At 45.0% G+C, this 114,230-nt stretch overlaps 1 protein-coding gene across 1 annotated transcript; it reads left to right on the top strand.

Annotated features, from left to right (window-relative positions):
• Positions 1-4,369: 4,369 nt before the first annotated feature.
• Positions 4,370-60,002, top strand: LOC134929701 (zinc finger protein 431-like). The gene is made up of 3 exons (XM_063925279.1): positions 4,370-4,831; positions 40,035-40,161; positions 48,568-60,002. The coding sequence occupies exons 1-3, from the start codon at positions 4,370-4,372 to the stop codon at positions 50,388-50,390; spliced, it is 2,412 nt and encodes an 803-aa protein (XP_063781349.1). The 3' UTR covers positions 50,391-60,002.
• Positions 60,003-114,230: the final 54,228 nt, after the last annotated feature.

Raw genomic sequence — 114,230 nt, 5'->3', positions numbered from 1 at the left:
AGTAAACAGGTGGAACGCTGAACACGGACGCGTTACACTCCCATTACCTAAACAACATTTGTCATTAACATTTACTTATATAGCGCCAGTATACGCAGTAGTGCAGTACAGAGACTGATTAAATGGTATGAGGACACTGCCCACAGGCTAACACTCTATAGTAAAACGTGTTTAATACATGAGGAGAAGTGCTACATATTACATACTGTTCCAGACAGACTGATGGGTAACAATGTATTTATTATGCTATATGATATGGTCGCACAGCAATGCTGGTTTTGGGGTCAGAGTGTTATTAGACTATGGAAAGATAACACATGTAAGTTTTGTGTGAACTGTGTAGAAGGTGGGTAATCAGGTAGACTGAAAGAGAGGACTAGTAACAGTGTAGAATAGCACAGATAGTTTGGGAACATGAGAAGCTGCCTGAGGAGGTGAGTAATCAGGGAATGTTGGAAGGGTTGGAGACTAGAGGAAAGTCTTGTTGCATGTTGGGGTGATTCCACAGAATCCAAACCGCTCATCTCTAGTAATCAGGTAGAATGTAAGAGAGGGGTAGTAACATTGTAGAATAGCATAGAGAGGGGATAAGTGGATAGTTTGGGAATATGATAAGCTGCCTGATTAGGTGAGTTATCAGGGAATGTTGGATGGGATGGAGACTAGAGGAAAGTCTTGTTGCATATTGGGGGGATTCCATTGAATGGGTGCAACCCAAATAGAGCCCTGTAACCGTGACTGGGGGCAAATAATGCGTATTTAAATATCAACATTTAGGGCTAAATTTACTAAGCAGCGTATTTGGTATTGTTTAGAACCCGTCAGAGTACACCATGGATGGACAGCGGTTTACATGTGTAATAACTATCATACTAAAGGGCGGTTATCACGTCTAAACATAATCCACCATTGATCGCCGCTGGATCAGAAATTATAAACCGCCATGGTGCGTTCGATATGTCGGGAGTTACTGCGTAAATCACTGTGTAATTGAAGTTATTACATGTATATTCTCAGTGCTCCTCTATATGTTACAGAAAGCAACATTCACCTGACGTCATAGATACAGAAAGCACTCATACTCTGCCTCTATATGTTACAGAAAGCAACACTCACCTGACGTCATAGATACAGACAGCACTCATACCCTGCCTCTATATGTTACAGAAAGCAGCACTCACCTGACGTCATAGATACAGACAGCACTCATACCCTGCATCTATATGTTACAGAAAGCAGCACTCACCTGACGTCATAGATACAGACAGCACTCATACCCTGCCTCTATATGTTACAGAAAGCAGCACTCACCTGATGTCATAGATACAGACAGCACTCATACCCTACCTCTGTTACAGAGAGCAGCACTCCCCTGACGTCATAGATACAGACAGCACTCATATCCTGCATCTATATGTTACAGAAAGCAACATTCACCTGACGTCATAGATACAGACAGCACTCATACCCTGCCTCTATATGTTACAGCAAGCAGCATTTACCTGACGTCATAGATACAGACAGCACTCATACCCTGCCTCTATATGTTACAGAAAGCAACATTCACCTGACGTCATAGATACAGACAGCACTCATACCCTGCCTCTATATGTTACAGAAAGCAGCACTCACCTGACGTCATAGATACAGACAGCACTCATACCCTGCATCTATATGTTACAGAAAGCAGCACTCACCTGACGTCATAGATACAGACAGCACTCATACCCTGCCTCTATATGTTACAGAAAGCAGCACTCACCTGATGTCATAGATACAGACAGCACTCATACCCTACCTCTATGTTACAGAGAGCAGCACTCCCCTGACGTCATAGATACAGACAGCACTCATATCCTGCATCTATATGTTACAGAAAGCAACATTCACCTGACGTCATAGATACAGACAGCACTCATACCCTGCCTCTATATGTTACAGCAAGCAGCATTTACCTGACGTCATAGATACAGACAGCACTCATACCCTGCCTCTATATGTTACAGAAAGCAGCATTCACCTGACGTCATAGATACAGACAGCACTCATACCCTGCCTCTATATGTTACAGAAAGCAGCATTCACCTGACGTCATAGATACAGACAGCACTCATACCCTGCCTCTATATGTTACAGAAAGCAGCATTCACCTGACGTCATAGATACAGACAGCACTCATACCCTGCACTTCCCCTCTGTCAGGGGTGTAATCGCAGAAGATTATAGGAAAGTAGCAGGAGAGAGAGATAAGGTGGTCGCTGACTGTGGGCAGTTTTCTGAAAGCTGTCTTCGTTCTTGTTCTGTATAATGGATGAGGTGTGTTCTCTTTATAGCCTGTTTTTTTTTTTTTTTTTAAAGCCTGTGTGTGTTATTTGTGTGAGTGTGGTGTTAATATGGTGCAATTGTGTGTGTGAGCATGGTGCTAGTATGGTGTGTTTGGTGTTGGTATAGTGTGTGGTGTTAGTATTGTGTGAGTGTGATGTTAGTTTGGTGTGATATTTGTGTGTGTTGTTAGTATGATGTGATTGTACAGTACATTAGAGTGTGGTGTTAGTATAGTGTGTGTGTGTGGTGTTAGTATTGTGTGAGTGTGATGTTAGTATGGTGTGATTGTGCATTAGAGTGTGATGTTAGTATAGTGTGATCACTGATATTGTGTATTAGTGTGGTGTGATTGTATGTGGTGTTAGTATGGTGTAATTGTGTGGTGTTAGTAGGGTGTTATATTGTGTGTTAGTTTGGTGTGTTTGTGTATATTGTTAGTATGGTGTGATATGTGTTAGTGTAGTGTGTTTGTGTGTGATGTTAGTATTGTGTGATCAGTGTTGTATCTATAATGCGTGTAATGTGTACGGTGTCCAGGGGGCCATTTTTTAAATATTCACCTCTCCAGAGTCCCCCAAGCGGCAGCATTTCTCAACAAATCTCTGGTGATTTACGTGGCACCCATTTTACTGGAGATTTGTGCATGCGCAGTAAGTAAATCTCTGGGAATATGGCCGCCGCCATTTCCCCTCTAGTGCTCACATTCTATTGCGTAGACGGACGCCGGCTACAGAGGAGGGGGTCCAGACAGAGGAGGATAGACACGGGCCTCCTCCTCTTTTAATGTGCCACTGAGAATGATTGTGTGAGTGTGCTGTTAGTATGGTGTGATATTGTATGTTAATGTGGTCTGTGTGGTGTTAGTATGGTGTGACTGTGAGTGTAGGGTGATTTTGTGTTTGTGCTTTTATTTTGTGGTGTCTTATACTTTTGTTTGTGCATTTCTGTTAAAGAGCGGTCATGTCTGGTGAGAGACCTTACAGAGCTGTCATGTCTGGTAAAAGACCTCACAGAGCGGTCATGTCTGGTGAGAGAGCTCACAGAGCGGTCATGTCTGATGAGAGACCTGACAGAGTGGTCATGTCTGGTGAGAGACCTCACAGAGCGGTCATGTCTGGTGAGAGACCTCATAGAGCGGTCATGTCTGGTGAGAGACCTCATAGCGTTGTCATATCTGGTGAGAGACCTCATAGATCATGTCTGGTGAGAGATCTCATAGACTGGTTATGTCTGGTGAGAGACCTCACAGAGCAGTCATGTCTGGTGAGAGACCTCATAGATCATGTCTGGTGAGAGACCTCACAGAGCAGTCACGTCTGATGAGAGACCTCATATAGCTGCCATTTCTGGTGAGAGACTTCATAGATCATTTCTGGTGTGAGACCTCAGAGTGGTTACGTCTGGTGAGAGACCTCACAGAGCAGTCATGTCTGGTGAGAGACCTCATAGCATTGTCATGTCTGGTGAGAGACCTCATAGATCATGACTGGTGGGAGACCTCATAGCTTGGTCATGTCTGGTGAGGGACCTCATAGACTGGTTATGTTTGGTGAGAGACCTCACAGAGAGGTCATGTCTGGTGAGAGATCTCACAGAGCGGTCACGTCTGGTGAGAGACCTCATAGTGTTGTCATATCTGGTGAGAGACCCCACAAAGCGTTCATGTCTGATAAGAGACCCCACAAAGCGTTCATGTCTGATGAGAGACCTCACAGAGCGGTCTTGTCTGGTGAGAGACCTCATAGCGTTTTCATATCTGGTGAGAGACCTCATAAATTATGTCTGGTGATAGACCTTATATCTTTGTCATGTCTGGTGAGAGACCCCACAGAGAGGTCATGTCTGGTGAGAGACCTCACAGAGCAGTCATGTCTGGTGAAAGACCTCATATCTTTGTCATGTCTGGTGAGAGACCTCACAGAGCAGTCACGTCTGATGAGAGACTTCATAGAGCTGTCATTTCTGTTGAGAGATCTCATAGAACATTTCTGGTGAGAGACCTCACAGAGCGGTCAAGTCTGGTGAGAGACCTCATAGCATTGTCATGTCTGGTGAGAGACCTCATAGCATTGTCATGTCTGGTGAGAGACCTCATATCTTTGTCATGTCTGGTGAGAGATCTCATATCTTTGTCATGTCTGGTGAGAGACCTCATAGCATTGTCATGTCTGGTGAGAGACCTCATAGCATTGTCATGTCTGGTGAGAGACCTCATAGCATTGTCATGTCTGGTGAGAGACCTCATAGCATTGTCATGTCTGGTGAAAGACCTCATAGCATTGTCATGTCTGGTGAGAGACCTCATAGCATTGTCATGTCTGGTAAGAGACCTCATAGCATTGTCATGTCTGGTGAGAGACCTCATAGCATTGTCATGTCTGGTGAGAGACCTCATATCTTTGTCATGTCTGGTGAGAGACCTCACAGAGCGGTGACGTCTGATGAGAGACCTCATAGAGCTGTCATGTCTGGTGAGAGACCTCATATCCTCCATAGCCCATGGCTGGTATTGATGTCAGTCAGTTGTTGCTGTTGCGGCAGTAGTGCTGGTCTGGGCCTGGTCATTGTTTCCGACTGGTATTCCTGCAGCTTTATAGAACCGCAGCCTGATAAATTTGGGGTTTCTGTTTTATTCTTTGCATGGCCTGAAACATTGGGGTATACTTACTAAGGTGTGAGGCTTTTAAGAAGTGGAGATGTTGCCCATAGCAACCAATCAGAGTCTAGCTATTTTATTCTGTAAGTAGCTAGATAAATGTCAGGTGGAATCTGATTGGTTGCTATGGGCAACATCTCCACTTCTAAAAAACCCGCACCTCCCAGTCACCGCTCAGGAACGGGCTGCACTTTTCCCAGACATCTCTGACGCCGCGCGTCTCAATCACAACAGCGCCATTGTGCGTGCACTCCGCCTGTGCCGGAACTACAAGACCATCACTGCATGCAGTTTGTTCCAGAAGTGCTCTGCGTGGATTGGCTGATCCTACCCAGGGGTGGGGCCAGTGATGCCCAAGGTCTAGAGTTCTGCACCACATGATGCAGTAGGAATAACCATCGATGGTTGATGGTTCTTTCACCATCGGTAAGAAAACATTGTCATCAATAACCTTCTACTGTATGTGCGTGGCAGGGACAGCACTCACCATCAGGGATCAGCCACCGGTGGGCTTGCATTGATAGGGTAAAACCTCACTATTGCCATCAGAACATCACATTTTGAACATGTATGTTCACAAAACATTATTTAGTGGCTCTGAGGCAACGGTGGTTTCCGTTGGTAACCGATGTTTCAACTTTTTTAAGTAAAGCAGCTACTTAAACTTATAATGCACTTATAAACCTCTGTAATCATCCTTACATCATACTGGCTACTATCCTGGAACGCTCCTGAAAATAGGCCAGCTCTCCCGGCCACCTGGAAAAGTGGGCAAGTCTCCCGTAGCCCGTAGCCGGCGTACAGACACCAGACAGCCCCACCGGGCATTGTTGATGTTGCGATGATGCACTGACTACACACAAAGGTGATAGGACAGAACCGCAACCCTGATTTGGGATATTTTATTTCAAAATTGTGACCTATATTGTGGCACGCGGACCGGGCAGTTGTACAGAAATAACATTCAGAGGCGGATGCAAATGTCACTGCTGCTGCTACCATATGCGAGTGCTGCAGGGGGCGCTGTCGTCCTCTCTGATTAACATGATGGTGGACCAGTGAGTAACAATGATTCTAGCACTTTTGTAATTATCTTTAACTAATGTAACACTTGTTAACACTTAAACCTCTCACTAGTGTGGTGCGTTGGGGCAGTTGGCCTGTGCTGGCCTGGGGGGTCCCGTGCCCTGTACTGGAACCTTAGTGTTAAAGCCCCCATACATCAGCAATCAATTGGGGCAATCTGGCATTTTGCAGAGGATTATGTAAATAAATCTGTAATGTACGGGGGTCACAGGTCACAGATTCCAACCAAAAATCAATTGAGATTGTTAAATCAGATTTCTCGACATGTTTAATTTCACAGATAAAGATGAGTCCATGGTTATCTTGACTAGTTTTCTGCGCCTAGGCACAACATGACTAATTAGCATAATCCCGTCATCTATTGTTCTCAGCTGCAATACAATACAGAGAACAATACAGCAGTGGATTAAGTCCGACTGGCCAGCCTCACTTAATCCTATTAAAGGTCAAGATAAATGTGGACCCATCTGTATTTGGGGCTGTAGATTGCGCTGAATGGTAACAATTAGCCAGGGCTGGACTGGCCCACAGGGGTACAGGTGAAACCCCCGGTGGGCCCCTCTGCCTGGGAGCGCATCACCCCCTCTAAGGATCAGGTTCTAGGCTGTGCAGTTGAATAACACATGATATATATGTTACCTTATACCCCTTTTCCACCAAAATCCTGGCTCTGTCCTTGGATTTTTTGCCCGGCTTAGATCCCATGTCCACAGCACCCTAATCCCAGGTATTCCCAAGTCGCCTCCGTTCCACTGAACCCGGGTAAGATCTGTTTCCACTGCAGTCTTACCTGGTTTTACCCACTAAAAACCCTGCACGATACCCAGGAAGAAATCCTGCACCAGTAGACCTGGGATTGTTTCCTTGGAGCCGTTTCCACTGAGCCGCGTCCCAGGTACACAGGGCAATTACACAGGTTTTTTAGGCAGGGGAAAAGGGGTATTATACTGCACAGGACTATGGTGTATTCTCTACAGTGCATTATACATTATAGATATGTTACATTATACTGCACAGGACTATGGTGTATTCTCTACAGTGCATTATACATTATACATATGTTACATTATACTGCACAGGACTATGGTGTATTCTCTACAGTGCATTATAAATTATACATATGTTACATTATACTGCACAGGACTATGGGGTATTCTCTACAGTGCATTATACATTATACATATGTTACATTATACTGCACAGGACTATGGTGTATTATCTACAGTGCATTATACATATGTTACCTTATACTGCACAGGACTATGGTGTATTCTCTACAGTGCATTATACATTATACATATGTTACATTATACTGCACAGGACTATGGTGTATTCTCTACAGTGCATTATACATTATACATATGTTACCTAATACTGCACAGGACTATGGTGTATTCTCTACAGTGCATTATACATTATACATATGTTACATTATACTGCACAGGACTATGGTGTATTCTCTACGGTGCATAATACATTATACATATGTTACCTAATACTGCACAGGGCTATGGTGTATTCTCTACAGTGCATTATACATTATACATATGTTACATTATACTGCACAGGACTATGGTGTATTCTCTACAGTGCATTATACATTATACATATGTTACATTATACTGCACAGGACTATGGTGTATTCTCTACAGTGCATTATACATTATACATATGTTACATTATACTGCACAGGACTATGGTGTATTCTCTACAGTGCATTATACATTATACATATGTTACATTATACTGCACAGGACTATGGTGTATTCTCTACAGTGCATTATACATTATACATATGTTACATTATACTGCACAGAACTATGGTGTATTCTCTACAGTGCATTATACATATGTTACATTATACTGCACAGGACTATGGTGTATTCACTACAGTGTATTATACATTATACACATGTTACATTATACTGCACAGGACTATGGTGTATTCTCTACAGTGCATTATACATTATACATACATTACATTATACTGCTCAGGACTATGGTGTATTCTCTACAGTGCATTATACATTATACATATGTTACATTATACTGCACAGGACTATGGTGTATTCTCTACAGTGCATTATACATTATACATATATTACATTATACTGCACAGGGCTATGGTGTATTCTCTACAGTGCATTATACATTATACATATGTTACCTTATACTGCACAGGACTATGGTGTATTCTCTACAGTGCATTATACATTATACATATATTACATTATACTGCACAGGACTATGGTGTATTCTCTACAGTGCATTATACATTATACATATGTTACATTATACTGCACAGGACTGTGGTGTATTCTCTACAGTGCATTATACATATGTTACCTTATACTGCACAGGACTATGGTGTATTCTCTACGGTGCATTATACATTATACATATGTTACATTATACTGCACAGTACTATGGTGTATTCTCTACAGTCCATTATACATCATACATATGTGAAATTATACTGCACAGGACTATGGTGTATTCTCTATGGTGCATTATACATTATACATATGTTACATTATACTACACAGGACTATGGTGTATTCTCTACAGTGCATTATACATTATACATATGTTACATTATACTGCAAAGGACTATGGTGTATTCTCTACGGTCCAGTATACATTATACATATGTTACATTATACTGCACAGGACTATGGTGTATTCTCTACGGTGCATTATACATTTAACATATGTTACATTATACTGCACAGGACTATGGTGTATTCTCAACGGTGCATTATACATTATACATATGTTACATTATACTGCACAGGACTATGGTGTATTCTCTACAGTGTATTATACATTATACATATGTTACATTATACTGCACAGGACTATGGTGTATTCTCTACAGTGCATTATACATATGTTACATTATACTGCACAGGACTATGGTGTATTCTCTACAGTGCATTATACATTATACATATGTTACATTATACTGCACAGGACTATGGTGTATTCTCTACAGTGCATTTTACATTATACACATGTTACATTATACTGCATAGCACTCTGGTGTATTCTCTACAGTGCATTATACATTATACATATGTTACATTATACTGCACAGGTCTATTGGTGTATTCTCTACAGTGTATTATACATTATACCAGTGGTTTCCAAACATTTTTGAATCACGGCACCCTAAAATATCAGAATTTTTTTCACGGTATCCCTACGCCAAAAATTTCTTATTAAGAAATTTAGAAAGAAATATTACATTAAGTAGATCGCGTTTATATGTCATCCTTAGAGTCAGTTGTGTGGTGAGGGACAAGATTTGCTTCTATTTGGCCACATATTGTATGACTGGCAGCCACCAGCACTGGTTTTGCCTATTATATTGACCATGAATAATTTTAATTGGTCCTGGACCACCAACCCAGGGCACCCCTGCAAGTGTCCCGAGGCACCCCAGGGAGCCACGGCACACAGTTTGGGAACCTCTGCATTATACATATGTTACATTATACTGGTATATTCTCTACGGTGTATTATACATTATACATATGTTACATTAAACTGCACAGGTGTTATGAGCCACGGCTGTGGCTCATTCCTGTTTTGCATTTTTGTTCTGTATTTTATGTTATACTTCTGTTTATGTTCCCCGTGGGTGTCATGGGGTGCTCGGAGCTCACCCTTAAGGTGGGGATACTGTTATGAACCACAGGTAGTGGTTCATTCCTATTTTATGTTTATAAAGTTGTCTTGCATGCCAGGATTTCCCGTTGCTCTGTTTTAGAATACTCTTGTTGTCTGCTGCCGCTGGTGAATCTGTGTAATTGCAGCTTGTTCCCATGTGTTCAGCCTCACCTGGCTGCTAATTGCATCTTGTCAGTTTAGAGTCATGCAACAGGGCAGCTGCATGGGATTATTAATTAGGCCTCTCTGTTATATGCTGGCTGACTGCAATTCACAGATGCTGGTGATATTTCTTGGTTTTCAGTCTGCTTGAAGTCGGACCTGGTTCCTGCCAGTCCCTGAGCTCCTGTATAGCAGTGTCTGACTAGCTGCTTCCTGTGTTGATTCCTGTGTCAGTCCCTGTGTCGATTCCTGTGTCTGATCCCGTGTCCTGCTGTGAGGCGTTCCTGCCCTGAGGTCCAGTGGCTTTGCCTATCCCTGGTCAAGTTCCTGGTTTCCTGGTGTCCACCGGTCTGTCGTTTGGGATTCTGCCTGTCCTCCAGTTCTGAGAGTGTGTCGGCATCATTGAGGGTTCCTGTCCGTTTGCCAGTATTCGTACCGGTTCCGTGAGTAGCGGCTCTGCCACGTCCGTTGGCCTAGGCCGCTGTATTCCATTATTGTTTCTGTCCCTGGTGTTTTGCGGAGGGTTCTGCTTATGCTGTCACCGCCGGTACACAAAGGTATTGTGTCGGCGTGTGATCAGCATTTCCTTTGTTGTTATTTTCCTTTGGCGGTTTCTCCGCACATACTTTAGGTTTTTAGTTAGCTTGTAGCCCCTGGCCTGTTTGCTTAGTTAGAGGGCCTCTTGTTATCATCCTGTCTCGGATTTCCCTTTGTCTCTCACTAAGACCGGGGGGCATCGGAGTTGGGCAGACATAATCCGCCCTTCAAACGCGGCTGCCAAGGGCTCAAGAAACCATAGTCTCGCAAGGGATTTCTGACAGCACGGGTGAGACAACAGAGTTAGGGCGCCAGGGGCTATTCCCTTTCCATTCCCCTTTCCCAGCGTTACGTCCTGGTGCTCTGGACTCACTTCATGAACATCTCCCTTGTTCTGAGCACCAGGAACCTAACATTATCACCAGCCATACCACAAAAAAGAAATAAAACTTTTTTTTCTTTTTTGGCCCAGTCCAGTGTCTAGTCTAGAATCCAGTCCTGTCTAGAATCCGGTGTTTAGAATCCAGTCCGGTGTTTAGAATCCAGTCCGGTGTTAGAATCCAGTCCGGTGTTTAGAATCCAGTCCGGTGTTTAAAAAAAAAAAAAAAAAAAAGTCTTGTTTTGTTTAGCAAATATGTAGTCCTGCCTTGTCTAGTCCTGCCTTGTCTAGTCCTGCCTTGTCTAGTCCAGCCTTGTCTAGTCCAGCCTTGTCTAGTCCTGCCTTGTCTTGTCTAGTTTTAAATCCTCCTATGTCTACTATGCAAGCCCTGCAGGCATCTCTCGCAGCCCTGAACTCTGTTTTCAGTGCTTTGAGACCAGAGCGACTAGAAGTTTTGCAGCAATCCCTAAAGCAACTGCAAAACCTTCTGACTAAAATCTTGCTCATCTTGCCAGAAGTCGTTGAGAGTACATCTATCTCTAAAGAGACTCTTGTTCACAGTATGGTGACAAGAGAATCCTCTGGTTTAATTGAAGAGAAAAGGTTTAAAAGTTTTCTGCTGCCCAGGCTCTCAGAAGAGGAGCGTCTGCGTCGCAGAAACTTAAACTTATGCCTATATTGTGGGGGTTTAGGCCACTATCTGCAGACCTGTGAGTTGCGCAAGCCAAAGTGTGGTGACGAGTCTTGCCCTCTGGCCAAGTTGAGTCAGGATACAAGACCTACTCCTGTCTCTACTGTGGCAGAGGTACTTGTCACACAACCCACACTAAAAAACTCTCTGTCCTATAATTGGGGTCCTTGGGCAAGGGAGCCCCATTATAGATTTAGGAATCAAAAGAGAATGTTTCTCTCCTCTCTTGAGGTTCCTGTTGAAGCAGAGTTGCAGGTTCCTGGAGTGGTGCCCATTGCCCAGGTTCCTGGAGTGGCGCCCGATGCCCAGGTTCCTGGAGTGGTGCCCGATGCCCAGGTTCCTGGAGTGGTGCCCAATGCCCAGGGTCCTGGAGTGGTGCCCGATGCCCAGGGTCCTGGAGTGGTGCCCGATGCCCAGGGTCCTGGAGTGGTGCCCGATGCCCAGGGTCCTGGAGTGGTGCCCGTAGCCCAGGGTCCTGGAGTGGTGCCCGTAGCCCAGGGTCCTGGAGTGGTGCCCGTAGCTCAGGATCTTGGTGCGGTACCCGATGCCCAGAGTGCTGGTGCGGTACCCGATGCCCAGAGTGCTGGTGCGGTACCCGATGCCCAGAGTGCTGGTGCGGTACCCGATGCCCAGAGTGCTGGTGCGGTACCCGATGCCCAAGCTTATAGAGGGACATCAAATATTGTAGTTCAGGTGTCCATACCAGAAGGGGTCTCAGAAGCTGTTACCCCAGGTAGGGACTTGAAGAGCGCAACCCTAGAAAGGGTCTCTAAAACCATAGTTCTTGAAGGGAACTCGAGAAGCAAAACCCCAGAAGGGATCTTTGAAGTAATATCCCCAAGTGGGGTCTCGAAAGACGCAGCCCCAAAGAAGGGTCTAGAAGTCGCTTCCCCGGGAAAGAACTTAAGAAGCATAGCATTAGTGGAGGATCTGAACGTTATTGCTTCAGCAAAAGTCCCGGAAGTCATAGTCCCGGGAGAACTTTCGATAATTATCGACTCAGAGAGGGAGGCCGATGGCCCGATCCCAGTCAGGGAGGCCAACGGCCCGGTCCCAGTAAAAGAATCCGAGGTGCTGACCCCAGCGGGGTTCCCAGTTGCCACTGCCCCAGCGGGGTTCCCGGAGGCCACTGCCCCAGCGGGGTTCCCGGAGGCCACTGCCCCAGCGGGGTTCCCGGAGGCCACTGCCCCAGCGGGGTTCCCGGAGGCCACTGCCCCAGTGGGGTTCCCGGAAGTCACTGCCCCGGGTGGGGTTCAGAAAGTCACTGCCCCGGGTGGGGTTCAGAAAGTCACTGCCCCGGGTGCCCCGGGTGGGGTTCAGAAAGTCACTGCCCCGGGTGGGGTTCAGAAAGTCTCAGCCCCAGGTGGGGTTCAGAAAGCAACTGCCCCGGGTGGGGTTCAGAGAGTCTCAGCCTCGAGTAAGGTCAATAGTGACCAGGTCCTAGCAAAGCACTCCAGTCAGTCAGATGAGAAGGAAACAGATCCTGACTCTGATATCTCAACATCCATAACCTTTGATGGGGACTTAGACCAATTTCTGGCGCTTTTCAAACACTATTACACTATTATGTTGTCTAGACCATTTCTGGGCATCACTTCAGAAAACCTTGGGCTCTATCTGATTTATTCTTTTAGAGGAGAGCCTTTTGAGTGGGCGACCAGCCTAATGACAGCTGAAGATCCCATTCTTCAGGATCCCCTAGCATTCTGTGATGCAATTATTAAAAGATATGGTTCCAAAGAAATTGGTTCAGGTTCCTCTAAGTCACCCGTCTTGTCTGCTGAGAGTCCACCAAATACTGTAAACTCGGCACAAGAGTCCCAGCCCGTTGTTTTGACTGCAGGATGTGCTTTTCTGACTTCTTCTAATAATAGTACTTTACCAGAAAGTTCAGCTCCCAAGGGTAAGAGACCTGTCTCTGATTTGAATGCAGCCTTGCTGGGTGGTACCATCAGTTCAGACAATGTTTGGGGAATTACCTTGGTCAGACCTAAAGAGCTTTGTAAAAAGAAGAAGAAGAAAAATAAATAATTTTTGACTCTTGCCTTGATAAAAAAAAAAAAGATTTTTTTTTTCCTTGTCTTGTGTCCAGTGGCCACCATCAAGGGGAGGGCACTGTTACAAGTTGTTGCTACAGCTTGTTTTTTGTTTTCTTGTCTGTTAGACCAGTGTGTCAGGTTTTTTTTTTGTATCCCTTGTTCTGGATAGTCTGAATTTTGGGGTCTTTTGACCCCTCCTCAAGGGGGGGGGGGTAATGTTATGAGCCACGGCCGTGGCTCATTCCTGTTTTGCATTTTTGTTCTGTATTTTATGTTATACTTCTGTTTATGTTCCCCGTGGGTGTCATGGGGTGCTCGGAGCTCACCCTTAAGGTGGGGATACTGTTATGAACCACAGGTAGTGGTTCATTCCTATTTTATGTTTATAAAGTTGTCTTGCATGCCAGGATTTCCCGTTGCTCTGTTTTAGAATACTCTTGTCTGCTGCCGCTGGTGAGTCTGTGTAATTGCAGCTTGTTCCCATGTGTTCAGCCTCACCTGGCTGCTAATTGCATCTTGTCAGTTTAGAGTCATGCAACAGGGCAGCTGCATGGGATTATTAATTAGGCCTCTCTGTTATATGCTGGCTGACTGCAATTCACATATGCTGGTGATATTTCTTGGTTTTCAGTCTGCTTGAAGCCTGTGCTGGTTCCTGCCAGTCCCTGAGCTCCTGTATAGCAGTGTCTGACTAGCTGCTTCCTGTGTTGATTCCTGTGTCAGTCCCTGTGTCGATTCCTGTGTCTGAGCCCGTGTCCTGCTGTGAGGCATTCCTGCCCTGATGTCCAGTGGCTTTGCCTATCCCTGGTCAAGTTCCTGGTTTCCTGGTGTCCACCGGTCTGTCGTTTGGGATTCTGCCTGTCCTCCAGTTCTGAGAGTGTGTGTCGGCATCATTGAGGGTTCCTGTCCGTTTGCCAGTATTCGTACCGGTTCCATGAGTAGCGGCTCTGCCGCGTCCGTTGGCCTAGGCCGCTGTATTCCATTATTGTTTCTGTCCCTGGTGTTTTGCAGAGGGTTCTGCTTATGCTGTCACCGCCGGTACACAAAGGTATTGTGTCGGCGTGTGATCAGCATTCCCTTTGTTGTTCTTTTCCTTTGGCGGTTTCTCCGCACATACTTTAGGTTTTTAGTTAGCTTGTAGCCCCTGGCCTGTTTGCTTAGTTAGAGGGCCTCTTGTTATCATAAAACACAGAAAGATTTGAAAGCGCTGACACTCTGTATATATGTATATATAAAATATATTTATTTATTTTAACTTGAGTTTCTTAATTCCACACCATAAAATACAAAAAATATAAAATCAGCAATACATTTAAAAACACAATTTATCCATATAGTAAACCATGTATATAACCCTCTTTTCTGGTCCCTAGAGACTGATAGTAACTACTGGTTACTTTATTCTCAACACTATTGTGTCAATTAAGTCTCTGTGGAACAGAAAAGCTCCTTATTCCCTGCAGCACAATATCTTTACTCACTTTGTAACTATTTGTACAGGACAGAAACACATGTAAGGTTTCCAATTATTCTTATTAGAACACCATAACACTCCTTTTTTATAATAACATTCTAAGGTCCACAATATGAAGATTTCCTTTGCTTGGTAATTGAATTTTGTTTAACGTTCTGACGCCAGATTTTAATCAGGAGAATGAACTGCAGTATGTTGGAGTCTTTGATTCAAAGATTAAACAGCGTGCACGCTGCTAGGGTATTTCAACTGTCTCCCAGCACAAGCAAAAGTCAATTGCACATAAGATGTTGAAACATGGCCATGTATAGATTAAGCAACAACTTTACCCCTCTCGGTGTCCGTGGAGAATTATCACTGGTCAGTAGAACTCCCGGCTCTGGTAGCTAAATTCCATTTACTTGAGCCAAGTCTGGAGATCCAAATCCAGTTCCACGTGGGTACACAAGGCTTACAAGGATAGCCGTTAATTGTGTTTGCTGATGCTGCTAAAACGCGTTTCTCCGCCTCACATCACCATCGGCGGCTTCATCAGTTCTGATGAAGCCGCCGATGGTGATGTGAGGCGGAGAAACGCGTTTTAGCAGCATCAGCAAACACAATTAACGGCTATCCTTGTAAGCCTTGTGTACCCACGTGGAACTGGATTTGGATCTCCAGACTTGGCTCAAGTAAATGGAATTTAGCTACCAGAGCCGGGAGTTCTACTGACCAGTGATAATTCTCCACGGACACCTAGAGGGGTAAAGTTGTTGCTTAATCTATACATGGCCATGTTTCAACATCTTATGTGCAATTGACTTTTGCTTGTGCTGGGAGACAGTTGAAATACCCTAGCAGCGTGCACGCTGTTTAATCTTTGAATCAAAGACTCCAACATACTGCAGTTCATTCTCCTGATTAAAATCTGGCGTCAGAACGTTAAACAAAATTCAATTACCAAGCAAAGGAAATCTTCATATTGTGGACCTTAGAATGTTATTATAAAAAAGGAGTGTTATGGTGTTCTAATAAGAATAATTGGAAACCTTACATGTGTTTCTGTCCTGTACAAATAGTTACAAAGTGAGTAAAGATATTGTGCTGCAGGGAATAAGGAGCTTTTCTGTTCCACAGAGACTTAATTGACACAATAGTGTTGAGAATAAAGTAACCAGTAGTTGCTATCAGTCTCTAGGGACCAGAAAAGAGGGTTATATACATGGTTTACTATATGGATAAATTGTGTTTTTAAACGTATTGCTGATTTTATATTTTTTGTATTTTATGGTGTGGAATTAAGAAACTCAAGTTAAAATAAATAAATATATTTTATATATACATATATACAGAGTGTCAGCGCTTTCAAATCTTTCTGTGTTTTATTGTTTCTATAAGGGTAGAGTATCCCTTAATTATATGAAGGCTGCGACAATTCTGTCTATATAAAACCTGGGTATTTGGTTGGCGCCGGGAAAAATTCTACCTCTTGTTATCATCCTGTCTCGGATTTCCCTTTGTCTCTCACTAAGACTGGGGGGCATCGGAGTTGGGCAGACATAATCCGCCTTTCAAACGCCGCTGCCAAGGGCTCAAGAAACCATAGTCTCGCAAGGGATTTCTGACAGCACGGGTGAGACAACAGAGTTAGGGCGCCAGGGGCTATTCCCTTTCCATTCCCCTTTCCCAGCGTTACGTCCTGGTGCTCTGGACTCACTTCATGAACATCTCCCTTGTTCTGAGCACCAGGAACCTAACAACAGGATAATGGTGTATTCTCTACAGTGCATTATACATTATACATATGTTACATTATACTGCACAGGACTATGGTGTATTCTCTACAGTGCATTATACATTATACATATGTTACATTATACTGCACAGGACTATGGTGTATACTCTACGGTGCATTATACATTATACATATGTTACATTATACTGCACAGGACTATGATGTATTATCTACAGTGTATTATACATTATACATATGTTACATTATGCTGCACAGGACTATGGAGTATTCTCTACGGTGTATTATACATTATACGTATGTTACATTATACTGCACAGGACTATGGTGTATTATCTACGGTGCATTATACATATGTTACATTATACTGCACAGGACTATGGTGTATTCTATACGGTGCATTTTACATTATACATATGTTACATTATACTGCACAGGACTATGGTGTATTCTCTACGGTACATTATACATTATACATATGTTACATTATACTACACAGGACTATGGTGTATTCTCTACAGTGCATTATACATTATACATATGTTACATTATACTGCACGGGACTATGGTGTATTCTCTACAGCGCATTATACATTATACATATTACAATATACAGCACAGGGCTATGGTGTATTTTCTACAGTGCATTATACATTATACATATGTTACATTATACTGCACAGGACTATGGTGTATTCTCTACGGTGCATTATACATTATACATATGTTACATTATACTACACAGGACTATGGTGTATACTCTACAGTGCATTATACATTATACATATGTTACATTATACTGCACAGGACTATGGTGTATACTCTACAGTGCATTATACATATGTTACATTATAGTGCACAGGACTATGGTGTATACTCTACAGTGCATTATACATATGTTACATTATACTCCACAGGGCTATGGGGTATTCTCTACAGTGCATTATACATTATACATATGTTACATTATACTGCACAGGACTATGGTGTATTGTCTACAGTGCATTATACATTATACATATGTTAGATTATACTGCACAGGACTATGGTGTATTCTCTACAGTGCATTATACATTATACATATGTTACCTTATACTGCACAGGACTATGGTGTATTCTCTACAGTATATTATACATATGTTACATTATACTGCACAGGTCTATTGGTGTAATCTCTACAGTGTATTATACATTACACATACGTTACATTATACTGCACAGGACTATGATGTATTCTCTACGGTGTATTATACATTATACATATGTTACATTATACTGCACAGGACAATGGTGTATTCTCTACGGTGCATTATACATTATACATATGTTACATTAAACTGCACAGGACAATGGTGTATTCTCTATGGTGCATTATACATTATACATATGTTACATTATACTGCACAGGACTATGGTGTATACTCTACAGTGCATTATACATTATACATATGTTACATTATACTGCACAGGACTATGGTGTATACTCTACTGTGCATTATACATATGTTACATTATACTGCACAGGACTATGGTGTATTCTCTACAGTGCATTATACATTATACATATGTTACATTATACTGCACAGGACTATGGTGTATACTCTACAGTGCATTATACATATGTTACATTATAGTGCACAGGACTATGGTGTATACTCTACAGTGCATTATACATATGTTACATTATACTGCACAGGGCTATGTATTCTCTACAGTGCATTATACATTATACATATGTTACATTATACTGCACAGGACTATGGTGTATTTTCTACAGTGCATTATACATTATACATATGTTACATTATACTGCACAGGACTACGGTGTATTCTCTACAGTGCATTATACATTATACATATGTTACCTTATACTGCACAGGACTATGGTGTATTCTCTACAGTACATTATACATATGTTTCATTATACTGCACAGGTCTATTGGTGTATTCTCTACAGTGTATTTTTCATTACACATACGTTACATTATACTGCACAGGATTATGGTGTATTCTCTACGGTGTATTATACATATATTACATTATGCTGCACAGGACTATGGTGTATTCTCTACAGTACATTATACATATGTTACATTATACTGCACAGGACTATGGTGTATTCTCTACAGTGCATTATACATTATACATATGTTACATTATACTGCACAGGGCTATGGTGTACACTCTACAGTGCATTATACATTATACTGCACAGGACTATGGTGTACTCTCTACATGACATTATACATATGTTACATTATACTGCACAGGACTATGGTGCATTCTCTACGGCGTATTATGCATATGTTACATTATATTGCACAGGACAATGGTGTATTCTCTACAGTGCATTATACATATGTTACATTACACTACACAGGATTATGGTGTATTCTCTACGGTGTATTATACATTATACATATGTTACATTATGCTGCACAGGACAATGGTGTATTCTCTTCAGTGCATTATACATTATACATATGTTACATTAAACTGCACAGGACAATGGTGTATTCTCTACTGTGTATTATACATTATACATATGTTACATTATACTGCACAGGACAATGGTGTATTCTCTACGGTGCATTATACATTATACATATGTTACATTATACTGCAGAGGACTATGGTGTATTCTCAACATTGCATTTTACATTATACATATGTTACATTATACTGCACAGGACTATGGTGTATTCTCTACGGTGCATTATACATTATACATATGTTACATTATACTGCACAGGACTATGGTGTATTCTCTACGGTGCATTATACATTATACATATGCTACCTTATACTGCACAGGACTATGGTGTATTCTCTACAGTGTATTATACATTATACATATGTTACATTATACTGCACAGGACTATGGTGTATTCTCTACAGTACATTATATATATGTTACATTATACTGCACAGGACTATGGTGTATTCTCTACAGTACATTATACATATGTTACATTATACTGCACAGGACTATGGTGTATTCTCTACAGTGCATTATACATTATACATATGTTACATTATACTGCACAGGGCTATGGTGTACTCTCTACAGTGCATTATACATTATACTGCACAGGACTATGGTGTACTCTCTACATGACATTATACATATGTTACATTATACTGCACAGGACTATGGTGCATTCTCTACGGCGTATTATGCATATGTTACATTATACTGCACATGACAATGGTGTATTCTCTACAGTGCATTATACATATGTTACATTACACTACACAGGACTATGGTGTATTCTCTACGGTGTATTATACATTATACATATGTTACATTATACTGCACAGGACAATGGTGTATTCTCTTCGGTGCATTATACATTATACATATGTTACATTAAACTGCACAGGACAATGGTGTATTCTCTACGGTGTATTATACATTATACATATGTTACATTATACTGCACAGGACAATGGTGTATTCTCTACGGTGCATTATACATTATACATATGTTACATTAAACTGCACAGGACAATGGTGTATTCTCTATGGTGCATTATACATTATACATATGTTACATTATACTGCACAGGACTATGGTGTATACTCTACAGTGCATTATACATTATACATATGTTACATTATACTGCACAGGACTATGGTGTATACTCTACTGTGCATTATACATATGTTACATTATACTGCACAGGACTATGGTGTATTCTCTACAGTGCATTATACATTATACATATGTTACATTATACTGCACAGGACTATGGTGTATACTCTACAGTGCATTATACATATGTTACATTATAGTGCACAGGACTATGGTGTATACTCTACAGCAGGCTTTTTCAACCAGTGTGCCGTGGCACACTAGTGTGCCGCGACCAGTTGCAAGGTGTGCCGCGGAGTGAACTGTTGGCCCAGGCTCTTCTTAGAGGATCAGTCGTGCTCCGGCCGTGACCTATGCCTTGAAAACGGTGTGATATCATAGGTCACGGCTGCTGCGTCTCACCACCCAGCCAGCCCACCTGCCTGCATACACATCTTCCAATTCCCGCCTGCATACACAGCTTTCCTTGCCCACCCACATCCACACCTGCCCGACCGCCCGCTGCTCAGTATTCGCAGAACTCCACTATGAACAACCCCCGCCAATGAGGGATAGGGAGGAGGACAGCTGTGGGAGACAATAGGATTTCAATAGAATTTATGTGGGGAGAATAAGAATTTATGGGTGGAACAATGTGAATAATTAATGTGTAGAGCAATAGGATTTATGTAGGGAGCAACATGATTTATGTGGGGAGCAATGTGATTGATTGTGTAGGCCAATGTATGTGTGAATTATTTTTTTTTACTGTGAGGGCCAATGTGTGTGTGTTTTTTCTGTGGGGAACGGATGGTGTGCCTTGGCAATTTTAAAATATTGTTCGGTGTGCCGCGAGTAAAAAAAAGTTGAAAATCACTGCTCTACAGTGCATTATACATATGTTACATTATACTGCACAGGGCTATGTATTCTCTACAGTGCATTATACATTATACATATGTTACATTATACTGCACAGGACTATGGTGTATTTTCTACAGTGCATTATACATTATACATATGTTACATTATACTGCACAGGACTACGGTGTATTCTCTACAGTGCATTATACATTATATATATGTTACCTTATACTGCACAGGACTATGGTGTATTCTCTACAGTACATTATACATATGTTTCATTATACTGCACATGTCTATTGGTGTATTCTCTACAGTGTATTTTTCATTACACATACGTTACATTATACTGCACAGGATTATGGTGTATTCTCTACGGTGTATTATACATTATACATATATTACATTATGCTGCACAGGACTATGGTGTATTCTCTACAGTACATTATACATATGTTACATTATACTGCACAGGACTATGGTGTATTCTCTACAGTGCATTATACATTATACATATGTTACATTATACTGCACAGGGCTATGGTGTACACTCTACAGTGCATTATACATTATACTGCACAGGACTATGGTGTACTCTCTACATGACATTATACATATGTTACATTATACTGCACAGGACTATGGTGCATTCTCTACGGCGTATTATGCATATGTTACATTATATTGCACAGGACAATGGTGTATTCTCTACAGTGCATTATACATATGTTACATTACACTACACAGGATTATGGTGTATTCTCTACGGTGTATTATACATTATACATATGTTACATTATACTGCACAGGACAATGGTGTATTCTCTTCAGTGCATTATACATTATACATATGTTACATTAAACTGCACAGGACAATGGTGTATTCTCTACGGTGTATTATACATTATACATATATTACTTTATACTGCACAGGACAATGGTGTATTCTCTACGGTGCATTATACATTATACATATGTTACATTATACTGCAGAGGACTATGGTGTATTCTCAACGTTGCATTTTACATTATACATATGTTACATTATACTGCACAGGACTATGGTGTATTCTCTACGGTGCATTATACATTATACATATGTTACATTATACTGCACAGGACTATGGTGTATTCTCTATGGTGCATTATACATTATACATATGCTACCTTATACTGCACAGGACTATGGTGTATTCTCTACAGTGTATTATACATTATACATATGTTACATTATACTGCACAGGACTATGGTGTATTCTCTACAGTACATTATATATATGTTACATTATACAGGTTGAGTATCCCATATCCAAATATTCCGAAATACGGAATATTCCGAAATACGGACTTTTTTGAGTGTGACTGAAATAGTGAAACCTTTGTTTTCTAATGGCTCAATGTACACAAACTTTGTTTAATATACAAAGTTATTAAAAATATTGTATTAAATGACCTTTAGTCTGTGTTTATAAGGTGTATATGAAACATAAATGAATTGTGTGAATGTAGACACACTTTGTTTAATGCACAAAGTTATAAAAAATATTGGCTAAAATTGCCTTCAGGCTGTGTGTATAAGGTGTATATGTTACATAAATGCATTCTGTGCTTAGATTTAGGTCCCATCACCATGTTATCTTATTATGGTATGCAATTATTCCAAAATACGGAAAAATCCGATATCCAAAATACGTCTGGTCCCAAGCATTTTGGATAAGGGATACTCAACCTGTACTGCACAGGACTATGGTGTATTCTCTACAGTACATTATACATATGTTACATTATACTGCACAGGACTATGGTGTATTCTCTACAGTGCATTATACATTATACATATGTTACATTATACTGCACAGGGCTATGGTGTACACTCTACAGTGCATTATACATTATACTGCACAGGACTATGGTGTACTCTCTACATGACATTATACATATGTTACATTATACTGCACAGGACTATGGTGCATTCTCTACGGCATATTATGCATATGTTACATTATATTGCACAGGACAATGGTGTATTCTCTACAGTGCATTATACATATGTTACATTACACTACACAGGATTATGGTGTATTCTCTACGGTGTATTATACATTATACATATGTTACATTATACTGCACAGGACAATGGTGTATTCTCTTCGGTGCATTATACATTATACATATGTTACATTAAACTGCACAGGACAATGGTGTATTCTCTACGGTGTATTATACATTATACATATGTTACATTATACTGCACAGGACAATGGTGTATTCTCTACGGTGCATTATACATTATACATATGTTACATTATACTGCAGAGGACTATGGTGTATTCTCAACGTTGCATTTTACATTATACATATGTTACATTATACTGCACAGGACTATGGTGTATTCTCTACGGTGCATTATACATTATACATATGTTACATTATACTGCACAGGACTATGGTGTATTCTCTACGGTGCATTATACATTATACATATGCTACCTTATACTGCACAGGACTATGGTGTATTCTCTACAGTGTATTATACATTATACATATGTTACATTATACTGCACAGGACTATGGTGTATTCTCTACAGTACATTATATATATGTTACATTATACAGGTTTAGTATCCCATATCCAAATATTCCGAAATACGGAATATTCCGAAATACGGACTTTTTTGAGTGTGACTGAAATAGTGAAACCTTTGTTTTCTAATGGCTCAATGTACACAAACTTTGTTTAATATACAAAGTTATTAAAAATATTGTATTAAATGACCTTTAGTCTGTGTTTATAAGGTGTATATGAAACATAAATGAATTGTGTGAATGTAGACACACTTTGTTTAATGCACAAAGTTATAAAAAATATTGGCTAAAATTGCCTTCAGGCTGTGTGTATAAGGTGTATATGTTACATAAATGCATTCTGTGCTTAGATTTAGGTCCCATCACCATGTTATCTTATTATGGTATGCAATTATTCCAAAATACGGAAAAATCCGATATCCAAAATACGTCTGGTCCCAAGCATTTTGGATAAGGGATACTCAACCTGTACTGCACAGGACTATGGTGTATTCTCTACAGTACATTATACATATGTTACATTATACTGCACAGGACTATGGTGTATTCTCTACAGTGCATTATACATTATACATATGTTACATTATACTGCACAGGGCTATGGTGTACACTCTACAGTGCATTATACATTATACTGCACAGGACTATGGTGTACTCTCTACATGACATTATACATATGTTACATTATACTGCACAGGACTATGGTGCATTCTCTACGGCATATTATGCATATGTTACATTATATTGCACAGGACAATGGTGTATTCTCTACAGTGCATTATACATATGTTACATTACACTACACAGGATTATGGTGTATTCTCTACGGTGTATTATACATTATACATATGTTACATTATACTGCACAGGACAATGGTGTATTCTCTTCGGTGCATTATACATTATACATATGTTACATTAAACTGCACAGGACAATGGTGTATTCTCTACGGTGTATTATACATTATACATATGTTACATTATACTGCACAGGACAATGGTGTATTCTCTACGGTGCATTATACATTATACATATGTTACATTATACTGCAGAGGACTATGGTGTATTCTCAACGTTGCATTTTACATTATACATATGTTACATTATACTGCACAGGACTATGGTGTATTCTCTACGGTGCATTATACATTATACATATGTTACATTATACTGCACAGGACTATGGTGTATTCTCTACGGTGCATTATACATTATACATATGCTACCTTATACTGCACAGGACTATGGTGTATTCTCTACAGTGTATTATACATTATACATATGTTACATTATACTGCACAGGACTATGGTGTATTCTCTACAGTACATTATATATATGTTACATTATACAGGTTGAGTATCCCATATCCAAATATTCCGAAATACGGAATATTCCGAAATACGGACTTTTTTGAGTGTGACTGAAATAGTGAAACCTTTGTTTTCTAATGGCTCAATGTACACAAACTTTGTTTAATATACAAAGTTATTAAAAATATTGTATTAAATGACCTTTAGTCTGTGTTTATAAGGTGTATATGAAACATAAATGAATTGTGTGAATGTAGACACACTTTGTTTAATGCACAAAGTTATAAAAAATATTGGCTAAAATTGCCTTCAGGCTGTGTGTATAAGGTGTATATGTTACATAAATGCATTCTGTGCTTAGATTTAGGTCCCATCACCATGTTATCTTATTATGGTATGCAATTATTCCAAAATACGGAAAAATCCGATATCCAAAATACGTCTGGTCCCAAGCATTTTGGATAAGGGATACTCAACCTGTACTGCACAGGACTATGGTGTATTCTCTACAGTACATTATACATATGTTACATTATACTGCACAGGACTATGGTGTATTCTCTACAGTGCATTATACATTATACATATGTTACATTATACTGCACAGGGCTATGGTGTACACTCTACAGTGCATTATACATTATACTGCACAGGACTATGGTGTACTCTCTACATGACATTATACATATGTTACATTATACTGCACAGGACTATGGTGCATTCTCTACGGCGTATTATGCATATGTTACATTATACTGCACAGGACAATGGTGTATTCTCTACAGTGCATTATACATATGTTACATTACACTACACAGGACTATGGTGTAATCTCTACGGTGTATTATACATTATACATATGTTACATTATACTGCACAGGACAATGGTGTATTCTCTTCGGTGCATTATACATTATACATATGTTACATTAAACTGCACAGGACAATGGTGTATTCTCTACGGTGTATTATACATTATACATATGTTACATTATACTGCACAGGACAATGTTGTATTCTCTACGGTGCATTATACATTATACATATGTTACATTATACTGCACAGGACTATGGTGTATTATCTACGGTGCATTATACATTATACATATGCTACCTTATACTGCACAGGACTACGGTGTATTCTCTACAGTGTATTATACATTATACATATGTTACATTATACTGCACAGGACTATGGTGTATTCTCTACAGTACATTATACATATGTTACATTATACTGCACAGGACTATGGTGTATTCTCTACAGTGCATTATACATTATACATATGTTTCATTATACTGCACATGACTATGGTGTATTCTCTATAGTGTATTATACATATGTTACATTACACTACACAGGACTATGGTGTATTCTCTACGGTGTATTATACATTATACATATGTTACATTATACTGCACAGGACAATGGTGTATTCTCTACAGTACATTATACATATGTTACATTATACTGCACAGGACTATGGTGTATTCTCTACAGTGCATTATACATATGTTACATTATACTGCACATGACTATGGTGTATTCTCTATATTGTATTATACATATGTTACATTACACTACACAGGACTATGGTGTATTCTCTACGGTGTATTATACATTATACATATGTTACATTATACTGCACAGGACAATGGTGTATTCTCTACGGTGCATTATACATTATACATATGTTACATTATACTGCACAGGACTATGGTGTATTATCTACGGTGTATTATACATTATACATATGTTACATTATACTGCACAGGACAATGGTGTATTCTCTACGGTGCATTATACATTATACATATGTTACATTATACTGCAGAGGACTATGGTGTATTGTCTACGGTGCATTATACATTATACATATGTTACATTATACTGCACAGGACTATGGTGTATTCTCTACGGTGCATTATACATTATACATATGCTACCTTATACTGCACAGGACTATGGTGTATTCTCTACAGTGTATTATACAATATACATATGTTACATTATACTGCACAGGACTATGGTGTATTCTCTACAGTACATTATACATATGTTACATTATACTGCACAGCACTATGGTGTATTCTCTACAGTGCATTATACATTATACATATGTTACATTATACTGCACATGACTATGGTGTATTCTCTATAGTGTATTATACATATGTTACATGACACTACACAGGACTATGGTGTATTCTCTACGGTGTATTATACATTATACATATGTTACATTATACTGCACAGGACAATGGTGTATTCTCTACGGTGCATTATACATTATACATATGTTACATTAAACTGCACAGGACAATGGTGTATTCTCTATTGTGCATTATACATTATACATATGTTACATTATACTGCACAGGACTATGGTGTATTATCTACGGTGTATTATACATTATACATATGTTACATTATACTGCACAGGACAATGGTGTATTCTCTACGGTGCATTATACATTATACATATGTTACATTATACTGCACAGGACTATTGTGTATTCTCTACGGTGCATTATACATTATACATATGCTACCTTATACTGCACAGGACTATGGTGTATTCTCTACAGTGTATTATACAATATACATATGTTACATTATACTGCACAGGACTATGGTGTATTCTCTACAGTACATTATACATATGTTACATTATACTGCACAGCACTATGGTGTATTCTCTACAGTGCATTATACATTATACATATGTTACATTATACTGCACATGACTATGGTGTATTCTCTATAGTGAAATATACATATGTTACATGACACTACACAGGACTATGGTGTATTCTCTACGGTGTATTATACATTATACATATGTTACATTATACTGCACAGGACAATGGTGTATTCTCTACGGTGCATTATACATTATACATATGTTACATTAAACTGCACAGGACAATGGTGTATTCTCTACGGTGCATTATACATTATACATATGTTACATTATACTGCACAGGACAATGGTGTATTCTCTACGGTGCATTATACATTATACATATGTTACATTATACTGCACAGGACTATGGTGTATTCTCAACATTGCATTTTACATTATACATATGTTACATTATACTGCACAGGACTATGGTGTATTCTCTACGGTGCATTTTACATTATACATATGTTACATTATACTGCACAGGACTATGGTGTATTCTTAACGTTGCATTTTACATTATACATATGTTACATTATACTGCACAGGACTATGGTGTATTCTCTACGGTGCATTATACATTATACATATGTTACATTATACTGCACAGCACTATGGTGTATTCTCTACGGTGCATTATACATTATACATATGCTACCTTATACTGCACAGGACTATGGTGTATTCTCTACAGTGTATTATACATTATACATATGTTACATTATACTGCACAGGACTATGGTGTATTCTCTACAGTACATTATACATATGTTACATTATACTGCACAGGACTATGGTGTATTCTCTACAGTGCATTATACATTATACATATGTTACATTATACTGCACAGGGCTATGGTGTACTCTCTACAGTGCATTATACATTATACATATGTTACATTAAACTGCACAGGACAATGGTGTATTCTCTACGGTGCATTATACATTATACATGTGTTACATTATACTGCACAGGACTATGGTGTATTATCTACGGTGTATTATACATTGTACATATGTTACATTATACTGCACAGGACAATGGTGCATTTTCTACGGTGCATTATACATTATACATATGTTACATTATACTGCACAGGACTATGGTGTATTCTCAACGTTGCATTTTACATTATACATATGTTACATTATACTGCACAGGACTATGGTGTACACTCTACAGTGCATTATACATTATACATGTTACATTATACTGCACAGGACTATGGTGCATTCTCTACGGTGTATTATGCATATGTTACATTATACTGCACAGGACAATGGTGTATTCTCTACAGTGCATTATACATATGTTACATTATACTGCACAGGACTATGGTGTATTATATAAAGTGTATTATACATTATACATATGTTACATTATACTGCACAGGACTATGGTGTTTTCTCTACAGTGTATTATACATATGTTACATTATACTGCACATGACTATGGTGTATTCCCTACAGTACATTATACATATGTTACATTATACTACACAGGACTATGGTGTATTCTCTACAGTGCATTATACATTATACATATGTTACATTATACTGCACAGGACTATGGTGTATTCTCTACAGTGTATTATACAATATACATATGTTACATTATACTGCACAGAACTATGGTGTATACTGTACAGTGCATTATACATATGTTACATTATACTGCACAGGCTATGGTGTGTCCTCTACAGTGCATTATACATTATACATATGTTACATTATACTGCACAGGACTATGGTGCATTCTCTACAGCGCATTATACATTATAGATATGTTACATTATACTGCAAAGGACTATGGTGTACTCTCTACAGTGCATTATACATATGTTACTTAATACTGCACAGGACTATGGTGTATTGTCTACAGTGCATTATACATATGTTACATTATACTGCACAGGACTATGGTGTATTCTCTACAGTGTATTATACATATGTTACATTATACTGCACAGGACTATGGTGTATTCCCTACAGTACATTATACATATGTTACATTATACTACACAGGGCTATGGTGTATTCTCTACAGTGCATTATACATTATACATATGTTACATTATACTGCACAGGACTATGGTGTATTTTCTACAGTGTATTATACATTATACATATGTTACATTATACTGCACAGGCTATGGTGTGTCCTCTACAGTGCATTATACATTATACATTATACATATGTTACATTATACTGCACAGGCTATGGTGTGTCCTCTACAGTGCATTATACATTATACATATGTTACATTATACTGCACAGGACTATGGTGTATTCTCTACAGTGCATTATACATTATACATATGTTACATTATACTGCACAGGACTATGGTGTATTCTCTACAGCGCATTATACATATATTACATTATACAGCAGAGGGCTATGGTGTATTCTCTACAGTGCATTATACATAATACATATGTTACATTATACTGCACAGGACTATGGTGTATACTCTACAGTGCATTATACATTATACATATGTTACATTATACTGCACAGGACTATGGTGTATACTCTACTGTGCATTATACATATGTTACATTATACTGCACAGGACTATGGTGTATTCTCTACACTGCATTATACATTATACATATGTTACATTATACTGCACAGGACTATGGTGTATACTCTACTGTGCATTATACATATGTTACATTATACTGCACAGGACTATGGTGTATTCTCTACACTGCATTATACATTATACATATGTTACATTATACTGCACAGCACTATGGTGTATTCTCTACAGTGCATTATACATTATACATATGTTACACTATACTGCACAGGACTATGGTGTATTCTCTACAGTGTATTATACATATATTACATTATACAGCAGAGGGCTATGGTGTATTCTCTACAGTGCATTATACATATGTTACATTATACTGCACAGGACTATGGTGTATTCTCTACAGTACTTTATACATATGTTCCATAATACTGCACAGGACTATGGTTTACTCTCTACAGTGCATTATACATTATACATATGTTACATTATACTGCACAGGACTATGGTGTACTCTCTACAGTGCATTATACATTATACATATGTTACATTATACTGCACAGGACTATGGTGTACTCTCTACAGTGCATTATACATTATACATATGTTACATTATACTGCACAGGACTATGGGGTATACTCTAGTGTGCATTATACATTATACATATGTTACATTATACTGCACAGGACTATGGTGTATACTCTACAGTGCATTATACATATGTTACATTATACTGCACAGGACTATGGTGTATTCTCTACAGTGCATTATACATATGTTACATTATACTGCACAGGACTATGGTGTATACTCTACAGTGCATTATACATATGTTACAATGTAGTGCACAGGACTATGGTGTATACTTTACAGTGCATTATACATATGTTACATTATACTGCACAGGACTATGGGGTATTCTCTGCAGTGCATTATACATTATACATATGTTACATTATACTGCACAGGACTATGGTGTATTCTGTACTGTGCATTATACATTATACATATGTTACATTATACTGCACAGGACTATGGTGTATTCTCTACAGTGCATTATACATTATACATATGTTACCTTATACTGCACAGGACTATGGTGTATTCTCTACAGTGCATTATACATTATACATATGTTACATTATACTGCACAGGACTATTGGTGTATTCTCTATAGTGTATTATACATTATACATACGTTACATTATACTGCACAGGACTATGGTGTATTCTCTACGGTGTATTATACATTATACATATGTTACCTTATACTGCACAGGACAATGGTGTATTCTCTACGGTGCATTATACATTATACATATGTTACATTGTACTGCACAGGACAATGGTGTATTCTCTACGGTGCATTATACATATGTTACATTATACTGCACAGGACTATTGTGTATTCTCTACAGTGCATTATACATTATACATATGTTACATTATAATGCACAGGACTATGGTGTATTCTCTACAGTGCATTATACATTGTACATATGTTACATTTTACTGCACAAGATTATGGTGTATTCTCTACAGTGCATTATACGTTATACATATGTTACATTATACTGCACAGGACTATGGTGTATTCTCTACAGTGCATTATACATTATACATATGTTACATTATACTGCACAGGACTCTGGTGTGTTCTCTACAATGTATTATAGATATGTTACATTATACTGCACAGGACTATGGTGTATTATCTACAGTACATTATACATATGTTACATTATACTACACAGGACTATGGTGTATTCTCTACAGTGCATTATACATTATACATATGTTACATTATACTGCACAGGACTATGGTGTATACTCTACAGTGCATTATACATATGTTACATTATACTGCACAGTCTATGGTGTGTCCTCTACAGTGCATTATACATTATACATATGTTACATTATACTGCACAGGACTATGGTGTACTCTCTACAGTGCATTATACATTATACATATGTTACATTATACTGCACAGGACTATGGTGTACTCTCTACAGTACATTATACATATGTTACATTATACTGCACAGGCCTATGGTGTATTCTCTACAGTGCATTATACATTATACATATGTTACATTATACTGCACAGTTTATGGTGTGTCCTCTACAGTGCATTATACATTATACATATGTTACATTATACTGCACAGGACTATGGTGCATTCTGTACAGAGTATTATACATTATAATAGGATTTTACTTACCGGTAAATCTATTTCTCGTAGTCCGTAGAGGATGCTGGGGACTCCGTAAGGACCATGGGGAATAGACGGGCTCCGCAGGAGATAGGGCACTTTAAGAAAGCTTTGGATTCTGGGTGTGCACTGGCTCCTCCCTCTATGTCCCTCCTCCAGACCTCAGTTAGAGAAACTGTGCCCAAAGGATATGAACAGTACGAGGAAAGGATTTATGTAACCTAAGGGCGAGATTCATACCAGCCACACCAATCACACCATATAACTTGTGATAAACTACCCAGTTAACAGTATGAACAAGTAACATAGCCTCGGTTCAAGACCGACCAACTATAACATAACCCTTATGTAAGCAATAACTATATACAAGTCTTGCAGAAGAAGTCCGCACATGGGACGGGCGCCCAGCATCCTCTACGGACTACGAGAAATAGATTTACCGGTAAGTAAAATCCTATTTTCTCTAACGTCCTAGAGGATGCTGGGGACTCCGTAAGGACCATGGGGATTATACCAAAGCTCCCAAACGGGCAGGAGAGTGCGGATGACTCTGCAGCACCGATTGAGCAAACAGGAGGTCCTCCTCAGCCAGGGTATCAAATTTATAGAACTTTGCAAAGGTGTTTGACCCCGACCAAGTAGCAGCTCAGCACAGTTGTAGTGCCGAGACCCCTCGGGCAGCCGCCCAAGAAGAGCCCACCTTCCTAGTGGAATGGGCCTTAACCGATTTAGGCAATGGCAATCCTGCCGTAGAAATCGCCTGCTGAATCGTGTTACAGATCCAGCTAGCAATTGTCTGCTTTGAAGCAGGAGCGCCAACCTTGTTGGCCGCATACACAACAAACAGAGTTTCAGTCTTCCTGATCCTAGCTGTTCTGGTCACGTAAATCTTCAAAGCCCTGACCACATCCAGGGACTCGGAGTCCTCCAAGTCCCGTGTAGCCACAGGTACGTCAATAGGTTGGTTCATATGAAAAGATGAGACCACCTTGGGCAGAAATTGAGGACGAGTCCTCAACTCTGCCCTATCCACGTGAAAAATCAGGTATGGGCTTTTATATGATAAATCCGCTAATTCCGAATCACGCCTTGCAGAAGCTAAGGCCAACAACATGACCACTTTCCAAGTGAGGTATTTCAACTCCACTATTTTGAGTGGTTCAAACCAAGGTGACTTGAGGAAACTTAATACCACGTTGAGATCCCAAGGCGCCACCGGAGGTACAAAGGGAGGTTGAATATGCAGCACTCCCTTCACAAAAGTCTGTACTTCAGGAAGAGAAGCCAATTCTTTTTGAAAGAAAATGGATAAGGCCGAAATTTGGACCTTTATGGACCCTAATTTTAGGCCCAAATTCACTCCCGTTTGAAGGAAGTGAAGCAGACGGCCCAGATGGAACTCCTCCGTAGGAGCAGCTCTGGCCTCACACCAAGAAACATATTTCTGCCATATACGGTGATAATGTTTCGATGTCACATCCTTCCTAGCCTTGATCAGGGTAGGAATGACCTCCTCTGGAATCCCTTTTTCAGCTAGGATCCGGCGTTCAACCGCCATGCCGTCAAACGCAGCCGCGGTAAGTCTTGGAACAGGCAGGGCCCCTGCTGCAGCAGGTCCTGCCTTAGAGGAAGAGGCCACGGATCTTCTGTGAGCAACTCTTGCAGATCCGGATACCAAGTCCTCCTTGGCCAATCTGGAACAATGAGAATTGTTCTGACCCTTCTTAGTCTTATTAATCTCAACACCTTGGGTATGAGAGGCAGAGGAGGAAACACATAGACCGATCTGAACACCCATGGTGAACACCCATGGCGTCTACCGCTACCCCCTGAGGGTCTCTTGACCTGGCGCAATACCTCTTTATTCTTTTTGTTGAGACGGGACGCCATCATGTCTATTTGAGGCAGTCCCCACCGATCCACGATCTGTGTGAAGACTTCTTGATGAAGTCCCCACTCTCCCGGATGCAGGTCGTACCTGCTGAGGAAGTCCGCCTCCCAGTTGTCCACCCCCGGGATGAACACTGCTGATAGTGCGCTTACATGGCCTTCTGCCCAGCGCAGAATCCTGGTCGCCTCTGCCATGGCCACTCTGCTCCTTGTGCCGCCTTGGCGGTTTACATGAGCCACTGCCGTGATATTGTCCGACTGAATCAGAACCGGTTTGTTCTGAAGCCACTCCTCCGCCTGGCGTAGGGCATTGTAAATGGCCCTTAACTCCAGGACATTGCTGTGGAGACAAGTCTCTAGGCTTGACCAGAGACCTTGGAAATTTCTTCCCAGTGCGACAGCCCCCCAACCTCGGAGGCTCGCGTCCGTGGTCACCAGGATCCAGTCCTGAATGCCGAACCTGCGACCCTCTAGGAGGTGAGCACTGTGCAGCCACCACAGGAGAGATACCCTGGCCCTGGGAGACAGGGTGATCCGTTTCTGTAGATGGGACCCGGCCCATTTGTCCAATAGGTCCCATTGGAAAGTCCTCGCATGGAACCTGCCGAAGGGGATGGCCTCGTATGAAGCCACCATCTTCCCCAGAACCTTTGTGCAATGATGCACCGAAACCTTTTTTAGCTTTAAAAGGTTCCTGACCAGGATCAGCAGGATCCTTGAGGGAAGCAGTATCCGGAGAAGGCAGTGCCACCTTCTTGGATAAGCGTGTCAGCGCCTTGTCTACTTTAGGCGCAGATTCCCATCGTATCCGATCCTTCTGTGGAAAAGGATACGCCACGAGAATCCTTTTGGGAACATGGAGTCTCCTATCCGGAGATTCCCAAGCCTTTTCGCATAATTCGCTTAGCTCAAATGAGGACGGAAACGTGACCTCAGGCTTTTTCCCTTTATACATGTGAACCCTCGTGTCAGGGACAGGGGGTTCCTCTGTGATATGCAAAACCTCTTTTATGGCAATAATCATGTACCTAAAACCTTTTGCCACCTTCGGCTGTAATTTTGCATCCTCATAGTCGACACTAGAGTCAGTATCTGTTTCAGCGACCTGGGATATGGGGCGCTTTTGAGACCCTGAAGGTCCTGGCTCCACAGGGACAGGCACGGGCTGGCTACCTGACTGACCCCTAGCTTCAGCTTTGTCTAATCTTTTATGCAGGAGATTTACATTTGCATTCAAGACATTCAGCATATCCACCCAGTCCGGTGTCGGCGTTGCCGACGACGACCTGACATTCAAGCACTCCCCCTCCACATTAAGCGAGCCTTCCTCATCAAACATGTCGACACACCCGTACCGACACACTGCACACACCAAGGGAAACTTTTTCTGAAGACAGTATCCCCTGAAAGGCCCTTTGGAGAGACAGAGAGAGAGTATGCCAGCACACACCCCAGCGCAATAACCCTGGAGACCAACACAGAATGCTTTTCCCCAGCAGCGCTGTATTATACTTTATCCGCCAATTATGTGCCCCCCCCCCCTCTATTTTTAAACTCCCTTCACCGTGTGTAAGCAGGGGAGAGTCCGGGGAGCTTCCTCTCAGCGTTCTGTGGAGAGAGAAATGGCGCTGGTGAGTGCTGAGGGAGAAGCCCCGCCCCCTCGGCGGCAGGCTTCTGTCCCGCTCAAAATCGTATAAAATGGCAGGGGCTCAATTATATACATGTACAGTGCCCAGCTGTACGTGTATATACCTATTTGCCATCTAAGAGGTGTTATTATTGCTGCCCAGGGCGACACCCCCCCCCCCTGCACCCTGCACCCATACAGTGACCGGAGTGTGTGAGGTGATGTGGAGCAATGACGCACAGCTGCAGTGCTGTGCGTTACCTCTGTGAAGCTGAAGGCTTCTGCCGCTTGAGACGTCTTCTTGCTTCTGTTCTTCTGGCTCTGTGAGGAGAACGGCGGCGTGGCTCCGGGGGTGGACGCCCAGGACGAACCTGTGTTCACCCCCTCTGAAGCTAATGGTGTCCAGTAGCCGAGGAAGCAGATCCTATCAGTTAAGTAGGTCTGCCCCTCTCTCCTCAATCCCTCGATGCAGGGAGCCTGTTGCCAGCAGTGCTCCCTGTGAAAAAAGTAAAAATCCAAACAAAAATGCTTTTAGTAGCAAAGAACTCAAGAGAGCTCCCTGCAGTGCGCCCTTCATCCTCTGGGCATAGGATCTAACTGAGGTCTAGAGGAGGGACATAGAGGGAGGAGCCAGTGCACACCCAGAATCCAAAGCTTTCTTAAAGTGCCCTATCTCCTGCGGAGCCCGTCTATTCCCCATGGTCCTTACGGAGTCCCCAGCATCCTCTAGGACGTTAGAGAAACATGTTACCTTTTACTGCACATGACTATGGTGTATTCTCTACAGTGCATTATACATTATACATATGTTACATACTGCACAGGACTATGGTGTATTCTCTACAGCGCATTATACATATGTTACATTATACTGCACAGGACTATGGTGTACTCTCTACAGTACATTATACATATGTTACATTATACTGCACAGGACTATGGTGTCTACTCTACAGTGCATTATACATATGTTACATTATACTGCACAGGACTATGGTGTCTACTCTACAGTGCATTATACATATGTTACATTATACTGCAAAGGACTATGGTGTATTCTCTACAGTGCATTATACATATGTTACATTATACTGCACAGGACTATGGTGTACTCTCTACAGTACATTATACATATGTTACATTATACTGCATAGGACTATGTTGTATTCTCTACAGTGCATTATACATTATAGATATGTTACATTATACTGCACAGGACTTTGGTGTACTCTCTACAGTACATTATACATATGTTACATTATACTGCACAGGACTATGGTGTATTCTCTACAGTGCATTATACATTATACATATGTTACATTATACTGCACAGGACTATGGTGTATTCTCTACAGTGCATTATACATATGTTACATAATACTGCACAGGACTATGGTGTATTCTCTACAGTGCATTATACATTATACATATGTTACATTATACTGCACAGGACTATGGTGTATTCTCTGCAGTACATTATACATTATACATATATTACATAATACTGCACTGGACTATGGTGTACTCTCTACAGTGCATTATACATTATACATATGTTACATTATACTGCACAGGACTATGGTGTACTCTCTACAGTACATTATACATATGTTACATTATACTGCACAGGACTATGGTGTACTCTCTACAGTACATTATACATATGTTACATTATACTGCACAGGACTATGGTGTATTCTCTACAGTGCATTATACATTATACATATGTTACATTATACTGCACAGGACTATGGTGTATTCTCTACAGTGCATTATACATTATACATATGTTACATTATACTGCACAGGACTATGGTGTATTCTCTACAGTGCATCATACATTATACATATGTTACATAATACTGCACAGGACTATGGTGTACTCTCTACAGTGCATTATACATATGTTACATTATACTGCACAGGACTATGGTGTACTCTCTACAGTGCATTATACATTATACATATGTTACATTATACTGCACAGGACTATGGTGTACTCTCTACAGTACATTATACATATGTTACATTATACTGCACAGGATTATGGTGCATTCTCTACGGTGTATTATACATTATACATATGTTACATTATACTGCACAGGACAATGGTGTATTCTCTACAGTGCATTATACATTATACATATGTTACGTTATACTGCACAGGACTATGGTGTATTATCTACAGTGTATTATACATTATACATATGTTACATTATACTGCACAGGACTATGGTGTATTCTCTAAGTGCATTATACATTATACATATGTTACAGTATACTGCACAGGACTATGGTGTATTCTCTACAGTGTATTATACATTATACATATGTTACATTATACTGCACAGGACTATGGTGTATACTCTACAGTGCATTATACATATGTTACATTATACTGCACAGGACTATGGTGTACTCTCTACAGTGCATTATACATTATACATATGTTACATTATACTGCACAGGACTATGGTGTACTCTCTACAGTACATTATACATATGTTACATTATACTGCACAGGATTATGGTGCATTCTCTACGGTGTATTATACATTATACATATGTTACATTATACTGCACAGGACAATGGTGTATTCTCTACAGTGCATTATACATTATACATATGTTACGTTATACTGCACAGGACAATGGTGTATTATCTACAGTGTATTATACATTATACATATGTTACATTATACTGCACAGGACTATGGTGTATTCTCTAAGTGCATTATACATTATACATATGTTACAGTATACTGCACAGGACTATGGTGTATTCTCTACAGTGTATTATACATTATACATATGTTACATTATACTGCACAGGACTATGGTGTATACTCTACAGTGCATTATACATATGTTACATTATACTGCACAAGACTATGGTGTATTCTCTACAGTGCATTATACATTATACATATGTTACATTATACTGCTCTGAATTTGCTGAAAATGATCTGCAAATCACTGAATGATATCTGTAATGTGTGAGCAAAATAAAGGCCCATACACACGGTAATATTCAGGCTATGCCCGATTCGCACTATGCGACAGGGGCCAGGTCGGCACATAGTCAGTATTGTAAGCATATAATGAGTGTGCTTGCGATACTATGTGCGATTTTGGCTAAGTGTCAATATTGACTTGCCTGCACAGTCTATCTAGTCTTGCAATGCCGACCACGCAGGACCGCGCATTGGAATTGAATCGGGATCGCCAGGTGACTTTCACCTTGCGATCTGCACTTACTTTTCTTACTATTTTGACTACATAGTAAAAATCGTAAGAAAATATCTCACCGTGTGTACACATAATTAGATGGATTTGGGGAACAATAAATCTGGGAACACACAAAAATGAAAAAATAGATTGCTGATATATTTCAGGGTCCCTCCAGATGAGGTCACCTGGTCGCGGTTGGTGGGCCAAAATTATGCTAAGCGCCTCAAATTTGTTGTCTCGCATAATTTATTAAAATTATTCTGATTTTCAGTGCTTAGTATTTGGAGAGTGCACCTGCATTTTCTCTTTTCTTTCCTGTGTGGAACTATAAGTCTCAGCATGGTAGCACCTCTCATGTTTAGAATTAGGGTGTGCAGACCACAGTGCAGGGAGAGCCTGGGCACACCTCCACAGTGATGCCATGAGGCTCCACCCCCATTCACAGAGCCACCTCCTCCTTTTAGAGCGCACACATCCCGAAGGTGCGCATAGTGTCCTGCATCCCTAGTCTCAGGCAGCCTCAACCTTTATTATATGATCCGATAAGCCGGCGGGCAGGGCCCTCCTACCTCTCTGTCATTACCCAGTCTCAACGTGTTACAGCTATGTGGCCAATTGTGAAGTGTACCGGACTATGCTGGCGCTATATAAGTAACTGCTAATAAATCAATATACTTCCTTGCTGCCTACTCACGTGTCAGCCCAGCGCAGTTATATACCCACCCTGTCTGACCCGGTGTATTGTTCCAGGTCCCCGTGACGTTTGATGATGTGGCCGCGTATTTTTCGGAGGATGAGTGGAAAGATCTGGAGGAGTGTCAGAAGGAGCTGTACAAGGACATGATGAAGGAGAATTATGAAGCTCTCATTTCCTTGGGTAATTATATCCCGCAGTCCCCTATAATCGGCGTGGTCGCCCTATCAGTAGCCGTTTCCGCCTGTAGGGAAAGCCTGCCTGCTGTGACCTGCGCTGTTAGGTGACGTGGGCGTTCCGCGCATTTCCAGTATTCTCTCCTGCACATTGCGCCAAACTCTCACCTGAGTCACCATTTTCCCCATTGTATGAAGCAGCTGCGAGGTAATGTGACTGATCCAGCCATAATATCTCCCTACAGACACGGGGAATGTACTAAGCGCCTCAGAGAGAGATAAACTACCAGCCAACCAGCTCCTAACTGTCATGTGACAGGCTGTTTGAAAAATGACAGGATCTGATTGGCTGGTACTTTATCTCCGTCCACTTTATCACACTCCAAGGCTTAGTACACAGAGTCACAGCGTGAAGCCGTGACACCCGGAACAGGCTCATGTCGCGGTGCCCCCCCCCCCCCACACACACACGAGATAGATTTACAGACACAACACACATAAACACAGACATATACACATATACTGTACACATAAATACACACACATATACTGTACATATACACACACACACAGACATATACTATACACATATACAAACACACACACATATGCACACAGACATATACACACATACTGTACACTTATACACACACATATTCTGTACACATAAACACACATACTGTACACATACACACACACATATACTGTACACATATACACACACACATATTGTACACATATACACACACAAAATAGATTCACAGACACAACACATAAACACAGACATATACACACATATACACATATACTGTACACATACACACACATATACTGTACACATATACACACAGACATATAATGTACACATATACACACAAATATGCACACATATACACACACATATACTGTACACATATATACACACACACACACACACACACACACACACACTGTACACATATATACACACATATACTGTACACATATACTGTACACATATATACACATATACTGTACACATATACACACACATACTGTACACATATACACACATATACTATACACATATACACACACATATACTGTACACATATACACACACACATATACACCATACTTGCCCACTCTCCCCCTGTACGGCCAGGAGGCTCCCAAACATGAGGTGGCTCTCCCAGATTCCCAGAAGAGTAGTCAAGTCTCCCAGCCAGCACCACCCACCAGCCCCCGAATCTCCCCCCAAACCATTCAACGCTGCTGTCCAAAGTCGGCAGTTCGGGGGTCCAATGATGCAATTCGCGCAGTATCTCGTCATCATGGCCCTGCAATCAATCGTGCAATCAAGCCTCGGTTCTGCTCCTATATAAACGTTGTTGACGTACACCATGCCCCCTTTTGCCCGTCACGCCCACCGCTGTGCCGACCTGGCTGCCCCCAGAATGTCGGCAAGTATGATATATACACATATACAGGTTGAGTATCCCTTATCCAAAATGCTTGGGACCAGAGGTATTTTGGATATGGGATTTTTCCGTATTTTGGAATAATAGCATACCATAATGAGATATCATGGTGATGGGACCTAAATCTAAGCACAGAATGCATTTATGTTACATATATACCTTATACACACAGCCTGAAGGTCATTTTAGCCAATATTTTTTATAACTTTGTGCATTACACAAAGTGTGTCTACATTCACACAATTCATTTATGTTTCATATACACCTTATACACACACAGCCTGAAGGTCATTTAATACAATATTTTTAATAACTTTGTGTATTAAACAAAGTTTGTGTACATTGAGCCATCAAAAAACAAAGGTTTCACTATCTCACTCTCACTCAAAAAAGTCTGTATTTCGGAATATTCCGTATTTCGGAATATTTGGATATGGGATACTCAACCTGTATACACACACGCACACACACACACACACACATATATACATATACACACACGCACATATACACACGCACATATACACACAAACATACAAACAAACAAACAAACACACACACATATATACAGCAATCCTTTCTCACCAAGAAGAGGGCAGCAGCTCCTTGTTCTAGCCTGGAGGGGAGGAGCTTCTATGTGATTGACAGGCTGGGCTTCCGTGGGTAGGAGGAAAGGACTGAGGAGAGGGAAGGGGTGACCACCACACTGCCTGCTTGTTCCATATCACTGACTGCAGATACCTGACAGCCAGGAAGGTTCTTCTGACAATCCTCCAAACCTCACATCACCCCCCAACACCGCACTGCACTGCAATCAGTGACATGGAACATGCAGGCAATGTGGAGGCCACCCCTTCCCTCTCTTCCAGTCTCCTCCTACCCTGAGTTCCGACGGTAGATGCTAGAATCAAGTTGGAGAAAGGACCCTTTGACATCAGTGGGAGGAGCCACGGTGCCAAGGAGAGGAGCTAGGCCAGCGGCATAGTTCTTCTATCCACGCCACCAACTACTCCCTTTAGGGTACATTTGGGGTAACCTGTCCGGGCATGGCTCCTGTCCCTGGTGACGTGGCTCCTGCCCCTGGTGACATCAGTGGTCCCTTCCCCAACTTAGTTTTAGACCTAACCGAGTCCCGACTCCCAGCCTGCTACAGAGAGCCAGCATCTTCTGTCCCTGCCAGCCCCACTCACTCCACCCGTTACTACATAGACCCCAAAGTGATATATTCTGCAGATTATTACACTACTGACCTCTCTAGTGACCTGCAGAACATTGCTCTGTCCCATCTACCCCCTGACAGGTACATAGTGATATATCCTGCAGATTATTACATTACTGACCTCTCTAGTGATCTGCAGAACATTGCTCTATCCCATCTACCCCCTGACAGGTACATAGGCCCTCATTCCGAGTTGATCGGTCGCAAGGCGAATTTAGCAGAGTTACACACGCTAAGCCGCCGCCTACTGGGAGTGAATCTTAGCTTCTTAAAATTGCGACCGATGTATTCGCAATATTGCGATTACTAACTACTTAGCAGTTTCAGAGTAGCTCCAGACTAACTCTGCCTGTGCGATCATTTCAGTGCTTGTCGTTCCTGGTTGACGTCACAAACACACCCAGCGTTCGCCCAGGCACTCCCACCGTTTCTCCGGCCACTCCTGCGTTTTTTCCGGAAACGGTAGCGTTTTCAGCCACACGCCCCTGAAACGCCGTGTTTCCGCCCAGTAACACCCATTTCCTGTCAATCACATTACGATCGCCGGAGCGAAGAAAAAGCCGTGAGTAAAAATACTTTCTTCATAGTAAAGTTACTTGGCGCAGTCGCAGTGCGAACATTGCGCATGCGTACTAAGCGGATTTTCACTGCGATGCGATGAAAAATACCGAGCGAACAACTCGGAATGAGGGCCATAGTGATATATCCTGCAGATTATTACACTACTGACCTCTCTAGTGATCTGCAGAACATTGCTCTTTCCTATCTACCCCCTGACAGGTACATAGTGATATATCCTGCAGATTATTACATTACCAGATCTATTTGGTAATTACTGCAGAATATTGCTACTTTCTTGCTAAAGATCTATTTGGTAATTACTGCAGAATATTGCACATTACATTGCATGTTTAAAAAATTGTTTTAAATGGATTAATATCTGTAGTCTGCAAAAACTTATAGTGATTGACTGGGGTTTACTGACCTCACATTTGGTAGTTGATTGACACCTTTTGGTGGAGGGTTGCTGTGTGGGGGAGGGGGTTGTAATCAGAAAGGACATGTGTTTGTAGACTTATTTATTCAGTATAGCATAGGACGCCTGGCCTATTAGGACGCTGCAGTGGCTAGTATATGAAGTGGCTAATTATCAAGTGGCAGCTCAAATCAATAGCAGTGTTATACCTGTGTTACATCGAAGGAAAACAAGGCAAACAAACAAAATAACAGAAGGACGGCATTACAACCACAAAACTCTGGATCTTTATGTGGCCTCTCCGCGCCTCTAACATGAGAACACCAAGACCAGGCTTACCACCTCTCTGGCTGAGGACATCAAGTCTGCCCCTGGGCCTAACCATCAAGATGAACAGGGAACTGTGGGGGCAGAGCACCAGAACCAGGCTCAGCAGGGACATCCCCATTGCTTCTGAGTGTGCCCCCCACATTCTCCTACCCACCCGTACTAAGATCTGATCAAAATGTTATCCCAATTCTACTTCTGACACTAGTTACCTGCTATTGTGTTTTTTTTCTCTCTCTCCATTGCTCGCTTCAACCCCACCATGTGTTTTTCCTGTAATGTTTACCTCCACTGATTGCACACCCTACCATTGTGCCCTACATGCAGGGTACATCATACTACTACATAAGCATCAGTTTTCCCATATATGAACTTGGCCCTTGTATGGCTCACCTACCACAGTGTAACCTTCAAAGTGCGCCCAACATGGCTGCCCCATATGGTACACTTGTGGATGGGATGAAAAATACATAGGCCTGATGGTTTTGATGGAACCCTACTCTGACTCTGAAATCACCCCCATTTTGTGTCATCTCTTCTAGGGGGGGACTATTCCACCCTGGGTAATCCTACGCTGAGCGCCCAAGATGGCTGCCGCACCTGGTACCTTGTGAGGGTGTAATACACAACCCCTGGAAGTTATTACCCAAAATGCCTCCACCAATCCTGCATTATGCTTTCTGTGAGCTCCAGGTTTTCTTCTACGTCTGTGTGGCTTATCTATTGTTGCATTACTCAAATCCTCTGTATCATGTGCATTGTTTTTGATATCTGTAAAGCGTCTTGAGTCCTGTTGGAGAAAGAGCGCTATATAAATAAAATTATTATAAATTATTATTACTGACCTCTCTAGTGATCTGCAGAACATTGCTCTGTCCCATCTACCCCCTGACAGGTACATAGTGATATATTCTGCAGATTATTACATTACTGACCTCTCTAGGGACCTGTAGAACATTGCTCTGTCCCATCTACCCCCTGACAGGTACATAGTGATATATTCTGCAGATTATTACATTACTGACCTCTCTAGTGATCTGCAGAACATTGCTCTGTCCCATCTACCCCCTGACAGGTACATATAGTGATATATCCTGCAGATTATTACATTACTGACCTCTCTAGTGATCTGCAGAACATTGCTCTGTCCCATCTACCCCCTGACAGGTACATAGTGATATATTCTGCAGATTATTACTTGATCACACAGATCTGATCCGTAGGAGTGTCAGTCCGCGCTCTATTGTAGCATTTGGACACTGAATAGATGCCTGTTTATGCCATGCATATAAAGGTGGACAGGTAATCGGCATAGATGGGCGGATACTCACATTACCGACCGTTAGGTAGACACAGGCTGCCATGGCCGAACTACTCAAAATCGGGCCCCTTACATACAATGTAGTGTGAAAGAAGCCTAAAAAATGCCTCTTACAGGCGTATCTGCTGCAGCTGCCCCCCTAGAGAGGAGGAGGTCCGTGTTCAGACTCCATCTGGGCCCCCTCCTCTCCTGCCGGCAGCGCTGTATACTCTGGCTACTAGGGCAACTAGGGAACCCCAGCGCTGTCCCAGAGTCTAGTGCGCATGCGTGAAATGCCGTGAAAATGGCTGCAGCATAATTTTCCTGGTGACTTCTGCAGTGCTGCTGCTGACGACACGGGAGTCCGGAGGTTAATTATTGAAAAAAATGAGTGCAGGGTGTGCGGCGTGGGCCCGCCTGGTTCCTGAGGGCTGTGTGGACCGCACACACTGCACCTATTATAAATACGCCAGTGGCCCTGCTCTACCTGCCCAGAAGAAAACAAATGAGATATTTTTTTACTTTTTCACAACAGCGCCTCTGTGTGTACACTCGTAGTAACGCTGGCGCCGCGGGGGGGTTTCAGAGATGTCCGTGCATGCGCAGTTGCAAATAATCACTCTACATCAGGCCCCTAATGTGCGACACCCAGAGGAGATCCCCAAGATGCCAGCACGCTGTATAACTGACCTGTGACCTGTATAACGAGTGCCGCCCGTATAACTGACCTGTGACCTGCATAACGAGTGCCTCCCGTATAACTGACCTGTGACCTGTATAACGAGTGCCACCCGTATAACTGACCTGTGACCTGTATAACGAGTGCCTCCCGTATAACTGACCTGTGACCTGTATAACGAGTGCCGCCCGTATAACTGACCTGTGACCTGTATAATGAGTGCTGCCCATATAACTGACCTGTGACCTGTATAACGAGTGCCTCCCGTATAACTGACCTGTGACCTGTATAACGAGTGCCGCCCGTATAACTGACCTGTGACCTGTATAACGAGTGCCGCCCGTATAACTGACCTGTGACCTGTATAACGAGTGCCGCCCGTATAACTGACCTGTGACCTGTATAACGAGTGCCGCCCGTATAACTGACCTGTGACCTGTATAACGAGTGCCGCCCGTATAACTGACCTGTATAACGAGTGCCTCCCGTATAACTGACCTGTGACCTGTATAACGAGTGCCGCCCGTATAACTGACCTGTGACCTGTATAACGAGTGCCGCCCGTATAACTGACCTGTGACCTGTATAACTAGTGCCGCCCGTATAACTGACCTGTATAACGAGTGCCGCCCGTATAAATGACCTGTGACCTGTATAAAGAGTGCCGCACGTATAACTGACCTGTGACCTGTATGACGAGTGCCTCCCGAATAACTGACCTGTATAACGAGTGCTGCACGTATAACTGACCTGTGACCTGTATAACGAGTGCAGCCCGTATAACTGACCTGTGACACGTTTAACGAGTGACGCCCGTATGACTGACCTGTGACCTGTTTAACGAGTGCCGCCCGTATAACTGACCTGTGACCTGTATAACGAGTGCCTCCCGTATAACTGACCTGTGACCTGTATAACGAGTGCCTACCGTATAACTGACCTGTGACCTGTATAACGAGTGCCGCCCGTATAACTGACCTGTGACCTGTATAATGAGTGCTGCCCATATAACTGACCTGTGACCTGTATAACGAGTGCCTCCCGTATAACTGACCTGTGACCTGTATAACGAGTGCCGCCCGTCTAACTGACCTGTGACCTGTATAACGAGTGCCGCCCGTATAACTGACCTGTGACCTGTATAACGAGTGCCGCCCGTATAACTGACCTGTGACCTGTATAACGAGTGCCGCCCGTATAACTGACCTGTGACCTGTATAACGAGTGCCGCCCGTATAACTGACCTGTATAACGAGTGCCTCCCGTATAACTGACCTGTATAACGAGTGCCGCCCGTATAACTGACCTGTGACCTGTATAACGAGTGCCGCCCGTATAACTGACCTGTGACCTGTATAACTAGTGCCGCCCGTATAACTGACCTGTATAACGAGTGCCGCCCGTATAAATGACCTGTGACCTGTATAAAGAGTGCCGCACGTATAACTGACCTGTGACCTGTATGACGAGTGCCTCCCGAATAACTGACCTGTATAACGAGTGCTGCACGTATAACTGACCTGTGACCTGTATAACGAGTGCAGCCCGTATAACTGACCTGTGACCCGTTTAACGAGTGACGCCCGTATGACTGACCTGTGACCTGTTTAACGAGTGCCGCCCGTATAACTGACCTGTGACCCGTTAAACGAGTGCCACCCGTATAACTGACCTGTGACCTGTATAACGAGTGCCGCCCGTATAACTGACCTGTGACCTGTATAACGAGAGCCGCCTGTATAATTGACCTGTGACCTGTATAACGAGTGCCGCCCGTGTAACTGACCTGTGACCTGTATAACGCGTGACACCCGTAAAACTGACCTGTGACCTGTATAACGAGTGCCGCCCGTATAACTGACCTGTGACCTGTATAACGAGTGCCGCCCGTATAACTGACCTGTGACCTGTATAACGAGTGCCTCCCGTATAACTGACCTGTGACCTGTATAACGAGTGCCACCCGTATAACTGACCTGTGACCTGTATAACGAGTGCCTCCCGTATAACTGACCTGTGACCTGTATAACGAGTGCCGCCCGTATAACTGACCTGTGACCTGTATAATGAGTGCCGCCCATATAACTGACCTGTGACCTGTATAACGAGTGCTGCCCATATAACTGACCTGTGACCTGTATAACGAGTGCCTCCCGTATAACTGACCTGTGACCTGTATAATGAGTGCCATCCATATAACTGACCTGTGACCTGTATAACGAGTGCCGTCCGTGTAACTGACCTGTGACCTGTATAACGAGTGCCGCCCGGATAACTGACCTGTGACCTGTATAACGAATGCCGCCCGTATAACTGACCTGTGACCTGTATAACGAGTGCCGCCCGGATAACTGACCTGTGACCTGTATAACGAATGCCGCCCGTATAACTGACCTGTGACCTGTATAACGAGTGCCTGCCGTATAACTGACCTGTGTCTCTTTGGTTGCAGAGGACGGGCCAGTGAACGAGAAGGAAAAGACCAGCTTGAAGTACAGCGATAAATTAGACAGCGTTGAGCCTTCCCCACTCCCAGCGCTGGGTCCATCTTCATCGTGCCCGGAGATTGAGGATGAGTGCAGCAGCCAGACAGCGCCCAGCAGGTCCCACCCGAACAAGGCTTCCAGCAAAGCCGAGGATGTCTCGCCCTATGAAGAAAGCTTTAGCCCCAGCACCACCCAGACCGACTCCGCCAAGGACGATGGAGAGAGACTGTACCAGTGCACGGAGTGTAGCAAGAACTTCCGAAAGCGGGACAGCCTGAAGCGTCACCAGCAGACGCACACCGGGGAGCGCCCCTACAACTGCATCGAGTGCGGGAAGAGCTTCATACAGAAGCAGCACCTGGTCACTCACCTGAGGACCCACACGGGGGAGAGGCCCTACAAATGTGAGGAGTGCGGGAAGAGCCTGAGCACTAACGAGCGGCTGAAGATCCACCAGAGAATCCACACCGGGGAGAGGCCCTACAAGTGCGGCGACTGCGGGAAGAGCTTCAGGGCCCACCGCGTGCTCAAGGTTCATCAGCAGACTCACACCGGGGAGAGGATCCACAAGTGTGAGGACTGTGGCAAGCGGTTCCGGCACAAGCAGACCCTCATGGCCCACCAGAGGAGTCACTCCGGGGAGACCTCCTACTGCTGCAGTGAGTGCGGGGAGAGCTTCCGCACCTTCAAGCACCTTAAGTTCCACCAGAAGATGCATCGTGGGGAGAAGCCACACGAGTGCGAGGACTGTGGGAAAAGCTTCCGGAAGCGGGAGCATCTCAGACGCCACCAGCAGATCCATACCGGTGAGCGACCTTTCTCCTGCGAGGAGTGCGGCAAGGGCTTTATCCAGAAACATCACCTTGTGAGACACCAGAGGACTCACTCCGGGGAGAGACCCTTCACTGTGGTAATCGTAGAGGAATTCCCTTACACCAACTCCTCCACCGGCTCATGCCGGGGCAGCCCCCACATCTGCAGTGAGTGTGGCAAGAGCTTCACCACCTACGAGCACCTGAAACGCCACAACAGGATTCACACGGGGGAGCGGCCCAACAAGTGCGCAGACTGCGGGAGGACCTTCAAGTCTCAGAAACTCCTCAAGGCACATAAAAAAGCGCAGGATGAGGAGACCGGTCTCTGCCGGGACGAAGACAGCGAGAACAGCGAGAGCCAGCGGGCAGCGCCAGGCGAAAAGCCATTCGAGTGCGGAGAGTGCGGCAAAACTTTCCGCTTCCTAAAGCACTTAAAGTTCCATTTGCACACTCACACCGGCGAGAGGCCCTTCAAGTGCGAGTCCTGCCAGAAGACCTTCCGGAAACGGGACTGCCTGAAGAGGCATCAGCAGATACACACGGGGGAGAGGCCCTTCACCTGCGCAGACTGCGGCAAGGGCTTCATCCAGAAGCAGCACCTGGTGAGACACCAGAGGACTCACACCGGCGAGCGTCCTTACATCTGCAGCGAATGTGGGAAGACCTTCAGCACCTGTGAGCACCTCAAAATACACGGTCGCACCCACACCGGGGAGAAACCCTACAAGTGCAACGACTGTGGCCAGAGCTTCCGCAAGAGAGAGTACCTCAAGTGCCACCAGCAGACGCACACCGGGGAGAGGCCCTTCACCTGCTCCGAGTGTGGGAAAAGCTTTATCCAGAAGCACCACCTTATTGCACATCTACGCACGCACACCGGGGAGAGACCTTACCAGTGCAACGACTGCGGCAAGACTTTCAGGCATAAGCAGAATCTGACTACACACCAGAAGACACATGGGATCGGCTTATGAGACCGATGTGGCTTACTGCTAGCTCGGTTGTGTTCCGCTCCTGTCTTCTCATTGTTTGGTGGCCTCTGCGGATCTGGAGAACACGTTTTCCCTTATAAGCTTATTGTCCTGTCCTTACAGTATAACAGCGCCACCTTACGAGTGCAGCGTAATGACCATGGATGGAACACAGGTTGGCGCTGGCTTCGGTGAGTTCAGCCCTATTTGCCACTAGTACGTATTAGGAACGTACGGTTCTCAAGCAGGATCTCTCCTGGATGGCTCTTATTTTTTCTTATATAACAGAGGCAAAAATAAATTATATTTTCTGACCCATGGCGGCCAATAGAGTAACATTTAGGAGGGAGGTGGGATGTGCCAAGTGTAAAGTTCTGTCTTAATATTCTTCCACTTGTATGATGAAGACTTTGCGCTGTTGTGTAGCGAGCAGATTGGCATGGGGCGCCCGCCTCACCCATCGGATATAGTGGCGAGGCCCTGGCACTCATGCTCTCAGACTGGTTATCGAGGTGCCGTTGGGCAGATTGTGGGCGTGAAAGGGGAGATGTGAACGGCGTGCCAGCCAATGCAGGTGATATATGCCCTTCTGGTGCTAGCCCGTGTATACAGAACAGACATTATTATCACGGTGCAACCTCACACACAGCAAAGGCACCAGTGTCTCCCGGCACAGTATTTACCTATGGTTACAGGATATAATGGCTGTGTCCAGCCTTAGGGGAGGAAATTGCTGAGGGTCCACCAAGCGGCCATTATTTATATACAACATAGTGTTTACCCCACGCTCCCTTTCCTCTCATTCCTGCCACCGTCCTTTTATGTTAGGTGGCACTGGGCATAGCCTGGCGATGCGGCACTTACTGCAGGCGTGATCAGAGCTTCTGCAGAACCTCTTCCTGGGTCACGCACTGGGCATAGCCTGGCGATGCGGCACTTACTGCAGGCGTGATCAGAGCTTCTGCAGAACCTCTTCCTGGGTCACGCACTGGGCATAGCCTGGCGATGCGGCACTTACTGCAGGCGTGATCAGAGCTTCTGCAGAACCTCTTCCTGGGTCACGCATTGGGCATAGCCTGGCGATGCGGCACTTACTGCAGGCGTGATCAGAGCTTCTGCAGAACCTCTTCCTCGGTCACGCACTGGGCATAGCCTGGCGATGCGGCACTTACTGCAGGCGTGATCAGAGCTTCTGCAGAACCTCTTCCTGGGTCACGCACTGGGCATAGCCTGGCGATGCGGCACTTACTGCAGGCGTGATCAGAGCTTCTGCAGAACCTCTTCCTGGGTCACGCACTGGGCATAGCCTGGCGATGCGGCACGTACTACAGGCGTGATCAGAGCTTCTGCAGAACCTCTTCCTGGGTCACGCACTGGGCGTGATCAGAGCTTATGCAGGGGGGGTGTTGGGGTGGGGGGTATTATTATTTTACATCTTCCCGACAGAAGAAATGCACCCAAGACATAACACTCAGTATTAGGATGGGTTAAATAAGTAAAAAATAATAATAATACTAAGAGTTTTACTTATCTGGAACCAGAGGTTGACCCACTGGGGTTCCGCAGAAGCCTTCAGTGGTTCTGCTGATTAGTGCTCTGCGCTATACTACTCTCTAATGCTCTGCTCTGTGCTCCTCTACTCTATACTACTCTGCTCTGTACTGCTCTATGCTGGTCTGTACCACTTTGCTCTATAATGCTCTACTCTGTACTATTGCTCTGCTCTATACTACTCTGCTCTATGTTCTTCTACTCTCTAATGCTCTGCTCTATGCTCATCTACTCTATAATGCTCTGCTCTATGCTTCTGTACTCTATACTGCTCTGTACTGTACTGCTCTATGTTCTTCTACTCTATAATGCTCTGCTCTATGCTTCTCTACGTACTCTATACTGCTCTGTACTGTACTGCTCTGCTCTATGTTCTTCTACTCTATAATGCTCTGCTCTATGCTTCTGTACTCTATACTGCTCTGCTCTGTACTGTACTGCTCTGCTCTATGCTCATCTATTCTATACTGCTCTATGCTGGTCTATACCACTTTGCTCTATAATGCTCTGCTCTATGTTGTTCTATACTGCTCTAGTCCACATTGCTCTGCATTGCTCTGCTCTTGTGTACTGCACAGTGCATGCTAAGTGGACACTGCAGCATCAACGTTACTGTTATCTTTTTGCTATCGGTACAAAGCAGAACAGTACAGAGCAGAGCATTGCAGCAATACAGAGCAGTACAGAGCAGAACAGTACAAAGCAGAGCATTGCAGCAATATAGATCAGTACAGAGCAGAGCATTGCAGCAATATAGAGCAGTACAGAGCAGAACATTGCAGCAATATAGAGCAGTACAGAGCAGAACATTGCAGCAATATAGAGCAGTACAGAGCAGAACAGTACAAAGCAGAGCATTGCAGCAATATAGATCAGTACAGAGCAGAGCATTGCAGCAATATAGAGCAGTACAGAGCAGAACATTGCAGCAATATAGAGCAGTACAGAGCAGAACATTGCAGCAATATAGAGCAGTACAGAGCAGAACAGTACAAAGCAGAGCATTGCAGCAATATAGAGCAGTACGAGCAGAACAGTACAAAGCAGAGCATTGCAGCAATATAGATCAGTACAGAGCAGAGCATTGCAGCAATATAGAGCAGTACAGAGCAGAACAGTACAAAGCAGAGCATTGCAGCAATATAGAGCAGAACATTGCAGCAATATAGAGCAGTACAGAGCAGAACAGTACAAAGCAGAGCATTGCAGCAATATAGATCAGTACAGAGCAGAGCATTGCAGCAACATAGATCAGTACAGAGCAGAACAGTACAAAGCAGAGCATTGCAGCAATATAGAGCAGTACAGTACAAAGCAGAGCATTGCAGCAATAAAGAGCAGTACAGTACAAAGCAGAGCATTGCAGCAATATAGAGCAGTACAGTACAAAGCAGAGCATTGCAGCAATATAGAGCAGTACAGTACAAAGCAGAGCATTGCAGCAATATAGAGCAGTACAGTACAAAGCAGAGCATTGCAGCAATATAGAGCAGTACAGTACAAAGCAGAGCATTGCAGCAATATAGAGCAGTACAGAGCAGAACAGTACAAAGCAGAGCATTGCAGCAATACAGAGCAGTACAGAGCAGAACAGTACAAAGCAGAGCATTGCAGCAATACAGAGCAGTACAGAGCAGAACAGTACAAAGCAGAGCATTGCAGCAATACAGAGCAGTACAGTACAAAGCAGAGCATTGCAGCAATAAAGAGCAGTACAGTACAAAGCAGAGCATTGCAGCAATATAGAGCAGTACAGTACAAAGCAGAGCATTGCAGCAATATAGAGCAGTACAGAGCAGAACAGTACAAAGCAGAGCATTGCAGCAATATAGAGCAGAACTGAGCGGAACTATTCCAGGCTTTTGGGGGACCCCCTGACAGCAGATTTGCATCTGTACCCAATAAGAATGGTCCCCGCCCAATACTATGTATGAAGCTTTGGGGGGAGATCTTCTCTAAGTTGACCTTTCGTGACCTGTGAGCTGTAACCAGGATGTTGCGGGCGCTATGACCCCTGGGGGGTACACTGAGATGATGCACCCCTGCACACGGTGCCGTCTTCCTCTGCCTGCGTCTCATTGCTGCTGCACGTTCTGTGGCCCCTGGGTGGCCACTAATCATTCCACCATGTGTGGACGGGGCCCTTGCTGGATCATGCCCCGCACATGCATGATAAGCAGGTGGCCCCTGTGTGTAGCCGCGGGGCCCAGGACAGTAGCGCCGGTTACTGACACCTGTGCTGGAATTTGCAGCGATCTGGACAGTTAGCGGCGTCTCAGTACCTGAAACAGAACTATACGTCGTGTGTGGCTTCCATACTGTACTTCCATATGTCCAGCACTTATACCGGTGACAGCGGAAGTCTGTGGTACATGGTGTAATGTGTAGTGGGTGTACTGGGTCAGCTAGAGTCTGGTGTATCAGCATGGAACCTGCCTATTCCCCCCGGGATATAGTTATGTGGCCATTCCCACCATTGCTTTCTCCTCACCCATGTTACTTTATTCTACATTAACCATAGCTGCCGACATCCCCCCTTCCACACAGCGACATGCTAATAGGGTCTCCTCAGGACCTGCCACCATTGTATTACTGTATACCTCCCTTCTGTTACTCCTATACCGGGAGCATACCTGCGCAGGTGCCCTGGGAATAATAGGTGTAAGAGCCTCAACACTTGTCTCTTCCAGTACTGAGTGTAAGCTCTACAGACAACAAACCCCACAACGTTCCTCAGAGAGAGAGCTATAGCCTGTTCCTCAATCACCACTAGCCTAGATCTACGGGATATATATATATATATATATATATATATATATATACTGTATATATATATACACACACACACATGAAGCTTATTGACTAAGATGTTGCATACAGAACATGCGTGTGTCATACAGCTGCTGCTATGTAAACCTCATTGTGTTACTTTGGGAAGAATTACGCTGCTTGCCGCTAATCTCCATGTTACAATCGCTCTGATGTCTGGCGGTTTGTCCGTTGTCACCGGGCGCCAGCGCTGTGTAATCGGGCGCTGGGCACTGCCACCTGGACGAGCCGTACGGCAATGGCGCAGTGTTTTCCAGTATTTCCAGTGCAATGTGACCATGTAGCTGCGCGCTGTGGGAAGGGTTGCGCAGTATTTTCTCCCCACAAACTTACATAGGGGCCATTTATCAACGAGTGATAAAACTCGCTGGGAATGATAAAACTCGTTGCGTATCATAGCGCCCCAGCCAATCAGCTCCCAACTGTCATTTTTCAAACACATGACGGTCAGGAGCTGATTGGCTGGAGCACCATATATCATACGCAATAAGTTTTATCACTCGTTGATAAATAAGCCCCTTTGGCCCAGATTTATCAAGACTTGGAGAATGATAAATTACACGGTGTTAATGTACCAGCCAATCAGCTCATGACTGTCATTTTTCAAACACAGCCAGTAACATGACAGTTAGGAGCTGATTGGCTGGTGCTTTATCACTGTGTAATTTATCACTCTCCAAGGCTTGATAAATCTGGGTCATTTGTTAAAGAGACTGGGAAAATTGTAATATGTAAGGGGTCCATTTATCAATGAGTGATAAAACTCATTGCGGATGATAAATGGTGCTCCAGCCAATCAGCTCACAACTGTCATGTGTTCAGCTCTCAACTGTCATGTGAAATGACAATTAGGAGCTGATTGGCTGGGGCACCATTTATCATGCGCAACGAGTTTTATCTAACGAGTGTGTATGAAATGTTCTCCGGCTTATTAGGCCTTTGTGCAATAACGTTTGTGTGTAAGGACGCAGGGGGGCTCATTTACAGGTGGACGTATTTGCCCTGGGGTATTTATATGTATTTGCTGAGCCGGGCGAGCCTCCGGCGTAACATGGCGACGTAGAGAGTGCGTACTGATGCCTACACGTCTACTGCTGCCAGAAATACTCGCAGGTCACAATAAGCCGCTGTGCGTCCAGCTGTACACCGGCCCGCGCCTGTCTGCGTGGCCACACTCGAAAATAAGAAACAAATAATATGTTTTCCTTAGTATACGGTGTCAGCGTTACATGCGCAGGAAGAGCGAGGTCACATCTCCGGCAATCACAGTGACGCGTGTGTGCGCTGTGTCTATCTTGTATAGAAGAATTGTATGAAGCGGAAAGTGTGACGGTCACAGATATTGTTCCTGGCGGTTCTGTAGACATTGAGCGTCGCACTTTTATCCTGTTCTGTTTATTTAGCGGATTATGGGGCTGATTCTGAGGTGGCCGGAGCAGCGTCTTCTGGCGGTCGTCTGTCTGTGACTTTATGCAATTGCCGCTGCACCCTCCTTCCCTGGCGTACACCCGCGGCCTGAATGTGCCAGGTCTGAGACACCCACTGCCAGCGTCCTAACACGCAGTAATAACACTTGGTGCCTCCTTAGACGCCACCAGTCCTGTGCCCGAACCGGTTTCTCCATCCCATCCGGGCCTCCTGTGTGAGCGGGGGAACGTCCGTGTACACAGCCGCTGTCACTGGCACTGCCATAACGCGCACATAAGATGGGCCTTCTCCATGCATGCGTTAAGCCGCCTCCCTGTCACCGCTCAGGATCACCCAATACATTTTCATTCCGCCTCTCCCTGCGTGCGTCTATAATCGCAGCTGCGTCTCTGCGCAGACACAGGACGCAGGTGCGGTGTGACCTAGATACTGCGCTGACATCGGCAGTGCACCCACCTCTGCTTCAGGCCCTGTATAGCACGCACAATGCGCTGAGCCTTACTGCAGGGATGATGTATAGACGGTTACGCTGGAGCTGCAGCGCTCTGACAGTGTTACGTCCACCCCCGTTCTGTTCTGTATACAGTGATAGGTCTCGGGGTGGCACTGCCCGCCGCTCTGTATGGCTGTGTCGCATTCGCTGATGTGGGTACTCCCAGTGCTGTGAGCCCCACAGTCCAGGACCTGACTGACAGCCAGTATTAGGAAGCAGGACCACTGCTCTTCCATATAATAACCATGTCTGTGCACTAGGAGGAGGGGGCAGCAGGCCCCTATACTTCCTTCACATAAGGGGGCAATTGTCCTCCATAGGAGCCGGGGTACAGTCTCTAACGTTTAACCCTGTGCTGACCACAGCTGCGTGGTACAACGTCACAGCCCATAATGTAAGGGTGTAGGGTCAGGGTCTGTACCCCCCTGTATAAATGCTTGTTCCAGAAAAATGAGTCCCAGCATGCAATGCCAGCCTCTAGCACATGCTTACTCTCTCTTTGGCAGGGCATGCTGGGACAAGTGGTTCCACAACAGCACGGCGTATAATGCAGCTCTGCCCCGGTCTCACTGTCCAGGAAGCCGTCCTTAATTAACATGTAAAACAGAAGCTTTGATCCCTGTATTTTTGTCTTTATCCTGCATGAACCCATCTGCCCCTGACAGTGCAGCCCCCACCCCCCTGTGGTGTGTCTGTGGTATGTTACGTGGGCCTCATACGTGGTGTGTCTGTGGTATGTTACGTGGTCCTCATACGTGGTGTGTCCAGAGGTGCAGACACTGCTACATATCCAGTCACATATGACGTCAGTCTGTGTGCGCAGCGTGTTCTGTCCCACCTGTTGTGGTCAGTCAGTATTTAGAGCTAATAAACCCATTTAGATGTGAGCGGCCAAACAGGCATCTGTCACTTATGTGCAAAGGGCCTAAATTATGAAGTGAAGCTCAAATCACTTTGGTTTTATACCATTGGGCCTAGCTGGTCCGGCCTGTGCATTAGCCAGTGCCCATGTGATGCGGCGGTAGGACCTCCATTTATCTGGCTGTGTCCTGCAGAGAGAATCCAGTGCTGACGCGTTTCGCTCTCCTGCATTCCCGAAGGAAGCCGTAAATGCCCCGATCTGTGGGGATCCCGCGCAGAGACAATCAATATTCCAGATCTACACTCCCTTCTGCCAAAATTCAGCTGTATAAATGGATTTAAACACCCAAAACACCCCACAACTCATTTGTTTTCCTGCCTGGGGGCGGCCATATTGGCCGCCTCACAGTATGACAGATAATCACTTCTAGGATCACATCGTAAACTAATCCATTGGCAGCTTTTTTATATCATGAGATTTGTAATAAAAAACAAGTGAAAGAAGTAGAAACGCGTCACTGTATGGTAATATATCATTGTCACAAGATTCTTTATTGTTCCGTGGAAGCAACAATAGATGTGAGAAGGTCGGCAACAGAAATATGGCAGCAGACAGTGAGGAACCTCTGAATTAATGTCATAAAATATTACAGTAATGAATGTAACAGTTTTCAACCATGAAAAATGACATTAAATTAATGTAAACGGGTGCGGGGTAACACGATTCATGTATTGGGGTTATTTCCACTGCATTGTGTGTTGTCATCCAAGTGTCCATTTTCCCCATATCTGAGGGGGTTGGGGGTGCTCCAGATCAAAATGGCCTCTGGGTGGCCTACGTCTCTGCAGCCAACTGAAAAGCTCACACATGGGTCACGTTTGATTGCAGCAACTGATAAGAACCGATGGGGTGATGATAATTACTTTGGGTTCTATTCATGAAGCAGTGAAAACTGTGGAGAAGTGAGCCAGTGGAGAAGAGCCAATCAGCACTGAAGTAACATTTATAATTTGCATACTATAAAATTATACAGAGAAGCTGATTGGTTGCCATGGGCAATTTCTCCAGGGGCTCACTTCTCCACTCTTATCACTGTTTCATGAATAAACCCCCAAATCACTGCAGATGTAACTATAGGCCTGTTTCAGGGATGTGCACTAATACTATTGCAGCTGCAAATGTGTACGCAACGGCTGTGTGACAATACGCAAATGTCACAACCGCCGGGATTTGTACTCAGACGCCCACCTGCGGCTCCGGGAATCCATGCGATTGCGTGCGAAGACGCAGATTAGTCGCATATCAGAATTCTGAGTGACCCAGTCTCTCACTTGCAATGGCCGCCGTATCTGTGACGCTTGCATACGTGATCACAATCTCAGTCTGTGACACGTCCCCCCCAAACTGTTGTGACACGCCTGCGTATATGTGCCTCCACTCCCCCGTTACCTCCCACAAATGCTCCCTCACTGCGGCCAAATCCTCACTGTGACCGTGACGGTAATGCAGGCGGTATGTGACTCTCACACACGCGCAGACCACCGATAATCGCTCCACTGCGGAAACATCCGGTTTGCGTCCATCTGTGAATCGGGCTCTGTGTTCTGTAACATGTTCCATGTCGCCATATAATTCCTACATTTACAGCGCTCAGCTCTGCTAGGGAACAAGAGGATAAATTTCATTTATAGGGGTCTGAGGTGACGGACCCTAAGGGGTCTGTGAGGTGATGAACCATAAGGGGTCTGTGAGGTGACGGACCCTAAGGGTTATGTGAGTTCTGTGAGATGACGGACCCTAAGGGTTATGTGAGTTCTGTGAGGTGATGGACCCTAAGGGGTCTGTGAGTTCTGTGAGGTGACGGACCCTAAGGGGTCTGTGAGGTGATGGACCATAAGGGGTCTGTGAGGTGACGGACCCTAAGGGGTCTGTGAGTTCTGTGAGGTGATGGACCCTAAGACGTCATCAGCGCAAACGTTTACATGACTATCACAGGTTTACGCCCTCTTCCATGTATTGCGTGCTCAGAAGACATGCCTACATACGGTTTCTGTGATATGACGTTACAGCACCCGGGATATTGGCTATAATGCCGGTAACCGGGATACGCGGTTATTAGGAGTCTGCGGAGCCCGAACCTGCCAAGTTCCCGGTATTCTGCGGCATTCTCAGCCATTACGCAGCAGACAGCGTCACATTTGCAGAAGCCAGTGAATTAATAATTGAATGAGGTGGTTATTGAACAGTGTTACAGTGTGAGTGTTATCAGCCACTTCTGTGTATGTCCCACGTGCCCTGCAGCAGGCGGCTCCCCCTTCTGGTGATGGACATGAACTGCATCCTTGTCAGATATTGCCGCTATGTAATAAGCAGAGTAAATGTACATATCTCAGGAAACGAGACCCTTTCTAACGATGGAGAGGTGTAATTTTATTCAATAAAGCTTTTTTTTTATTACTGATTTGCCTGAATTCATTTTCTCTGGAAGCAAAATACAATTCTACAAATAAAGTTGTTACCATGTGTTTAATATGTCGGCGTGATGTAGGTATGTGCGCCGATGGCTCTGCTGTCCGTACGTTCTGCCCACCGCTGTGAAACCATCAAAGGCTCAATGTCTACTGCGCACAGACAGACCGATTCCCCACATTAACCACTGGGCCTCTGTCACCGATGTTCATCGGTTGTAATCCATCGATGGCAAAACATAACGAACATTATGTGGGTTTTGTGATATAGACTATTGTACTGGGGCATGTTGGTATTTTAGCTGGTCAGATTGCGTGAGATGCAGCCGGTTCACCTCACACTATGGCGTTTATAAGCGCGCTCGGACGATGACTACACACCAGCCACCGCCGGTCATATTCTGGCCGTATCGGTTACCATATACCAGAGCCGGCCATAGGCATAGGCAAACTAGGCAATTGCCTAGGGCATTTGATATGCCTAGGGGCATCAGCAGCTGCTTCTGATTAAAATGATATGCGGCATGCCTATATTCTGTGTGTAGCATTTCATATGCAGATACAGCCACAGTCTCACACAGTATATAGGCATGCTGCATATCATTTTAATCAGCAGAAGCTGCTTGTGCATCCTAGCCACATAGCAATGCAAATAAGATGCATTTTCATAAAAAAAATGTGCCCGACGTTAGCATTGAGGCAATATTTATGAGGACACATCTGTATCCAAGCAGAGGCAGAGGTCACAGTGTTAGTGGCAGTGTGAGTGTTGTGTGCATGTGAGTGGGTTGGTTGTGCAGTAGTGTTCAGAATATGTGTAAGGAGCATTATGTATGTCATGTAAAAATGCATTAATAATGTGCAGCATATGTGTAAAGGGCCACTATGTGTGTCATTATGTGTATAAGGGCATTAATAATGTGCAGCAAATGTGTAACAGGGTACTACTGTATGTGTGTCATTATGTGTATAAGGGCATTAATAATGTGCGGCATATGTGTAACAGGGTACTACTGTATGTGTGTCATTATGAGTATAAGGGCACTAATAATGTGCAGCAAATGTGTAGGGGGCACTATGTGTGTCATTATGTGTATAAGGGCATTAATAATGTGCGGCATATGTGTAAGGGACATTACGTGTAAAAGGGCATTAATAAAGGTTGTCATAATGTGTAAGGCGCATTATGTTTATAAGGACATTAATAATGTGTCTCATATGTGTAAGGGGCATTACTGTGTGGAATTGTGTATAAATGCATTACTAATGTGTGGCATTATGTGTATAAGGTGCTCTACTATGTGGCGTTGCATACAGAAAGGGCACTACTGTGTCGTCTAATGTGAATAAAGAGCAATAGGGTGCGGTGTAATGTGAATAAGGAGCAATTCAATGTGATGTTATGTGAATAAGGGGCTCTCCTGTGAGGAGTAACGTTTATAAGGTAAAGTGATACTACTGTGGGATGTAATATGAATTATGGACACTATCGCATGATCAAATGTGAATAAAGTTGCACTACTATGTAGCGTATTTGGAATTGGGGTTAGTATTGTGTGGCCATGCCCCTTACCAGTAAAAACACACCCCTTTTTGGGCTGTGCGCCAAATGTGCGAACTGTTACTATTTAAAATATAGGGGGTACAAACACCAAAATAAGGACTGCTATGGATGAGGGGTGATGGTGCTGGGAAAGAGGTGCAAGGTCAGAGGCGGAACCAGCGGTGGTGCTAGGGGGCACCAGCCAAAGTCTTGCCTAGGGCATCATGTTGGCTAGGGCCGGCTCTGCCAAATACTATAATGGGGCCCATTTATCACTGAGTTTTAGCTATTTAAAGCTCATTGCGTATGATAAATGGTGCCGCAGCCAATCAGCTCCCAACTGTCATGTGTTCAGCTCCCAACTGTCATGTGTTTGAACTATGACAGTTGGGGGCTGATTGGCTGGAGCACCATGTGTCATACACAACCAGTTTTAAATAGGAAGCACTCATTGATAAATGGGCCCCAATGTCTGAGTATCACCTCTCCGCTGCATGGACGACAGACCGGACAGAGCGTACGTGACAGTGGGTGGAGTTATAAGCAATTGAAAGTTGAACCCGTAAGCGCCTTGAGTCCTATTGGAGAAAGAGCGCTATATAAATAAAATTATTATTATTATTAAAAGGTGACTCCTGTGCATGCTGCGACCACCATCGGACCATGGCAAGGCTGTTCACCATCGGTATTAAACCATTCATGGGTGTCAGTGAATAACCCTAATGCCAGCCTCCAGGCCCTACTTATCATCATGTATGGTAGAACCGCAGCCCAGGTGTCGCAGGTGTGTCAGTGCAAGTGGCTGCGTTACCATCTGCACAGCACAGGTATAGGAGGCCGTGCTCAGACTGCTATAGGTTACAACTGGGTGTGGCGTATACAGACGCACACATTTGTAGTACAGTGTGCATGGACGCTAAACGTGGGCATCGCAGTCCTTGTACATTCAGCCAACTGGATGTATGACAGGGAACAGAGCCGGCCTTAGGCATAGGCAAACTAGGCAAATGCCTAGGGCATTTGGTATGCTTAGGGGCACCAGCAGCTCCTGCTGATTAAAATTATATGCGGCATGCCTATATTCTGTGTGTGACTACGGCTGTATCTGCATACGAAATGCTAAATTGCAGTTTATTCCTGGAAATCACTGTAATGTAGCATTTCGTATGCAGATACAGCTGCAGTCGCACACAGTATATAGGCATGCTGCATATCATTTTAATCAGTAGAAGCTGCTTGTGCATCCTAGCCACATAGTAATGCAAATAAGATGCACTTTCATAAACAAAAGGCGCCCGACCTTAACAGAGCTGCAGCTGACTCATGCCAGGCATCTCCTGCAGAACTAGCGGCGGTGCTAGGGGGCACCAGCCAAAATCTTGCCTAGGGCATCATATTGGTTAGGGCCGGCTCTGACAGGGAAGGAGTTTGCAGCTGCCGGTAGACACCGCTGAAGGCTCCTATGTGATACCCCTGATTCAGGCCTTGGAGTGGGAGTCAGGCTTTCGAGTGGGAGTCAGACCTTGGAGTGGGAGTCAGACCTCAGAATCAGGCCTTGGAGTGGGAGTCAGGCCTAGGAGCCAGGCCTTGGAGTGGGAGCCAGGCCTTGAAGTGGGAGTCAGGCCTAGGAGTCAGACTTCAGTGCAAGTTTATTAAATACAGATGAATGAGTACAGTGATATAATAATACACAGTGGCAGCAATGCTGTGCCATCACCTGGTTACTGTGTTACACACACATGCATACCTCCCCATAGGGACATGCAGGGGGGGGGGGGGGGGTTCTGGTTGCCCAGAAACCCCTCTCCTCTTGCCAAGTGGCTTAATTTATGACAATAGCGATGATATATAATTCAAATACTAGAGCTGCTGTCACATCATGCAGTGTAAGGTACAGAGCAGAGCTGCTGCACATGCCCAGTGTAGCAGCTTTATCTACCAAGTTTGCTGTGAGTGGATCTGAGTCCTCAATCAGTGCAATGGACCAGAGAGCAGCTGCCAGGTAGAAGAGACAGGAGCCTTATCATGAGGTGGGAGAATGTGTGCTTAGAGAGTGCAGTACTGGTTCTATTATGTTTGTGTATTTATTACGGTTTGTTTTTCCTTTTCCTGGCCACTTATTTATATTATTTAAATACAGTTTATACTATAGACCATCTATAATGTGAAATATTAATACTGTATTCCATCCAGTCACCAGTGTATAAAAGATCAATGTGAACATTAATGTCCAGGGTCTGTACTAGGTACTTCTCTTGCTCCCCAGACTCCCACACTTGCTCCAATGTTCTACAGAGTGGGAGATTATGGATTGCATTTGGAAACCCCCCTCTAGAAATCCTGCGTTTGCCACTGCTCCCAACATCTGAATTGCTGAAATAGGGAACAGCTTTTCGCCGGAAAGGGGGTGGGGCCTCATCAGAAGGGGGTGGGTCTTTTTAGAACTGGTGATGTTGCCCATAGCAACCAATCAAATTCTATCTATTATCTTCTAGAGGCTGCTAGATAAATGTGAAGTAGAATCTGATTGGTTGCTATAGGCAACATCACCAGTTCTAACTAAAAGTCCCACCTTAGTAAATATAGATCACAGCAGTAGCAGGCATTAGAACCTGACAAGTGACTGTATGAAGGTATCAGAGAGGCTCCAGGACGATTCTTCAGCCTCCTCTCCGGAAGTTCCGTCCCTGTGATCCTACACCTGGAAGAAAGCATATTAGAGGTGTTGATATTAGTTGTACATTGTATAACGCACATTTTCAGACCACGGGCTGGATGTAATGGCGTCCGAGTTCTGCGGCCGTGCGAGATGCCGTCCAAACTCCAATGTTTTTTTAAAGGAGCAATCGTACTAGGCTAAACCATGCTGTGCAAGTGATTGCCTCTTTAAAAAAAATGTCAGAGTTCGGCCGTCATCACGATTACGGGCGTCATTATATCCGGCCCCAAAACTCAGTGAAATAGTGATCCGGCACCCTGCGCTATAAGTAATGTTATTACTGATGAGGCTGCTTTCTACATGACGTCAGATACACAACATGGCTGCTCCCACAGGCTGATCCTCCTTCATCTCGCTCACAGGATTTAACGCGTCACTATCTCACATTATTTAGGACATATTGTGCCTGGGACGTGACACGGTGTTTCCATAAATATATATTGCAGTGCATGGTGTGCCCCCTCAAATCACTGCTCATCCCTGGAGCTCTGAACCCAGGTGGACTACAGGTACCACCGTGCCCTTAATGTCCAAGGATTTTGGCCCTTGTGAATTTACAAGTGCCATCCTGCCGTGGAAGTCTTGCTGGGACTTGTAGGCCATCTTTAAAAACAATATTATTTGACTATTTAATTACCATTAACTACCATGGGCGCTGTTCCTCAGGAGGGGGGTCACTATTTATTGAGGGGTTCCCGATTTACCAAGGAATTCCAGAACTGGGCTGACCAGTTTGGGGCTAGTTGCCGTTATGGCCGGGGGACCCGGTGCTGTATGTCGCACTACACGGCGCCCGCTATAAGTCTAAAAAATACTATTGACATTAAGCCAATTGCTAAAATCACATCACACGTTTCTGTATTGTCTGATTAATTCTGCATGTCCGCCTCATACACAAAACCTGTTTCCAGTGAATTCCTTGCAGTGAATTGTGTCACAGGTGCTTTGTGTGAGAACTCGGTTACTCCTGGACTTTGGTGGTCATTCCGAGTTGTTCGCTCGCTAGCAGTTTTTAGCTATGCCGCCTCCCACTGGGAGTGTATTTTAGCTTAGCAGAAGTGTGAACGAAAGGATCGCAAAGCGGCTACAAAATAAATTTGTGCAGTTTCAGAGTAGCTCCAGACCTACTCAGCGCTTGCGATCACTTCAGACTGTTCAGTTCCGGATTTGAAGTCACAAACACGCCCTGCGTTCGACCAGCCACGCCTGCGTTTTTCCTGGCACTCCTGCATTTTTCCGAACACTCCCTGAAAACGGTCAGTTGACACCCAGAAACGCCCACTTCCTGTCAATCACTCTGCGGCAACCAGTGCGACTGAAAAGCGTCGCTAGACCTTGTGTGAAACTATATCGGCCGTTGGGAAAGTACGTTGCGCGTGCGCATTGCGCCGCATACACATGCACAAAAGTGCCTTTTTTTTGCATCATCACAGCGAACACTTTTAGATAGCGATCAACTCGGAATGACCACCTATATTCAGGGCGCAGTGACATGTTGGCGTAATGGAAAGTACCTATCTGCTGATCTGGGGTCGGAATCAGTACTGACCGCTGATGTGATCCCCTGCGTAGTGTCCTGCGGCTGTGCAGAACTGTTCCTGCATGAGTGCAGGCCGGCCTCTGTAATACTCTGCCTGATTGATAGGGGACCAGGGCGTTTCCAAAAATGGGGGCGTGTGACCCCTATTTTCCAGAAGTGGCGAAGCCAAGGTCTGTATCTAGAGATGCAGATTTCTTGGCCTCACAAGGCCCCCCGCGACGGCCAGCCTGCGTATGCTGAGGCTTACTCAGCTGGCCGCCTGCAGAGAATATCGCAACCATCGGTCACAATGTTGATCCCAGGCTGCGATGCCGGTTGCAGCGCTGCTATCACAAATGCAGCACAGAGGTGTTGATCTCCTACTGCCAGAGCCGGCGCAACACGCTCAGCCAGGTCAGCAATGCAAGGAGGCGCCGAACTACAGAGGCGCTCTCCCTGCTCTGCTGCTACAGTGTCCGCTGCTGCTGTGCCTGTCAAACTGAGAGACAGCAGCAGCAGCAAGGCGTAGATAGGACGGTTTTAACCTTCTATGTACCACCGCCGTCTACTAGCCGAAGCTTCGCCCCCCTCTACAGGCCCTGTCCCCTCCTCAGCGACTTCCTCTGGTTTTGGTAAGTGAAGGAAAGCTTCTCTTATCTCCCCCTTCTCTGATATCTGCTCTTCTTATTAACCCCTTCATGATCTCCGGTTCCATATCACTGCCTCCCATCCGATCCCTCTATGCACCGTTTCTTCCACTCCTTCCTCCACTGTTAGCCCACGCTGCATCTTTCTATGCCTGTCTCTTTTATTCTTCAGTTGTGTGGCGCATGTGGGCACTACGTGCGTAACGGGCGCTACTCATGTGGGCACTATATGCATAAGGGGTGCTACTAATGTGGGCACTATGTGTGTAAAGGGCGCTACTACTGTGGGCATTGTGTGAGTAAGAGGCACTACTACTGTGGGCATTGTGTGAGTAAGAGGCACTACTACTGTGGGCATTGTGTGAGTAAGAGGCACTACTACTGTGGGCATTGTGTGAGAAAGAGGCACTACTACTGTGGGCATTGTGTGAGTAAGAGGCACTACTACTGTGGGCATTGTGTGAGTAAGAGGCACTACTACTGTGGGCATTGTGTGAGTAAGAGGCACTACTGCTGTGGGCATTGTGTGAGTAAGAGGCACTACTACTGTGGGCATTGTGTGAGTAAGAGGCACTACTACTGTGGGCATTGTGTGAGTAAGAGGCACTACTACTGTGGGCATTGTGTGAGTAAGAGGCACTACTACTGTGGGCATTGTGTGAGTAAGAGGCACTACTGCTGTGGGCATTGTGTGAGTAAGAGGCACTACTACTGTGGGCATTGTGTGAGTAAGAGGCACTACTACTGTGGGCATTGTGTGAGTAAGAGGCACTACTACTGTGGGCATTGTGTGAGTAAGAGGCACTACTACTGTGGGCATTGTGTGAGTAAGAGGCACTACTGCTGTGGGCATTGTGTGAGTAAGAGCCACTACTGCTGTGGGCATTGTGTGAGGAATAGGCACTACTACTGTGGGCATTGTGTGAGTAAGAGGCACTACTACTGTGGGCATTGTGTGAGTAAGAGGCACTACTACTGTGGGCATTGTGTGAGTAAGAGGCACTACTACTGTGGGCATTGTGTGAGTAAGAGGCACTACTACTGTGGGCATTGTGTGAGTAAGAGGCACTACTACTGTGGGCATTGTGTGAGTAAGAGGCACTACTACTGTGGGCATTGTGTGAGTAAGAGGCACTACTACTGTGGGCATTGTGTGAGTAAGAGGCACTACTACTGTGGGCATTGTGTGAGTAAGAGGCACTACTACTGTGGGCATTGTGTGAGTAAGAGGCACTACTGTCTGTGGGCATTGTGTGAGAAAGAGGCACTACTACTGTGGGCATTGTGTGAGAAAGAGGCACTACTACTGTGGGCATTGTGTGAGTAAGAGGCACTACTACTGTGGGCATTGTGTGAGTAAGAGGCACTACTACTGTGGGCATTGTGTGAGTTAGAGGCACTACTACTGTGGGCATTGTGTGAGTAAGAGGCACTACTGTCTGTGGGCATTGTGTGAGAAAGAGGCACTACTACTGTGGGCATTGTGTGAGAAAGAGGCACTACTACTGTGGGCATTGTGTGAGTAAGAGGCACTACTACTGTGGGCATTGTGTGAGTAAGAGGCACTACTACTGTGGGCATTGTGTGAGTAAGAGGCACTACTACTGTGGGCATTGTGTGAGTAAGAGGCACTACTGTCTGTGGGCATTGTGTGAGAAAGAGGCACTACTACTGTGGGCATTGTGTGAGAAAGAGGCACTACTACTGTGGGCATTGTGTGAGTAAGAGGCACTACTACTGTGGGCATTGTGTGAGTAAGAGGCACTACTACTGTGGGCATTGTGTGAGTTAGAGGCACTACTACTGTGTGCATTGTGTGAGTAAGAGGCACTGCTACTGTGGGCATTGTGTGAGGAATAGGCACTACTGTCTGTGGGCATCAGGGATATACAGTCAGGGGAGGCGGGGCCTCTCCTGTCATAGTCCAGTCTGATGTTTAGAATCAGAAGTTGTTTGTGACACAGATTCTGTTATAAATATCTTTGTATTAATCATGTTCATTGTCAAAACAATAGGTGGAGACAGCGACGAGCTTTGCCTGTCCTGTGCCAATCAAAAGCTGCCCTGAGTATGGGGCGGGGCCGCGCCACGGGCTGTAATACAGGAGAGGCAGTATCACAGTATCAGTGAGGCAGCTACGATAGCTGATGCAGGGATGGAGTGGGCATGGGGGGTAACACATGGCTGCCTGACCCTCCTGATTGGATGCCTGACAGGACTCCTGGCTATGACCCTGGCTTTCCCGGCTCTCCCCTCGGTTTCCTGCCTGACCAGCCCTGTGCCAGTCTACCCAATCCATAGCTCCAGTGGGGCACGACTGATGGCTCCCTCTCGTCTAGCTCCTTATACCCGATCCGTCCGATGACCGCCTGGTCCAGATTAGTGGAAGTAACGTTGTCCCCCTGTGCCGCCCATCTGACACCAGCCACCCCTGCTGCTGTATAGGCCGGGGGGCCGAGGTGCGCTCTTGTGACTGGGTGCCGTGTTTATCCTCTGTGGAGGTCTGCCTGCGCCAGTTCTAGCTGAGCGGCTGTGCAGGAAGGAAGCTCAGATCTCACTACGAGTAACATGCAGGCCTGGGGGCCCCATCCCTGGAGGAGAGGGTCACGTCTCTGTCCTTCAGCGCACCTCGTATCCTTTGTATATACTGTAGTATCAATCTACTGTATACACTGATAAACCCATAAAAACCTTTCCAGGAGCCATTTATTATTATTCCCTACAATTCTATTGTGTGATGAAAATGTAATGTGTTTGGGGATTACTTACGTTACATAATGCACACTGGGGCAGATGTATTAACCTGGAGAAGTGATAAAGAAGTGATAACTGCAAGGTGATAACGCACCAGCCAATCATTACGGATTTGAAAAATGACAGTTAGGAGCTGATTGGCTGGTGTGTTATCACCTTCCACTTATCACTGCTTTATCCCTTGTCCAGGCGCAATTAGTGATGAGCGGGTTCGGTTTCTCGGAAACCGAACCCCCCCGAACTTCACCCTTTTTACACGGGTCCGAGCCATACTCGGATTCTCAGGTATGGCTCGGTTAACCCGAGCGCGCCCGAACGTCATCATCCCGCTGTCGGATTCTCGCGAGATTCGGATTCTATATAAGCAGCCGCGCGTCGCCGCCATTTTCACTCGTGCATTGGAAATGTTAGGGAGAGGACGTGGCTGTCATCCTCTCCGTTATTGTTGAACTTGATTGTGCTTTATTGCTTAATTGTGGGGAGGACTGGGGAGCAGCTGTATAATATAGGAGGAGTACAGTGCAGAGTTTTGCTGACAGTGACCACCAGTATACGTTGTCTGCCTGAAAAACACTCCATATCTGTGCTCAGTGTGCTGCTTTATTGTGGGGACTGGGGACCACCAGTATAATATTATATAGGAGGAGTACAGTGCAGAGTTTTGCTGACCAGTGACCACCAGTATATAATATATAGCTTTACTGTACAGTAGGCCACTGCTGTACCTACCTCTGTGTCGTCATTAAGTATACTATCCATCTAGATTCTATACCTGTGGTGCATTTCACTTGTGCAGTTTGCTGACACAGTGACCACCAGTATACTATATATAGCAGTACGGTACGGAATGCCACTGCTGTACCTACCTCTGTGTCGTCATTAAGTATACTATCCGTCTACATTCTATAGCTGTGGTGCATTTTAGTTTTGCAGTTTGCTGACACAGTGACCACCAGTATATATAGCAGTACGGTACGGAAGGCCACTGCTGTACCTACCTCTGTGTCGTCATTAAGTATACTATCCGTCTACATTCTATACCTGAGGTGCATTTTAGTTTTGCAGTTTGCTGACACAGTGACCACCAGTATATATAGCAGTACGGTACGGAAGGCCACTGCTGTACCTACCTCTGTGTCGTCATTAAGTATACTATCCATCTACATTCTATACCTGTGGTGCATTTTAGTTTTGCAGTTTGCTGACACAGTGACCACCAGTATATATAGCAGTACGGTACGGAAAGGCCACTGCTGTACCGACCTCTGTGTCGTCATTAAGTATACTATCCATCTACATTCTATACCTGTGGTGCATTTTAGTTTTGCAGTTTGCTGACACAGTGACCACCAGTATATATAGCAGTACGGTACGGAAGGCCACTGCTGTACCTACCTCTGTGTCGTCATTAAGTATACTATCCATCTACATTCTATACCTGTGGTGCATTTTAGTTTTGCAGTTTGCTGACACAGTGACCACCAGTATATATAGCAGTACGGTACGGAAGGCCGCTTAGCTTAGTCACACAGCGACCTTGGTGCGCCTCTTTTTTCTTTGCATCATGTGCTGTTTGGGGACATTTTTTTTGAAGTGTCATCCTGTCTGACACTGCAGTGCCACTCCTAGATGGGCCAGGTGTTTGTGTCGGCCACTTGTGTCGCTTAGCTTAGTCACACAGCGACCTTGGTGCGCCTCTTTTATTCTTTGCATCATGTGCTGTTTGGGGACAATTTTTTTGAAGTGCCATCCTGCCTGACACTGCAGTGCCACTCCTAGATGGGCCAGGTGTTTGTGTCGGCCACTTGTGTCGCTTAGCTTAGTCACACAGCGACCTTGGTGCGCCTCTTTTATTCTTTGCATCATGTGCTGTTTGGGGACTATTTTTTTGAAGTGCCATCCTGTCTGACACTGCAGTGCCACTCCTAGATGGGCCAGGTGTTTGTATCGGCCACTTGTGTCGCTTAGCTTAGCCATCCAGCGACCTCGGTGCAAATTTTAGGACTAAAAATAATATTGTGAGGTGTGAGGTGTTCAGAATAGACTGGAAATGAGTGGAAATTATGGTAATTGAGGTTAATAATACTATGGGATCAAAATGACCCCCAAATTCTATGATTTAAGCTGTTTTTTAGGGTTTTTTGAAAAAAAAATACCCGAATACAAAACACACCCGAATCCGCCAAAAAAATTTCGGTGAGGTTTTGCCAAAACGCGTCCGAATCCAAAACACGGCCGCGGAACCGAATCCAAAACCAAAACACAAAACCCGAAAAATGTCCGGTGCACATCACTAGGCGCAATACATCTGCCCCAATGATTAGTGCACTGGTCTTTCTTATAGGAGAGGTGACACGTTATTAAATGTCCCTAATCTCCATGGATTGTCCCACGTATAAAGGGGGTCATTCCGAGTTGATCGCTTGCTAGCAGTTTTTAGCAGCCGTGCAAACGCTATGCCGACGCCCACTGGGAGTGTATTTTAGCTTAGCAGAAGTGTGAACGAAAGAATCGCAGAGCGGCGACAAAGTTTTTTTGTGCAGTTTTAGAGTAGCTCAAAACCTACTCAACGCTTGCGATCACTTCAGACTGTTCAGTTCCTGTTTTGACGTCACGAACACGCCCTGCGTTCGCCCAGCCACGCCTGTGTTTTTCCTGGCACGCTTGCATTTTTTCGAACACTCCCTGAAAACGGTCAGTTGCCACCCAGAAATGCCCTCTTCCTGTCAATCACTCTGCGGCCAGCAGTGCGACTGAAAAGCTTCGCTAGACCCTGTGCGAAACTACATAGTTCGTTGTAATAGTACGTCGTGTGTGCGCCGCATACGCATGCGCAGAAGTGCCGTTTTTTTGCCTCATCGCTGCACAGCGAACGAATGCAGCTAGCGATCAACTCGGAATGACCACCTAAGTATGAAAGGTTTCTTCTGGAAATGTCCCCACTTTTCTGCCGGAAGCAGCAGCTGAAATTATACTTTTCTAAACATACAAAATAAAAGACAAATCATTATTTTAAGTATTATCAGATCTACCAACAAGACTATACACCGCTAATTTACAGACTGAAAAGACTCGTTTCATTGTATAACTGTGTTGCACTTTGCTGCCCTTCTAAAACCTGCTGTCAGATTTGGGCCACCATGCTGGAACCGGGATCCGGTCTGAAGATCGACAGTGTCTAGGTCGACAATGTTTAGGTCGACCACTATAGGTCGACAGTCACTAGGTCGACATGGATGGAAGGTCGACATGGTTTCTAGGTCGACATGTGCTAGGTCGACTGGTCTAAAGGTCGACATGAGTTTTTCACATTTTTTTTATTTTTTTATTTTTTCATACTTAACGATCCACGTGGACTACGATTGGAACGGTAAAGTGTGCCGAGCGAAGCGGTAGCGGAGCGAAGGCACCATGCCCGAAGCATGGCGAGCGAAGCGAGCCATGCGAGAGGACGCGGTGCACTAATTTGGGATCCCGGTCACTCTACGAAGAAAACGACACCAAAAAAAAAAAAATCCTCATGTCGACCTTTAGACCTGTCGACCTAGCACATGTCGACCTAGAAACCCTGTCGACCTTCCATCCATGTCGACCTAGTGACTGTCGACCTATAGTGGTCGACCTAAACATTGTCGACCTAGATACTGTCGATAAAACGAACCACACCCGCTGGAACTATAGACGCCTTGAAATCAGGACTACATATACAGCATTTAATGATACCACCCCTCAGCATATGTGTCAGAGTTACACTGCACAGCGCACTCTAAGAAGATACTGACCTGTCTCCACCACGCACAGTGCAGCGCCAGTATGAGCAGAAGGAAAATGGCGGCACACGTGTACCTCAAAATGGCCTCCGACATCCTAGGGTCTTCTCTTTCAGTATTTGTAAATGGCGAAGGGTCTACAAAACATGACATAGGAGACACTCAGAGCCTCAGATTATCCCTGTTATCTTGGAGGGGAGATGTACGTATATCAGACGTCAGACAGACAACGAGGAGACTGAGGGAGAGATATACTCTATGGGGTAAATTTACTAAGGTCCCGATTTTGACCGAGATGCCGTTTTTTCATCAAAGTGTCATCTCGGTAATTTACTAAACTCAAATCACGGCAGTGATGAGGGCATTCGTAATATTTGGAAGTCCTAGGAAAAAAATCACGAATGAATACACCATCGGTCAAAACGCGGCTGTTTAAGTATGAATCTCGGTCATTTACTAAGAAGTGCAAAGCAAAAAAAAACAAAACACTGCCGTGAAAAATTACAACTCGTAAAAAAGTGCTTAAAAAAAACAGACCTGCTTTTTTTATCCGTGATTGGATAGGCATGCACGGATCCATGAGATCCGTGCATGTATATCAGTGGGAAGGGGTGGGAAAGTGATTATTTTCTCAAAAAAAATTGCGTGGGGTCCCCCCTCCTAAGCATAACCAGCCTCGGGCTCTTTGAGCCGATCCTGGTTGCAGAAATATGGGAAAAAAATTGACAGGGGTTCCCCCATATTTAAGCAACCAGCATCGGGCTCTGCGCCTGGTCCTGTTTCCAAAAATACGGGGGACAAAAAGAGTAGGGGTCCCCCGTATTTTTAAAACCAGCACCGGGCTCCACTAGCTGGACAGATAATGCCACAGCCGGGGGTCACTTTTATATAGTGCCCTGCGGCCGTGGCATCAAACATCCAACTAGTCACCCCTGGCCGTGGTACCCTGGGGGAGTGGGGACCCCTTCAATCAAGGGGTCCCCCCCCCAGCCACCCAAGGGCCAGGGGTGAAGCCCGAGGCTGTCCCCCCCCCCATCCAATGGGCTGCGGATGGGGGGGCTGATAGCCTTTTGTGATAATGAAAAGATATTGTTTTTAGTAGCAGTACTACAAGGCCCAGCAAGCCTCCCCTGCATGCTGGTACTTGGAGAACCACAAGTACCAGCATGCAGCGGAAAAACGGGCCCGCTGGTACCTGTAGTACTATTACTAAAAAAATACCCAAAAAAAGACAAGACACACACACCGTGAAAGTAAAGATTTATTACATACATGCACACAAACATACATACATACTTACCTTATGTTCACACGCAGGTCGGTCCTCTTCTCCAGTAGAATCCAAGGGGTACCTGTTGAATAAATTCTACTCACCAGATCCAGGGTCCCAGGGTCCGCGGGGCAACCATTTGTAATCCAGGTACTTGAATAAAATAACAAAACGGAGAGCCGAGCCACGCACTGAAAGGGGCCCCATGTTTTCACATGGGACTCCTTTCCCCGAATGCCAGAAACCCACTCTGACTGATGCCTAAGTGGGTTTCTTCAGCCAATCAGGGAGCGCCACGTTGTAGCACCCTCCTGATCGGCTGTGTGCTCCTGTACTGACTGACAGGCGGCACACGGCAGTGTTACAATGTAGCGCCTATGCGCTCCATTGTAACCAATGGTGGGAACTTTCTGCCCTGCGGTTGACCTAAAGTGACGTCACAGCTGAGCAGAAAGTTCCCACCATTGGTTACAATGGAGCGCATAGGCGCTACATTGTAACACTGCCGTGTGCCGCCTGTCACTCAGTACAGGAGCACACAGCCGATCAGGAGAGTGCTACAACGTGGCGCTCCCTGATTGGCTGAAGAAACCCACTTAGACAGAAGTCAGAGTGGGTTTCTGGCATTCGGGGAAAGGAGTCCCATGTGAAAACATGGGGCCCCTTTCAGTTCGTGGCTCGGGTATCCGTTTTGTTATTTTATTCAAGTACCTGGATTACAAATGGTTGCCCCGAGGACCCTGGGACCCGGGATCTGGTGAGTAGAATTTATTCAACAGGTACCCCTTGGATTCTACTGGAGAAGAGGACAGACCCTCGTGTGAACATAAGGTAAGTATGTATGTATGTTTGTGTGGATGTATGTAATAAATCTTTACTTTCACGGTGTGTGTGTCTTGTCTTTTTTTGGGTATTTTTTTAGTAATAGTACTACAGGTACCAGCGGGCCCGTTTTTCCGCCGCATGCTGGTACTTGTGGTTCTCCAAGTACCAGCATGCGGGGGAGGCTTGCTGGGCCTTGTAGTACTGCTACTAAAAACAATATCTTTTCATTATCACAAAAGGCTATCAGCCTCCCCATCCGCAGCCCATTGGATGGGGGGGGACACATTGGATGGGGGGGGGACAGCCTCGGGCTTCACCCCTGGCCCTTGGGTGGCTGGGGGGGGGACCCCTTGATTGAAGGGGTCCCCACTCCCCCAGGGTACCCCGGCCAGGGGTGACTAGTTGGATTTTTGATGCCACGGCCGCAGGGCACTATATCAAAGTGACCCCCGGCTGTGGCATTATCTGTCCAGCTAGTGGAGCCCGGTGCTGGTTTTAAAAATACGGGGGACCCCTACTCTTTTTGTCCCCCGTATTTTTGGAACCAGGACCAGGCGCAGAGCCCGATGCTGGTTGCTTAAATATGGGGGAACCCATGTCATTTTTTCCCCCATATTTCTGCAACCAGGATCGGCTCAAAGAGCCCGAGGCTGGTTATGCTTAGGAGGGGGGACCCCACGCATTTTTTTTTAAAGTTTTACAGTGTTTATTTAAAAAAAAAAAAAAAAAAATGAACCCCAGCACGGATCACACAGATCCGGCCGAGATTCATTGTGATAAAGTCGGCAGTGTTTTGCTAATCACTGCCGTAAAAAACGGGAAAAAAACACGAATGACATCGACATCGGAACAAATGAAAAATCCGAATACGACAGCTTAGTAAATTAGGCGTAATAAATTCAAAAAGTTGCAGTTTTACACTTTCGATGTCATTCGTGATTGAACTTTGACCTGAAACGGGAAAATACGAATGTTAGTAAATTTACCCCTATGTGTCTACTGATATACCAGCATAATTTATCCATCAATCAGCACGCTTGAAGTCAGGGTATGGTGGGTGCACAGATAGGGGTTTATACAATGCCCTCAACCCCGTTCATTCAGAATGGAGGTCCTCTCTCTCCTGGGTGCACCGCAGTGTCTGAGGTGCAGCTGCCAGGACAGGCCTGAGAATCCCTATAAATTCCTGCAGTGCCATTATATATAATGGGTGCAGTGTGTGCAACGGTCCGTATTCTGGCAGTCGGCATCACAAAAGCAGGTTTTTCAGCCCCAACCCCACTGGAGGATTGTGGAAGTGCGTCTTTACACTCTGCAGGCATGCTGAAGCTGAAAGTAAAACTATGACTGCTGAAGTATTTCCTGCAACAAAACATCCTGTATGGCATACAATATACATCTACAGACTTCATTTTTTTAACACAAAAAACATGTGTGTGGGTGTAAGACAGTGTGATAGGTGTTGCATTTGGGGACAGTGTACAACACAAGAACTGGAAAAGAGCAAACGTAGCGCCACTGCACAAAAGTGGAAGCAAGGAAGAGGCAAGCAACTACAGACCAGTGAGTCTTACATCAGTAGTAGGGAAATTAATGGAAACATTCTTAAAAGAAAGAGTTGTAAACTATCTCAAATCCAGCAATTTACAGGATCCCACACAGCATGGATTCACCGGGGGGGAGATCATGTCAAACAAATCTTGTTGACTTTTTTGACTGTGTGACTAAAGTGATGGACAAAGGTAGAGCCGTGGATATAGCTTATCTAGACTTTAGTAAGGCTTTTGACACTGTCCCACATCACAGACTGCTAAATAAACTTGAAAGCTTGCGATTGGATACTAGGATTATTGAATGGATATGATCTTGGTTGCAGGATAGAAAACAGAGAGTTGTAGTAAATGAAGTGCAGTCACAGGAGGGAAATGTTACCAGTGGAGGACCAGTGCTTTTTAATATCTTTATTGGTGATATTGCAAATGGCATTAAAGGGAAAGTATGCCTTTTTGCAGATGACACAAAGGTATGCAACAGGGTAGACACACCAGGGGGTATATTTACTAAGGCCCCGATTTTTACTGATTTGGTGTTTTTTCTTCAAAGTGTCATCTCGGGAATTTACTAAACTAACATCTCGGCAGTGATGAGGGCATTCGTATTTTTTTGGAAGTCAAAGAAAAAAAAAATACGAATGAATGCACCATCGGTCAAATATGCCTGTTATTTGATACAACTCGGTAGTTTACTAAAAATTCTTTTTCACAAACACTGCCGGCAATAGCCAAACACTGCCGTGAAAAAATACAAATCGTAAAAAAAAGCAGTTTTAAAACAGACCTGCTTTTTTTTACCGTGTTCTGATAGTCATGCACGGATCCATGAGATCCCTGCATGTTTATCAGTGGGAAGGGGTGGGAAAGTGTTTAAAATCAGAAAAAAAAATTGCGTGGGGTCCCCCCTCCTAAGCAAAACCAGCCTCGGGCTCTTTGAGCCGGTCCTAGTTGTAAAAATATGGGGGGGAAATTGACAGGGGTTCCCCCATATTTGAACATCCAGCACCGGGCTCTGCGCCTGGATCCTGGTGCCAAAAATACGGGGGACAAAAAGCGTAGGGGTCCCCGGTATTTTTAACACCAGCAGCGGGCTCCACTAGTCAGAGAGATAATGCCACAGCCGGGGGACACTTTTATATAGGTCCCTGCGGCCATGGCATTAAATCACTAACTAGTCACCCCTGGCCGGGGTACCCTGGAGGAGTGGGGACCCCTTAAATCAAGGGGTCCCCCCCTCCAGCCACCCAAGGGCCAGGGGTGTAGCCCGAGGCTGTCCCCCCAATCCAAGGGCGGCGGATGGGGGGCTGATAGCCAAGTGTAAAAATAAGAATATTGTTTTTTGTAGCAGTACTACAAGTCCCAGCAAGCCTCCCCCGCAAGCTGATACTTGTAGAACCACAAGTACCAGCATGCGGTGGAAAAACGGGCCCGCTGGTACCTGTAGTGCTACTACAAAAAATACCCCCAAAAAAACAGAACACACACACACACCGTGATAGTAAAACTTTATTACATACATGCACACCTACATACACACATACTTACCTGTGTTCACACGAGGCTCGGTCCACTTCTCCATGTAGAATCCACGGGGTACCTGTGAATAAAATTATACTCACACAATCCAGGGTAGCTTCTGTCCTCTTCTACTTGTAATCCACGTACTTGGCAAAAAAACAAACCGAAAAACCCAAACCACGCACTGAAAGGGGTCCCATGTTTACACATGGGACCCCTTTCCCCCGACTGCCGGGACCCCCCGTGACTCCTGTCAAAGAGGGTCCCTTCAGCCAATCAGGGAGTGCCACGTCTTGGCACTCTCCTAATTGGCTGTGCGCTCCTGAGCTGTCAGTCAGGCTGCGCACGGCAGAGATACAATGTAGCGCATAGGCGCTCCATTGTATCCAATGGTGGGAACTTTGCAGTCAGCGATTGACGGCGAGTAACCTCAACCGCTGACCACAAAGTTCCCACCATTGGATACAATGGAGCGCCTATGCGCTACATTGTATCTCTGCCGTGCGCAGCCTGACTGACAGCTCAGGAGCGCACAGCCAATCAGGAGAGTGCCAAGACGTGGCGCTCCCTGATTGGCTGAAGGGACCCTCGTTGACAGGAGTCACGGGGGGGCCCGGCAGTCGGGGAAAGGGGTCCCATGTGTAAACATGGGACCCCTTTCAGTGCGTGGTTTGGGTTTTTCGGTTTGTTTTTTTGCCAAGTACGTGGATTACAAGTAGAAGAGGACAGAAGCTACACTGGATTGTGTAAGTATAATTTTATTCACAGGTACCCCGTGGATTCTACATGGAGAAGTGGACCGAGCCTCGTGTGAACATAGGTAAGTATGTGTGTATGTAGGTGTGCATGTATGTAATAAAGTTTTACTATCACGGTGTGTGTGTTCTGTTTTTTGGGGGGTATTTTTTTGTAGTAGTACTACAGGTACCAGCGGGCCCGTTTTTCCACCGCATGCTGGTACTTGTGGTTCTCCAAGTACCAGCTTGCGGGGGAGGCTTGCTGGGACTTGTAGTACTGCTACAAAAAACAATATTCTTATTTCTCTGACGTCCTAGTGGATGCTGGGACTCCGTAAGGACCATGGGGAATAGCGGCTCCGCAGGAGACAGGGCACAAAATAAAAGCTTAAGGATCAGGTGGTGTGCACTGGCTCCTCCCCCTATGACCCTCCTCCAAGCCTCAGTTAGATTTTTGTGCCCGGCCGAGAAGGGTGCAATCTAGGTGGCTCTCCTGAGCTGCTTAGAATAAAAGTTTAGTTAGGTTTTTTTATTTTCAGTGAGTCCTGCTGGCAACAGGCTCACTGCATCGTGGGACTAAGGGGAGAAGAAACTGACTCACCTGAGTGCAGAGTGGATCGGGTTTCTTAGGCTACTGGACACTAGCTCCAGAGGGACGATCACAGGTTCAGCCTGGATGGGTCACCGGAGCCGCGCCGCCGTCCCCCTTACAGAGCCAGAAGAGACGAAGAGGTCCGGTGAAATCGGCGGCAGAAGACATCCTGTCTTCAGACTAAAGTAGCGCACAGCACCGCAGCTGTGCGCCATTGCTCTCAGCACACTTCACACTCCGGTCACTGAGGGTGCAGGGCGCTGGGGGGGGAGCGCCCTGAGACGCAATATAACAGAATACCTTAGGTGGCAAAACAGAATACATCACATATAGCTCCTGGGCTATATGGATGTATTTTAATCCCCTGCCATTTTACACAAAAAAGCGGGAGATAAGGACGTCGTGAAGGGGCGGAGCCTATCTCCTCAGCACACAAGCGCCATTTTCCCTCACAGCTCCGCTGGAAGGACGGCTCCCTGACTCTCCCCTGCAGTCCTGCTTCAGAATCAGGGTAAAAAAGAGAAGGGGGGGCACGTTTGGCAGCAAATAAATATATTAACAGCAGCTATAAGGGAGTAACACTTATATAAGGTTATCCCTGTATATATATATAGCGCTGGGTGTGTGCTGGCAGACTCTCCCTCTGTCTCTCCAAAGGGCTAAGTGGGGTCCTGTCCTCTATCAGAGCATTCCCGGTGTGTGTGCTGTGTGTCGGTACGCGTGTGTCGACATGTATGAGGAGGAAAATGATGTGGAGGCGGAGCAGTTGCCTGTGTTGGTGATGTCACCCCCTAGGGAGTCGACACCTGACTGGATGATTGTATTTAAACAATTAAGTGATAATGTCAGCAATTTGCAAAAAACTGTTGACGACATGAGACAGCCGGCAAATCAATTAGTGCCTGTCCAGGCGTCTCAAACACCGTCAGGGGCGCTAAAACGCCCGTTACCTCAGTGGGTCGACACAGACCCTGACACAGATACTGAGTCTAGTGTCGACGGTGACGAGACAAACGTAATGTCCAGTAGGGCCACACGTTACATGATCACGGCAATGAAAGAGGCATTGAACCTTTCTGACACTACAAGTACCACAAAGAAGGGTATTATGTGGGGTGAGAAAAAACTACCAATATTTTTTCCTGAGTCAGAGGAAATAAATGAGGTGTGTGAAAAAGCGTGGGTTTCCCCCGATAAAAAACAGCTAATTTCTAAAAAATTATTAGCATTATATCCTTTCCCGCCAGAGGTTAGGGCGCGTTGGGAAACACCCCCTAGGGTAGATAAGGCGCTCACACGTTTATCAAAACAAGTAGCGTTACCGTCTCCTGATACGGCTACCCTCAAAGAACCAGCTGATAGAAGGCTGGAAAATATCCTAAAAAGTATATACACACATACTGGTGTTATACTGCGACCAGCAATCGCCTCAGCCTGATGTGCAGTGCTGGAGTCGCATGGTCGGATTCCCTGACCGAGAATATTGATACCCTGGATAGGGACAATATTTTGTTAACTATAGAACATTTAAAGGATGCATTACTATATATGCGTGATGCACAGAGGGATATTTGCACCCTGGCATCAAGAGTAAGTGCTATGTCCATCTCTGCCAGAAGAGCGTTATGGACGCGACAGTGGTCAGGGGATGCGGATTCCAAACGGCACATGGAAGTATTGCCGTATAAAGGGGAGGAGTTATTTGGGGCTGGTCTATCGGACCTGGTGGCCACGGCAACGGCTGGAAAATCCACCTTTTTACCCCAGGTCACTCCACATCAGCAGAAAAAGACACCGTCTTTTCAAACTCAGTCCTTTCGTTCCCATAAGTACAAGCGAGCAAAAGGCCATTCTTTTCTGCCCCGGGGCAGAGGAAGAGGAAAAAGACTGCACCATGCAGCCGCTTCACAGGAGCAGAAGCCTTCCCCTGCTTCTGCCAAGTCTTCAGCATGACGCTGGGGCTTTACAAGCAGACTCAGATATGGTGGGGGCCCGTCTCAAGAATTTCAACGCGCAGTGGGCTCACTCGCAAGTGGATCCCTGGATTCTACAGGTAGTATCGCAGGGGTACAAACTGGAATTTGAGGCGTTTCCCCCTCGTCGTTTCCTGAAGTCTGCTTTACCAAAGTCTCCCTCCGACAGGGAGGCAGTTTTGGAAGCCATTCACAAGCTGTATTCCCAGCAGGTGATAATCAAGGTACCCCTCCTGCAACAAGGAAAGGGGTATTATTCCACGCTGTTTGTGGTACTGAAGCCGGACGGCTCGGTGAGACCAATTTTAAATCTGAAATCCTTGAACACTTACATAAAAAGGTTCAAATTCAAGATGGAGTCACTCAGAGCAGTGATAGCAAACCTGGAAGAAGGGGACTATATGGTGTCTCTGGACATCAAAGATGCTTATCTCCACGTCCCGATATACCCTTCTCACCAAGGGTACCTCAGGTTTGTAGTACAAAACTGTCATTATCAGTTTCAGACGCTGCCGTTTGGATTGTCCACGGCACCTCGGGTCTTTACCAAGGTAATGGCCGAAATGATGATTCTTCTACGAAGAAAAGGCATTTTAATTATCCCTTACTTGGACGATCTCCTGATAAGGGCAAGATCCAGGGAACAGTTAGAAGTCGGAGTAGCACTATCTCAGGTAGTGTTACGTCAGCACGGGTGGATTCTAAATATTCCAAAATCGCAGCTGATTCCAACGACACGTCTACTGTTCCTAGGAATGATTCTGGACACAGTCCAGAAGAAGGTGTTTCTCCCGGAGGAGAAGGCCAGGGAGTTATCCGAGCTAGTCAGGAACCTCCTAAAACCAGGACAGGTCTCAGTGCATCAGTGCACGAGGGTCCTGGGGAAAATGGTGGCTTCTTACGAAGCGATTCCATTCGGAAGATTCCATGCAAGAACATTTCAGTGGGATCTACTGGACAAATGGTCCGGATCGCATCTGCAGATGCATCAGCGGATAACCCTGTCGCCAAGGACAAGGGTGTCTCTCCTGTGGTGGCTGCAGAGTGCTCATCTACTAGAGGGCCGCAGATTTGGCATTCAGGATTGGATCCTGGTAACCACGGATGCCAGCCTGAGAGGCTGGGGAGCAGTCACACAGGGAAGGAATTTCCAGGGCCTGTGGTCAAGCTTGGAAACGTCTCTTCATATAAACATTCTGGAACTAAGGGCCATTTACAATGCCCTAAGTCAAGCAAAACCTCTGCTTCAGGGTCAGGCGGTGTTGATCCAATCGGACAACATCACGTCAGTCGCCCACGTAAACAGACAGGGCGGCACGAGAAGCAGGAGGGCAATGGCAGAAGCTGCAAGGATTCTTCGCCGGGCGGAAAATCATGTGATAGCACTGTCAGCAGTATTCATTCCGGGAGTGGACAACTGGGAAGCAGACTTCCTCAGCAGACACGACCTTCACCCGGGAGAGTGGGGACTTCACCCAGAAGTCTTCCACCTGATTGTAAACCGTTGGGAAAAACCAAAGGTGGACATGATGGCGTCACGTCTAAACAAAAAACTGGACAGATATTGCGCCAGGTCAAGGGACCCTCAGGCAATAGCAGTGGACGCTCTGGTAACGCCGTGGGTGTACCAGTCAGTGTATGTGTTCCCTCCTCTGCCTCTCATACCAAAAGTACTGAGAATCATAAGAAGGAGAGGAGTAAGAACTATACTCGTGGTTCCGGATTGGCCAAGACGGACTTGGTACCCGGAACTTCAAGAGATGCTCACGGACGAACCGTGGCCTCTACCTCTAAGAAAGGACCTGCTACTGCAGGGGCCTAGTCTGTTCCAGGACTTACCGCGGCTGCGTTTGACGGCATGGCGGTTGAACGCCGGATCCTGAGGGAAAAAGGCATTCCAGAAGAAGTCATCCCTACTCTGGTCAAAGCCAGGAAGGACGTAACCGCAAAACATTATCACCGCATTTGGCGTAAATATGTTGCGTGGTGTGAGGCCAAGAAGGCCCCTACAGAGGAATTTCAACTGGGTCGTTTCCTTCATTTCCTGCAAACAGGACTGTCTATGGGCCTAAAATTAGGGTCCATTAAGGTTCAAATTTCGGCCCTGTCGATTTTCTTCCAGAAAGAACTGGCTTCAGTACCTGAAGTTCAGACATTTGTAAAAGGGGTGCTGCACATACAGCCTCCTTTTGTGCCTCCAGTGGCACCTTGGGATCTCAATGTGGTGTTGAGTTTTCTAAAGTCACATTGGTTTGAACCACTTTCCACTGTGGACTTAAAATATCTCACATGGAAGGTGTCGATGCTGTTAGCCTTGGCTTCAGCCAGGCGTGTGTCAGAATTGGCGGCTTTATCATATAAAAGCCCTTACTTAATTTTTCATTCTGACAGGGCGGAATTGAGGACTCGTCCTCAATTTCTACCTAAGGTGGTTTCTGCATTTCACATGAACCAACCTATTGTGGTACCTGCGGCTACCAGGGACTTAGAGGACTCTAAGTTGCTTGACGTTGTCAGGGCCTTGAAAATATATGTTTCCAGGACGGCTGGAGTCAGAAAATCTGACTCGCTGTTTATCCTGTATGCACCCAACAAGCTGGGTGCTCCTGCTTCTAAGCAGACGATTGCTCGTTGGATTTGTAGTACAATTCAGCTTGCACATTCTGTGGCAGGATTGCCACAGCCAAAATCAGTAAAAGCCCATTCCACAAGGAAAGTGGGCTCATCTTGGGCGGCTGCCCGAGGGGTCTCGGCTTTACAACTTTGCCGAGCAGCTACTTGGTCAGGAGCAAACACGTTTGCTAAATTCTACAAATTTGATACCCTGGCTGAGGAGGACCTGGAGTTCTCTCATTCGGTGCTGCAGAGTCATCCGCACTCTCCCGCCCGTTTGGGAGCTTTGGTATAATCCCCATGGTCCTTACGGAGTCCCAGCATCCACTAGGACGTCAGAGAAAATAAGATTTTACTTACCGATAAATCTATTTCTCGTAGTCCGTAGTGGATGCTGGGCGCCCATCCCTAGTGCGGATTGTCTGCAATACTTGTATATAGTTATTGTTACAAAGATTCGGGTTATTATTGTTGTGAGCCATCTTTTCAGAGGCTCCTTTGCGTTTATCATACTGTTAACTGGGTTCAGATCACAAGTTGTACGGTGTGATTGGTGTGGCTGGTATGAGTCTTACCCGGGATTCAATATCCTTCCTTATTATGTACGCTCGTCCGGGCACAGTATCCTAACTGAGGCTTGGAGGAGGGTCATAGGGGGAGGAGCCAGTGCACACCACCTGATCCTTAAGCTTTTATTTTGTGCCCTGTCTCCTGCGGAGCCGCTATTCCCCATGGTCCTTACGGAGTCCCAGCATCCACTACGGACTACGAGAAATAGATTTATCGGTAAGTAAAATCTTATTTTTTATACTTGGCTATCAGCCCCCCATCCGCCGCCCTTGGATGGGGGGACAGCCTCGGGCTTCACCCCTGGCCCTTGGGTGGCTGGAGGGGGGGACCTCTTGATTTAAGGGGTCCCCACTCCTCCAGGGTACCCCGGCCAGAGGTGACTAGTTAGTGATTTAATGCAAGGGCCGCAGGGACCTATATAAAAGTGTCTCCCGGCTGTGGCATTATCTCTCTGACTAGTGGAGCCCGGTGCTGGTGTTAAAAATACGGGGGACCCCTACGCTTTTTGTCCCCCGTATTTTTGGCACCAGGACCAGGCACAGAGCCCGGTGCTGGTTGTTCAAATATGGGGGAACCTCTGTCAATTTTCCCCCCATATTTTTACAACTAGGACTGGCTCAAAGACCCCGAGGCTGGTTTTGCTTAGGAGGGGGGACCCCACGCAATTTTTTTCTTGATTTTTAACACTTTATTTTTATTTTTAAAGGTGCACAATGAAGCCCTGCACGGATCTCACAGATCCGGCCGAGATTCATTGTGTTAATGTCGGCAGTGTTTTACTATTCACTCCCGTAAAACACTGGCCGAAATTACGAATGACATCGACATCGGAAAAAACGAAAATGCAGAATACGACAGCATAGTAAATGTGGCGTAAAAAATTCAAAAAGTTGCAAATTCACACATTCGATGTCATTCGTGTTTAGTCTCCCTCCAAATCAACACAAATACGAATTTTAGTAAATATACCCCCAGGTGGGGTAAAACAAATGATTGAGGATCTAGGTAGACTAGAGGAATGGTCATGAGTGTGGCAATTACAGTTTAATGCAAAAAAATACAAAATCATGCACTTGGGTCTCAAAAATCCAAAGGCTAAATATAGTATTAATGGCACTATACTGGGAACTACTGAGGAGGAAAGGGATCTACAGTAGGAGTCACTATCTCAGGTGACATAAAGGATAAATATAGTATTAATGGCGCTATACTGGGAACTACTGAGGAGGAAAGGGATCTAGTAGTCACTATCTCAGGTGACATAAAGTCTAAATATAGTATTAATGCCACTATACTGGAAACTACTGAGGAGGAAAGGGATCTAGGAGTCACTATTTCAGATGACATAAAGGATAAATATAGTATTAATGGCACTATACTGGAAACTACTGAGGAGGAAAGGGATCTAGGAGTCACTATTTCAGGTGACATAAAGGATAAATATAGTATTAATGGCAGTATACTGGAAACTACTGAGGAGGAAATGGGATCTAGGAGTCACTATTTCAGGTGATATAAAGGCTACATATACTATTAATGGCACTATACTGGAAACTACTGAGGAGGAAAGGGATCTAGGAGTCACTATCTCAGGTGACATAAAGGATAAATATAGTATTAATGGCGCTATACTGGGAACTACTGAGGAGGAAAGGGATCTAGGAGTCACTATTTCAGGTGACATAAAGGATAAATATAGTATTAATGGCACTATTCTGGAAACTACTGAGGAGGAAAGGGATCTAGGAGTCACTATTTCAGGTGACATAAAGGATAAATATAGTATTAATGGCACTATACTGGGAACTACTGAGGAGGAAAGGGATCTAGGAGTCACTATCTCAGGTGACATAAAAAATAAATATAGTATTAATGGCGCTATACTGGAAACTACTGAGGAGGAAAGGGATCTAGGAGTCACTATTTCAGGTGACATAAAGGATAAATATAGTATTAATGGCACTAAACTGGAAACTACTGAGGAGGAAAGGGATCTAGGAGTCACTATTTCAGGTGACATAAAGGATAAATATAGTATTAATGGCACTATACCGGAAACTACTGAGGAGGAAAGGGATCTAGGAGTCACTATTTCAGGTGACATAAAGGATAAATATAGTATTAATGGCACTATACTGGGAACTACTGAGGAGGAAAGGGATCTAGGAGTCACTATCTCAGGTGACATAAAGGATAAATATAGTATTAATGGCGCTATACTGGTTACTACTGAGGAGGAAAGGGATCTACAGTAGGAGTCACTATCTCAGGTGACATAAAGGATAAATATAGTATTAATGGCGCTATACTGGGAACTACTGAGGAGGAAAGGGATCTAGAAGTCACTATCTCAGGTGACATAAAGTCTAAATATAGTATTAATGGCACTATACTGGAAACTACTGAGGAGGAAAGGGATCTAGGAGTCACTATCTCAGGTGACATAAAGGATAAATATAGTATTAATGGCGCTATACTGGGAACTACTGAGGAGGAAAGGGATCTAGTAGTCACTATCTCAGGTGACATAAAGTCTAAATATAGTATTAATGCCACTATACTGGAAACTACTGGGGAGGAAAGGGATCTAGGAGTCACTATCTCAGGTGACATATAGGATAAATATAGTATTAATGGCACTATACTGGGAACTACTGAGGAGGAAAGGGATCTAGGAGTCACTATTTCAGGTGACATAAAGGATAAATATAGTATTAATGGCACTATACTGGAAACTACTGAGGAGGAAAGGGATCTAGGAGTCACTATTTCAGGTGACATAAAGGATAAATATAGTATTAATGGCAGTATACTGGAATCTACTGAGGAGGAAATGGGATCTAGGAGTCACTATTTCAGGTGATATAAAGGCTACATATACTATTAATGGCACTATACTGGAAACTACTGAGGAGGAAAGGGATCTAGGAGTCACTATCTCAGGTGACATAAAGGATAAATATAGTATTAATGGCGCTATACTGGGAACTACTGAGGAGGAAAGGGATCTAGGAGTCACTATTTCAGGTGACATAAAGGATAAATATAGTATTAATGGCACTATTCTGGAAACTACTGAGGAGGAAAGGGATCTAGGAGTCACTATTTCTGGTGACATAAAGGATAAATATAGTATTAATGGCACTATACTGGAAACTACTGAGGAGGAAAGGGATCTAGGAGTCACTATCTCAGGTGACATAAAGGATAAATATAGTATTAATGGCGCTATACTGGAAACTACTGAGGAGGAAAGGATCTAGGAGTCACTATCTCAGGTGACATAAAGGATAAATATAGTATTAATGGCACTAAACTGGAAACTACTTAGGAGGAAAGGGATCTAGGAGTCACTATTTCAGGTGACATAAAGGATAAATATAGTATTAATGGCACTATACTGGGAACTACTGAGGAGGAAAGGGATCTAGGAGTCACTATCTCAGGTGACATAAAGGATAAATATAGTATTAATGGCGCTATACTGGAAACTACTGAGGAGGAAAGGGATCTAGGAGTCACTATTTCAGGTGACATAAAGGATAAATATAGTATTAATGGCACTAAACTGGAAACTACTGAGGAGGAAAGGGATCTAGGAGTCACTATTTCAGGTGACATAAAGGATAAATATAGTATTAATGGCACTATACCGGAAACTACTGAGGAGGAAAGGGATCTAGGAGTCACTATTTCAGGTGACATAAAGGATAAATATAGTATTAATGGCACTATACTGGGAACTACTGAGGAGGAAAGGGATCTAGGAGTCACTATCTCAGGTGACATAAAGGATAAATATAGTATTAATGGCACTATACTGGTTACTACTGAGGAGGAAAGGGATCTAGGAGTCACTATTTCAGGTAACATAAAGGATAAATATAGTATTAATGGCACTATACTGGAGACTACTGAGGAGGAAAGGGATCTAGGAGTCACTATCTCAGGTGACATAAAGGATAAATATAGTATTAATGGCACTATACTGGACACTACTGAGGAGGAAAGGGATCTAGGAGTCACTATCTCAGGTGACATAAAGGATAAATATAGTATTAATGGCACTATACTGGGAACTACTGAGGAGGAAAGGGATCTAGGAGTCACTATCTCAGGTGACAAAGGATAAATATAGTATTAATGGCGCTATACTGGAAACTACTGAGGAGGAAAGGGATCTAGGAGTCACTATTTCAGGTGACATAAAGTATAAATATAGTATTAATGGCGCTATACTGGGAACTACTGAGGAGGAAAGGGATCTAGGAGTCACTATCTCAGGTGACATAAAAGATAAATATAATATTAATGGCACTATACTGGAGACTACTGAGGAGGAAAGGGATCTAGGAGTCACTATTTCAGGTGACATAAAGGATAAATATAGTATTAATGGCACTATACTGGAAACTACTGAGGAGGAAAGGGATCTAGGAGTCACTATTTCAGGTGACATAAAGGATAAATATAGTATTAATGGCACTATACTGGGAACTACTGAGGAGGAAAGGGATCTAGGAGTCACTATCTCAGGTGACATAAAGGATAAATATAGTATTAATGGCGCTATACTGGAAACTACTGAGGAGGAAAGGGATCTAGGAGTCACTATTTCAGGTGACATAAAGTATAAATATAGTATTAATGGCGCTATACTGGGGACTACTGGGGAGGAAAGGGATCTAGGAGTCACTATCTCAGGTGACATAAAGGATAAATATAGTATTAATGGTGCTATACTGGAAACTACTGAGGAGGAAAGGGATCTAGGAGTCACTATCTCAGGTGACATAAAGGATAAATATAGTATTAATGGCACTATACTGGGAACTACTGAGGAGGAAAGGGATCTAGGAGTCACTATTTCAGGTGACATAAAGGATAAATATAGTATTAATGGCGCTATACTGGGGACTACTGAGGAGGAAAGGGATCTAGGAGTCACTGTCTCAGGTAAGAAAGGATAAATACAGTATTAATGGCAATATACTGGAAACTACTAAGGAGGAAAGGGATCTAGGAGTCACTATTTCAGGTGACATAAAGGATAAATATAGTATTAATGGCACTATACTGGAAACTACTGAGGAGGAAAGGGATCTAGGAGTCACTATCTCAGGTGACATAAAGGATAAATATAGTAGTAATGGCACTATACTGGAAACTACTGAGGAGGAAAGGGATCTAGGAGTCACTATTTCAGGTGACATAAAGGATAATATAGTATTAATTAGAGATGAGCGGGTTCGGTTCCTCGGAATCCGAACCCACCCGAACTTCAGGTTTTTTTACACGGGTCCGAGCGACTCGGATCTTCCCGCCTTGCTCGGTTAACCCGAGCGCGCCCGAACGTCATCATCCCGCTGTCGGATTCTCGCGAGGCTCGGATTCTATCGCGAGACTCGGATTCTATATAAGGAGCCGCGCGTCGCCGCCATTTTCACACGTGCATTGAGATTGATAGGGAGAGGACGTGGCTGGCGTCCTCTCCGTTTAGAGTGACTAGAGTACTAGAGAGAGACACAAATTTTGGGGAGCATATAGGAGGAGTACTACTTGCTGCTGATAGTGTGACCAGTGACCAGTGCCACCAGTTTAATTAATCCGTTCTCTGCCTGAAAAAAAACGATACACAGTGTGACACAGTCACACATACCATATCTGTGCTCAGCCCAGTGTGCTGCATCATATACTGTATATCATTATCTGACTGCTGAGTGCTCACTGCTCACACAGCTTAATTGTGGGGGAGACTGGGGAGCAGTTATAGCAGGAGTACATTTAAGTACAGTGCACACTTTTGCTGCCAGAGTGCCACTGCCAGTGTGACTGACCAGTGACCACTGACCACCAGTATTGTGATTGTCTGCTGACCACCAGTATATTGTGATTGTCTGCCTGAAAAAGTTAAACACTCGTCGTGTGGTGTTTTTATAAACGCATTCTGCAGACAGTGTCCAGCAGGTCCGTCATTACATAATATATACCTGTCCGGCTGCAGTACTAGTGTGATATATATATATATATTTTAATTTTATCTCATTATCATCCAGTCTATATTAGCAGCAGACACAGTATGGTAGTCCACGGCTGTAGCTACCTCTGTGTCGGCAGTCGCTCGTCATCCATAAGTATACTAGTATCCATCCATCTCCATTGTTTACCTGAGGTGCCTTTTAGTTGTGCCTATTAAAATATGGAGAACAAAAATGTTGAGGTTCCAAAAATAGGGAAAGATCAAGATCCACTTCCACCTCGTGCTGAAGCTGCTGCCACTAGTCATGGCCGAGATGATGAAATGCCAGCAACGTCGTCTGCCAAGGCCGATGCCCAATGTCATAGTACAGAGCATGTAAAATCCAAAACACCAAATATCAGTAAAAAAAGGACTCAAAAATCTAAAATAAAATCGTCGGAGGAGAAGCGTAAACTTGCCAATATGCCATTTACCACACGGAGTGGCAAGGAACGGCTGAGGCCCTGGCCTATGTTCATGGCTAGTGGTTCAGCTTCACATGAGGATGGAAGCACTCAGCCTCTCGCTAGAAAAATGATACTAGTAGCTTACTTTAGGAGTCTGCAGTGCTGACAGACAGTGTCCAGCAGGTCCGTCATTACATAATATATACCTGTCCGGCTGCAGTACTAGTGTGATATATATATATATATTTTAATTTTATCTCATTATCATCCAGTCTATATTAGCAGCAGACACAGTACGGTAGTCCACGGCTGTAGCTACCTCTGTGTCGGCAGTCGCTCGTCCATCCATAATTGTATACCACCTACCCGTGTTTTTTTTTCTTCTATCTTCTTGATACTAGTAGCTTACTTTAGGAGTCTGCAGTGCTGACAGACAGTGTCCAGCAGGTCCGTCATTACATAATATATACCTGTCCGGCTGCAGTACTAGTGTGATATATATATATATTTTAATTTTATCTCATTATCATCCAGTCTATATTAGCAGCAGACACAGTACGGTAGTCCACGGCTGTAGCTACCTCTGTGTCGGCAGTCGCTCGTCCATCCATAATTGTATACCACCTACCCGTGGTTTTTTTTTTTCTATCTTCTTGATACTAGTAGCTTACTTTAGGAGTCTGCAGTGCTGACAGACAGTGTCCAGCAGGTCCGTCATTACATAATATATACCTGTCCGGCTGCAGTACTAGTGTGATATATATATATATATTTTAATTTTATCTCATTATCATCCAGTCTATATTAGCAGCAGACACAGTACGGTAGTCCACGGCTGTAGCTACCTCTGTGTCGGCAGTCGCTCGTCATCCATAAGTATACTAGTATCCATCCATCTCCATTGTTTACCTGAGGTGCCTTTTAGTTGTGCCTATTAAAATATGGAGAACAAAAATGTTGAGGTTCCAAAAATAGGGAAAGATCAAGATCCACTTCCACCTCGTGCTGAAGCTGCTGCCACTAGTCATGGCCGAGACGATGAAATGCCAGCAACGTCGTCTGCCAAGGCCGATGCCCAATGTCATAGTACAGAGCATGTAAAATCCAAAACACCAAATATCAGTAAAAAAAGGACTCAAAAATCTAAAATAAAATCGTCGGAGGAGAAGCGTAAACTTGCCAATATGCCATTTACCACACGGAGTGGCAAGGAACGGCTGAGGCCCTGGATTATGTTCATGGCTAGTGGTTCAGCTTCACATGAGGATGGAAGCACTCAGCCTCTCGCTAGAAAAATGAAAAGACTCAAGCTGGCAAAAGCACAGCAAAGAACTGTGCGTTCTTCGAAATCCCAAATCCACAAGGAGAGTCCAAATGTGTCGGTTGCGATGCCTGACCTTCCCAACACTGGACGTGAAGAGCATGCGCCTTCCACCATTTGCACGCCCCCTGCAAGTGCTGGAAGGAGCACCCGCAGTCCAGTTCCTGATAGTCAGATTGAAGATGTCAGTGTTGAAGTACACCAGGATGAGGAGGATATGGGTGTTGCTGGCGCTGGGGAGGAAATTGACAAGGAGGATTCTGATGGTGAGGTGGTTTGTTTAAGTCAGGCACCCGGGGAGACACCTGTTGTCCGTGGGAGGAATATGGCCATTGACATGCCTGGTCAAAATACCAAAAAAATCAGCTCTTCGGTGTGGAAGTATTTCAACAGAAATGCGGACAACATTTGTCAAGCCGTGTGTTGCCTTTGTCAAGCTGTAATAAGTAGGGGTAAGGACGTTAACCACCTCTGAACATCCTCCCTTATACGTCACCTGCAGCGCATTCATAATAAGTCAGTGACAAGTTCAAAAACTTTGGGCGACAGCGGAAGCAGTCCACTGACCAGTAAATCCCTTCCTCTTGTAACCAAGCTCACGCAAACCACCCCACCAACTCCCTCAGTGTCAATTTCCTCCTTCCCCAGGAATGCCAACAGTCCTGCAGACCATGTCACTGGCAATTCTGACGAGTCCTCTCCTGCCTGGGATTCCTCCGATGCATCCTTGCGTGTAACACCTACTGCTGCTGGCGCTGCTGTTGTTGCTGCTGGGAGTCGATGGTCATCCCAGAGGGGAAGTCGGAAGACCACTTGTACTACTTCCAGTAAGCAATTGACTGTCCAACAGTCCTTTGCGAGGAAGATGAAATATCACAGCAGTCATCCTGTTGCAAAGCGGATAACTGAGGCCTTGACAACTATGTTGGTGTTAGACGTGCGTCCGGTATCCGCCGTTAGTTCACAGGGAACTAGACAATTTCTTGAGGTAGTGTGCCCCCGTTACCAAATACCATCTAGGTTCCACTTCTCTAGGCAGGCGATACCGAGAATGTACACGGACGTCAGAAAAAGACTCACCAGTGTCCTAAAAAATGCAGTTATACCCAATGTCCACTTAACCACGGACATGTGGACAAGTGGAGCAGGGCAGGGTCAGGACTATATGACTGTGACAGCCCACTGGGTAGATGTATGGACTCCCGCCGCAAGAACAGCAGCGGCGGCACCAGTAGCAGCATTTCGCAAACGCCAACTCTTTCCTAGGCAGGCTACGCTTTGTATCACCGGTTTCCAGAATACGCACACAGCTGAAAACCTCTCACGGCAACTGAGGAAGACCATTGCGGAATGGCTTACCCCAATTGGACTCTCCTGTGGATTTGTGGCATCGGACAACGCCAGCAATATTGTGTGTGCATTAAATATGGGCAAATTCCAGCACGTCCCATGTTTTGCACATACCTTGAATTTGGTGGTGCAGAATTTTTAAAAAAACGAGAGGGGCGTGCAAGAGATGCTGTCGGTGGCCAGAAGAATTGCGGGACACTTTCGGCGTACAGGCACCACGTACAGAAGACTGGAGCACCACCAAAAACGCCTGAACCTGCCCTGCCATCATCTGAAGCAAGAAGTGGTAACGAGGTGGAATTCAACCCTATATATGCTTCAGAGGTTGGAGGAGCAGCAAAAGGCCATTCAAGCCTATACAATTGAGCACGATATAGGAGGTGGAATGCACCTGTCTCAAGCGCAGTGGAGAATGATTTCAACGTTGTGCAAGGTTCTGCTGCCCTTTGAACTTGCCACACGTGAAGTCAGGTCATTCCCCTCATCAGGCTTTTGCAGAAGAAGCTGGAGACATTGAAGGAGGAGCTAACAGGGAGCGATTCCGCTAGGCATGTGGGACTTGTGGATGGAGCCCTTAATTCGCTTAACAAGGATTCACGGGTGGTCAATCTGTTGAAATCAGATCACTACATTTTGGCCACCGTGCTCGATCCTAGATTTAAAACCTACCTTGGATCTCTCTTTCCGGCAGACACAAGTCTGCTGGGGTTCAAAGACCTGCTGGTGACAAAATTGTCAAGTCAAGCGGAACGCGACCTGTCAACATCTCCTCCTTCACATTCTCCCGCAACTGGGGGTGCGAGGAAAAGGCTCAGAATTCCGAGCCCACCCGCTGGCGGTGATGCAGGGCAGTCTGGAGCGACTGCTGATGCTGACATCTGGTCCGGACTGAAGGACCTGCCAACGATTACGGACATGTCGTCTATTGTCACTGCATATGATTCTCTCCCCATTGAAAGAATGGTGGAGGATTATATGAGTGACCGCATCCAAGTAGGCACGTCAGACAGTCCGTACTTATACTGGCAGGAAAAAGAGGCAATTTGGAGGCTCTTGCACAAACTGGCTTTATTCTACCTAAGTTGCCCTCCCACAAGTGTGTACTCCGAAAGAGTGTTTAGTGCCGCCGCTCCCCTTGTCAGCAATCGGCGTACGAGGTTACTTCCAGAAAATGTGGAGAAGATGATGTTCATTAAAATGAATTATAATCAATTCCTCCGTGGAGACATTGACCAGCAGCAATTGCCTCCACAAAGTACACAGGGAGCTGAGATGGTGGATTCCAGTGGGGACGAATTGATAATCTGTGAGGAGGGGGATGTACACGGTGATATATCGGAGGATGATGATGAGGTGGACATCTTGCCTCTGTAGAGCCAGTTTGTGCAAGGAGAGATTAATTGCTTCTTTTTTGGTGGGGGTCCAAACCAACCCGTCATTTCAGTCACAGTCGTGTGGCAGACCCTGTCATTGAAATGATGGGTTGGTTAAAGTGTGCATGTCCTGTTTATACAACATAAGGGTGGGTGGGAGGGCCCAAGGACAATTCCATCTTGCACCTCTTTTTTCTTTAATTTTTCTTTGCGTCATGTGCTGTTTGGGGAGTATTGTTTTGAAGGGCCATCCTGCGTGACACTGCAGTGCCACTCCTAGATGGGCCAGGTGTTTGTGTTGGCCACTAGGGTCGCTTAGCTTACTCACACAGCTACCTCATTGCGCCTCTTTTTTTCTTTGCGTCATGTGCTGTTTGGGGAGTGTTTTTTGGAAGGGCCATCCTGCGTGACACTGCAGTGCCACTCCTAGATGGGCCAGGTGTTTGTTTCGGCCACTAGGGTCGCTTAGCTTACTCACACAGCTACCTCATTGCGCCTCTTTTTTTCTTTGCGTCATGTGCTGTTTGGGGAGTGTTTTTTGGAAGGGCCATCCTGCGTGACACTGCAGTGCCACTCCTAGATGGGCCAGGTGTTTGTGTCGGCCACTAGGGTCGCTTAGCTTACTCACACAGCTACCTCATTGCGCCTCTTTTTTTCTTTGCGTCATGTGCTGTTTGGGGAGTGTTTTTTTTGGAAGGGCCATCCTGCGTGACACTGCAGTGCCACTCCTAGATGGGCCAGGTGTTTGTGTCGGCCACTAGGGTCGCTTAGCTTACTCACACAGCTACCTCATTGCGCCTCTTTTTTTCTTTGCGTCATGTGCTGTTTGGGGAGTGTTTTTTGGAAGGGCCATCCTGCGTGACACTGCAGTGCCACTCCTAGATGGGCCAGGTGTTTGTGTCGGCCACTAGGGTCGCTTAGCTTACTCACACAGCTACCTCATTGCGCCTCTTTTTTTCTTTGCGTCATGTGCTGTTTGGGGAGTGTTTTTTTTGGAAGGGCCATCCTGCGTGACACTGCAGTGCCACTCCTAGATGGGCCAGGTGTTTGTGTCGGCCACTAGGGTCGCTTAGCTTACTCACACAGCTACCTCATTGCGCCTCTTTTTTTCTTTGCGTCATGTGCTGTTTGGGGAGTGTTTTTTGGAAGGGCCATCCTGCGTGACACTGCAGTGCCACTCCTAGATGGGCCAGGTGTTTGTGTCGGCCACTAGGGTCGCTTAGCTTACTCACACAGCTACCTCATTGCGCCTCTTTTTTTCTTTGCGTCATGTGCTGTTTGGGGAGTGTTTTTTGGAAGGGCCATCCTGCGTGACACTGCAGTGCCACTCCTAGATGGGCCAGGTGTTTGTGTCGGCCACTAGGGTCGCTTAGCTTACTCACACAGCTACCTCATTGCGCCTCTTTTTTTCTTTGCGTCATGTGCTGTTTGGGGAGTGTTTTTTGGAAGGGCCATCCTGCGTGACACTGCAGTGCCACTCCTAGATGGGCCAGGTGTTTGTGTCGGCCACTAGGGTCGCTTAGCTTACTCACACAGCTACCTCATTGCGCCTCTTTTTTTCTTTGCGTCATGTGCTGTTTGGGGAGTGTTTTTTGGAAGGGCCATCCTGCGTGACACTGCAGTGCCACTCCTAGATGGGCCAGGTGTTTGTGTCGGCCACTAGGGTCGCTTAGCTTACTCACACAGCTACCTCATTGCGCCTCTTTTTTTCTTTGCGTCATGTGCTGTTTGGGGAGTGTGTTTTTTTGGAAGGGCCATCCTGCGTGACACTGCAGTGCCACTCCTAGATGGGCCAGGTGTTTGTGTCGGCCACTAGGGTCGCTTAGCTTACTCACACAGCTACCTCATTGCGCCTCTTTTTTTCTTTGCGTCATGTGCTGTTTGGGGAGTGTTTTTTTTGGAAGGGCCATCCTGCGTGACACTGCAGTGCCACTCCTAGATGGGCCAGGTGTTTGTGTCGGCCACTAGGGTCGCTTAGCTTACTCACACAGCTACCTCATTGCGCCTCTTTTTTTCTTTGCGTCATGTGCTGTTTGGGGAGTGTTTTTTGGAAGGGCCATCCTGCGTGACACTGCAGTGCCACTCCTAGATGGGCCAGGTGTTTGTGTCGGCCACTAGGGTCGCTTAGCTTACTCACACAGCTACCTCATTGCGCCTCTTTTTTTCTTTGCGTCATGTGCTGTTTGGGGAGTGTTTTTTGGAAGGGCCATCCTGCGTGACACTGCAGTGCCACTCCTAGATGGGCCAGGTGTTTGTGTCGGCCACTAGGGTCGCTTAGCTTACTCACACAGCTACCTCATTGCGCCTCTTTTTTTCTTTGCGTCATGTGCTGTTTGGGGAGTGTTTTTTGGAAGGGCCATCCTGCGTGACACTGCAGTGCCACTCCTAGATGGGCCAGGTGTTTGTGTCGGCCACTAGGGTCGCTTAGCTTACTCACACAGCTACCTCATTGCGCCTCTTTTTTTCTTTGCGTCATGTGCTGTTTGGGGAGTGTTTTTTGGAAGGGCCATCCTGCGTGACACTGCAGTGCCACTCCTAGATGGGCCAGGTGTTTGTGTCGGCCACTAGGGTCGCTTAGCTTACTCACACAGCTACCTCATTGCGCCTCTTTTTTTCTTTGCGTCATGTGCTGTTTGGGGAGTGTTTTTTTTGGAAGGGCCATCCTGCGTGACACTGCAGTGCCACTCCTAGATGGGCCAGGTGTTTGTGTCGGCCACTAGGGTCGCTTAGCTTAGTCATCCAGCGACCTCGGTGCAAATTTTAGGACTAAAAATAATATTGTAAGTTGTGAGGTGTTCAGAATAGACTGAAAATGAGTGGAAATTATGGTTTTTGAGGTTAATAATACTTTGGGATCAAAATGACCCCCAAATTCTATGATTTAAGCTGTTTTTTAGTGTTTTTTGAAAAAAACACCCGAATCCAAAACACACCCGAATCTGACAAAAAAAATTCGGTGAGGTTTTGCCAAAACGCGGTCGAACCCAAAACAAGGCCGCGGAACCGAACCCAAAACCAAAACACAAAACCCGAAAAATTTCAAGTGCACATCTCTAGTATTAATGGCACTATACTGGAAACTACTGAGGAGGAAAGGGATCTAGGAGTCACTATTTCAGGTGACATAAAGGATAAATATAGTATTAATTAGAGATGAGCGCCTGAAATTTTTCGGGTTTTGTGTTTTGGTTTTGGGTTCGGTTCCGCGGCCGTGTTTTGGGTTCGAACGCGTTTTGGCAAAACCTCACCGAATTTTTTTTGTCGGATTCGGGTGTGTTTTGGATTCGGGTGTTTTTTTCAAAAAACACTAAAAAACAGCTTAAATCATAGAATTTGGGGGTCATTTTGATCCCAAAGTATTATTAACCTCAAAAACCATAATTTACACTCATTTTCAGTCTATTCTGAATACCTCACACCTCACAATATTATTTTTAGTCCTAAAATTTGCACCGAGGTCGCTGTGTGAGTAAGATAAGCGACCCTAGTGGCCGACACAAACACCGGGCCCATCTAGGAGTGGCACTGCAGTGTCACGCAGGATGTCCCTTCCAAAAAACCCTCCCCAAACAGCACATGACGCAAAGAAAAAAAGAGGCGCAATGAGGTAGCTGTGTGAGTAAGATTAGCGACCCTAGTGGCCGACACAAACACCGGGCCCATCTAGGAGTGGCACTGCAGTGTCACGCAGGATGGCCCTTCCAAAAAACCCTCCCCAAACAGCACATGACGCAAAGAAAAAAAGAGGCGCAATGAGGTAGCTGTGTGAGTAAGATTAGCGACCCTAGTGGCCGACACAAACACCGGGCCCATCTAGGAGTGGCACTGCAGTGTCACGCAGGATGTCCCTTCCAAAAAACCCTCCCCAAACAGCACATGACGCAAAGAAAAAAAGAGGCGCAATGAGGTAGCTGACTGTGTGAGTAAGATTAGCGACCCTAGTGGCCGACACAAACACCGGGCCCATCTAGGAGTGGCACTGCAGTGTCACGCAGGATGTCCCTTCCAAAAAACCCTCCCCAATCAGCACATGATGCAAAGAAAAAGAAAAGAAAAAAGAGGTGCAAGATGGAATTGTCCTTGGGCCCTCCCACCCACCCTTATGTTGTATAAACAAAACAGGACATGCACACTTTAACCAACCCATCATTTCAGTGACAGGGTCTGCCACACGACTGTGACTGATATGACGGGTTGGTTTGGACCCCCCCCAAAAAAGAAGCAATTAATCTCTCCTTGCACAAACTGGCTCTACAGAGGCAAGATGTCCACCTCATCTTCACCCTCCGATATATCACCGTGTACATCCCCCTCCTCACAGATTATCAATTCGTCCCCACTGGAATCCACCATCTCAGCTCCCTGTGTACTTTGTGGAGGCAATTGCTGCTGGTCAATGTCTCCGCGGAGGAATTGATTATAATTCATTTTAATGAACATCATCTTCTCCACATTTTCTGGATGTAACCTCGTACGCCGATTGCTGACAAGGTGAGCGGCGGCACTAAACACTCTTTCGGAGTACACACTTGTGGGAGGGCAACTTAGGTAGAATAAAGCCAGTTTGTGCAAGGGCCTCCAAATTGCCTCTTTTTCCTGCCAGTATAAGTACGGACTGTGTGACGTGCCTACTTGGATGCGGTCACTCATATAATCCTCCACCATTCTATCAATGTTGAGAGAATCATATGCAGTGACAGTAGACGACATGTCCGTAATCGTTGTCAGGTCCTTCAGTCCGGACCAGATGTCAGCATCAGCAGTCGCTCCAGACTGCCCTGCATCACCGCCAGCGGGTGGGCTCGGAATTCTGAGCCTTTTCCTCGCACCCCCAGTTGCGGGAGAATGTGAAGGAGGAGATGTTGACAGGTCGCGTTCCGCTTGACTTGACAATTTTGTCACCAGCAGGTCTTTCAACCCCAGCAGACCTGTGTCTGCCGGAAAGAGAGATCCAAGGTAGGCTTTAAATCTAGGATCGAGCACGGTGGCCAAAATGTAGTGCTCTGATTTCAACAGATTGACCACCCGTGAATCCTTGTTAAGCGAATTAAGGGCTGCATCCACAAGTCCCACATGCCTAGCGGAATCGCTCCCTTTTAGCTCCTTCTTCAATGCCTCCAGCTTCTTCTGCAAAAGCCTGATGAGGGGAATGACCTGACTCAGGCTGGCAGTGTCTGAACTGACTTCACGTGTGGCAAGTTCAAAGGGCATCAGAACCTTGCACAACGTTGAAATCATTCTCCACTGCACTTGAGACAGGTGCATTCCACCTACTATATCGTGCTCAATTGTATAGGCTTGAATGGCCTTTTGCTGCTCCTCCAACCTCTGAAGCATATAGAGGGTTGAATTCCACCTCGTTACCACTTCTTGCTTCAGATGATGGCAGGGCAGGTTCAGTAGTTTTTGGTGGTGCTCCAGTTTTCTGTACGTGGTGCCTGTACGCCGAAAGTGTCCCGCAATTCTTCTGGCCACCGACAGCATCTCTTGCACGCCCCTGTCGTTTTTTAAAAAATTCTGCACCACCAAATTCAAGGTATGTGCAAAACATGGGACGTGCTGGAATTGGCCCAGATTTAATGCACACACAATATTGCTGGCATTGTCCGATGCCACAAATCCACAGGAGAGTCCAATTGGGGTAAGCCATTCCGCGATGATCTTCCTCAGTTGCCGTAAGAGGTTTTCAGCTGTGTGCGTATTCTGGAAAGCGGTGATACAAAGCGTAGCCTGCCTAGGAAAGAGTTGGCGTTTGCGAGATGCTGCTACTGGTGCCGCCGCTGCTGTTCTTGCGGCGGGAGTCCATACATCTACCCAGTGGGCTGTCACAGTCATATAGTCCTGACCCTGCCCTGCTCCACTTGTCCACATGTCCGTGGTTAAGTGGACATTGGGTACAGCTGCATTTTTTAGGACACTGGTGACTCTTTTTCTGAGGTCTGTGTACATTTTCGGTATCGCCTGCCTAGAGAAATGGAACCTAGATGGTATTTGGTACCGGGGACACAGTACCTCCAACAAGTCTCTAGTTGGCTCTGCAGTAATGATGGATACCGGAACCACGTTTCTCACCACCCAGGATGCCAAGGCCTCAGTTATCCGCTTTGCAGTAGGATGACTGCTGTGATATTTCATCTTCCTCGCAAAGGACTGTTGAACAGTCAATTGCTTACTGGAAGTAGTACAAGTGGGCTTACGACTTCCCCTCTGGGATGACCATCGACTCCCAGCGGCAACAACAGCAGCGCCAGCAGCAGTAGGCGTTACACGCAAGGATGCATCGGAGGAATCCCAGGCAGGAGAGGACTCGTCAGAATTGCCAGTGACATGGCCTGCAGGACTATTGGCATTCCTGGGGAAGGAGGAAATTGACACTGAGGGAGTTGGTGGGGTGGTTTGCGTGAGCTTGGTTACAAGAGGAAGGGATTTACTGGTCAGTGGACTGCTTCCGCTGTCACCCAAAGTTTTTGAACTTGTCACTGACTTATTATGAATGCGCTGCAGGTGACGTATAAGGGAGGATGTTCCGAGGTGGTTAACGTCCTTACCCCTACTTATTACAGCTTGACAAAGGGAACACACGGCTTGACACCTGTTGTCCGCATTTCTGGTGAAATACCTCCACACCGAAGAGCTGATTTTTTTGGTATTTTCACCTGGCATGTCAACGGCCATATTCCTCCCACGGACAACAGGTGTCTCCCCGGGTGCCTGACTTAAACAAACCACCTCACCATCAGAATCCTCCTGGTCAATTTCCTCCCCAGCGCCAGCAACACCCATATCCTCCTCATCCTGGTGTACTTCAACACTGACATCTTCAATCTGACTATCAGGAACTGGACTGCGGGTGCTCCTTCCAGCACTTGCAGGGGGCGTGCAAATGGTGGAAGGCGCATGCTCTTCACGTCCAGTGTTGGGAAGGTCAGGCATCGCAACCGACACAATTGGACTCTCCTTGTGGATTTGGGATTTCGAAGAATGCACAGTTCTTTGCTGTGCTGCTTTTGCCAGCTTGAGTCTTTTCATTTTTCTAGCGAGAGGCTGAGTGCTTCCATCCTCATGTGAAGCTGAACCACTAGCCATGAACATAGGCCAGGGCCTCAGCCGTTCCTTGCCACTCCGTGTGGTAAATGGCATATTGGCAAGTTTACGCTTCTCCTCCGACAATTTTATTTTAGGTTTTGGAGTCCTTTTTTTACTGATATTTGGTGTTTTGGATTTGACATGCTCTGTACTATGACATTGGGCATCGGCCTTGGCAGACGACGTTGCTGGCATTTCATCGTCTCGGCCATGACTAGTGGCAGCAGCTTCAGCACGAGGTGGAAGTGGATCTTGATCTTTCCCTAATTTTGGAACCTCAACATTTTTGTTCTCCATATTTTAATAGGCACAACTAAAAGGCACCTCAGGTAAACAATGGAGATGGATGGATTGGATACTAGTATACAATTATGGACGGGCTGCCGAGTGCCGACACAGAGGTAGCCACAGCCGTGAACTACCGCACTGTACTGTGTCTGCTGCTAATATATAGACTGGTTGATAAAGAGATAGTATACTCGTAACTAGTATGTATGTATAAAGAAAGAAAAAAAAACCACGGTTAGGTGGTATATACAATTATGGACGGGCTGCCGAGTGCCGACACAGAGGTAGCCACAGCCGTGAACTACCGCACTGTACTGTGTCTGCTGCTAATATATAGACTGGTTGATAAAGAGATAGTATACTCGTAACTAGTATGTATGTATAAAGAAAGAAAAAAAAACCACGGTTAGGTGGTATATACAATTATGGACGGGCTGCCGAGTGCCGACACAGAGGTAGCCACAGCCGTGAACTACCGCACTGTACTGTGTCTGCTGCTAATATATAGACTGGTTGATAAAGAGATAGTATACTCGTAACTAGTATGTATGTATAAAGAAAGAAAAAAAAACCACGGTTAGGTGGTATATGCAATTATGGACGGGCTGCCGAGTGCCGACACAGAGGTAGCCACAGCCGTGAACTACCGCACTGTACTGTGTCTGCTGCTAATATAGACTGGTTGATAAAGAGATAGTATACTCGTAACTAGTATGTATGTATAAAGAAAGAAAAAAAAACCACGGTTAGGTGGTATATACAATTATGGACGGGCTGCCGAGTGCCGACACAGAGGTAGCCACAGCCGTGAACTACCGCACTGTACTGTGTCTGCTGCTAATATATAGACTGGTTGATAAAGAGATAGTATACTCGTAACTAGTATGTATGTATAAAGAAAGAAAAAAAAACCACGGTTAGGTGGTATATACAATTATGGACGGGCTGCCGAGTGCCGACACAGAGGTAGCCACAGCCGTGAACTACCGCACTGTACTGTGTCTGCTGCTAATATATAGACTGGTTGATAAAGAGATAGTATACTCGTAACTAGTATGTATGTATAAAGAAAGAAAAAAAAACCACGGTTAGGTGGTATATACAATTATGGACGGGCTGCCGAGTGCCGACACAGAGGTAGCCACAGCCGTGAACTACCGCACTGTACTGTGTCTGCTGCTAATATATAGACTGGTTGATAAAGAGATAGTATACTCGTAACTAGTATGTATGTATAAAGAAAGAAAAAAAAACCACGGTTAGGTGGTATATACAATTATGGACGGGCTGCCGAGTGCCGACACAGAGGTAGCCACAGCCGTGAACTACCGCACTGTACTGTGTCTGCTGCTAATATAGACTGGTTGATAAAGAGATAGTATACTCGTAACTAGTATGTATGTATAAAGAAAGAAAAAAAAACCACGGTTAGGTGGTATATACAATTATGGACGGGCTGCCGAGTGCCGACACAGAGGTAGCCACAGCCGTGAACTACCGCACTGTACTGTGTCTGCTGCTAATATAGACTGGTTGATAAAGAGATAGTATACTACTAATATTATATATACTGGTGGTCAGGTCACTGGTCACTAGTCACACTGGCAGTGGCACTCCTGCAGCAAAAGTGTGCACTGTTTAATTTTAATATAATATTATGTACTCCTGGCTCCTGCTATAACCTATAACTGGCACTGCAGTAGTGCTCCCCAGTCTCCCCCACAATTATAAGCTGTGTGAGCTGAGCAGTCAGACAGATATATAATATATATAGATGATGCAGCACACTGGCCTGAGCCTGAGCAGTGCACACAGATATGGTATGTGACTGACTGAGTCACTGTGTGTATCGCTTTTTTCAGGCAGAGAACGGATATATTAAATAAACTGCACTGTGTGTCTGGTGGTCACTCACTATATAATATATTATGTACTCCTGGCTCCTGCTATAACCTATAACTGGCACTGCAGTAGTGCTCCCCAGTCTCCCCCACAATTATAAGCTGTGTGAGCTGAGCAGTCAGACAGATATATATAATATTATATATAGATAATAGATGATGCAGCACACTGGCCTGAGCCTGAGCAGTGCACACAGATATGGTATGTGACTGAGTCACTGTGTGCTGTGTATCGCTTTTTTCAGGCAGAGAACGGATTATAAATAAAACTGGTGGTCACTATCAGCAAAACTCTGCACTGTACTGAGCACTCCTAATGCTCCCCAAAATTAGTAAATCAAGTGTCTCTCTAATCTATTCTAAACGGAGAGGACGCCAGCCACGTCCTCTCCCTATCAATCTCAATGCACGTGTGAAAATGGCGGCGACGCGCGGCTCCTTATATAGAATCCGAGTCTCGCGATAGAATCCGAGCCTCGCGAGAATCCGACAGCGTCATGATGACGTTCGGGCGCGCTCGGGTTAACCGAGCAAGGCGGGAAGATCCGAGTCGCTCGGACCCGTGAAAAAAAACATGAAGTTCTGGCGGGTTCGGATTCAGAGAAACCGAACCCGCTCATCTCTAGTATTAATGGCACTATACTGGGAACTACTGAGGAGGAAAGGGATCTAGGAGTCACTATTTCAGGTGACATAAAGGATAAATATAATATTAATGGCACTATCCTGGAAACTACTGAGGAGGAAAGGGATCTAGGAGTCACTATTTCAGGTGACATAAAGGATAAATATAGTATTAATGGCACTATACTGGGAACTACTGAGGAGGAAAGGGATCTAGGAGTCACTATTTCAGGTGACATAAAGGATAAATATAGTATTAATGGCACTATACTGGAAACTACTGAGGAGGAAAGGGATCTAGGAGTCACTATTTCAGGTGACATAAAGGATAAATATAGTATTAATGGCACTATACTGAGAACTACTGAGGAGGAAAGGGATGTAGGAGTCACTATTTCAGGTGACATAAAGGATAAATATAATATTAATGGCACTATACTGGGAACTACTGAGGAGGAAAGGGATCTAGGAGTCACTATTTCAGGTGACATAAAGGATAAATATAGTATTAATGGCACTATACTGGAAACTACTGAGGAGGAGAGGTATCTAGGAGTCACTATTTCAGGTGACATAAAGGATAAATATAGTATAATGGCACTATACTGGGGACTACTGAGGAGTAAAGGGATCTAGGAGTCACTATTTCAGGTGACATAAAGGATAAATATAGTATTAATGGCACTATACTGGGAACTACTGAGGAGGAAAGGGATCTAGGAGTCACTATTTCAGGTGACATAAAGGATAAATATAGTATTAATGGCACTATACTGGAAACTACTGAGGAGAAAAGGGATCTAGGAGTCACTATTTCAGGTGACATAAAGGATAAATATAGTATTAATGGCACTATACTGAGAACTACTGAGGAGGAAAGGGATCTAGGAGTCACTATTTCAGGTGACATAAAGGATAAATATAGTATTAATGGCACTATACTGGAAAATACTGAGGAGAAAAGGGATCTAGGAGTCACTATTTCAGGTGACATAAAGGATAAATATAGTATTAATGGCACTATACTGAGAACTACTGAGGAGGAAAGGGATCTAGGAGTCACTATTTCAGGTGACATAAAGGATAAATATAGTATAATGGCACTATACTGGAAACTACTGAGGAGGAAAGGGATCTAGGAGTCACTATTTCAGTTGACATAAAGGAGGATCTAGGAGTCACTATTTCATGTGACATAAAGGATAAATATAGTATTAATGGCACTAAACTGGAAACTACTGAGGAGGAAAGGGATCTAGGAGTCACTATCTCAGGTGACATAAAGGATAAATATAGTATTAATGGCACTATACTGGGTACTACTGAGGAGGAAAGGGATCTAGGAGTCACTATCTCAGGTGATATAATGGATAAATATAGTATTAATGGCACTATACTGGAAACTACTGAGGAGGAAAGGGATCTAGGAGTCACTATTTCAGGTGACATAAAGGATAAATATAGTATTAATGGCACTATACTGGAAACTACTGAAGAGGAAAGGGATCTAGGAGTCACTATTTCAGGTGACATAAAGGATAAATATAGTATTAATGACACTATACTGGGTACTACTGAGGAGGAAAGGGATCTAGGAGTCACTATCTCAGGTGACATAAAGGCAGGTAAGCAATGTAACACAGCAATGAGGAAGGCTAGTCAGATGCTTGGTGCATAGGGAGAGGATTCAGCAGCAGAAAGAAAGAAGTAATAATACCACTGTATAGGTCATTGGTACGGCCTCATCTAGAATACTGTGTCCAGTTCTGGAGGCTATATCTTCAAAAGGATATTAATACATTAGAGACTGTACAAAGAAGGGCAACTAAAATGGTGCATGGCCTACATCACACAACTTACCCAGAAAGGCTAAATGTATAGTGTGGAGCAGAGAAGGGAAAGGGGGGACATGATAGAGACTGTCACATATATCAGGGGTATCACCACGGTACAGAGGGGAGACATTCCTCACAGGGAGAGAAGTATTAGGACACGAGGACATGAGAGAGACTGTCACATATATCAGGGGTATCACCACGGTACAGGAGGAGACATTCCTCACAGGGAGAGAAGTAATAGGACACGAGAGACTGTCACATATATCAGGGGTATCACCACGGTACAGGAGGAGACATTACTCACAGGGAGAGAAGTAATAGGACACGAGAGACTGTCACATATATCAGGGGTATCACCACGGTACAGGAGGAGACATTCCTCACAGGGAGAGAAGTAATAGGACACGAGGACATGAGAGAGACTGTCACATATATCAGGGGTATCACCACGGTACAGGAGGAGACATTCCTCACAGGGAGAGAAGTATTAGACAACGAGGACATGATAGAGACTGTCACATATATCAGGGGTATCACCACGGTACAGGAGGAGACATTCCTCACAGGTAGAGAAGTAATAGGACACGAGGACATGAGAGAGACTGTCACATATATCAGGGGTATCACCACGGTACAGGGGGGAGACATTCCATCACAGGGAGAGAAGTAATAGGACACAAGGACATGATAGAGACTGTCACATATATCAGGGGTATCACCACGGTACAGGAGGAGACATTCCTCACAGGGAGAGAAGTATTAGACCATGAGGACATGAGAGAGACTGTCACATATATCAGGGGTATCACCACGGTACAGGGGGAGACATTCCTCACAGGGAGAGAAGTAATAGGACACAGGGACATGAGAGAGACTGTCACATATATCAGGGGTATCACCACGGTACAGGGGGGAGACATTCCTCACAGGGAGAGAAGTAATAGGACACGAGGACATGATAGAGACTGTCACATATATCAGGGGTATCACCACGGTACAGGAGGAGACATTCCTCACAGGGAGAGAAGTAATAGGACACGAGGACATGAGAGAGACTGTCACATATATCAGGGGTATCACCACGGTACAGGAGGAGACATTCCTCACAGGGAGAGAAGTATTAGACAACGAGGACATGATAGAGACTGTCACATATATCAGGGGTATCACCACGGTACAGGGGGAGACATTCCTCACAGGGAGAGAAGTAATAGACCACGAGGACATGAGAGAGACTGTCACATATATCAGGGGTATCACCACGATACAGGAGGAGACATTCCTCACAGGGAGAGAAGTAATAGACCACGAGGACATGAGAGAGACTGTCACATATATCAGGGGTATCACCACGGTACAGGGGGAGACATTCCTCACAGGGAGAGAAGTATTAGACAACGAGGACATGATAGAGACTGTCACATATATCAGGGGTATCACCACGGTACAGGGGGAGACATTCCTCACAGGGAGAGAAGTAATAGGACACGAGGACATGATAGAGACTGTCACATATATCAGGGGTATCACCACAGTACAGGGGGAGACATTCCTCACAGGGAGAGAAGTAATAGGACACGAGGACATGAGAGAGACTGTCACATATATCAGGGGTATCACCACGGTACAGGGGGGGAGACATTCCTCACAGGGAGAGAAGTATTAGACCAAGAGGACATGAGAGAGACTGTCACATATATCAGGGGTATCACCACGGTACAGGGGGAGACATTCCTCACAGGGAGAGAAGTATTAGGACACGAGGACATGAGAGAGACTGTCACATATATCAGGGGTATCACCACGGTACAGGAGGAGACATTCCTCTCAGGGAGAGAAGTAATAGGACACAAGGACATGAGAGAGACTGTCACATATATCAGGGGTATCACCACGGTACAGGAGGAGACATTCCTCTCAGGGAGAGAAGTAATAGGACACGAGGACATGATAGAGACTGTCACATATATCAGGGGTATCACCACAGTACAGGAGGAGACATTCCTCACAGGGAGAGAAGTATTAGACAACGAGGACATGATAGAGACTGTCACATATATCAGGGGTATCACCACGGTACAGGGGGGAGACATTCCTCACAGGGAGAGAAGTAATAGGACACGAGGACATGATAGAGACTGTCACATATATCAGGGGTATCCCCACGGTACAGGAGGAGACATTCCTCACAGGGAGAGAAGTAATAGGACACGAGGACATGAGAGAGACTGTCACATATATCAGGGGTATCACCACGGTACAGGGGGGAGACATTCCTCACAGGGAGAGAAGTATTAGGACACGAGGACATGAGAGAGACTGTCACATATATCAGGGGTATCACCACGGTACAGGAGGAGACATTCCTCTCAGGGAGAGAAGTAATAGGACACGAGGACATGAGAGAGACTGTCACATATATCAGGGGTATCACCACGGTACAGGGAGAGACATTCTTCACAGGGAGAGAAGTAATAGACCACGAGGACATGAGAGAGACTGTCACATATATCAGGGGTATCACCACGGTACAGGAGGGAGACATTCCTCACAGGGAGAGAAGTATTAGACCACGAGAACATGATAGAGACTGTCACATATATCAGGGGTATCACCACGGTACAGGGGGGAGACATTCCTCACAGGGAGAGAAGTATTAGGACACGAGGACATGAGAGAGACTGTCACATATATCAGGGGTATCACCACGGTACAGGAGGAGACATTCCTCACAGGGAGAGAAGTAATAGGACACGAGGACATGAGAGAGACTGTCACATATATCAGGGGTATCACCACGGTACAGGAGGAGACATTCCTCACAGGGAGAGAAGTAATAGGACACGAGGACATGATAGAGACTGTCACATATATCAGGGGTATCACCACGGTACAGGAGGAGACATTCCTCACAGGTAGAGAAGTAATAGGACACGAGGACATTAGAGAGACTGTCACATATATCAGGGGTATCACCACGGTACAGGGGGGAGACATTCCTCACAGGGAGAGAAGTAATAGGACACGAGAACATGATAGAGACTGTCACATATATCAGGGGTATCACCACGGTACAGGGGGGAGACATTCCTCACAGGGAGAGAAGTATTAGGACACGAGGACATGAGAGAGACTGTCACATATATCAGGGGTATCACCACGGTACAGGAGGAGACATTCCTCACAGGGAGAGAAGTAATAGGACACGAGGACATGAGAGAGACTGTCACATATATCAGGGGTATCACCACGGTACAGGGGGAGACATTCCTCACAGGGAGAGAAGTATTAGACCACGAGGACATGAGAGAGACTGTCACATATATCAGGGGTATCACCACGGTACAGGGGGAGACATTCCTCACAGGGAGAGAAGTAATAGACCACGAGGACATGAGAGAGACTGTCACATATATCAGGGGTATCACCACGGTACAGGGGAGAGACATTCCTCACAGGGAGAGAAGCAATAGGACACGAGGACATGCACTGAGACTGGAGGGGGGGAGGTTCAGGGGAAATATGAGGAAAAATTACTTCACAGAAAGGGTAGTGGACAAGTGGAATAGCCTCCCATCAGAGGTGGTAGAGGGTAAGACAGTAGAGCAATGTAACATGCATGGGATAGACATAAGGATCTCCTTACACAGAAATAAGGATCAAATAAGGTTTGAGATAAATATATGGTAAAAACAAGGAGCAGACTAGATGGACCAAGTGGTTCTTATCTGCCGACACATTCTATGTTTCTAAGAACAAACAGTAAACAAAAAAATAGGTGATCTCGTAACATGGGGCATTATTCATGTTTGTAAACAAACCAAAAAAGCACATTAATGGGCAAAACCATGGTGGTCATTCCGAGTTGATCGCTAGCTGCAGTTGTTAGCAGCACAGCGATCAGGCTAAAAAACGGCTGTTCTGCGCATGCGTATGCAGCGCAATGCGCACGCGCGTCGTACGAGCACAACGAATGATGTAGTTTCACACAAGGTCTAGCGAAGCTTTTCAGTCGCACTGGATGCCGCAGAGTGATTGACATGAAGTGGGCGTTTCTGGGTGTCAACTGACCGTTTTCAGGGAGTATTCAGAAAAACGCAGGCGTGCCAGGAAAAACACAGGCGTGGCTGGGCGAACGCTGGGCGGGTTTGTGATGTCAAAACAGGAACTGAACAGTCTGAAGTGATCGCAAGCGCTGAGTAGGTCTGGAGCTACTCTGAAACTGCACAAAAAAACTTTGTAGCCGCTCTGCGATCCTTTCGTTCGCACTTCTGCTAAGCTAAAATACACTCCCAGTGGGAGGCGGCAAAGCGTTTGCACGGCTGCTAAAAACTGCTGGCGAGCGATCAACTCGGAATGACCCCCCATGTGCACTGCAGGTGGGGCAGATGTAACATGTGCAGAGAAGTTAGATTTGGGTGGGGTGTGTTTAAACTGAAATCTAAATTGCAGTGTAAAAATAAAGCAGCCAGTATTTACCCTGCACAGAAACAATGCATTAGAGGGGGTGTTGCATCAGAGGAGCTGTGCTGCATTCAAGTGTGTGTGTGTGTGTGTGTGTGTGTGTGTGTGTGTGTGTGTGTGTGTGTTCTGCATTAGAGGAGGTGTGCTGTATTTATTCCAGGGTGTGTGTGCTGCATTACAGGGATGGTGGTGGGGGGTGGGGGGGTTTGCATTACAGGGTGTGTGTGCTGAATTACAGGGGGTGCTGCATTAGAGGAGTTGTGCTGCATTACAGGGGGTGTTGCATTAGAGGAGCTGTGCTGCATTACAGGGTGTGTGCGCTGCATTACAGGGGGTGTGCTGAATTACAGGGGTGCTGCATTAGAGGAGTTGTGCTGCAGTACAAGGGGTGTTGCATTAGAGGAGCTGTGCTGCATTACAGGTGTGTGTGTGTGTGTGTGTGTGTGTGTGTGTGTGTGTGTGTGTGTGTGTGTGTGTGTGTGTGTGCTGCATTAGAGGAGGTGTGCTGTATTACAGGGTGTGTGTGCTGCATTAGAGGGGATGTGCTGTATTTATTCCAGTGTGTGTGTGTGCTGCATTACAGGGATGGTGGTGGTGGTGGAGGGGGTTTGCATTACAGGGTGTGTGTGCTGCATTACAGGGGGTGTGCCTAATTACAGGGGTTGCTGTATTACAGGGGGGTGCATTAGAGGAGGTGTGCTGCATTACAGGGGGTATGTGCTGCATTACAGGGGGGGTGCTGCATTACAGGGGTATGCTGTATTACAGATGGTGTGCTGCATTACACGGGGGGGGGGGGGTGCCGCATTACAGGGTGTGTGTGATGCATTACAGGGGGTGTGCTGCATTACAAGGGGTGTGTACTGCATTAAAGGGGTTGTACTGTATTGCAGGGGATGTGTGCTGCATTAAAGTGGTGTGCATTATCGTTATTGCATGGGGTGTGTCCAGTATTACGGGAGGTGGGCGGGGGGGGGGGGGGTGTTGCTGCATTACAGGGATGTGTGCTGGATTACAGGGGGGGGGGGGGTTGCATTACAGGGAGTGTTTGCTGCATTACATGGGGGTTGCTGCATTACAGGGGGGGGGGGGTGCTCTAATACAGGGGGTGTGCGCTGCATTACAGGGAGTGTGTGTTCTATTCCAGAGGGCATGTTCTGCAGTACAGGGTGTGTGTGCTGCATTACAGGGGGAGGTACTGCATTACAGGGGGTGTGCTGCACTACGAGTGGGTGTGCAGTATTAGAGGAGGTGTGCTGCATAAACAGGGGTGTGTGATGCATTACAGGGTGTGTGTGTGTGTGTGTGTGTGTGTGTGTGTGTGTGTGTGTGTGTGTGTGCTGCATTACAAGGTGTGTGTGATGCATTACGGGAGGGTGCTGCATTACAGGAGTTGTTGCATTAGAAGAGCTGCATTAGAGTAGGTGTGCTGCATTACAGGGGGTGTGCTGTATTCCAGAGGGGGGTGGGGGTGGGTGCTGAATTACAGGGGGATGTTTTGCCTTAAAGGGGAGTGTGCTGCATTACAGGGTGTGTGCTGCATTACAGGGAGTGTGTGCTGCATTACATGGAGTGTGTGCTGCATTACAGGATGTGTGTACTGCATTACAGGGGGGTGCTGCATTACAGGGTCTGTGTGCTGCATTACATGGAGTGTGTGCTGCATTACAGGATGTGTGTACTGCATTACAGGGGGTGTGCTGCATTACAGGGTCTGTGTGCTGCATCAGAGGGAGTGTGCTGTATTACGGGGGCTGCATTACAGGGGGGGCTGCATTAGAGGGGGGTGCTGTATTTCAGGGTGTGTGTGCTGCCATACGGGGGGGGGGGGGGGGTTGCATTACAGGGGGTGTGTGTTGCATTGCAGTGGGTGGTGGTGCTGCATTACAGGGGTGTGCTGAATTACAGGGGGTGCTGCATTAGAGGAGCTGTACTGCTTTACAGGGGGTGGTGCATTAGAGGAGGTGTGCTGCATTACAGGGGGGGTGCTGCATCACAGGGGGTGTGCTGCATTACAGGGGTATGCTGTATTGTAGGGGGTGTGCTGCATTACAGGTGGTGTGCTGCATTACAAGGGATGTGTGATACATTAAGAGGGGTGTGTGCTGCATTAAAGGGGTTGTACTGTATTGCAGGGGATGTGTGCTGCATTAAAGTGGTGTGCATTATTGTTATTGCATGGGGTGTATCCAGTATTATGGGGGGGAGGGGGGTGTTGCTGCATTACAGGTAGTGTGTTCAGCATTACAGGGTGTGTGTGCTACATTACAGGGGTGTGTGCTGCATTACAGGGGATGTGCTGCATTACAGGGGATGTGTACTGCATTACAGGGGAGGTGTGCTGCATTACAGGGGTGTGTGCTGCATTACAGGGGTGTGCTGCATTACAGGGGATGTGTGCTGCATTACAGGGAGTGTTTGCGCAATTACAGGGGGAGGGGCTCCACTACAGGGTGTGTGTGCTGCATTACAGGGAGTGTGTGTTCTATTCTACGGGGTGTGTGGTGCAGTACAGGGTGTGTGTGCTGCATTACAGGGGGCTGTACTGCATTACAGGGGGTGTGCTGCAGTACGAGTGGATGTGCTGCATTAACTGGGGCGTGTGCTGCATTACAGGGTGTGTGTGCATGTGTGTGTTATGTATTACAGGGGCAGTGTGATGCATTACAGGGGTGTGTGCTGCATTACAGGGTGTGTGCTGTATTATAGGGAATGTGCACTGCATTACAGTGTGTGTGTGTGTGTGTGTGTGTGTGTGCTGAATTACAGGGGGTGTGCTGTATTACAGGGTGTGTGTGTGTGTGTGTGTGTGTGTGTGTGTGTGTGTGTGTGTGTGCTGCATTACAGGGAGTGTATGTTCTATTCTACGGGGTGTGTGCTGCAGTATAGGGTGTGTGTGCTGCATTACAGGGGGATGTACTGCATTACAGGGGGTGTG

This window comes from Pseudophryne corroboree, chromosome 5 (genome assembly GCF_028390025.1).
Source record: "Pseudophryne corroboree isolate aPseCor3 chromosome 5, aPseCor3.hap2, whole genome shotgun sequence".
NCBI classification, from domain to species: domain Eukaryota; kingdom Metazoa; phylum Chordata; class Amphibia; order Anura; family Myobatrachidae; genus Pseudophryne; species Pseudophryne corroboree.
This window is presented reverse-complemented; position numbering and strand designations above follow the sequence as displayed.

Bases quoted from the DNA above. Each gene is read 5' to 3' on its own strand.
- LOC134929701 (XM_063925279.1), top strand. From the start codon at position 4,370: ATGTCTGGTGAGAGACCTCATAGCATTGTCATGTCTGGTGAGAGACCT. The intron at 4,832-40,034 runs GTATTGATGTCA...GTATTGTTCCAG, and splicing joins TCCTCCATAGCCCATGGCTG to GTCCCCGTGACGTTTGATGA. The intron at 40,162-48,567 runs GTAATTATATCC...CTTTGGTTGCAG, and splicing joins TGAAGCTCTCATTTCCTTGG to AGGACGGGCCAGTGAACGAG.